The sequence below is a fragment of the Thermobia domestica genome, chromosome 15 (assembly GCF_964235325.1).
Source record: "Thermobia domestica chromosome 15, izTheDome1.hap1.1, whole genome shotgun sequence".
NCBI lineage: Eukaryota > Metazoa > Arthropoda > Insecta > Zygentoma > Lepismatidae > Thermobia > Thermobia domestica.
The window spans coordinates 106,497,984-106,642,162 of record NC_137468.1 but is presented as its reverse complement, the minus strand read 5'-3'; the positions used below and the strand labels follow the sequence as shown (position 1 = coordinate 106,642,162).

Sequence of the window (144,179 nt, the reverse complement as noted above, 5' to 3'; positions counted from 1 at the left end):
GAGTTTAAGTAGTATATAGATAAGAAGTAAATAAATTTTTTTTATCAAAGGCTTTCTCAAGATCAAAGAGAACCAGACATGACGGTTAAAAGGAGTTATAATGATTGGTAACAAGTGCTGAAACGCGGAGTAATTGGTCATTTATTGAATACGAAGGTCGAAATCCAGCCTGATGAGAGGGAATAATGCTTCGATTCGTTAAGTATGGGTGTAAGCTTCTGACGAGAATGCGCCCTAAAAGCTTGCTGTATGTGGAGATTAACTGAATCGGTCTGTATGATGAAATTTCAGAGAGTGGTTTATTCGGCTTTGGAAACATAAGGGTTTTTGATACATTCAAATCTATTGGATAAATGTCAATGCGAAGTATGAAGGTGTATATCAGGGAGAGAAGCGTGAGTAGTGTGATATTGCTTTCTTTAATATGGCGATAAGTGATAAGATCGAATCCTGGAGCTGTATTGCGTTTTTGCTGGACAACAGAAGTTATTTCTTTGACTGTAATCAGAGCAGTGAGAGCATGTTCAGGAAGTCTATGAGTAACAGCAGGTTGAAAGTATTTAGATTGAGTATTTACTGCATCAGCAGGATGAGGGTTAAATTAAGATCAGAAGGAAGTGGTGTAAAGATAGCATGAAGATGATTGGCGAATGCGTTCGCTTTATCCTGGTCAGAATGAATAGCTATATTATTTTGTAGAGGGGGTAAGGAGTCTTAGTGATTTTTCCACAGAGTGCATTAAAGTGTTTCCAGTATAGTATTGGATGCGATTTCTCAGCAAGATGATTACAAGTTTTGATCCATTATCGTTGCTTATAAGCGGTAATGTAGTTGCGAACGGTTCACTGTAGTTGATTATGAAGACGTAAGGTATTAGAGTTTCGAGTGTGCAGGCATTCACGAAAACATTAACGAGAACGACGTATCATAGCAACGTATTGAATTAGCAGTTTGGGCTGATAAGCTTTTGATTCCTTTTGTGGAATATATAGAACAGAAACTTGGTGAATAGCATTAGTTATAGTGGTACTTGTGTCGAACGTTCGTCAGAAGTGGTAGGTGAACGATAATGGTCGTTGCTAGAAGATAGATAAGTGCGATAATTGGCCCAATCTGCTTTATCACAGAGTGGTGTGAGGTGATACTGTTTGTGAAAGGACGAAACCAGTATGATAAGTAATTTTAGTGGGAGTGTGATCACTACTTAATAAATCTTACACTGCCGCAGTACAACGTGTAACTATTGTATTGGAGGTAATTGCAATATCGGGTGTGGTTTTGGAAACTGGATGAGTGGGTGAAGGAAGGCCAAGAAGAATATCTGAAGTGTAAGATGCTATATGATCTAGAAATTTGGGGCGTTCATGAGCAGAGCGAATATGAAAATTTATGTCGGGGAGGATGATAAAATGTTTAAACCTATTGAAGATATGCGAGAAAAATCTAATGGGATAGGAGTGCAGGGTTTGACGTAGACGGTAGCAAAAGCAATAGCAATGGATTTAAAATACAAAGTAGCTATGATGTATTCTGGTAAGGCTGGTGCAATGCAAGTATGTTGTCTGAATGGTAGATAACGGCGAAATCCTATAGCAACTCCGCCGTTCGCTCGTAACGTTGGTGAAAGGTGATCATGGCGAAGCAGCGTGTAGTTGGGAAATCTGCATTATATGGACTGTCAGAAAAGTTTCGTTCAAAAGAGAACTAGTGATGTGTTATTCTTGTAGCAGTGCTTGGATAAGAGTTTTATTCTTAATGATTGAGCGAATGTTTAGGAACAGGAAACTTAAGTCCATGATGACCAAGAGATTACACAGGTGTTTCGAGTGGTGTCGTATGGAAATGAACGTAACTGTTTGAGTAAATGGCATAGAGAGCTAAATTAAAAGTCACTTTAGCGGCGAGAGTGAATTGCTGAAGCATGTGTGGACGATAAACTGGATGCATATTCTGCAGTGCTAATATGAGAAATTCTAACAGTTTACCAAAGGTGACTTATCATTAACGGAAATTTCTCTGCTTTTGGAAGTAGACTGAGTATGGAGAGGAATTACTAATTATGGATGAGTTTGGTCAGGTGATGGTTTGCGTTTACATTTCTAACTAAGAATAGAGTGGCGGTCTGCATATGTCGAACATTAAGGTGTAAATTTCATATTGAGAAAAATACGAGTAAAATTTGGGCCGGAGCAACACTCACAAACAGTGTGGTTAATGCAATCCTCTGTTGCATGACTTTTGTATGTTTGACATTTTTCGCAACGCAATGGCATTGGTGCGAACGATCAGCAAGGATTAACATGATGTTTGCGCTTGTAGATGAAGGCACCATGAGTAAGCAGATGGTCGATCGTCCCTAGCGACGTCGTTAGGACTCGCACCACATAAGAAGGCGAATTATTATTACGGATACGAATAACTTTTTCAATGGTGTGTATCTCGTTTTGTAATTCTTCGTATATTTCATCATCAGAATATGATGGATCGACTCTCCTGATGACTACAGATAACAGCGGGGAACGTTTGGGAGGAGGCGGTATCTTACGGCGAGTAGCGTTCAAAGAAACAAGTGTACATATTTTCTCTAAGATCTCGAACGAGACCTTATTACGGACTATAGATAAGAAGTTGGCATAAGGTGTTTTGAAGAGAAATCCATTGCGGGTTTTTACAACTTCAGTGAGTGGAATGCTTGGCAGGTATTTTCGAGTTGAAAAATGATGAATTTCTCATTGGTGAATTTAGCGTCAAACTTTTGAAGCAAAAAACAGTGAGGTGAAGAAAATACAGGATGAACAGATGTCGATGATCGGCGTACTGTCGGCGAAAAATCGAATTTCATGTCGGATGGTTCCGAAACATTACCAATGTGTTGTTTCTTAGCAGGAGGCGAGTTTTTGACCCTATCAAAGTAACTTGGTTGGCTCCTTGGAGATCTGGATCGAGACCTAGAAGCAGCTGACCTAGTGGAGGCAGTCGAGCGTTCCGAAGCTTGTCTCTGTCTTTCAGCATACTCCTTCCACTTCTCCAACTTCGTGGAGGGAGCAGATGGACTAGCAAAAACTGGTGGTAATCCTTCATGTCGACATTCCAGAGATGGTCCACTGATCCTGGGTCTGTCATAGTAAAGAACGATCTATTGTCAGAAGGCCTGAACTACACTCGAGAAGATGGATGATGATATTTTGAAGTATAGGTGGAACAACCCGTTCGGATAATTGTCCAGGGGAAGCAGGTCCCTTGCCTCTGTCTGTAGAACCGGCAACCTTGGCTAGATCAGTCTGACAGACGGTACGTGCGATAAAGACAGAGAAAAACTCAGGATCAGGAAAAGGAAGGATTTTGCGAAACTCATCACTGTTCACTCAGTGCCGCTTCAGCCCAAAGCTCTGGGAAAGTATGTTATGCCTCAATAATGTTTTTTTTTAGCGTAAGCTAGCCTCACCCAAGGGTTATGCCCTCAACTTGGGAAGAGATATTATAGAGAATTTGGGAAGATTTATTACTACGGTTGAGATATCATCATTATCATAGGTTTTCTGCCTTTATTGGCAGGTCACTTGCCGCAGCTAAGAAGCTTCCATGCTCCACGGTCCTCCGCTAACGTTTTCGTCTTCGCGTATGATCTTTCTGTTTTAATATCATCCATTAATTGTAGTCTCCTTCGCCCACTCCCTCTCTTTCCCGCCACCACACCCTCTAGGACGTCCCTCATGATACAATCTCTTCTTAGGCAATGTCCCAACCAGTTTCTCTTCCTCTTCCTAATAATATCTAAAAGTGTTCTTTTCTCACCCACCATTTCTAACACTCTCTCATTCGTTTTCCGCTCGACCCAACTAATTCTTTCCATTCTTCTCCACACCCACATTTCGAAGGCTTCCAGTCAATTTTCGTCATCTTTACGTAATGTCCACGTTTCCGCCCCATACAGTACAACACTCCACACGAAGCATTTTATGAGTCTTTTTCTCAACTCTTTGTTCAAGGTCCCACATAACAGACTTTTCTTTCTTTTAAAGGCTTCTTTCGTCATTCCTGTCCTTGCTTTTATTTCACGTTCGCATTTCATGTCATTACTAAGAACACTACCCAGGTATCGAAAACTATTCACTTGTTCTATTTTCTCCCCTCCTACTTTTATATTTGACACAGACCCCTTCGTTCCAATCACCATGGCTTTTGTCTTTCGAACATTTATTTTTATCCCATATTCTCCCATTCCAACCCTATCTTCGTTAGAACTCCCAACAACAATTCCCAATTCACGCGGTCAAAAGCCTTTTCTAGATCAATAAATACAACATACACCTCTTTCCCTTTTTCTATAAATCTTTCACCGAACACCCTTAATAATCCAATAGCATCTCTTGTGCCCTTGCCTCTTCTGAACCCGAACTGCTCTTCCTCAACATCTTTATTTGTTCTTCCATATAACCTTCTGTTCACTATTCGGAGCAGAATTTTAGCTGCATGAGATATGAGACTAATAGTTCTATAATCCTCACATCTCTTTGGGTTCGATTTCTTAGCCATCGGTATCATGATCGTTTTCAGAAAGTCTCTTGGCCATTCTCCTGTTTCATATATTTCATTGCATAGTCGCCACAATTCTTTCTTTCCCTTGTCTCTTATATTTTTATTGAATTCAATTGGTATGTTATCTATTCCTGTTGCCTTTCCATTCCTAATCTCGGATATAGCCTTTTCAAACTCATCCCGAAGAATACTAAATCCTTTATCATCCTCGCCTACCTCATTTTCCACTTCAACATTTAGGCTACACTGTCTATCCCTACTCTCATATAAGTCTTCAACGTATTCTTTCCACCTTCCTATGACTCATTTCTCTCGCTGACTAACTTCCCATTCTTATTTTCTCCTGCCATCATAATACTCCCTTGTTTCCTCCGAAATTCCATAGATTTCACTTCCTTGTACATTTCCTCATATTTCCCAACACTATCTAATTCTTCTATGTCCTCGCATTTTCTTTTGTAGAACTCTTCCCTCGCTTTGTCTGTTTCTCTTCGTAATTCATTATTTAACTTTCTGTACATCTTTCTGCCCTCTTCTGTATCAACCTGTTTCCACATCTTTCTCTCCCTCATTTTCTGCAACATCTGCTCTGTAACCCATGGTTTCTTAGCAGTTTTGTGTTCGCGGTTACCTACTGCTTCTTCTGCAGCCTGCTGTAAGCAACGTTTAATATGTTTCCACCGGTTGAGATAAGCGTTCTTTATTTATTTATTAAGTTCTCACTCGCTTAACATATTTTAAGATTTTATTATCTTTTAGATCATAAACATACGGTTGGGTAGCGATGAATATGAGGTATGAAAGTATGAAGAAGTGCTTGCACATCACAACACATAGGTTAAAGATATGAGTGAGGTTATCTTTTCACCCCGGGGCAACGCGGGGCATTGATGTGAGACAGAGGGAACCCTGTTAGTACAGTAGGATTACTGTGCTTGATATGATGGAAAGATGAAAGGTGAATGAAAATGAAAGGCATCTAGAAGAGGAATATCGGGATGATCAGGAGGAAATGTGAACGGATACAGAGTAAAAAGCAAAGAGAGAAAGATGGTGCGTCAATGTGGGAAAGTAATAAACTTAGCTGCAGTGTGAACAGTGTCCATGAGTAGTGGATGATTTGTAGTCAGGCGTTGAGTGATATATTTCAAGCGGAGCGATTCTATGTGTGCAAGAAGAGTAGGAAACGTAATACGGTTATAGAGGTCGGCAGTGGGACTGGGCAAAGATATACGATAGGCGATTCGGAAGGCATGACGTTCAATAATTTCGAGCTTTTCATAGAAGAAAGGGCGGCATTTATCCAGGCTGTGTAACCATATGTTAGTACGGGTCGTAGAAATATTTTATAGGGTGTAAGAACTGTGTGGGATTTGAAGCCCTAGGTTGTGCAGTCAAGCGACGGAGTAAATTAAGCCTAATATATGCTTTAGTGAGAATAGATTGTAAGTGAGGTCTCCACGTGAGGTGTTTATCCAATAGAAGCCCAAGATATTTTGCTGTGTTAGAAGGATGAATCCATGTGTCTAGAACGTGTATATTCAGCAGTGATGGGTTGCAATGAACTGAAGTACGTTTGCCAGGAAGAAGAAAAACAATTCTTCGGTTTTACCAGCGTTAATCTTAAGCCACCATTTGAGATACCAGCATGAGAACAGATCTATACCTTCCTGAAGATTTTTTTTTGTTGAATAGTTTTACCAAGTGCCAGAAAAGCAGTGTCATCCGCATATTGAAAAATACCGATGCTACATGGAAAAGGTAGGGGATCTGCCACATAAAGAAGATAAAGTAGCGGAGGCAATGCAGATCCTTCGGGACGCCGGAATGTAGGAAAATTGAATGGGATAATGCATTATTAATAGAGATATAAGCTATGTGTGCGGTGATAAAGTTGAATGTAGGTAAGAGGTAGACGATACTCATTTAGTTTGTAAACCAAGCTGCCATGCCAGACAGTGAAAAAGGTTTTCAAGGTCAAAGAGTACAAGACAAGAATGCTTTGTTAGGAGAAATTAATTGGAGATATGATTGACGAGTCGAAGTAGCTGGTCATTTATGCTGAACTAAGAGCGAAAACCAGCTTGATAAAGCGGTAAGAGGCGGTGATTGATATAGTAAATGTGAAAACGGTTTACTAGAATTCGTTCTAATATTTTACTGAGCGTGCTGGTTAATTGAATAAGACAACATGACGAAACAAGGCTTGCGGGTTTTTGCGGTTTTAGAAACATTAGAGTTTTTCACATTTTCCATGTAATAGGGAAGAAACCTGTGCGTAGAATAAATGTGAAAAGCATGGCCAGCAAATGGACAAGACAATAGAAAGCCTCTCTGATATGTTTGTAAGATATATTATCCATGCCAGGTGCACTATTTCGTTTTCGCTTTGTAACAGATAAGTTGTTATCGATGGTTATGGTTGCTGTAAGTTCGTACTTGTCGGGAAGCATAGGGTTTCAGTGGGATATATATATATATATATATATATCCCACTGATATATATATATATATATATATATATATATATATATATATATATATATATATATATATATATATATCAACTAGGTAGGCACTAGTGGTCTAGAATATCAGTAATTTTAATAAAATAAAATTTAATGAAACATCATATGAATTTGATATTGTAATATTAAGAATAATGAATAGAATGTGCATTTGACTACTGAAGAAAAAGATTATAAAAGTAAGATATTACGTAAAGTATTATTATAGTGTGAGTATATTGTTGGCACTCGTATGTTAGGGATATATTTAAAACTAGGATTTGTCTAGCTGGGGCTTCGCCCCCAGGCCTCCGTGTTTGCCCGGCCTACGGCCTCGCGTGTCTTACGTATCAATCTTTGCATTAACAGTGAATTTCATGCATTTTCTCTTTATATGTCCTGAATTTGCCCAGCTGGGGGCTTCGCCCCCACACCCCTACCTTTGCTGGCCTACGACCTCGCACCTCTTAAACTCACAAATCTACCGAATTTAAAGCTTCTTTTCCTATTTCGACTATCTAAAAGATAATATTTTCTATCCCAAGAAGACGCCTGTTTGAATAACGGGCATTTCTTCATCTCTAAAAAGTAAAAATATTCAATTTTGGCAATTTTTCTGTCGGTTAGTTTCGGAAGGCTACAATCATGCCAAATTTCATCTTTCTAATCTTGCCGGAAGTGCCAAACATTTTAGGTACTAGAATATATCCCATATAAATAACATGGGGAAGATTTTTCAGTTCTCCATAAAACACTCCAAAGTTGGAAATTGATATTTTTACTGATTTACTTAGGTGACGCTAACAAAACGTATAAGCGTACCGAATTTCAAGTTTGTATTCCAATTTCAAGTACCTAAAATATGAGATTATAGGTCCAAAGAAAGGTCCACTTAATAGCATGGAGATCTTTTCATCTCCCCTTTAGGTCCCCTAAAAATTAAAAATATTCACTTTTGGCAATTTTTCTGTCGATTAGTCCGGAAAAGCTACAATCATGTCAAATTTAATTATTGTAGCCCTACAGGAAGTGCCCAATAATTTTGGGATGCAAAAGGTGTCCCATATAAATAACATAGGAAAGATTTTTAGTTCCCCATAAAACCATTCTAAAGTTGGAAATTTTTATATTTACTGATTACTAAGGTAATGCCAACGAAAACGTACAAGCATACCGAATTATAAGTTTTCATTTTAATTCGAAGTACCTAAAACGTGAGACAATAGGTCCAAAAAAGGCCCATTTATTTAAAGAAATTCTTCATCCCCCCTAAAATTAAAAAAATCATTTTTGGTCATTTTACTGTAATGTATATTAGTTCCGGAAAGCTACAGTTATGTCAACAAGCATACCGAATTATAAGTTTTTATTTTAATTTCAAGTACCTAAAACCTAAGATAATAGGTCCAAAAAAAGGCCCATTTAAATAACATGGAGAAATTCTTAACCCCCCACCTTTAGATCTCCTAAAATAAAATAAAATCATTTTTGGCAATTTTACTGTAATGTAGGTTAGTTCCGGAAAGCTACAGTCATGTCAAATTTCAACTTTCCACGACAACCGGGAGTACCCCTTTAGTTTATATTAGTTCATATAGTTTTACAAATAGTTGATTGCATTCACCGGCGCTGAATCCATATTGGAAACTCATTACTGGCTATTCCTTACTGTTTTTGTTCTATGGAAATAAAGATTGAAACTGGATATCGTTAATTTGAATCGCTTGCAGTTTGAGTAGATGATTAAAGGAGAAAATAGTATTTACTGATGGGAAGCTCAATCTATTAGAAAAAACTGCATCTCGATATCTTTTACCGTTTTTGTTCTACGGAAATATATATTGAATCCAAAAGCAGTCGTAAATTACAACCACTTCAGGTTTTGGTAGAGTATTGCAGGTTGTGATTGTATGTTTCCTTGAAATCCTGAATCGATTGTAGAAGACCGCTTGTCGTTATATATATTACTATTTTTGTTCTATGGCGATAAATGTTGAAACCAGACATTGTTAATTTGATCCACTTCCAGCTTGAATAGATGGTTAATGTAAAAGGTTAAACCTATTCTTGAAAAGCTAAATCAATTGCAAAAAACAGATCTTGATTCGCTTACCGTTTATGTTCTACGGAAATCAGTATTGAAACTGGAAGTAGTAGTAAATTTAAACTATTCTCGGTTTTAGTAGAATGTTCGGTATTGTCATGATACGTTGGTTTGAGAGGCTGAATCGTTTGTAGAAGACCGCTTGTCACTATCTAATTAGCATTTGTTGTTTGGCCATAAAAGTTGAAATCGGAAATGATTAATTTGAACGATTTGCGATTTGAATAGACAGATAGCAGAGGAAACGAAACCTATCCTTGGAACGCTGAAACAATTGTAGAAAACCGTACCTCGATATCTTTTACCATTTTTGCTCTGTTTCCTGTCAGAATACGAAGAAACAGACGGACTTTCGATACTTATGCATAGCAGTTTGAAAATCTAATACCAAAAGTGAACTTGATTCCCTTGTTCATTAAGTGTCAATTTTCGGTATAAATCACTAGCTTTTGCCACCAATTTAAACTTGATAACAGAAGTTCGTCTGTAGTGCATGACATACGGAAATTCTTCTTTTCTAAAGACGTTCACCTATACTTGATTAGTATGATGGACTTCATATAGAAAAGAAAATTTGTTTTGTTGAGATTGCAGAGTTAAGCAAATTGCAGAGCACATAGGCACAGGCTAGAATTTAGTGGTTAGATGGTGTAACGAACAGCTTGAAGTAGTAGTAGTAGACCAAGGATTAACATAAACAAGCGTTCACTGTTTTAACAAGCAGAAAAATACCACATTCAAATTCGCACCAACTGCTCAAGCCATTTGTATACATAATGGTAATATGTAGCAAAATCGCAACAACTGACGATTGAGACGATGAAATCACTGGAAAGTATGGAAATGGAATTATTTAGTTTAACGTTCTACGTTTATGCTCTTAAGGCTAATAATTAATGAGAGTAAACGAAACGGAAATTATTTTTCTTCTTTTCCTACGGGAATAGAACCCGGAACCGCAAGCAGTAAAGTCGCTCGTACTACTCGCCAGACCAACATGAAGAGCTTGAAAGCCAATATTTGTCTGAGGGTAGAATATTCTTTCCACATTTATTGGCAGTAGTTTATTTACAGAAAATAACAGCTTCCTTCTTCATTTACTTTTGTAACAGTTTGTAATAGTATTTATTAACTTCAGTATAGCACACAGTCCGCTATCAAGTCACAGTGATTGAATTATAGATAATGTGTGTTTTATTTATATATTTACTAGAAAGATTTCCAATAGAGAAAATATACCATTACTTTTTTTGTAAAATATTTATTATTTTAATGAAGCAAAAATTAAATATTCTACTTGGGTTGAGAACTATCTTTAGTATATTTTTAATTGACAACTACTAATTCATGTTTTTATTATTTCTGTCAATTTTCTACATATTGCTTGCAGAGACTTTTCGCACTAAATGTTTTATTTTAGTATTATTTCATTTAAGTTTAGTCATATATTAATTAACTTTTCAAATATATATGTTTCCCATTTAGATCATGATAATGGTTAGAAATGAAGTTTTCTCTTTTTACAAAATTGTTTTCAATTTTAACATTTTTAAAAGACATCATTCCGAATTATATTGAAATATTCAAATAAGTAAGAATGAAGAATGTTCTTTAACGAATTGACAGAATCTAACTTTTATTTTAAAAAGGTTAAGTAGTATATGGGATTTGAACTAGTGATCGCGGAAAAAGTAAAATAGCAAGGGAGGACGTGCAAACCAACTACTGTATGCAATTAAGTTAAAATCGTTTACTTCGTAGATGTATATTCGGAAATCACTAACACAAAATGCCTGATCGCCTCATATTTTGTGGCTTATTTCTATTTAGTAGTTTGTTTACCTGTAAAATGTGTAATACCTATGATTATTAGAGCTATGCCATATAACTAAAATTATGAGAGATTTACGCAGCACTTCTAATAAAACTTAAAATTCCTCCTCTCTTTGTAAATTACACTACGTGTTTGGCACGGTTACGAAAATGGAAATTAAAATTTGCCGATGAAAGTTCGTAGATTTCTGTTTTAGTTATAACTTGTTTATTTCTTAATTTTATATTGAAATACCTTTTGTAATTTTTTTTATTTTTCCGTATATTTCGAAGAAGTCATGTGACATTTTCTATTATAAGAAAGAGAGTTATTTCTATTTATGTCAGGCATGTGCAAGTTGGAACATATGGTGGGCCAACCACAGTGGACTTTTATTGGCGTAAAGGGGCGCACGAGACAATGTATAAACTTTTCACAAAAATTGCATAGTTATATTCAATGGAGAATCTCATTCTTGTACACTAACATCACAGGAACATTATCGGTTACCAAAAATATTCACTTACTAAAGAAAAATATAAAAATCTTAGTTTTGAAGCACAAAGTTGAGTGGGAAGTGGTGGTGCTGAAGAGAAACACTAGCATCTGGATTGTTTTCTCATGTTATAAGTCTCACTGCGTGTTCAAGGGTTGCAGTTTAAATTTTAAATATTAGGTAAGACATGCGGTTTAAATAATGGGTTAGACTGGCCGTATGATCAATGGGCCGGAGCCGGCTGTTGCACGTGGCTGATTTCTGTAATTTCTAAAGACATGGGACAAATTTTGCACAGAAGTATATAAAACAACAAATTGAGAAACTGTATATCGATCTTTTGTCCCCTCCTTGAAAAAACTCTTTCCGGCGTTACTGGTCGTCATTATGTTGTTTACTTACTGAATTATATTGTATTTTACACAGAATAAATACATATTGTGTATTTTATGTAATACTTAGAATCTTTATTGCATTTATTATGGCTCTTGCTTTACGACGGCAAAGTATATTCATGTTCAGCATAATTGGTTCCCATTGTCAAATAAAGACAGTGAGGCTAATGTAATAATTCACCCGTACTTTCTACCTCAAACTGACCAAACGTGACACTTATTTATGATTGAAATATCTAGAAAATGGTACTGTCGATTTAACATATTGTTGTTAGTTTAATTGTTGGAGGCCACCATTGTTAAATAAACAATCAACTTTATCTGCTATACTTTATTCCAGAAACTGGCCAAACTTGGAACACCCATCGGATTACCACTGAGAAATCTAGGGAAGGGTACCTGTCGATTTCACATTTTCGTTGTTAGAGTGCACCATTTTAAATGAAAAATCAACTTTACCTTCGATACTTGGTACCAGAAACTGACCAAGCGTGGCACAACTATTTACGTTCGAAATATCTAGGGAATGGTACATATTGATTTAACATATTCACCTATTATTATTAGTTTCATTGTTGAGACCACCATTATTAAATAAACAATTAACTTTATCTGTCATACTTGCTACCAGAAACTGAGCAAACGTGACACTTATTTACGATTGAAATATCTAGAGAATGGTACATTTCGATTTAACATATTATTGTTAGTTTCATTGTTGGATGCCACCATTGTTTAATAAACAATCAACTTTATGTTCAATACTTGCTATCAGAAACTGACCAAACGTGGCACACCTATTTGGAATTGAAATATCTAGGGAATGGTACATGTCGATTTCACATGTTGTTGTTAGTTTCGTTGTTAGAGGCCACCATTTTAAATAAAAAATCAACTTCATCTTCCATACTTGTTACTAGAAACTGACCAAGTTTGGCACAACTATTTACGTCTGAAATTTCTAGGGAATGGTACATATCGATTTCACATATTATTGTTGGTTTCCAAGGATGTTATAAATAGAGGATCTGTGCATATGTATCTTCATCCTATTAAATCGATGAAGCCAAAAAACAACCGAGCACCGACACGTCTGATTGGCTACTCTCGTTTCTGCCATCGTCAGATAGGCTACTTTCGTTTCCACCATGATTGTTGGCTCAAAACATTGCAATCCTATTCGGCGGAGTGAGCAGAGTAGGGGTGGCGAAACTGTGACGTATGGCTTCAAGATTTTGTTGTAAGGGCAGATCCTCTATTTTATAAAACCCTTGTTAGTTTCATTGATGGAGGCTACCAAGTTTAAATAAACAGTAAACTTTATTTTCAATACTTGCTACCAGAAACTAACCAAATTTTGCTTACCTATTTACGATTGAAATATGTATGGAATGGTACATGTCGATTATCAAGAGAACAATCCCCTAGCCAAATCATGTTAATACGTCAGTATGCGTTGGATCAAACGATATTTTTTCGTGATCAAACAATCTGGCCAAATTCCGATTGAATTTGTTTTCATGTTGGCGGTGGTGGCAGAGCTAACAAGTCATCGGTAAATGGTATTGTTCAGAAAATGGAATAGTGAAAAAAACCTCTCATTCAGAACTTTGTTGCACCTGCTTGGTAACCACTGTGAATTAGTTGCGTGCAGCCAGCTTTTCTTTTGTCTCAGTCGGGGAGGGATGATCTACAGCGTTCCTAGAATTACACTCTAAATGTGTCATATATCTAACCTGTGCTTCATAGCAGACACAGCGCATTTGAACTCTGTTGAGATTTTGTGTAAGTTTGACGGCTGTTAGGCAAGTTGCGCACATACAAACTCAGAGTAAACATTTATTAGGGAATGAGAAGTTCTCGAAATAAATTTGCAAGCGAGGGTGATACAGTGTGCGTCGCCCAAGGTTTAATTTCCGGTGTGGCACCCAAACATTGCGGTGTTGACCAAACATTGAGAGAAAAGTTGGGAAACTAAAAGATAGCGGACTCCAATCTAGACAGCCGGTGACGTTGGGTATAGTTGTGCTGACCACTCACATAAGCCCGCTGCAGACTTAATCACAAGCAACTGTTGCGCCAGGAGTTTATATATATATATATATATATATATATATATATATATATATATATATATATATATATATATATAAGGTAAAATAATAACACCAATATAGTATATTGGTGTTATTATTTTACCTTACATTTTCTCAGTAGGCTTTCCCGCAAGAATGTTAAACGGACCCACTTTTTACACGTTCATGAGGCACGTAAAATTTACAGAGAACAGATTTTCGACTTTCTTTGACTATCTAGTGAGTCACTACTCGCTCATATGCAAAAATGCGCATTATTATTATTATTATTATTATTATTATTATTATTATTATTATTATTATTATTATTATTATTATTATTATTATTACTATTGTATTGCGCTATAGCTTTCGAATATTCTGCTGTACCAACCTCGAGAGTGTACGACATCCTACATTTTTAATGAGGTGTGGTCGCCCCACTTTTTGTTGTTTGGTTCGATGCTGGTTTCACTGTCCTTTTCTCACCTTTGAAATACACTACGCACGACAGATCGCGAAAACTTGACAAGTCGCACTGTTTCCGAAATGAAGCTCCCAGCCATTTAGTCACCCTGATATCGTCGTCCTTCTCCATTCAAGGCACAAGCACCGCACTGACTTATCGAGTGAGATTCCTGTCACCATCAGACGTGCGGTTGTGTTATGCCTCGTAGCTCTTATCTCAGCCCAATGATTTCGTTCATAAAATTGGGGGTTGTCATAATGTTTTCGCTGGTCAGTATAAGTTTTGTTGCTTTTAATTTGCTAAATAATCGCTCAGGTGTTATCGTCTGAGATATAGTTGTAAAAATGAGATATAGTTGTAAAACCACATAATTTTTAACATCCTAATACTATAAAGTTTAACTTCGAAACTGAAATGGTCCTCTTTTTGTTCTGGTCGTTCCAGTGTTGCGGGCCCTGCAGGCCCTTTAGTTGCGCCAAAGCATTCTCTCTACTTAGAAGGATAGCGACAAGTATAAAAGTTAAAATTAATTCTGACCATTTTTGATGCATCATACTCTTCAGGAAAAAATCATATAGTACTGATAGTTGTAAGAAAATATTAGTATTGTTTGTTTATTTTCTGTATACAAAGAACCATTTAGGTTATTTATCTCATATTCTGGTAATAATCGAAAAGAAAAGAAAAGAGAGCTTTATGTGATAAACGGACGAAAGAAAATTTGTCAACGCGATGCGAATGACCGTTCTCTGCAACCTATTTTCCGCATTTCTTACAAAAACTCTATTCCTGGCTTCAGAAAGAAAAAATTATGTTACCCGTCAATGGTTGAGGTTTTGCGCTACAGCTGGACACGGGTTGCAAAAATAGACTCTGACTGAGTGCAGGTGCACGAAAAAAATCTGTTGGATTCCTCTCCCCGCTCACTTCAAGTGTAAATATCCTGGACACATTCAAACCCAGCGCTACGATCTTTCTACTCTTCCAGTATAGGCGCTAGCAGTGATTGCTAAATGAAAAAGTGAGCGTCTGGTGGCGGAAAGGCGAAATACTCGGAGAAGGGAACAGTAACTTTCACAATTTATTTCATTCTCTTATTTGCAGCCCACAATGATATATTTGTAACAAAATATAAGTTTGATCCAACGCCTTTCTAATTCTCAACAATCCCAACGACCCTGTTTTGGGTTGTCTACTATTGAAGGAAAGGGAGAATCTCAGGTAGTAATGCACTTTTGGAGTCGTCCATACAATGCCATTTAATCATAAATAAAACAATATGACACACATGAGCATTGGATGGTCCTCATAGACAAAAGAAAAACTGAAAATTTAAACAGGAATTGGGAATATTATGATGAAAAATACTAATCGAAGTGAGTGGAAAAGCAATCTTACATTCAAGTATTGATTTCCTTCTTATGAAGCATTCTATATTACCTGTAATGTGGAGATTTTCACCGAAAATTCAACATAATTCCTTATTGTTGAGTCAGTAAATTAAGTTTATTAAATGAATTTCACTCATTATTATCAGTGCCGGATCTATAAACCACAAGACCCCGAGATTCTGGAGGGCCTGGGCCCCAAAGGTGCCCAAGGGCTTTTAAAGGTCCCCCTGCACCTTGTCTGCAAACACTAATTTTTAAAACGCTTGAAAAAGAGTAATATTTTCACAATATTTTAATTACTTGAACCAATGAGAAATAATTATAAGAATAAAGGATTTTCCTTTGCGTTACAAAAGTGGAGAAGTCATTCGTGTAAAATGACTAAATCATTCAAAGAAACTGGATTATTCATATTGCTTGTCATGTTGGTTATTCTCTGGCGATGAAAGTGAAAATGGATGGGCGATAGGGATCAAATACTGGAAAGGATTTAATAATAATAATAATAATAATAATAATAATAATAATAATAATAATAATAATAATAATAATAAACCACAGTAGTAGGAGAATTCACTTGGTCAAAATGTGACCTTTGACCCTTAGGCTCGGCCTAAACCGGCCGAAACTTATATGTTGCTATGCTGTAATAACGTATTATGCCTATGTGCATGCTCTTCGACGGGTACCAGCTGTAGAAACAAGATGAAACATGATTTGTTCTCTTCTTCTCGTCGTGTATTGGGCAGTTAGTTTGGACCCCCGCCCCTCCGGCGTAGAGCGTGAGTGTCCATGAAAATAAAATTTGTGAGTAGATTGTATGAAATTTGTCCTTTACCGAATTGGTCTTAGTTGCTAAGTGGAATATCATATTTCATGATTTTTTGAAAACATAATGGAAGAACTGCACCAGCCTTGGTCCTATTCCCCTGAGACGCCTGTATAAGAAAGACGAAACATGACTTTCCCAGGTCTTGAGTGAATAGTTCGTTATTTTGGATTCCATGCATCGTAGGCTATAAACTGAAACTGAGATATTGAATAATGGAAGCTTCCCATAGCATTTCATAGGATGAGAATTCGTATATTCAAGCCCCCAGTGGCCTTGTGTTCCACGTGAAAATTGTTAATGGAAGACATCATCGAAACTATAATATATGATGATGAAGCCTGTATTGACGCCGTGATGAGATTTTTTTTTTCGAAACACGTCCCCATAGAAAACGTTGATGTTGCTATGAGTAATATTCAAAGTCACTTTTGCAGGTAGCCCAAGGATCAAATTATGTCAACGAATAGTTTGAATACGTAATTGGAAGTTAGTTTGGCCTTGAGATCATACAAGAAATTGGTTTTGGTTAATGTGGCCCTGAATATTTGAAGATGTGTTTGAAAATTGAAGAATGCTTTTTCTTATGTTTCATAGCCATCTTTTTCAAGTCTGAATGACATGGGAGAATTACTCTGTGCATAGATTCCATAGAATAAAGCCCCCGATTCATGTTATGACAAGTTTTTGTCGAAGGCATTCACGTGTGTGTGTGATGAAAGCTTGTTGGAAAAGATTAATTGTGAGTGATAGTGGTTACAGTGTGAATGTGTTCAGTGCATCGTCTTCCGGTGAATTCAGTATCTGCGTTCAGTTCCTGTTTTTATTAAAATAGATAAGTAAAAAAGAACTTTGAAATATTAATAGTAAATAAATAATAATACTATTTAAGTTGTACGTCCGATGAATATGCTCCGAAACATTAAAACTGTATATCTTCGTTTATTTACACAGGAGCTTAAAGAATAAAGGAATAAAGTTTATTACTCATAGTTTCTTTTCATACTTGGTAATGACAATGAATTCCAAAGAAAAAAGACTCACACATACATATAAGCGAATCTGAATGAGCTGTGAATGTTTGTTTCGTGCTCTTTCTTTTCGTTGCACATTGAATTCAGCGTTAAAAAGACATGCATAGGGTGTTTAGTTTCAAGAACACAAGATAAGATGACAGACTATGTAATTATGTGTGTGTGTTGATTATTCGTATTTCAATTCCGTTCAGAGCTGTTATGGGAAAATGTCTGGAGACTTGTACAGTGCAGATGCTGAACGTTGAACTAAAAAGATGCATCACTTGTAGTTGTATGTTAAAATAATATTACGAATGAAGATGTGTGTTATGTGTTTTAGTTTCGATAATATGAAATGATAGCTTTAAGTGAAATCACAGCACACATGCAGTGATTGCTTCTGGCACCCTGCGTACGAAATATGAATGTTTTAACATTTAACAATGGTCCGTATACTTATGTAATATAAATAAAATAAATGTTTATCTGTCTGTCTGTAAGGAAAAGAAGAACTACACATCATTCCATCTTTAACCCTTCATCATTTCACTTCATCAAGAGGAAGAAGAAATGCAAGAGTAAAAAGAGGAAACGTACACAGAAAGCAAAGAAAAATCAGTCTTATAAGAGGAAATTATCAGACGATATCTTTGATTAGACCCTCTTCATCATCATCATGGCTTTCTTACATCACGAATCCTGCGAGCGTGTAAAAAGTGGACTACATATTTTTCTACAAAATCAACGCAAACCAGTATATTAGATAATCATGTTGTTACATATAAACCGATCAGTTCACTAACTGATAATGCACCTATAAAATTTGTCATCCCAGGAACAAGTGGTGAATACATATATCTACCACATACTCCCCTTTATATTCAAACTCAAATCGTTAAGCCTGATGGATCAGTATTTGGCGAAAGTGATAAAGGTTTGACTCCTATTAATGATTTTTAAATTCTATGTTCAGTGAAGTGCAAGTGTATTTAAATAACAAACTCATTTCATTTCCATGTCATAATCATCCAAATCGATTATACATTGAAAAACTGTTAAATTAAGATGATTCTGCTAAAAATACTCATCATCAATGTGCATTCCGGTTTCAAGATATTTCTGAACAAATGGAATCAACATTTAGTGGTAATAGAGGATTTCAACAACGTTATGATTTAACGAAAAACAGTGCAAAATTAGACACGCTTGAACATCTTCATTGTGATATTTTTAATCAGGGTATTTTTTTAATCTAAGGAGTAGAATTACGCATCAAGTTAATTCCTGCAAAGCCAATCTTTTGTCTCATCGCTACTGATTCGTCTGTTGAGGCTAAAGTGAATATTTTAGATGTTGCTTTACATATTAAAAAGATTGTTGTTAGTCCTACAATAAAACAAGCTCATAACAAGCTTCTACAATCAACAACCGCCAAATATCGTCTCAGAAGAGTGCAAAAGAAGTCGTTCGTTATTCCAAAGAATCTTCAATCAAAAAAATCGATAATTTATTTATGGGAGTACTAGCAGCGTTCACCCCGCTTCGCTGCGGTCACCCCGGAACGCAATAAACGTTGTTACTTAGATAATTTTTACTTTTTCGCTTTCAAGTGATATGATAAAAACCATAGAAGATTGCAGTAAATGTTAACATTATATCGCCTGTCATTTATGTTAACCCGCCCCGCTTCGCTGCGGTCACCCCGGAACGCAATAAACTTTGTTACTTAGATAATTTTTACTTTTTCGCTTTCAAATTGCAGTAAATGTTAACATTATAGCGCCTGTCATTTATGTTAACCCGCCGAGTCACATGGTCATGCGGGTTGCATATAAATACGTTTATTTTTACCTATGATGAACTAATAACAAAGGATTTGTACGTATGGACACTTGAATGGTCAATTATCTCAAGACACTGGTAATTAAAAATTAAAGTGATATGATAAAAACCATCTAGGGTCCAAATCCTAACAACCCCCCAAAAATGAAAGAAATTGGTTCAGCCGTATTAGCGTGATGAGTTCACAAAGGATTTGTGCGTTCTCTTTTATATATATAGATTACCAACTCGAGTGATTGTGGCGTTTACTCAAAATGATGCCTACACAGGAACGTTAACTTCAAAATCAATTTCACTTCAAACATTTTGACATCAATTTCTTTTCATTATGCATTGATGAAAACCTGTACCTTCGAAACTTTTACAACCAAATTTTGATAACTTCTTATATGTTTCTTCATATCACACCTTATTCTTTGGATCTCGTATTCACTTTTCCAATCATGGCAACAACATTCCTCGCTTTGACTTTCCTCAAGGATACACTATCTTTGTATTCGACATTACGCAAGATGGAGAAGCCAATGCTGTGTAGCATTGGAATCTCATACAACATGGCTGTGTTGGTCTGGACGTTCATTTTAAGAACCCTCTACAAACACCTGTCTCATGCATCACATGGAGAGCTCCAGTCATTCTTAGAAATGGATCACCAAAGGAACATCATCATGGATTTTTAAAGATAAGTTATTCTTATTTAAATACCGCAACATATATGTACATATCTGCATTTTTATACATGATGCCCTCTACACTAGAATTAATACATGCATTTCAAACATATTCTTTATTTCAAAATCATTACGTTGGCGTATTTGCCTGCAATCAATTACCATAAATCTAACATAAATAAAGATCCATCCACTGAAATCGGTACTCATTGGGTATCCGTATGTATTAATACTGATGAACGTGCCGACTACTTCGATACATTTGGATTTCCTCCATATGTAATGCATCATCATCATCATCATCATAGGTATTCTGCCTTTATTAGCAGGTCACTTGCCGCAGCTGAGAAGCTTCCATGCTCCACGGTTCTCCGCTAACCTTTTCGTCTTCGCGTATGATCTTTCTGTTTTAATATCATCCATTAATTGTAGTCTCCTTCGCTTTCACCCTCTCCCTCTCTCCCTCTCTCCCTCTCCCCCACCATACCCTCTAGGATGTCCCTCATGATACAATCTCTTCTTAGGCAATGTCCCAACCAGTTTCTCTCCCTCTTCCTAATAATATGTAAGGCAACACATTCAATTTCTACGTAGAAATTCTCTTTCTTATTAATTCAATAATGAACAAATTCAAAGTATGAAATCGTCCCTATGTGGTCATTATTCATACCTATTCCTATGCTTTAACCCTTTCCGACACCTGCTTTTTTGGGCTATTTTTTAGACTTCCAGTCAAGCAGCTACTGTATCGTCACTATTTATCCTAGGATCATGGTTCATACCTCATTCTCTTCAGAATGGAGCTGGCTTTCAAATGATACCACTTGCATGCTCATACTGTATACCAGAAGCGGGAAAAATAATGTCAAAGGGAAAATTTCGGAGGGAAATTTTTTTCTCGCACTTTGGGCCCCTCTGGAGCGGCCCTGTGTGAACGTAGCCATATAAAAATCTGATAAATAGTACTTGGTATACTGAATGTGTGTGCCAAATTTCAAGTTTCTATCTTGAATACCAAGGGCGGGAGATATTTTATCAGGAATTCCCACCATGCCCCAAATTACCGTAAAACACCATGATATCAGGTAAAAAATTTCCTGAGACATCCCTAATTACCCTAGGGTCATGTTTCGCCCATCGTTCTCTTCAGCTTAGAGCTGCCTTTCAGGCGGTATGACTCACGTGTCTCCATCATGTATCTAAGGCGGGAAAATGAGGAAAAATGGAATTTTTTGGGTCTAACTATTCTTTTTTCAACTTTTAGCCCACCCTGGACCCCCCTGTTTTAACGCAGAGGTCTGAAAAAAGTCTGGTAAATACTACTCGGTGGGCTGAATGTTTATGCACAATTCCAATTTTCCAGGAGCAAAAGTAAGCCCGCCAAAAAAAATATACCGACAATGTCCCATATTCCCGTATACAGAGGGAAATTTTTAAACATTCCCTGAGACATCCTTAATTGCCCTAGGGTTATGTTTCGCCCATCATTCTCTTCAGAATAGAACTGCCTTTCAGGCAGTACCATTCACTTGTCCCCATCATGTATATAAGGCGGGAAAATCTCGTGAAAGGGTTTTTGGTAAAAATTTCCCTTTTTCAGCGTTTAGCCTCTGTGTACCCCCTGTTTTAACGCAGAAATCTTAAAAAAATCTGGTAGATACTACTCGGTAGACTGAATGTTTGTGCACAATTTCAATCTTCTACATGCAAAAATAAGCCCGCAAAAAATAATACCGAAAATGTCCAAAATTCCCCTATACAGAAGTACATTTTGGTAAAAATTCCCTGACACTTCCCTAATTACCCTAGGGCCATGTGTCGCACATCATTCTCTTCAGAATAGAACTACCTTTCAGGCGGTACTATTCACTTGTCTCCATCATGTACCTAAGGCGGGAAAATGAGGAAAAACGGAATTTTTGGGTAAAAATATCCCTTTTTTCAACTTTTTGACCCTCTAGATCCCCCCTGTTTTAACGCAGGAATCTGAAAAAAATCTGGTAAATACTACTCCGTGGACTGCATGTTTGTGCAAAATTTCAATCTTCTACATGCAAAAATAAGCCCGCCAAAAATACTTTACATAACCCCCCCCAAAAAAGTATTACACGAAAATATAAATTTTAGACTTATGACGTCATCACCTCCTATGTCTTGACGCAGGAAGGTGTGAAACCATTCATAATGTCTTCTACAATGCCTCTGGACTTGAAAAACAAAAAACAAAAAAACGGACGAAAAAGCTCAAATAGGAGAGTTATAACGCAATGTACCATGAAACACCCCGTATGGTACAAATTGTACCATGGGATCCCCAAAGGGTTAAAGCTAAAGGAAAATCCTTAAACGATTTTCATCATACTTTATCATCCACACCCGAAAAATTATCTTCGATTATTCTATCTATTACTACAGGTAATCATTCCTCTTTCTTCTTTGTTTTGTATACATATAATTTCTTCATTATGTCTGTTATTTCTTCTTCTTCGTTTGTTTTGATAAGCATGTTTTATTTATTGTTTTCTTCTGTTTTCTAATAAATATTTTTATGATTAATTATATATATATATATATATATATATATATATATATATATATATATATATATATTGTATTTTTTAAAACTCATTGAATTAAAGAATTTCATACTCTAAAAAAAGAATCCAGAACTTTTTTAAAATTCAATAATGTAATCATATAACTAAAACGATAATAATGGATTCAAATACTTACTAAGTTTTTCTTTTTTAAATTAAAACAAATATGTGAATTCAATATTATTATTATTATTATTATTATTATTATTATTATTATTATTATTATTATTATTATTATTATTGGATTTTGTTTTAAAATGTTATATTAATTATTTTAGTTTTTTTCAAAAATAAAATGGTCTATCATACTTAAGACAGAGTTCTTTAATAATGGATTCAAATACAATTTTTCTTTTTTATTTAAAAAAACATTTCAAGTGTGTGAATTCATTATTCTCAATAATGCTTATAGAAATATGATAGGATTTTGTTTTCATAAAAAACATTAGTACACTAATAAAAAAGTCCTATCATATTTAAGTGTATTAAACGAACACAAAAACACAAATTTATTTGTAAATAAAACATTTTAATTTCACTATATTTTATTACTAAATTTATTACTACACTGCTCAGTATAAATGGAAAAGAAAAAACAAATCAATTTTCTTCTTTATGAACAGAAATCGACTTCGTCAATACCCTCAAAAGGTTGAGTACCAGTTTCCCCCACCATGGCTTTGTACTTTGTCAAATAATTCAGCCATAATTGAATCTATGAGTTTTTGTTTGCAAAATACTTTCATTTCCAATTTTAATCTTTCACCATCAATGCTCACATCACTGTTCTTATCAATTAATATACTTGGAAAACTGATGTTTATTCCATTAATAATGCTCTGTTGAGATAATGCCGGATGTATGAATTCCGGCAAGTCCTGTACATGTAAGACATTGCGATTGTACATGATTGCGAACAGTATCTTTACACAAGTCAAAATATTCACGTAGCATAACACTGTAAGCTTTACTGTTTTTCACAGCATGTTCAATACACGGTAATATTTCCAAGGAATAAAGCCAATCACTTGAATTTAGGTACACAGTGGTTCGAGAAGCATAGAGTGTTTCTTTCTTCTCTAACATCACTAATTTTTCACCCATTAGTTTTCGCACCACCAGTTCGTTTTTCCGTTCAAAAGATTTTATAAATGTAATTACCATTTGAAAATTCAAGTAGTCTGAAACAAACGAGATGAAATGTACAAGTTCCTTCCACTCTGCCAAATTTAACTTCACTCCAAGCACAAATCCTTTACCAACACGTATCACTGGCTCCAATGTAGTCTATCACTATCCAGTCCAATGCTTATTAATTTTGTTTTCATTGAATTAAGACCATATTCAGTATTTAACAAGTACTCTTTCTTGGTATCCTCCCCCAAGTAAAAATTTCTGGCGCACTTATTGTTCTCTATTGTGTAGCCAAAATAAGGGGAGGGATCAATTTGACCATCATTGCTATCTTTCGTAGGGTGAATTCTAGTAGTGGGGTTCAGAATACTGCTGCTTAGAGAAGGAATCAAACTTCATAAAATTGCAAAATGACACATAGAATATATCAAAAAATGCCTGAATTCAGAAAATGGCTAAAAGGAAAAGGCATGGCTTTTCTAGAAAATTTGTGGCTAGCCAGATTGCAAAAATGGCCAGTTCTAGTCACACAGTGGCTAAACTGGCAATCCTAGCCATAACTAGCATAATGAGAGTAGAGGTTGGCAATTCTGCATGTTTGTGTTGGTAGAGTGTGTGCGAATGAAGTGCGAAAAAAAATGTGTGGTGTTTTCCGTGTTTTATATTTACAATGTAGACAAAATATGTTTTTTATGGTAGGCTTGTGTATTGGGATATCACTGAGCTTAATTTTAACTCCATTTTTGGAAGATGAGTGCTATTTCACGAGTTTCAATGTGAGAGAGATTTCTGGTGACCGTGCCTCGAGAGGAAGATCGCTAAGTAGTAAACAAGAAAATGATGAATATGAACCACGAATAAATCTAGCAGGAAAACCAAAGAAGGCACAAAAAACTCCACAAACTTTAATACGGCCTCGATATTATTCTACAGAACTAGGAATAAGAGAAAAGCTTTTAATTGCAGTTCTAACATCACAGCAGACGATATCTTCTCATGGCGTAGCAATTAATAAAACAGTTTCACATCTCGTGGATAAAATAATGTTTTTTGTTGATGCTGCAGGGCCACAAAAAATAAATATCAGCATGCCAGGGATAGTTGGATTTACAGATACACGAAAAATCCTAAAACCTTTCCATGTTTTGAAATACATTGCAGACAACTACTTGGATGATTTTGATTATTTTTTTATTGTGAAAGACACAACATATATTAAAGCACGTAAATTATATGAATTAGTAACGTTGATTAGTGTCAGCGAGGATGTTCACATTGGAAGTGGTAAAGAAGATGAGCATACATCGTTCTGTTCATTAGGTATATAGATCAGTTTCTATTTTTAATACTTCCTCAATTAACACTTCGTAGGTTGCAGACATAGGATGTCAACTATTTAAACCCCAGGAATCTATAATCCTTCAAAATCCCTCTTTGTAAGGTCTCTTAACAAATTTTCAGGATAGAATTTGAAATTAAATAAGCTTACGTGAGGCAAGCCACGCGTTACAACTTTCTACTTTTACTAGATATACGTGGAGAAAGGGACTTGTTTCTCAGTTCACTGGGAATGACAAGCTCAAACAAGCGAAGGAAGGTGAGCAGCACTTCCTAGCGTGTAGATAGACAGTCCCATGAGCGTCCACAAATTCGTTCAGTACTTTTTTTTTTTTTCGTTGAGTCTTACTAGACGGAACCACAAATTGTAATCTGTACACAAAACTTTGGGCAAGCCTTTAATTTGCTCATTTTATGTCGAGAACAGTTCCCAACCACCCCTGCGGGGTTTCTAACCCGTTCCTACTACTACTGCTACTTATACTATGGATTCGTACAGTAAAACTGCACGCCTAATAACGTAATTTGATGGGACTTAATGTAATCCAACCAAATATAACCGAATGCAGTATATTTTGGTACTTTCTTTCGATTTTCAAATCGGTCCGGCGAAACAGCAGTAATGCCATTCTTGGAAGATTCCCTTGATATCAGTTTCTATCGCATTGATTATTGTTATGCTGTATACACTTCAACATGTTTTTAAAGGGATTAAGCTTCTAGTTTAAGATTAATGGTGAACTGACCTTAACTAATGGTGAATACACTTGCATATATTGATGTATCGTTCGTTTAGTACCGAGTTATTTCGGCAAATTTTTACTTTGAGCCAAACAGTGACTTCAACCGATTCATGTGATCCGATTCCGGGAGCAGTTTAGGAATCATTCCTAAACTGCTCCCGGAACCGGATCACATGAATCGATTACGATTACTAACACAGTGAAAGTAATGTACGATGTTAAGAATTATACTATAAGTACAAGGGCCACAATGTTACTATACAATGTTAAGAATTATACTATAAGTACAAGGGCCACAATGTTACTATACGATGTTAAGAATTATACTATAAGTACAAGGGCCACAATGTTACTAAACATCAATTCAGGTGAAGCGGTGGATATGAATTTTCAGATCAAAATGGGGGGGCCACCGGCCCCCAAACCCCCCGCTCAAGTACCATAAAAACATCCAAAATAATAATAAATAATCACACCACTACTATAAAGCTAAGATAAGAAGGGAAAAATTAAAAAAAAAAAAAAAAAACACTCGTCTCTAATCATAAATCAGTGCATGACAAAGAAAAAAAAATTACATCTCAACAAGACAATAGGACAAGCAGCAGCAAACCAAATACTTTGCCTAATACTTAAATGCAAAACAAATCAAGAATAAAAATAATATGAATTAAAAAAAGAGAAAACTCACCATTTCGCCATAGGAGAACACTCATGAATAATGAACTCATAACTGCTGATTCCACACACGAAAAAATAAGATACCAAGAACACATGCGCAATACTCAACATTACTCAAAAATGTTCCTTTCCGCACACACGTCGTTTTATTAAACCGAGCACACTTGCTATTATTACAAACAAGAAACCAATAAACGTCCACTTTTACAATAGGTCGAAAATATCTTCAGCTTTAGACCACAACTATGATAGGTTTTCTCTAACTCAATTCAACCAATTCAATTACGCGCTTCCCGCATGCAGCACACACATACATGCACACAGAACATGTGACCACAGATCACATAGCATGTGACATCACACTAACAAACTACCATATGACTACACAGACACCTAGTGGGAAAAATATTAACTAAGACGTCACACCAAAGGCACGAACAGATCCAACAAGTGACTCACGCACATACAGTTCTAGGAAGTAACTGAACCTATAAGAACCGATTAAAGTCACAGTTGGAGTCAAAGTAAAGACTTACCGTTATTTCATGTTATTTAACCTAATCGTTTTCAAAGAGAACACTAATAATGTCAAAATTACTTTTTTTGGGCTAATCTTCCGCAGATGGCGGCCCCGACACACACCAACCTGTTTCTAATGTTGTATAATTACTGTTTTTATTGTTGTTATTGTGGTATACCTTGCCTACAGTTCCTGCTGTTTCATTTTTGGCGTTTACTTTTCACTGTTAATCTCAAAACATTTCTTATTTTCATGCTTCTTTTGCTCTTTCCTTATACATCCGTATGGTACTTATTACCGCCCAAAATTAATACCCTCCACCTGTTAAGTGTTGTAAACTACTTACTGCTCAAAAATTACTAAAACAATGAATCCTTACAGTATTACGTAAATAAATACTTGGAAGAGATTTCGGGGTGGTGCTCCCCATGAAACGCATGTCCCTGGGATATTAAAAAATACTTCTTTCCTGCGTGCTATCCCATTCTATGTGGATACTTATATTAATGAAAAATACATTTCCTTTAGCATAACATGCACTAAATGAGGAGCTTCATTACTAGTTGCGGATTGACTTCAGGAGGGCTGAGTATAAATGCAGTTTGCACGTATGGCATAAAATTACAGTTCATAAAACACAAACTAACTTGTTGTAGGAGACCACTAAAGAAGCATGAATGCTAACCAAGTCAGTGCAAGAGTGCAGCAGGGGTGCCCGAGTGTTAGTGGCGAGTGCGTCGGTAATAGATATGAATTTACTCGTAACGTTAAATCTTTTCTCTGTCCACATACTGTTTTTCTTTCTTTTTCTTCACAACCTTTATTGTTCTTTCTTATTTAGTTACGGTAAAATGTTACTTTTATTGTCCCATGAAATGAAAATAAGATGATTTTTTTTTTTTTTTAAATTTAACATCTCAGCTAAAGGAGCAGAATTTGACCTATCTGGGTTTTTGAGCTTTCTATTAGTAAATTATTCGTACAACTAACGTAATGACATTGAAAGTGATTTTTACCAAAATTTGAACTTTCCTTGGACGAGTTAAGTTAAGGTATACAGCAACATTCAACACTCTTTTCTAAGACTTCTTAAAATTCTAAATGCACTGAATGAATAATAATAATAATAAAAACTTAGCTTGAGATAATTATAGAACAAATTAATATATGGATTAGGATTAGTCTTATAGCATATTTGAAGTAAAATATGCAATTTTATGTTACTGTAAAACAAAATGCAATAATAAAATTCGAGAACATTGTGACCTAGAATATAGAAATTAGTATGAAATATGGATTGTCTTCCTGTCCATACAGGTGTCATTGAAGATGAAAAATTACAAAACATTGGCAAAATAAAACATGAAAGATATTTTCTAATTTAGTTTGAAAAATTTTCTAGTCTGCAGTTACTAAGTTCAATGTTGCACAGTGTGAAATGATCACCACTCCATAGAATCTCCGTTAGTTTCTGATGAAAAAGATTTTCCACAGTTACTAAGTTCAGTGTTGCACGGTGTAAGAGAATCACCACTCCGTATCTGCCTTACTTCCTGATCTTAAATCTAATCTATATACCTTAACCAATTTCACAGCTTTTCCGACCCAATGCCTGTTTCTAATCTTATTTCATATCAATCCGAAAGTGCTCGGGAAATTCCCATATTTGAACGCAAAAAGTATCGGAAGTAAACATCAACAATAAAAGCATTGATTTTACTCCGGAAGATATTTATTTCATATAAGACATTTTTTGACACATGTATTTTATAAAACATGAATGATATACTTATTTTAAATTAATACATTTGGTATTCATATTCTACGAACGTCACTTAGGTGAGACTCCTGTGATGACTCACTCAACGTTTGTTTGTTTGTTTGCCTGCCACACACATTACAGGGTGCAATTTACGGTCTTTTAAGTTGAAATTTTCAGGGTACAAGCATGAGACACTCTAAATTTCCTGTATAAAATTTGGCGGTGATCCAACGTAAAATTTCAAAATAGCGCCCCCCCCCCCTTTTTTTTTTCAAAATAGCGGGTATCCATGCTACAAAGCAAAATTTTCGATGTTTTAAGGTGAAATTTTCAGAGTAGAAGCACGAGAGACTAAATTTGCTGCGTATATTTTGGCGCCGACCCAGCATAAAATTTCAAAATGGCGGCCATTTTTTAAAATAGCGGTTATTCACGCTATAGGGTGCAGTTTTCAGACTTTTAAGTTAAAATTTTGAGTGTAGAAGCACGAGACATTCTAAATTTGCTGTATAGATTTTCTTGGCGTTCCAATATAAAATTTCAGAATGACGGCCATTTTTTCAAAACAGCAGGGAATAGAAGATTGCTGCAAATCGTGACTATGACAATCTTGAAATACTGCACACATTTGCATCACATTTTGATACTTTTACTCCAAAGACATTGAAATATTTCACACATACACACACAAACCATATGAGTCCAGGTGGATTGGGTTTTTCAAAAAGTTTTTTTTTTTTTTTTTTTTAAACCCTGTAAAGGAAACAGATTAATGAAAATGAATGATTGTGAAATTATTATATTTTGTGCTTTCAGACCAGGTTTCGATCCCGGTACCACGTGCACCAGAGGCGGCGCGTTAGCCATTAGATCAGCATGAGGGATTTTAACGTCCCACCGTAATGCCCATTAAAGTAAATTAGACGGATGATTAAATCAAAATAAATGATTATGAAATAGTTTGTGAAATGAGAATGTGGGAGGAAACGGGAATGCCCAGAGAAAATCCACGGGCACAACGTTGTGCATTACAAATTCACATAGCTTGGGATCGAATAAAGGACCCTTAGCACCAGAGGTGGTCACTGTTCCACTGAAACACCGTTCCCACAATGTCATGATTCTGCTTGTCCGAGCTGAAGCCCCAATTTTTTCTTACTCCCCCGAAATTTTCGTCGATATCTTATTTGATATTATATATGCTAAAATGATTCTGCTCCTGTTTCCCATCAGTACGCTTTCCGTACATTTTCAAGCTTGCTGCCACACTGTCCGTATGACTGCAAACGTATTTTTATAAACAAAAGTTATGAACTGAATCTATAACAAATGAATATTATATGTTGGAAATTTAACGACCTTTCTGTTCCGAGGCTATATGAGACGTGAACTATAGCTTAACTTGGGATCCGAGTCTCATTATGGTAGGGTTTTCATATTGAACAGTGATAACTGTCTTTTTTCATATTCGTATGGTATACAGTGTCAAATAGTGTTTAGAGATCGAGTGCATCTTTAATGACGAAACTGCATTTAAAATGATGTGATTGTCTAGTGTGACAAGCGTTACAATCTTTATAAAACGTATATAAGAGGTGCATATTGTATGGTACATCGTCAGTCTACGTGGTTAGAGATTTCCTTTTGACATCACAAATCAGGGGATGTATTACGCTAGTCTCGAAGTATAAAAGTCTGATCAACTAATAACAGATATGTGTGTCTGCGGTTTATATGTAGGCCTATATTTGATGTAGTAGTAGGAAAATAGGTGGGAAAAAATGAGGAATGAGGATTATAATTATTGTAATAAGATATATATATATATATATATATATATATATATATATATATATATATCGGAATTTCTTAAAGTTAGGGACATTAAATGTAGTAATATTACTTCTCATTTAAAATAAAAAGTCACGAGTTTCAGTGTTTTCTTGTATTTCTAATATTTAGAAGGAAAATGGGATGGGCAGGGTAAAATGAGGTGAAATGACAATTATTATAAGATGATTATGTCTCCGAATCGTAGAGATATGAAGTTTGGTATTTGAACTTCTTATTTAAAATAATTAGGCATGTGTTTCAGCGTTTTTTGATATTTGTTCGAAGGGAATGCAAAAGGTGAAGAGAAAGAGGGTTGAAGGAGTATATATACACATCAGACTACAGAGAAGTAAGCTGACAGAAAAATTACTGGAGTTCGTGTTTATATAGCTTCAGTTAAATCCCATTTAGACGTGTAATATGTTTTAGATGTATAACAGTCTGAAGCAAACTTAACTGTCTTTCCATGAAAAAAAAAAAAAAAAAAAAAAAAACCTGGAATTTTTGTACCATTAAAAAGTGTGTCATTTATCTAATAATTTAGTTCTCTCACATACGTTTCTTACATTCTTTCTCCGTATCTTCTAATAGTTGGAACTATTTTCTGTCTACACATACGTTTGATGTCTTTTTCTAATTTATGTTTTATAGGCAGGTGAAGTCTACGGATATTTTTTAATAATACTTTAAGAAAGCATTCTCGGTAACATCGTCTTTTTCTGATATCGAGTAACAGTTTTCAAAGTAAAGGCATTATTGAAAATCATGTAGAGTATAATATTTTTTTCAATACCAAATTAAATATTTAGTTGAGTTCTATATGATGTGTGGTGGCTTTCATTTTGCATAAAAGTGTGTTAAATTTGCTAATTTTCCTTTTGGTTTGCAGATGCTGGTGTGTTAATCAGCAATTCAGTTCTACGTAAAATTTTATCTGGAATCGATTGGTGTGTTAAGAATGCGTTTTCTGATATAGATGATGATAACGTCGGACGATGCATTCTTCATGCAACTGATTTGCCTTGTCATGACACAGTACAAGTGAGTACCACTTTCTAATATTTAGATGCAAAATCTGGTTGGAATTTTATTACGGATTAACTCTTATCAGCATACATAATAACAGATACAAAAGCTGAACACCTTGTGAAACAATGTTAATTATTTGTGCCAAACTAGTCACATGATTATGAAAGAGATAATTGAAACACGTACTTCGTTGATTGCATCTGTACGAGTAGTTCAGTGGCCACATACAACATGCTAACGTGAAACGTCAAAGAATTCGATTTTTGGTTTTATAATATTTACCTACTTAATAATTTCTTATATCATTAATTATAATTTAATTTTTACACAGAAGCTGAAAGTTAAATGTATAAGACATATCAAGAAAAGAAAATACAGCGCCTAAGAGATTCTTACATTGTTAGTGCTTACAGATCCCTCACATTGTTAGTATATAGTGAAGAATTGTTAAATCTTCGCTTCTGTCATAAAGAAGTCGTCGAAGAATAAAATCTACAGACTACCAGTTTATCAAGAGGTCTTAACGTAAATTTTAGAAGCCTTCTACTAAAATTACGCAACGTAAAGATTGTTGGTTAGTAGGAGTTCAGCGTCTGTTTTGAGCGCCAAAACAATATAAAACGTGGACAAACAGTTACAGTGGAATCTGAACCACCGTAATGCGTTCAGATTTCAAGGCGGCTGCAGCAGGAATCGAACCCGAGATCCTGTGCATCAATGGCGCGCACGCCAGCCACTACATCAGCACGAGGGGCTGTGTTTATAAAATAATTTCGTCCTTATATGAATGATTAAACCTGCTGAAAAAGGTCACAGAGTAAGTGGTCGAAACAGTTTAGGAAAACTCTTACAAATGCAATCAACGAAATAAATGTTTTACTTATCTTTTTAATTATTTGTTTAAAAATGGGTTAATTTTAGTTTTTAAGTAAATAAAACCACGTGAAGCATTCTTCAGCCATCCTTAAGTCTGATCATTTATTTTAACTTTTGCAGAGGATACAAATACAGGTTCTTCCAGATAAGTGTGAAATATGTTGTCGATATTTCTTTCAGCGTCGTCTTGCAACTTTTTTTGAATTGCAAGTTTCAAATGAAAACAAATTTGCAAGTATTCTTCTTATGCATTTTCAGTCAATAGATGTTATGATCGAAATGAAATGCGTACTAGTTGTCAACATAGTAGGCTTTCCAGTGCTCTCATATTTCCTATTTTTCCTATATATTTGCGTCTCTTCCTATAAACTCCTATATTTCCCATATTTTAACGAAACCTCCTATATTTTTATGGCATTGCTACTTCCACTTGTGTAAATAACATAAGGAAATAAGATGTGGGTGGTTGGAGGGTCTTTTGTCTCCACAGTAGGGTGGTTGAATGGAGACTTTTCTGTGTTTCGTCTTTCCTGCTTATTGTCTAAAGATAATTACACCAAACAATATATAGTTAGCGCAAAAAGTATTCATACACCTACAAAATGGAACAAAAATAAACTAATTTCTTCATATTCATTAAGATATATATATAGTGCAGCTCCAAAGAGATCGCAGTGGCAAAGATTTCAAGAGAAGAAAGTGCGTTAAGAAATGCGAAGCAAGAAACAATCAAAGGTAGTTTCAGAGAGTGAATCGTCGCTGAAGAAATTAACCATGTCGGTCCCACCGACCCCCACAGGGGACATAAAATATGACGAATTTTTATTTCTTTACAAGTTTAAAATCAGACTGGCAACATTAAAAACTGTTTACGGGGGATGATCAATCTATGATCATCCCCTGTAAACAGTTTTTAATGTGGCTAGTCTGATTTTAAACTTGTAAAGAAATAAAAATTTTGTTATATTTTATGTCCCCTGTGGGGGATGCCGGGACCAACGTGGTTAAATGAAACGCATGAAACAGTACAGAAGGAAATGGAAGTAGCTACTAGACTGATGAAAGATGCTCAGACAAGATTATCTTCTGCGCTATCAAAAAGGGACATGGCCGACGTCAGTGTTGCCCAAGGCAATGATCCAGAACGCGTCCTTGAAAATGAGTGAACTATAGAAAATTCCAGACGAACAGAACAAAGAAAAACGGAAGATGGCAAATAAGCATATTCAGGCACTGAAGAAAATGAAAGTGTAACCGATACTTTTACTGTTGTATATATTTCCGCAGATGCACTAACAAGGTATATTCGCGAAGTGTCCCCTGTGGATTCGTATAAAATTGATTCAAATGCAAAGCTCTCCGAGACCCAATGTGTATTGTACTAATTTAAGCGACCCATACTGGTAATTTGAATATTTATAGGTCTTCATATATCCGAAATTCAATCATACACTACTATACGCTCGGACACAACATTAATTTTAGTTTCTTTAGATGTAACTGGACATGAATGTGGGCATAAGTAAAACAAATTAGATGAAGTACTGTTTCTCTGGCACATGTTACGTACTCCGACCGCCATATTGGATTCAACTTTCGGATTTTCAAGTGGAAATAGGTGGAAGTGATGCATCAAATTCATGGTATAGTGAATTTTACTGTAGCTTGTACCGTTTGGAAGGTATTGCATGTTGAATTCCTCCAGGCACTTCGCGAATAGATATTGTAGAGTAATATGAGTTACGCTTACGTTTTTGATGATAAATCAAAACAGTTTTTAACTAGAAAAATGCTGTAGGTATAAACAGACTCTTTACAACGTTGGTGCCATAATTTTATTACATCTCTGTGAGTGATTGTTATTACATCCATGCTATACTATAGCAAGAAAGTATTGTATTACGGTCAAAATGCCTAATGGAAATCCAGATACGATCAGATTTGGATGAAGACTTACCATTTCCGTATTGACGTCTGTCTCTCTTCATATGTGTACTCTTTGTGTCATGTGTTCTGTGATTTTTTTAAAATGAATTTTGCATTGATTTTCAGAACTTATGTAAATGATTTGAAAAAAATAATAATAGAAATTAACATAGAAATGATAGGATCTTACTAGTGATGAAATTATTCATATCTTTGAGACGTATACTTATAAATACTGATTTTCTGCAGTGCAGATCATTTTTACACTTTCCTTATGGTCGTTGCTTAGCACTGGTGAGCTATGTACGAAAACACTAAGAAACTCGTATAAAATTTTGCAACAAGATAATTACCCATTTAGTTATATTTAGAGTAGAATGTATGTTCGTATAAAAATTGGTGTAATTTCCATGTGATTTTTTTTAAATTTCTACTTTGTTACTTTTTCGCAGCTTCACGAAATCTCCTATATTTTTTCGTTGTGATTTCCTGTTTTTATTTCTTTTTCTTTCTTTTTTTTTCATTAGCATTGGAAAACCTAACATAGATAAGTGCCACCATCGGAAAACTGAAAGATAATGTTTAGTTATAATTAATGATTAAATGTATTGAAACACAAGTATATTGTCTGATGTCTTAAAAGCCTCTTCTTTGTAATGGTAGCAATTATTTTCAATCATTTCATTATATTTTAATACGTTTATTTACGCTAGTAATATTAAAGTTAGTTTTCAGTTAATCTTTGATCATTAAAAGAATGATTTTAAAATAATATTGCAGTAATTCATGCTTCTTTTTTTTACTATCGCTAATAAATATTTACATACAAAAAAATGCACTAGTGTTTTTCTATGACTGTAAACAATGAAGATGCACTTTTTTTATCTCAACAGATATGTTGAGAAATAATAGTCTGATGATTATGTGGTTGTTTTGGAGTTTAGCGTTTCTCTTTAGCTTTGAGGCTCTGTGAAACGTGGCCCTATTACTTAACGTGGCATCTGAATTACATGAGCTCCCACCAAGAAAAATGCTAGTCGAAGACCATGGAATTGTCCAATTTATTATACAAAACACAATTATGAAATATTACAGAAGAATATACTTACAAGCTTGATGGGTTTTATAAATAATGAAATTAGAAAGTTTAAATTTTTTGAAGTTTAAAAGTACGAAACGTATTCCATTATGTAGGGAGAACAGCTTTCTGTTTTTGCATTGGATTAACTCCATCTACTATGAACTTAATTATGTGGTATTATACGAGGAAACTCATGGAAACATACGTATAGTTTCATTAAGTATAGCTTTTCGCTCTACAGTTCTACTGAGAGAAACTTTCAGATTGAAGGTTGATTGGACGTGGGTTAACAACATATCAAAAGATTATGGAAAACTGATTTTATTGGCTAATTATTTTGGTGAGACATTCTTTATGCATAAACAAAGGCATCATTGTATTCTTATATATATATATATATATATTTTTTTTTTTTTTTTTTTTCAAGCGTTGTAACACACTTTTATCTCAAGTGTATACTATACAGTTTTAATTGCATTGTAGCTCACAATTTTAAGGACTCATGCAAACTAAAAATGTGATGATGATTTACATAACTTATTCTGGTTCAAAATATCATTTACATGAAAACTTTGAAGTTTAAGAGCTCATGTAAACCGTAAAATTGTATGTTATTTTGATACCGTATTCTGCAGAATGGATGGATGGAAATGAATGAAAATATAATATATGGCTGTTTGGGAAATAATTGTGTGATTTAGTGATTTGCGCATAGGTATTGTGAGCTAGCGATCCAGGTTCAATCACAGTTTTTCATTGATCTTCATTCTATTTTCACTATAATAAAATTTGATGTAAAAATTGCATATTGATTTCTTGTATTTTTCAGCATACATTCTGTTCTGCTTAATTGAAAGTGCGTTGTGTCTGTGTCAGTAATTGGACAAGATATATTTGATACTTATTTTAATTTGGAGTTTTGTTGAAGTGCGTATAGTGTGACGGTAAATATGTTGAATTTTAAATCTCGTAATTATGTTATTTCCTTTTTTACTTTTTAAAGGGTCAGAGATTTACAAGTTTTACTCTTCAAGAAACGTTTGAAATTGAAGACGATATGAGGATATTGGTAAAAAATGAGAGGTTCAAAGATGCACTCACAATTTATCCTGTACAGGATCCAACTACAGTTTACAAGTTACATAGTTATTTTTGTAAGGTAAAACTTCCATTTCTACTTTTGAGATATATTTTATATTGATCTTTTGGTGGTAAACATTTATTCCTTATTGTTGGGTGCATTATTTTTATAAATATGCAGAGAAATTGAGCTGATAGAGTAGTTAAATCAATAATGTTAGATTTGCTAACTTAGCAAGCCATAGTCGGTCGGAGTTTTGTTAATGTATTTAGTTATGTAAACAAGGCAAAATGTGAGTTCAAGAAGTTGTTTTCTTAGTTGTTTACTATGTAGAATTAACGTATATCATGGGGGCATTCGTCGTTACTCAGTCTGGAGCTTGAGGTTTCAGGTAAGTATAGAGTGTAGTTCAGTGTGCAGTGTTTTCTTGTGAACACTCCAAACCAAATTCGAAATGACTTCCGACTAATATTTCAGTATACGAAATTTGTATTTTTGCATGGTGACAAGGAAGGGATATACAAGGCAAGATCTACTACTTCGCCCCTCCTCTCCTAGACCGTAAATGACTTCTCGTTATGTGTTCTACTTGTTGGTTGGTTATGAAAGGGGAAAGAATACCCTACCTGATTTCCAAATTTCAATGACGTGAAACTCGTAGTCGTCCTCTTTTATAGATTGCAACGAAGTTTCATTTTCTTTTTTTCTTTCTTTCTAAGTGGAAGATCGATCCATGAGCTAAAGAATAATGTATCGTTTATTACCCCATAGTGATCAATACGGGATTTAAAAGAGTATACTGCAGTTTAAGACAAATTACGACCGCTGTACATTACTGTACTGAAGTTGAACACACACATGTAAAGATCTATTCTTTGAAAATGAAGAAGAGGATAACAGAAAAAAAAAGTGTCTTGTATGTCTTGTGTGTCTTGCTGGAAATCCGGGAAATCCGTCGTTACTCGTAGTGATTTAGTGAAAACGCTCGTAATTCATTATAACTATTAAAATTGTTACATGTATAATATGCATCATACCTCTTTTGGGCTAACAGTTTGGAAAATACGAGATGATGTATAATCATTATCAAGGTTAACGTATAGTCTTTCTGTGTGTGTTATGAAATAAAAATTACAGATTAATTCTTGGACTTCTATTACATTCAAACAAACAAACGAAAATCAAACGATATCGCTTAGTGATTGTGTAATTATATCTAACTAAGCGTTATTCGGTGCATTTATCCTCTAAATGAAGTAATATGGAACAATAACACATCCACCGAGTAAATTCAAGGGACATATCTCAAGTATAGGTTGACCATTCTTCACTATTTTATTCCTATGTATGATTCATGTGAAATGTGTGAACAGTATATTGTAATGTTATCAACATTAGAATCAGCAAAGTGAAAATTATTCCAATTCTTTGTATAAAAGCGAATGAATATTGCTTAATGGACAGATTTTTAGTTTGATGAATTATGCTTAGCTCATCATGTTTCGTCATTATTTTTTAATTTTAGTGGGAATTGGTGATGGTGAGTGCTTAATTCAAATGATTACCGTCGGCAACGAAAATTCTTTTATATTTTCGTGTGTAGTGAAACCTGGCACCTTTCGGACACAATACGTAATAATCAAAAAATAAAAACAATATTTATAAACGAAAAGAAAGAAAGAAAGAGAGAGAAAGTTTTAAGAATATATAGGCTATTATTTTCTTAAGTGTTAATGAGCTATTAAACTCCCGTGTCCTTCTAAAAACTAAACAGCGCAACGTTACCACCAGTAGTTGTCACATTGGTAGAAATAGTACATTTCAAGAAAGGAAACCAAACGGAAAAGGTACTACCAAACAGCAGTAAATGACCTAATAATAATAATAATAATAATAATAATAATAATAATAATAATAATAATAATAATAATAATAATAATAATAATAATATCAATGCAACTGAACCGTTGGGCCGCGGTAGCTCAGTGGTTCACCTCTGGTGCTTGGGGTCTCGGGTTCGATCCAAGCCCCCGCCAAGTGAATTTTGTGGTGGACAAACACCGTGTGCGTGGATTTCCTCTGGGTTCTCCCTTTTTCTCCCACTTTCTTCATTCCACTATTTCGTTCATTACTCATCATCACCGTCTCCTTTAGCCTAACCGGCATAAGCGTGGGACGTAACACTCAAAGCAACTGATCCGTTTTTTGGATTGTATTACATTATTTTAAGAATTTTCTGTTTATTCATCTTACTGTTTATTAACAAAATCTCGCTACAAAATTTACTGAATGCTTTTACAGTTCAATGAGTCACAACTGTAATCCTACCAAGCAGCTGAGTTAAATTAATGTTGCCAAATGTGCACGTCGCAAGAAATTGCACCGAGAAAGAATACATTTGTCATTTTCTTTTTCTTTTTTTATTTTATTTTATTTATTTTATTTATTTATTTGCCTACTGCAGAAATAACTACATTATTTAAAGTTCTTTGTTACACTTTAACATGAGTGCGAGTAAATTTGACAATCTTACTTTTGTCATGCTTCTTGTGTTATTGGCTGCAGGTAGGATTGCAACGATTCATGTTAACATATTGAACTACATAAACCATAAAAATTTATATACGTAAAAATACTTTTATAAATAACTACACAAAATGAACGTTTTGATAATCTTTTATTTAAGTACTTGTATACTAATGTAAAATAATAATAATAATAATAATAATAATAATAATAATAATAATAATAATAATAATAAAGTAAAGTATAAATTTATCTTAATACGTCGTCTTTAATTTTTTTTCTTTCTTTTTTCTTAACCCTTTTCGGGTAACTGTTAACTGTTATCTTTGACGAGGGACAGTTTCTTCCTCAAATTTTGGTCCCTCGTCAAAGGTTCCGTAATATTGGGTAAAAAATTTAAGAAGACGTACTAAGGTAAATCTATTTTATTGTATGATATACAAAGTGTAGAAACGTGGATAACTGGACCCGTAGTGATTCGTTAACCAGTACGCTATCTAGTCCGCTTCCAGAATAGGTGTACATTCTCTCACTCTTGAAGTCGGTGCTCATTACTTAGATCACATGCTCTTTACTTAGATGCGCTTACTTAGGTAGCGCAGTGGTTAATGCATCGGCACAGCACGGCACACCGAAGATCTTTGTATATCATTGAGTTTGCACCTACGGAGGATTTAGTGTGAAAAAAATTATTGTTTCCTCTTTTCATTAATATATAATATTTTATTTTATTTTATTTTATTATTATACATAAAGTGCCATTTATGTCATTCATGTTCCACTTTTTCTGCAAATAGAAGCAATAGTCACTTTTTAAAGAAAAATGCTGTATTATATGCATTTCCATTACTGTGGTAAAAAAAACTCTTTATCGTTTCTAATGGAATGGCGTATTATTTGCTGCAAGCTATATTGATATGACTTACTTTACGTACTTGCGTTTTAGTATCTTATAAATCTGACAGAGGTTAGATGTAAGAGTGAGAGTCACATTTAAATCAATTTTTTTTTTTCATTCATTCATTAATTCATTTCCATCTTTAAAGAGGAAAATTGCTATTAGTAGAATTTAAGCTATATGTTACATTTGTACATGAAATAAATGACATCAAAGAAAATATTGCTATAAATCTTCTTTAATGAGTTTACTCTTAAATTTAGGATTCAATTCTTTATAGGGATTAAGTCTATTTGAGATTGACACGGCGTTGCGAGGAAAAGTAAGCACATTGTAGTCAAGGAAACCAGAAATAATGGCGTTGAAAGTTCGTGCGCTGACCTTGTATACCAAGTTGAATATGTGCCTAGCTGGCCATAATTCTTCAATGCTGCGCACTAAAGTTTATTTATTACTGAATTATACATGGACATATGGTGTTAGAAATTAATAATAGTTGTTAGATTATATTAACTAATGAGAGTTTGATGCATAGTGAAACGGATGTTTCAGACAAATACGAACAGTAAAGAACATCTTCACGACGAATTTCAAGCATAAAGTAGTATGTAACTATTCCACTTTCACTTCTTCTAAAAGAGTGAAAAGATTTGTTTCTAGTGCGAACAGAATTATCCCATTATCTAGTTGTATTTTTAAAAATTTTTTCGTAATATCTTTTGGGTTTATTTTATTTTTTTTCAGACTTTTTGAACTTTTTTAAAACATTTTATTGTTTTGCTGAAGATATAGATTTATTTGTTGATTAGTTTTGTCATTATTGAGTGCTAATTTAGTCGTCAGCGAACATGGTCCCTGACTTTCAGTTTCATACAATGTTGATAACAGTATATCTCTATATTTGTATTTTAATTTACACTGAAATACAATATGAGTTACTGTTCCCTCCGCCTCCGCACACAAACACATCGTGTTGTCTCTACGTTTTATTTTGTACAAGGTATCATGAGATAATGCAGTGTATTGTAATCTCAGTATGAATAACTATTATACCTGTATATCGGCTTTTTGTTTGTCCAAGGCTTTAGATTTGCTATTCCTGATGTGTCTAAGTAGTACTTTCCTGAGCCCGGGCTATTGTGTTTCTTCGCTTTTTTTTTTTTTTTAATTATAATTTTATAGGCAAATAGAAGTTACGTGTGTGATAGTTTAGTGTTAGGTGGAGTCTGGCTGATGGCTACCTGACGAGATTCTAGGTCGACTAATTCATTATATTTTATATTACTGTGAGCCTCTAGATACAAACATTTTATCGTATAATTTGTTTCTTTTTAGTTGAAGAAATAGACTTTTTGTATGAAATATATTCCAAGTTTTTTCCGTCCCAGTTGAGTGTATTTGTTTCATGTAGGTAGTGCAGTAACTTCTTATAACAATGCGTGTCACATAACACTAGGCTATCCATAAATTATCTGTTCTGATAGTTTATATACAAATCCATTGTATAAAATAAATTTACCCTATCATTGATGTGCATTACACTAGGCAATAAAGCCTACAAGACATAATTGTGGAACGTTAAATAAAATTTTATTTAATTTTACTAACCAACAAACTTTTTTTTTTTTAATGAATAATTAAATTTGAAGAACGCATTAGATTCGCAAATATGCGATAATTTAATAAAGCATATACATCTCAAACTCCCAAGTAAGTAGTTTTATTTTTAAAGATCCATTTGAATCGGCCTTATTGAGAGGTCTGTATGAAATAAAATAATATGTGTCACGAAGCACAATATAATAATTTTTTCCAATTTTTTCTGTAGGTAGAATTAGAAAACACAAAACAAGCAATAATGGAGCAACGTGAATCTATTATAAATATGTCATTCTTGGCTCCTGGTGGACGAGAGGCCATCACGTGGCCTGTAGGAAATCAGCCTGGGAATAAACCAAGTTCTAGATTCGATATCATTCGATGGGACTATTTTACGGAAACCCACCTGTATCTGGATACAGATTTTAGTAACATCAAACGTCTGGTTGGAGCTGACAAAAAGGACATTGAGGTAAATGTTTCTAGTCAGTTTAGCACTAATGAAGATGTTCGAAAATGTCTTACTAATGAAAGTGTTACGTTGCGTAGTGATGTTCTTTTAGAGTGAGGTGCATCTGTTTTTTTTAGTCTTTACAGTTAGAGCCCATTATTTTGTAGTTTTTCTTTAAATTTAATAAAAATAGACTTACATAACGTCATTAAATTGCATGTTTACGCAGCTTCTTTATAAATAAATACATATTTTTTATCTTGAATTGCGTAGTTCTTTTTCATTTTTAATGTATCGCTCATTTTTGCTTCGTGTTTCTACATATTAGGTATTTGTATTCTTGTGCATGAAAGTAAGAACAAATGCTTCTTTCTAATCCTGAAATTGTATTGAATAAGATTGAATTTGCAACACCAATATGAATGAAGATAATTATACATTACTACGAACTGTCTTGGAGCATGTGCTTGTATTTTGATTTTTGTTATTTCAATGTTGCTAACTACCAAAATTTCTTGATAGGTATAGTTTGTTAGACACGAACATGAATTTAAATATTCCAAGACACAGTTTAGGTAGTCGTGAAAAAACAGTTGAATTATATTAATTTACGGCCAAAGTACTAAATATAACAAACTGTATGTTGTGCTTTTATATTCATTCCCATGATAATAAGTATTTTTGTATAACTAAATAAATAAGCAAAACGTAGCAAAAGCATATTAGGAATACAGAAGCAGAACATTGTGTTTCAGGTTTTTCAAAATATGTGAAAGAAACAATATATCACAGATTCAAAAATGTTATTTGGTGCCAGAAACGAATTGACCTTTGTATGAAAATTTGTTTATACTTTTTAAGCAGCTAAGATTGAATTAGACAAAGATTGTTTAATAATAAATGAGAGACAGTGAATAAGGAATGTATTCAATACTAGTACAGCAAAAGCGCTAATATGAATTGGCAGCTTGCACTTGTCGAACAGAAGAGCACACTGCCTGACTTTTCCTAATTCAGCAATACACGCGTTACTTAATGCGGAACGTCAGCAAACGAATATTATAAGATGTTATTTGCATTACTCTTCCTTATCCGTATCTTTCTTTTTATCTCATGCTTTCGTTCATATTTTAAACCTTCATAACACCAAAGGAAGAGCGAATAGCTATAAAGTACAAGTATGATGTAGAAACTAAAAGTTATTGAAATGATTGGTAAAATTCCTGAGCATGTCTATATTACTATTGAGTTTGTCTGTTTTACTTGAAGCAATATACGGGTCCTCAGTGGTAAATCATTCACCTGTGGTGTATGGGATCCCTGGTTCGATCCCAGCTTCGTCAAGGGACTTCGTGGTGGACAAGCCCCGTGTGCGAGGGTTTTCTTGGGTTTCTCCCGTTTCCTCCCACTTTCTTCATTCCATCATTTCATTCATTCTCACCATTTAATTCATCCTAGCCTACAGGCATAATCGCGGGACGTAAAACTGAAAGATTTGATAAAACAATATGATGCATATTAGTAACCATAAAAATTCAATACTAATTGAAGCATCCGAGTGAAAACTAGTTCTGAAATACTTTCAGCGATAAATTCACACCGTCATCAGTGCACTTTTTTCAAAATTACGGTACTACTTGAAGAACTAAATTTTCTTCCCAAGTAGAAAGAATGGTTGTTAGTTGATAAAGTTAGATGTTTGTTGTATAACAAGAATAGTCTTCCTAATATCATATACAAAGCGCGCTGATTATGATGAGAATTTATCGCTGAAACTGTCTGCGAACTGGATTTCACTTTTATGTCTCAGATGAGCGTTGGACATTTATTGTTGTTTATTTTCGTGAAATTATATATATGATGCCTAATCTACAAGGTAGATATTTATTTATTTAGTCTGCGCCTTGAAATTGTCTTTTGCATGTACATAGTTCTCAATGGATTACTAAGATTTAGTCGTTAATATCTCGAGACAAAGTCAGCTTTAGCAAAGACAGCTGTGGCACTAAATCATACCTATATCGTATTAAATTTTCGAATGTTTGTCACATTTATATATTTAAAAAAAAAAAAAGTTTCGAAGACAGGTTGAATATTAAAGAAAATAAGTGTCATACAAAACAATGTAAAAATAAGTGGCATGGTGGCCTAATATTAGAGCGCTTATCTCTGATGCAGCGGACCTCTGGGTCGATTCCAGGACACTGAGTGTGGTGAACAGCATGTCATTTATTATTATTATTATTATTATTATTTTATTATTTTCTACTTACTACTTTCTTCATTCCCATATTTTTTTTCGTAATCATTTAGTTGGAATTATCATTCATATCCGTTTATTCTATAAAGCATAACCATGGGATATAAAACTAAACATTCTTAGCATAATAGTAATAATAAAATTAAATGGAAAGAACCCTTAGTATAACGTTCCGTAGTTATTGCTGGGACCAACTAAAAAAAAAAAAAAAAAAAAAAAAAAAAAAAAAAAACTTTTATACCATAGGTGAGCGCTGACCCATGGTCCACCTTTAAGATATTAAATAATTATAATAATTTCTATTTCACAGAATTCCAGGGTGTATGAAACATTGTTAGAAGGCAAGCCACTTTAAATTGTTAATGTGCAAAGATCTAGAATATGGGGTAAACATTTCATGCAAAATAAAAGATAATTCGGAATTCAGATAGTGTATTTTCTGTTCGTGAACTAGATTTTGAGATCCGTGGATCCAGGGAAATAATTGCAGGTTTAAAGAAGCTCTATTTGTAATATTTTTCTAATAATTGTCGTGTGTTATACGGAAAAAAAATTTTTTTCTTCTTTCTTGAAGAACTTCTCAGACACTGTTCTTCATTATAAATCCATTCACTTTTCACGTAGAAACATTGCGTTTACATCTTCAGGTTACATTAACTATTATAGTATCCATTAATTCTGGAAATTTGTCATTAACCTACGTCTTTTATTACAAAATAGGTACTTACTGAAAACACAAGACTTCTTTTACGACATATCCATAATCTGTCAATGTAATTGTATATTGTGTTTTTGCTTTCATAGTAGAAAGTAAGAGTTAGTACGTTTACATTAGACGCACATGCTTCTAGTTCAATCTTCATCATGTTATCTGCAGTCTACAAAGCATCATTGTGATTGCTAAGGCAATAATAAGAGACTTTCTAAGTACGTTGTAGCTTGCTTTCTACAGTATACAGAAAATCTTCCATTTTTTCCTTTTATTTAGCCTGACGCGGAAGTTCGAACAAAAAGTAGAATCAAAATAATGACCTAACGAACATGAATTAATATGTATAAAGTTCTAGATTATTTATAATGTATAATATTACTAGCAGCGTTCACCCCGCTTCGCTGCGGTCACCCCGGAACGCAATAAACTTTGTTACTTAGATAATTTTTACTTTTTCGCTTTCAAGTGATTTATAGCGCCTGTCAGTTATGTTAACCCGCCGAGTCACAGGGTCATGCGGGTTGCATATAAATACGTTTATTTTTATACCTATGATGAACTAATAACAAAGGATTTGTACGTATGGACACCTGAATGGTCAATTATCTCAAGACACTGGTAATTGAAAATTAAAGTGATATGATAAAAACCATCTAGGGTCCACATCCTAACAACCCCCCAAAAATGAAAGAAATCGGTTCACCCGTATTAGCGTGATGAGCGGACAAAGGATTTTTTTTACGTATTCACACCTGATTGGTCAATTATCTCAAGACACTGGTAATTGAAAATTAAAGTGATATGATAAAAACCATCTAGGGTCCAAATCCTAACAACCCCCCAAAAATGAAAGAAATCGGTTCAGCCGTATTAGCGTGATGAGCGGACAAAGGATTTTGTGCGTTCTCTTTTATATATATAGATGATATTTAGAAATTGTACGTGTGTTCATAGATTTATATGGTTATTATCAGTATTGTTTCATAAGTTTAAGATTATGTCTTACAGGCTAAAGAAATTGGCGCCTACTATGAATTGAATTCTGAGATCACGTACTTCAAGCACTAACCGTAGGAAATCATCGTTTTTTTTTTTTTTTTTTTTTTTTTTTTTTTAATGTACTTAAGCATAAGATTTAGAATAGAAGTTGCTCTCATCCTGGCTGTTGTTAAAGAATGAAATTGCGATCATATATTTAAGTATGTGTATTCAAAGCTAAACTTTTCTTTCATTACTTTTCAGTACGTTCTGAATGTCACAGTGACAACCATGTTATCAAAATACGATGGAAAACTGCAGTACAAGAGGCTTCTAAATGGTTATAGACGCTTCGACCCATCCAGAGGAATGGATTACATTCTTGATCTAGCATTCCGTGACAAGTCAACTGGCTTGGAAGTACACAAAAGGTATTAATAACACAGTGAAACTTGTTTCTGTTGGATATTGTGTCTCTCATTGAAGAGTGATTAAGGTAGACAGGTGACTACATGTATAAAGTAAAGTATTTTGAAACAAAAATTATATAGATACATATACATAGGTACATATACATATAGGTACATATTTATATGTGCACATAAAAGAGCAAATATAGTTACCTATGTGCATCGTGGAGGTATTGTGCTGCGATATTTCCCAAACTTCGCTTTTTATATATACATTCAGCTGGGCTTTTATCTAGATTAGTATTTAAACTGCTACATATTCACGTTATTGTTGAACAGAATAGTATCAGTGTATCCTCTTTTGACATAAACTGTACATAGAACATTTTTATATGAACATGCGGTAGCTGCCATATTCGTTTTTTCAAGTAATAGTGTTTCCATATGCTCATTGACGCTGTACTAGATAGATGTTTTGTACCGTTTACTAACTTGAATGCTGTGGAAATTTTGATGCAGTAACAGTAGGTATAAGATTTTCTTATTAAGTGTAATTTATGATATAGTCCCATTGCTTATCAAGGCTACCTTCGTCCAAGTTTAATTTAGGGCCAGTGGACCTAATAAAAGATTTGGTAATCCAGAGAAAAGGCAATCAATGAGAGATTTGTAAAATGTCGCAGCAAATTATAACTCTACTACGCACCACAAATAACAGTATTTGGTCTTTTACTTAAATGGCTGCGTTAAAAATGCATACGTTAAAGTATCAATCTATATGTATTTATTATTGGCATGTTACAAATAATATACATGAGAACAACCCTTATTTAAATGAAAACATATTTCATGTTTTATAGGTGGCTCCGTCGTCTAGTTGTTACAGCGTTGGACTCATGTTCGCGTGATCCCGGCTTCGATTCTTGGCTGGTGAACCCCAATTTTCGACTTCCACCCGGCGTCGTGAGGTAAACTGGGAAGTCACGTGAATAAAAGACGTAACGGCCACTAGGTCCAGAAAGTTCTTGATACGGCTGTTAGAGACAGGCGACGCAACACATTGACCACTCTTTTGTTGCTAGGTTGGACGTAGTTCCATCGGTCGCTAACAGATGGCGTTGGAGCAGCCTCAGGTCCGCGAAGGACTGCCACACCGGTGGTTATTTCATTTTATTTAATAATTATATCTTTACAATTAACTTACTTTACGCAAATTAAAAAAAAAAAAAAAAAAAAAAAGTGTGTACTCTGCTCCGCGGCTCATTTTGACGCAAGAATTGTGCCTTTTTATATCGTCCATAAATTGTAGTGTGTTATTTTCGTCCGTTTTTTTCTTGTATCACACCCTTGGTCAAATTAGTGGAAAAGACGTGAATATCCATGTAATAGTTTTTAAAATCATCATCATCATCATCTTTTTTTTTAATACGTCATGTTAACAAAATTCTACACAAACATTTCAATTCTTTTATCCCGTTATGATACGTGCAAACATACTCTTTACAGCATGAATCCATTCTTCATTTGTTGGTAATCTGCTACAAGTATTCCCCAGAAGGAAAACACTTCAAATACTTGAAGTTAAAGCGCTTATTGCCGACCCGACAATTGACATAAAAGCCAAACAATAGCACCACACTTTTACGAGTCATTGTCAGTGGACAGGTCTTTCCCCATTGCTATCTGCCATTTCGGTATATTGACCTGAAGCATAAGGGTATAGAATATTCTGTGAGGGTTTCTGAAAATGATTACACAGATGTGAAAAGGTAGGCTCAAAACTTAGTTTTTAGTTTTTGAAAAATGCCCTTGATAGATGACTGTTTTTCCTTGGCAAAGTCTCATTTTTACGAAGTGCTACAACTGAGTAAATCGTTCAAAATATTATAACTCGTTTTATTACGGAGTTTTTCCTTCTTTTTTTTTCTTTTTTAATAATTTGGCCAGATAGTCGAAAGTATATTGTACTTTAACCATGACATTCCCTTAATCTCAAAATTTTATTCCATTTTTCTTCTTTAAAAATATAATTTTTATTCTTTCTTTTTATTTTCATAACCTCAGTTAAGGATTTTATATATTCAGGTGAGGACGTAGGTTTATGTTACGTATATCATTAGGTAATGTTATTAATAATTATTTTTATCTTTGCATATGCAATGTAAAAATTGATGAAAATGGTGGGTGATGAATGCTAGAGCAATGAATCATTTCTTTCTTTTTTATTCTTATTTTCAAGAAATTTTGACCAAACTTGATACGGTGGTGGAACTCGACAAGCTTAGTACTGAATCAAATACAGATTCTTACCAGTTTAATGGAAACATCTGAGAAGATGCAGGTTACTAAATTAATACAGCATTGGATCACCTTTTAGCCTTAGAAAAGTTCTGGTGTGACGTTAGAATGGGATCATAGAGGACGTGAATGGTAACAAGTGAAATATTACACCATTCCGCGTACAATACATGACTCAGTTCCGTGAAACAGGATGGAGGCAGAAATCCACGCCGGATCCCTGTCTCCAAAATGGACCATATATTTGCAATTATATTCAAACTCGGAGATAGGGAGACCAGGTGGAGCGAGTGTTTAGCTTCATCCTAATGTTCCTCAAACCAAGTCGCCGTAGCTCCAGCTGTGTGAATGAGCGCATTCTCATCCTGGTATGACGTCATCGTCCGGAAACATCTGGACCATAGGATTAATTTGGCTACCTAAAATGGCGACATAATTGCGAAGAGTGACATGACTAGTAAGCGTCAGCAATGAACCCACTGAAAACCAGGATATTGTGACACATAGCATCAGAGAACCGCTACCATGTTTGACGATTGGCAGAGGCACTGCAGATCATACGCTTCTTTGGGTATCTGCCACATATAAACACGATTCATGGTTTGAAATAAGATGGTTGATGGCTCATCCGATCATATCATAAGTCTCCAGCCTTCATCTGTCCATGATGCATCCTCACGGCATCATTGCTGTAGTGCTAAGGGGTTGTGGTTCCTTATCAGCGGTTTCACCCGTGCTATCAAATCCTGTATTTCCATGTCATGTAACTCGCGGCAGATTCGGATTGTACAGGATGTGGGGGGGGGGGGGGGGTCTGCTTGAATTCCTCCATCACTTGCAGCACAGTCGCACGACGAATGTCAATTCGCTTTAATGCTTGGCGGGACTGGGATTGTCATCACTGAGAGTTTTCTTCCGACCACCACGAGTTTATAGGCCATCATCACCTTGGAAACTGTCCTCCGCCACACACCCAACACACTTGCCACTTTCGTCATGCTCGCATCACATAACCGAGTATCAACAATTTGTCCACTTTAAAATAAGAGAAGTCTTCATTTTACATATCACCATCTGCTCAGTTCACTGCACACTGCCGCTGTACTGCTCCTCATGTAGTACGGAGTTTATCCATAACACACTGCCACCAACAATAAGGCTACAGGCACTTCTCACCGTGTCAATTAAACATCTGATATCATTGAATTGGTGCGTAAGTGTAAAATGGGCTTTAATCCTACTTTATTTACACTGGGTAAAGTGGCAAACTATGGTTTAGCCCCTCCCTTGATCATATCCTGGATCCGCGGATGGATATATATATATATATATATATATATATATATATATATATATATGTGTGTGTGTGTGTGTGTGTGTGTGTGTGTGTTTTAAGGTGTTGTGTGTCTACCCAATTTTTCACGGCATACTTCGCCACTTGGGCGCATTATAGTGAGTGTCGTTAATACACAAATGGTTCATCATTGATATAGTGTGGCGGTTTGTGTGCTTTTGCATAGAACAAACTTTCTCTTCTTTCTGCATGTATGATGTACGTATGGGCGATGCATGATATTCACGTGATTACTGATGCAATAAGTTTTTATTATAGCAATTAAATGAACGAAAACACACGAACAAAGTAATCGAATGAGTAAAAGAAAGTTTTTTTTTTATTTATTTTTTGAAAAAAAAAATTGAAATTGAAGTTGTTCACAACACACAAAACATTTAAATAAGTTAAGACAAATATTGAATCGGATTTAGAAATCGTCATAGACATGAATATGGTTCGACCGGTTCGAGTCCCAGTCCAGTCGGTCACATTTTACTCTTTGCCTTAGTTTATTTGAATTAATTTTCTCTAAAAAATTGAGTTTAACATATTTCCATGTAGGTGAGACTAGAAGCTACTCATCGTTAATTGTAATTTAGGTTAGAAAGTGAGTCCTCTTAGGTTTCAAACATCACAAGATATACAGACAATGCTCCACACAGAAAATTCTTATAGATGTCTTGGGGCTAAGAAAGATAATTATTGTTAAAGTGTCACAGAATAATGAATGATTGTACATGTGTTGTGGTTGGAATGTAATACTTAAACTTAATAGATTCATGTACTTTAAATGTGTGTTTATCTGTAGTAATTTCAATTTTAATATGAACAATAGAAATGGTGTAGATTCTGACAACTGTGCTTTGTCTCTTCACAGAGTGGAAGTTGCGAAGCCTTTGGGTAAAGTGGAAGTTGTTCCAATTCCATATGTCACAGAAAATACCCGTATCAATTTGGTTCTTCCAATTGAAGCTTCCCAAAAGACTGAAGCGAAAAAGTTTATTAGCCAGTACGCCAGTGTTTGTATGGAAAAGAAGGATAAAACGTTTCTAATGCTCGTTCTGTTGTATGATCCTCTGTTACCAGGAAAAGGAAACAAAGACGATGTGTTCCGAGAATTGAAAGACATTGCCTTAACATTAAGTGACCGGTACAAAAGAGACGGAATGAAGATTGCGTGGGTATCGATCAAAACCAAAGGAACACGACCATCGGATTTTGCTATTTTAGATTTGGTTTTGAAGAAGTTTGTTCCAGAATCTCTAATACTTATGTGCCATCCTAATATGGAAATTCGACAAGAATATTTAAATAGGGTAAGGTAATCATTTAAACATTCTCGTTTCGTGGCAGATAGAGTTTATATATATATTTGAAAATTTCGTTTGATGTTTGACTTGAGCGGTGCCTACAGTGACATTGCCAGCGCTGTGATGCGAAAATTCCTTTCGGCGGAAAATAAACACAACCACGACTTTAATTTTGTTCGTATTTTACAGCCGTTTTATTTTGCCATGGGTTTCGTATTGTGGCTGTTGTATCATTATGAAAGTTGATTAATATCAAAATAATATGTAAAAATTTTCATTTTCGGGTGTTGAAATATTCATACGATTTGATCTGTCTGAAACTAGATGATAAAATTCTTTTTTAATTTTTAAACTGCTGTTGTGAGATTCAAAATCCATGATCCTGCACTCCAGACGTACGAATTTCAGATATGATCATATGATATAACGATAATATATCTTCAATGTTTTTAATTTTGTATTTTCTCCAACTGTAATTACATTACCCAATTGTACATTTTTAAGGGATTTCAGAAAATATGCAATATTTCTATACAGTGAAACCTCCCTTAACGGACACCTCTATAATACGGACAGATTTTTTGTCCCGGCAAAAATATGTTCTCTTATGGAACAAAACCCTCCCTTTTACGGACGCGGACAGTCCTTTTTTCCCCCAAACGTTTCAATAACCTCTTCATAACGGACAGGAATTTTTCTCGATTCTGCTATATATTACAGGAAACAAAAGTATTTTCCCCACAAGTGTATCTATCATGAGTCTAGACCGGTGAACCATCAAACAGAACACCTTCAAGCTGAACTTCAAATTCTTTTATTCTGCCCTCAATAAATTGCTTTCTGGAGGAAATTCTAGAAAACCTTCAATAAGCTATAACACTCATGCAGGGTCAGTCGTATGGCCAAGAATTCTATACGAAAGATCTTCCCTTCCCTAACAAATTTAGTCCTTTTTCCTCTGGACCTTGCATCTTTCCGACAATTTCATAGATAACAAAACAAACCTTGTTTGTTTTACAATAACATTTTCAACGAACAATGTTTCCTCTCTTACATTCTTAGTAAAGCAACTTTCTCTAAGATGATATTCTTTGCGATTGGGGCTGAGTCAACAAACATATGCACTCCCAATAACTTGCCTTTTTATCCATTCCGCCAGTACACAAACAAACACACACACACACACAGATATTTTTTCCGCCACCGTACTGAGGATTCTCAGAGGACACTAGCTAATGAGTTTAGCCGGTTAGTTGGTTCCTAACGCATCTTTTGGGAAGGTCCTGAAAATTTGAAATAAATGAAAAACTCTTTCCCTCCCGCTTTCCCCTCCCATGTAGGAAGAAAATGATCATACATGCATTATCTTTTGCAATATACGAATATATTAACACATCCCCCAGCAATAATACTATTTAACATAAATTAATTTCTCCTTCATCCCTTCCAGTAATTCAAATACGTACTAAATAGAGTATTTTCGTATTGAATTTTACGTATTTACGCTCATACATAATATATCTACTGTATATTACTCCATACAATTACCGTTGTGAGAAATTAAATTACTGTAACCTCTCTGTAACGGACACCTCTTAGTAACGGACAAAAATTCATGTCCCATTGGTGTCCGTTATTGAGAGGTTTCACTGTATAAATATTTCCTTTGTTTTATGATAGTACAGTAAAACTTTCCTTAGCAGAGACCTCCATGACTCAGACTTTTATTTTATTTTTTTTTTCCCTGACAAGAATACATGTATTATCACGGGACAGGACCCTCTCTTTTAAATTGCGAGCTGAATTTGAAATTCTTCTTTTCTCTGTTCATAATAAATTTGATTTTGGTAGAAGTCCTCGAAAATCTTGAAAAGCTACTTTTATTACAGCCAGTATGCAAAGTAAGGGATTTTTACAGGGGGATGACATGTACTTGATAAGAAAATTATCACACATGCAGTGTATTTTGTAGTCCACGTACATATGAACACATTCCTCAGAGATACTTTTGTTCCTTTCCCTCATCATCATTGTAACTTGAACACTGAATACAGTATTTCGATATTAGCCTATATTTAAATTACTCTAGCTCTTGCGGTAATTGTATGTAGTGTATAGTAAACAAATTAATTACATTTACATTTATAACTAATGTATTTACTGCATACTGCATTCAATTACCGCAACAGCTAGAGTAATTTAAAATTATGCAACTTTTCTATAACAGAAACTTCTCATTTACGAACAAATAATAATGTCCCATTGATGTCCGTTATTCAGAGGTTTCACTGTATAAGAAGGCAGAGTGATTTTATATCGAAGTATTATAATCATCTACAAGATAATTTTTATATAATGAAGTCATATTTAACTTTGTATACATTGTAATTCTTATATCTGTCTCCTTACTTAAATTTAAATTTCAAGTGCCCTTTAGAACTTTAAAGTGAAAGAACCTACTCACTCAATTTCTGCTCTCCTTGCTTAATGCCACCATCTAATTTCGTTAGGGTAAGTGGGCTAGAACTTTCCTCTTGGAAGAACATTCAGACAAGACAAGACTACTAACTGTGTAGCAGCGAAATATATAGCAGAACGAAATCTTAACTTCATTTCGGCTAACATTCTTTACTTTTCTAAGAAGCAAAATTAGTATTGTGTTGTAGATATTTTGCTCATTAGATGGGTTATACAAGAGTCATTTAACTCGAAGTGGCAACATAGTTGTGAAATGGAATGTAGTGAATCACTCACCTCAAGAAACTTATAGTTCTTCGATGTAGCCTCCGCCAGCCTAACCCTTCGCCAGATGTCTGGTAACCGTTGAATACCTGTCAAAGCTCCACTTTGTGAGAGGGTGTTGACAATGCGCCCTAAAGCACGAACAGTGCTGGGAATGTCTCTGAAACGTTTGCCCCTGAGAGGCTCTTTCATTTTTTTGGCAAAAAAAGATCAAAATCGCAGGGGCTCATATCCGGGGAGTATGGCGGGTGCTCCAGTACTTCCCAACCCCATCGTCGTAACAGAGTCTGTACTGGATTGGCTGTATGGCATCTGGCATTGTCGTGTAGGAAAATTGGTCCAGACTCTAGGAGGTGTGGACGTTTGCGCCGCAATGCTGGTCGCAAATGGTGACTGAGGTATGAAGCATTGACGGTAACGTCCGGTGGAACTTGACAGGATAATGCCTTCGTGGTCGTATGACATCATCATCACCTTCACGTTTACTGGCTCGTGCCTAAGCTTTTTCGATCGTGGAGATTCTAGGTGGCGCCATTCACTCGACTGACGTTTCAGTTCAGGCTCGTAGAATCTTCCCCATGTTTCGTCACTTGCAATAATGCAGTGCAAGAAGTCATCACCTTCCTCATTGTAACGTTGAAGGTGTAGGCGAACACATTCCCACCTATGCCACTTTTGAACTTCGGTCAGAGCATGGGGTACCCACCCATCTGCCTGCAATTTTCCGTATGCCAAGATCTTGTGTTAGCATGCGAAACACTGATCCGGAAGAAATGTTCAGCTCGTGCGCCAATTCACTGCAAGTCCAGCGCCGATCGCCGTTAAGCAGTGTCCGTAGTCTTCCAAGATTAATTTCGTCCGTAGCCGTTCGCATATGCCCTCCACCGTGCATTTTGTCTATTGACTGTCATCCCGTCTGAAATGCTGCAACCCATCTCGCCACTGTCCGATACGGTAAAGCAGCTTCACCGCAGGCCGCTACTAATCCTCTATGAATCGTCCTAGCATTTCGCCCACGTGTCACCTGGAATTTCATAAACACACGCTGTTCTGCACGCGTGAACATTGCGTTAGGGCGGTATCTCACACAACAGTCACTTTAACAATGTCTACTCGCCACACACACCGTAATATGGGACCGCAGCAGCGTTGATCTGACTCGTACACATCCACGGAACACACTACGTTCGTCATTTGTCTCCTGTCCATACACACCACAATCGTAGTAGTGTTGCCAGTTCGAGTTAAATGACCCTACTATATGGAGGAGAAAATCGAATATTAGTATGTCTCAAGTATATTTCTAAGTATTTGTCAAAACTGACACTAAGTTCGTTGGGAAAGTTAACTAAAAGAAATATAGCAATTAACGTATAATTTAAAATTTTGTAACATTTTACACATCTTTATGTAAAATTGCAATATTTAGAGGTGCTATTTATTGCTTTCTGAAACAAATATTATGAAACTTTCGGAAAGCTATGTTCTTATTATTACATTCCCGTGTCTACATGCTGGGCTAAAATTGTTAAAAATTGAGCGAGGATTGCTTAAAAAAATATTCAATTCTGCATCGAAAATCCATGCGAAGGCTATTGACAATACATGTAGGACATGTTTGAATGCAGTGCAGAAAATAAAAATTAGCATCATGTCATTATGGTGGAAAATTTAATTATACCGTGTATATCAAAAGTCCAATGCAATACGCCAAAAATGAATATACAGAAAAAATGAAAAAAGGAAAGTTATTGAAAATGGGTAGTTTTTCATCTAAAATGATAGAATTTTCCCAGTCGTACTAGCCATTTGGAGTCCTCTTTGATAAGACACCGTACTCTAAATGAAAAATCATTGTTTCCTGTTCAGCAAGCTGTTCGAATGGAACGTAAACGCGCGTGAAAATGACATGGAAGACGCATATTATACGAGGGAACCTGAAACACATCGAATCCGTTTCCAAACAGTGCTGTGTTATTTGTATGGTAAGTGCCGAAGGGCAAATTGATTTTTCATTGAACACAGGGCGCCCTACCAGCGTGGAGCCCAAACGGCTGGTGTGATTGGAAAAATCCAACAGTTTAGATTGAAAATTATTTCCAACAGCTTTTTTTCTTTCCATTTTTTCGCATCGTTATTCGTAACAAAAATGGCCTATGGCCCCAGACTTTTGATACACCCGATATATATACTAAAAACTTTAATTAATACATTTTTTATCGACAAATGTAAATAATTTTGATTTTTTTTTTAATAAATAGGTTCGAATGAATACAATTCTCCACTGGCAAGTTTATAGTCCCGTTCCTTTTACTGAGTATCATCCAGATGTTGTATATGTGGGTATTCAAAGACCTAAAGAGTTGGATATTAATAAAAATTATGGACACTTCGATATATATAGTTATCAGCATATTTCGTTTTATGCCAAAGATTACAGTGGAGGTAAGTGTAAAATATTCGTTTTGACTTTATATTCTTGACATTAGTTCTTTAGGTATTATAAAATACTTTTTGTTCCTTATATATGTACTGTCTGTCCACATGTCCGTTTCAAATCTCAGAAAGTACTCGATGGATCACCATCAATTTCCGCCAGGATGTAGAGGTCAAAAGCTGATTGAGGTGATTCCATCCACCGTAAGTGGTAGAAATCAACCGTTCCCGGTTTTAACGTTGATCACTGTACCTATAGAGCAAAATCGGTAATAGGTAGGAAGAGGCGGTTTCTGCAGTCGTATAAACGTCCCAAGAATACGTTCATCTCCATTCTTAACTCGCTTCTAAAACCAGGAATGATAGTAATCCAGTACAATTTCCGGTTGAAATATTGATCTACACAGATCAAAAACATTAAGAGATGGTGGAAAGCGTTTTTTAATTGATTTACCGTTATGAAAATACAGAGGATGTACAAAAGTATGAAAATACCTGGTATAAAAAAGGCAGCCATTTCAAACACGATTAGCGTCTGAATGGTAGGTATCGGTGTGATCACCGGCACATCCTGTGAGGTATACAACTTGACCAATCGAACAGACAGTTACAGTTCAGTGACCGGTTATCGTGAATCATGTCTAAGTTGACGGTTTCAAAGAGGGTAAATTGTGGGTGCACATATGGTGGGAACTTCCGTGACGAAAGTAGCGAAAATGTTTAGCGTATCAAGAGGCACAGTCTCAAAGATAATGACTGCTTACGAATGTTATGGAAAAGTCGCATCCAGCACCAGCGTGGATGCAACTGTGTTGCGTGACAGAGACAGACGCACATTGGGTGGGATTATGACCAAGCAGATCACCACGGCGCCAAAAGTCACAGCTGAGCTGAATACAGTGCTTACAAACCTTGTTAGCGTCAAAACAGTCAGAAGAGAACTCCACAAGGAGGATATTTATGGCAAATCTACAATGCCCAAATCACTCACGATGTTGATCATGCTGATATATGGAGACAATGGTGCAACGCCCATAAAACTGGACAAGGGAGCAGTGGAAAACTGTCAACTGGTTTGATGAGTCTTCCTTTACATTGTTTCTAATTGCTGGCCGAATTTACATGTGGAGAACGCCAGCACAAGCGTACGATACAGACTGTCTTTTACCAAGAGTGAAGCATGGCAGTGGTTCAGTGACAATTTGGGCAGCCATATCCTGGTATTCTGTCGGACCCATCATCACCCGTCACTGCCAAGCACTACGTAATTATTTTGAGTGACCAAACTCTGTTCAAACCGAAATTTTCAGAAATCAACCAGTTCCGGTTTTAACGTTGATTGCTATAGAGTAAAAACGGTAATAGATAGCAAGAAGTTGTTTTCCGTAATCAACTAAACGGTCGAAGAATATATTCCATCTCCACTTTAATCTTTCTACTCACATCGGAAGTGATGGAAATCTGTTGCCACCTCCGGTTTCAATATTAATGGGATAAATATCACACGATTAATAACATTTTAAATATAATCAAAATCGATTGTCATGGCAACATGGGGAATGGAGGGTGAAGGGAAGTGCATTATTGAGGCGTTAAAAAATTCAAACATTAATTTTCACCTTGTGAGCACAATAACATGTGGTGTTGTAACGCTGCTACTTGTTTCTGCGATTGAGTATCCCATACACTTTTTTATTTATGAATGTATTGCATAATCAAAGATTAGTATTACAATTTATCTATGTAACGGTAACAAAATACAATGCTATTTAAAACTATTGTGAAATAATGAAGAGTAAGAAATGCTTCCAGAAGAACTGAGAGAGATTAATGTTAGCATCCAAAGTCGCACCGAAAATTCGAATGGACGGTTCCTTTGAGAATGAACGAAAACTTTGGGCAGGTAGTTGAAAGTGTCTTCCATATTGAAATATATATATTAAAAAAAAAAAAAAAAAGACTGAGACTGATTTTTTTTAACATGTGTTTATTACTCATACTCTATGTTCACATGATCTTTTTCAAAGTAGCCCCTCCTGAGTGAATGCACTTTTTATAACGTTCCTTCCATTCCTGGAACAAGTGATGCATGCCATTTTTTGATATGCCCTTCAGAATCGCCTTGCACCTCTTCACCACTGCTTCAGAGTTATCAAAGTTAGTACCGCGGAGCTTTGCCTTAAGAGATGGAAACAAAAAAATCGCACGGAGCGAGATCGGGACTGTAAGGTGGATGTGGTACACAAATGATGTTGATTCTAGCTAAATATTCCATGACTGGGGTCGTGCGTTGTTATGATGAAGTCTTCAACTATTTTAATGAAGTTCAGGTCGCTTCTTCGCAATGTGCTTCCTCAGTCTGGCCAAAATGAAAGTGTAGTATGCACCTGTAACAATAGTGTGAGGGGGAACTATATGCTGGTAAATCATTTCTCTACAATCAAAAAAACGTGATTACCATAACCTTTCCTGCAGATGGAACAACTTTCGCCTTTTTTGGTGTGAGAGAACCTGGTGATTTCCACACACTGCTGGCTTGCTTTCCCTCTGGATCGTAGTGATGTAATCAAGTTTCATCTCCAGTGATAATTGACTGAAGAAACTCATCTCCTCCCTCAGCGAAGGAATGCAGCACCTCACGGGAAGTCTCAACTCGCACAGCCTTTTGTTCCGGAGTCAACAGTTGTGGTACCCAAGGGGCACAAACACGGGACATATGGAGGTAATCGTGCGTTATTGAAGAAACACTACCATATGAAATTCCCAACACTTCACTTAGTTTACGTAATGTTATCCTTCGATCCTCACGGACAATCACAACAGCAGTATTGATGTTTCTTTCTGTCACAGCAGAGGCCGAAACACCAGGTCCACCTTGCTTAACGCATGAAACTCGTCCTTCTTTGAGTTCTTTGAACTACCGAAACACTGTTGCTCGAGGTAATGCACTTTCATCGTAAGCTTGCTTGAGCTTTTCGTATGTTTCAAAAGCTGTATGATTCAAGTGGAAATAAAACTATTGCTCCATACTGTTCTTCTCGTGTAACCTCCATTGTATGCATATACACAGCACGTTGTGAGGCGAAACGGAAGCAGTATCTAAAACACAGCGGATTACTCCCAACCTACGGATACGACAATGCTGCCACCTAGTGAGAATATACATGAAAAATAACTTTCAACTATCAAACGTGCCTGCATTCGGCAACAAAGGAAACTGCGGTACAATAATCAATCTGAGTCTTTGTTGATCAGCCCTCGTATAACGAACACATAGCACCAAGTTTCATCATCTGTGAATCAACTTTATCAATGAAGTTGCTCGATACTTTCATCCGTTTCAGCTTTTGTTCTGAAGAAGGACAGTGTACTCGCACACATCGCATAGGTAAAGGTCCTCAGTTAAAATGCTTTAGCAGCAAGGCACCAATCAGTGAGTAGTGTTAGCGACACCTTTTATGAACACACTGTACTACACGATTAACACCTCTCTCCGTCATTGCAGTTATTGACTAGAGCGTTCTTAATTGGCGATTGATTCTTAGTCCTCGTTAAAACGACAATGTCGTTCGAAAGCTTTTGATCTTTCAATTGTAGAGATACCGTACACTGTCCTTAGCATTGTGAAAGTCTCTGAAGGTGGTTTCTTCAAGCATTAACAAAATTTGTTTGCACGCTGCTCTTGAAAATCTATTTCTTAATTCGCAGCGGCACCATGGCTAATAGTAGAAAACATGAAGCAATAGAAAAACATTTACTTCGTTGATCAGTAGGAAACCTTTGTGATTGTAAAGGGAAGGGATGAGGAATGCATTTCTGTCACTGTTGCTTTAACTACATGCTGGTGCTTCACCGGGTGTACACAGTATCCGAACGTATAGAGTTTTAGTATGTACTAAATGCCACATTTCGATCACGTATCTACAACAATATGAAGCCGTAATATTTCTGTTACATTTTACTTAATTAGATATTTATGCGGGCGACACAGTAATGTTTTATTTATTTATTTATTTAAGAAAGAATAAAAGGTCGTTTTCATTGATAAACTCTCGTAGTTTTTTTAGATTTATCGAAGCATTCGATATTTCAAACGTTTACAAAATGAACATCATTTCCAACAAATATTGTAATAATCTTGACTCCAGTGGTACATTAACTTGGATCATTTGAAAACATACAATGTTTAGATTGTTTACATTGCTCATTTTGGTTTTTACTTTGTAATTATCATTAAAAAAATAGCAGTTAAATTTGAAGACTCAACTTTCTCAATATTTCAGCGCGTAAAGTTGTGGAGCCAATGATTCCTGTTGTGAAGGCTGACAAAGATATCACCATGGAGCATTATTCAAGCAATTGTACAAGTTTATACTCCATGTTCGTTCGCTTCAGCAACTTACATATACTGCGAGCTGTAGAACCAGGTCTCCGCTTGTGGTATGAAAACAAAAATTGTTCTTCCACATTAAAATTCCATAAATACGAAGAATGTTTTTCATCATTAGCCAACGGCTTAGCCTCCAAAGCTCAGCTTGCTCGCCTTTTACTACAGTATGGTTCACAAGTCTGATGTATATTCACTTAATTTTGTAGTAAAGACATTGATGTATTTAATTCATAAATTCGCTAGAATTCCAAAGTTCTGTTAAACATTTAACAAAGATAAAGTATATTTTTGATAGATATGATAATAGATCGTGCCATATATAAGATTTCGTTCGTATTATAAAAAGAAACGCATCTTCTAGTATTTGAGGTGGCTTAAGCTCTTATAGAAAACATGGTATCCCACCTGGTATACTATCCAATCTTCAGTTGTAACGCATTTCATTCCAAAGAACAAAACTGTTGAAACTAAAAAATAAAAAGAAAGAAGTAGGTACACGAGGACATAACGGATAAACCAAAGAAGTAAAAAGGAAATAGATATATAAGGATGTAGTGGATTTGTTGCTAAAAATGAAACTATTAATGATTAATACCAAAAAATAAAAACAGGGTAAATGAGAATGTAACGAATTTATTGATAAAAACGAAATTATTAAAGATTAAAACCAATAATAATAATAATAATGACAAAGGAAGGAGGTATAACGGATGTAACGGATTTGGTGATAAAAACGAAACTTATGATTAATAATAAAATACTTAAAGATACTTCACAGATTCTTCTTGCTGTCTACAAAACAGCAATTATGTAAGTGAAAAGCAAAATGACTTGTATATGTTAATTTATTCCTTCTCCTTTTTCTCTTTCAAGATTTAGGAGTTGTTGAAAAATGGTAGACATGTTTTGTCCAATACGCCACATCTTAAATTTAACTTTGTATTCTTATAAATTTACTTATTAAAAAAAAAAAAAAAAAGTTTTGATTTCATATACAGTATTATGTTCAGAATCGTTCATGAGTTCAGAATTCTAAACGTATTATTGTAATGGTAAAGGTTACTAAGAAATAGAATTTAGAAATTGAAACGTTTTTTGGGTATTTTTTTTACGAAGTATAAAACAGAAATTTAGATGCAGATAGATACATGTCATCAGTTGCAAAATCTTGAAAGAAATTTAAAAAATGAAGAAATAAGTTAGCTACATGCACAAAGTAACGTTTCTTTCTATTTCCATCACTATAGTTTTATAGCCAGCAGGATAGTTAGGAAAGTTTTAAGACGCAGTTATTTTACATACGTAGTTTCATGATTTACCAACCAATTGCATACATTTCCATATACCTGTTACCTTTTATTAGTAGTAATACATCGAAACCTCCCTTAACGGACATCCCTCAATAGCGGACACCTCCACAGTACGGATAAACATTTTTGTCCCGACAAGAATATAGGTATTATTATGGGAAAGAACCCTCCCTGTTACGGACACGGACAGTCTTCTTTTACTTCCAACGTTTTAATAACCTCTTGTTAACGGAAAAGAATTATTCGAAGCATATACTTATTTAGCACAGAACATGCTTTCTGCAATCTGAAAATAAACTTAAATTGATCCTTTCAACTGCTCCGGCAGTTTCAAGCAAATTGCGATCAGAAACTAGCGTATGCAGGATTATACGGCAGATAATTGCAGGTTTCTTCCCAAGAAATTCATAAACTGTCATAATTTGTTAGTTCTATCTATTTTCAGTATTGAATAATAATGTTCTATGTTTTTTGGATTACTTTTACTTTTATTACAGTCAGTAAGCAATTTAAGAGTCTTTTATAGAGTTATGACTTGTACTTAACTATCACAAGAATTTGCAGTTCTTGCCTATATAGCTCCCAACCCCCGGGAAATTTTGGTTACATTACAGAGGGAGATTTCCTCTCATGCGCTGAGTAAAAATTCGAACACAGTATTCTGATATTGGGATATATTTATTTATAACTAATGTTTTACTTTATACTACATAAAATTACCACGTAAGCTGTGAGTAATCTTAATTTGTATAAACTCTCTCATAACCCTAACAGACATCTCTCATTTATTAACTAATAATCATGTCCCATCGGTGTCCGTTGTTGAAAGGTTTTACTATAGTAGTAATAATATTTTAGTTCTAACCGTTTCGTCCACAAGAATGAAATGCATTACTTTCGTAAAGATGAGAATATGAACTTGATGAAGACGAGAAACTATACAATGCTGATTATCATATTCCGTGTGATCGGGAACTTCAGTACGGTTTCAGTTTAGTTAAGTCCCTGGTTTTTCCCATCAGTTCTGTGTAAACCATGATTTTGCATCGTAATATTATCCCATAAATTAAATTTTATTTTAGCCTGATTTTTAAAGAAAAATGTATGAGTTGGTTCTCTTAGTTTTTCTTGATTATAGTATTATTTGTAATTTCAAAACAAAGATCAGTATTGCTTACATCAAAAAATAAAGAATCATTTTATATGAACCTGGTATATATAAAATAAATGAATTTATGTTAAAGACCTCAACTCATAATTATATGCAAGAGATGAGCCACCCTAAATGCAAAAGACAAACAAGACTGTTTTTATTCTATTTAAAAAAATATTATAAAAATTTAAGAAAATGCAATAGTTTGTGAAAACTACATCTTGTTGGTATTAAGTGAAGTTGCGTAGTACTAGAAACTGTTGCGGTCATGTAAATTTTTGTGTGTACATTACATTATTTCACATTCATTATTGTGTAATATACAATTATTGTAAAATACAGTGATATTATATAATTTTTCATAAATGAGAATATGAATATGAGAAACTTGAATAACGCTTGTTACTCAAGCATGATACATTGATAAGTGAAGAGTTTACCAATAGGAACGTCAGAAATTTAAATTGACAGAAAAAAAAACTACAAGTGATAATGATTTTTTATGTATTTATTAGAAGAAGTGCCCATTCTTCGCACAGACTAAACAATCTACAACTTGCAACACAGTAGAGTACGTTGAGTTGTGAGATACTTTATACTTTTTGAACCTTTAGAACGTGTCAGTCCTTCCCGCAGTCCTCTCTTGAGTTCAAAATATTTGAATTGAAAAGAACTGCTTCGTACGCGATTAGATCTGGTGAAGATCTGTGTACAAAATTTGGTGGCTCGAGGTGACTCCTTTTTATTCGAAAATCTAATTACAAACGCACACACACATCAAATGTTCTTTTATATATTAGTAAAGATTGTAAAAAACAAATAATGGCATTGTTTTAAAGATAATGTTCTCTGCTTCGGTGCATGGAATGGATCCTTAAGGTACAGTTTTATTTTTTTTTCATACAATTTTTGCACAAATATTGCGCAGTAAGTTCACAATGGTGCCTTCAATGTTCCTTTGAGTTCATGAATCGTTCGTGGCTTATTCTTATAGACTGAAACTTGAGATAACCACATAGAAAATAATCCGGGAGGAAGAGATCACAAAACATGGGCAGCCAGTTCACGTCACCATTTCTCGACGTAATGCGTTTGGGGGGGGGGGGGCACGACAGTGGCTCAGTGGTAGAGCGCTTACCTCTGGTGCATGGGGTCCGTGGTTCGATCCCCGTCCAGTAAGTTTGTAATGGACAACATCGTGTCCGCAGGTTTTGTAGGGGTACTCCCATTTCATTCCACCAATTGTTCCATAATCATTCACTTGCCTTAATCATCCGTCTCCCTTAGCCTAAAGGACATAATTAAACGTTAAACTGAAGGACTTCGTAATACGTTCGGAGAACTTTTCGTGCAATAAGTTCAGTGTCTGGCGAGCTGTGTGGCAAGTTGCACCATCATGTTCGGAAAAGCACATTGTGTATGCTAATCTACCAGAGACTGCTGCACACAGTTAACACAGTTTAATTTCACCAATTCGCTGCCAGTATTGCCAGGACACGATTTCAAAGTTCTGACGTTCTTATTGGTACACTTAATATTTAACATGCCTTGGAAATGTGCCTAAATATATAAGGCTTCTGTGAATTTGTAATATGTTTCAAGTTACATCGCCGTCTTTAGAAAATTTTAAACATGTGAATTCGTGTTAAAAATTAGTTAGATTCTATTTGTTATTAAATCTGTATCGATTGAACGTAAGCTTTCAAGCAAAGTTTGAAAGAAAGATATTTTTTATCAAGCAGCCCGAACTATGAGCGAAAATACATGCCTTTCATAACAGAGATAATAAATCGTTTAAAAAAAAGTGATGTATACGGATATCCGTAGAAATAACAAATTAAGATCTGAAGATTATTTTTTAAAGATTAGGATTGTTGTTTATTCTTATGGGATACTGTTCTATTTACAGTATTCAATAAATAGAAAGTTTAAGTGTACAAATCGAAATAAAATTCCAGAACATAAGAATGTGCGGAAAAAGTGTTTTGAACTGAGAATGTAAACTATTACGTACTTTGGTGAATATATTTTTGTTTTTAGGTTCAGTGGTTTTCGCTCATCGTAAACATTTGAATAATTGAAACAAGGTCTTGCAATATGGAGAATATGCCCATAACTATCTTTCCCGAGTATCCCAGTTGAAAAAAAAAAAAAAAAAAAAAAAAAAAAACTAGCATCGCTAGACTGAATGGCTCCTCTCTTTTCTGCTATTAATATTCGCTCAAAACATTAGGTTTTCCATATGTAAACATATGTTTCTTGCGTTTATTTGTACTAGTTGTTTCCCATAACCCTTCGGCTCGCTGTACACTATAGGATAAAAGCGTGCTTCATTGTTTGCGTTTAACAAATGTATACATTTAATTTAATTGTTATAGTTTACCCAGTAACCACCATATTCATGCAGTTATTCAAAGACTTTGTTATATACAACATTTATTGATTTAAATCATTATTTACCAGGTAATAGCACATTTAACGATATTTATTAGCATCAAGCAGGCAAATGATAGAGCAGGTAGCGACACCTATAGTGTGACACACAGACTAAGACATTCTCCTTTTAGGATTTAAATTTTTATTAATTTTATCGACCGTTTCTTTCTCTTTTATGGGCAGATTGATATTCAAAAATATTCAGATTTTCTGTTTTCGGATTGTTCGAATTCGTTTAATTATGATATAAAACATTGATAGCTAAGAAATATAGTGTATCTATAAGTTTGCCAAAATTTATAGTAGATTAAGTTATTATACTAGTTGAACCGTAAAAATGTGTATAGAATTCTAATTCAGTAAGGAATCCAAAGTCCACTAGAATCTAGCTTCTAGTCTTGCATCATATAGCTGGCGTCTGGGAACATAATACTATTCTATTTATATATTTATATTACACTGTAGGCATGCTTTAATATATAATTTAACAAATGGCGCCGAGTTTCTTTTCCTGTGAAACCTATTTTAAGCTTTCTTATCTTGAGCGCTTCCTCTGGATATCTCCAAATATAGCAATTGTGATCAGTCCTGATTCTATTGTATTAAATAAATAAATGCAAAATGTTTGTAATGTACGACGAAATACTGTATGTAGTTATATTCAGTATTTAATAATGATGAATATTGATAATATTCTGCGAAGAAAGATATATTACTTAAATGAATATGCTTATGTTCGAGAATGTATATGCTTAATGTAACCGGATGATCATTCATGTTATTAAACTCGCAGTTATATTTGATAATCGTTTGGATAAGCGTTTCTCTAAAGCTATCTCGACTGTTCCTGTTGTTTCGAGCATTGTTTGAATCATATCGTTAATCATTTCTGGTGCTCCACTATGTGGTAAATATAACACATTTCCCGTAGCCTTAAATTTTTCATATCAACCATTGATACTTATCTCTGCTAGGGATGGTTTCCCATACACTGTTTGAAAATTTCTTCGTACCAAAACTGAGGATTTTCATTCCGCAGACTACAGCACACACTGTTCCTTTTCCTTGGGTCATGTAATTGTCAGCTGAAGCAACATTGAGTGGTGTGGCTATAACCAAATTTTACACTTTCGTTCTCGTCACGCCTCCCCCCCCCCCCAAAAAAAAAAGTTAATGTAACAGCTACAATGTTATTGAGTATTATTGAGCCCTGTTTTCTTGCAGGACTTCATGTAGACCTGCTGCGAACTGTATTATTGAAGTATTTCGTGCTGTATAGTATACCCTTCATTCAGAAGGAGAAACACATGAAAGAGAAGCGTGTTTGGGTGCAATGTTTTGCAAAAATAATGCAGTCTTCAGCAGTTGTGATAGCATTGCCTTTCACCAATTATTTTCCTGTGGTGCATGCAAAAGCTGATGTCGAATAAAATTAAGAACGTAAAGTACTAAGGAAAACAAAGCACAATTATTTCAGTTCGAAATATTCACGAAGTGTTCCTTTTATATATATACACACGCGGTGTCCACAAAGTCTGGGTGCATGGGAAAAAGCACATTTTAGTCAATTTAATACTAATGAAAAATATTTTTAACATGATTTCCGTGTTGTTCAATGCATAATTTGATGCTCTTTGCAAGATTAAGGTGAACTCGATGGAATAGGTCTGAATTGCCGTCGATTTCAGCACACTGACTGGTAATGCGTTCAGTCGGGTGGTTTAAATTTCTAATCTTCATCGAGTAAACTTTCTCTTTCAGCATACCCCAGAAAAATAAATCAAGGGGAGAAAGGTCTGGCGAACGAGGGAACCACTCCACATGGCGACCTCTTCTCCCAATCCAGTGAGGAAAATTGTCATTCAACCAATCTCTAACAGCTGCAGCAAAATGGGCAGGGGCCCATCCTGCTGAAACCAGTCTGGAAATCCCTCACCCAAACATTCAATTTGAGGCATCAATTTGTCTCTCAGCATGTTCAGATAAGTCTCACCCGTTACATGTTCATCAAAGAAGAAAGCTTCTAGCATATGAGCTTTCCACAAACCACACCACACCATCACTTTTTGGCAGCCCTGCTATTTGGATGAACTCATCCAATGTGGTTTGCCTTGAGAGCAATATCGAAGATTTTGTCTGTTCACTTCACATAATTTTGTGATACGACCATCCTTCTCGTCCATTTAAGAGTACCAACTCAACTCGTTCTTCTTTAGACAGAGCCATCATTCAACCTGGAAAACCAAAACAAATTACTAGAATTCCCTATATACCCAGACTTTATGGACACACTATATATATATATATAATTTGCTTCGATCGTTGTATTTTGTGTAAGCAGAAATATCTTTTTGTCTAATACTTCTTGTTTAATTTTCAAGAAAAGCAGAAGGCTTTTTAGCTTTAATTATGGCGCCAGCAAACAAACACAAGGAAGTGGAGGCGAAACTGTGACGTAAGACTACATGATTTTGTTGTATGGGCATATCCTCTATGTTATAACATCCTTGAACTAGAATATCTATTGGCACTTCTAAAGCTCATATCTCCATTGGATCTAAAAGAGTAATTTATACAAAGGTAACGGAGCATAATTATTGAAGGGTAGTAAATGAATAAAGCTTTAATCATAAACCGAATGAGCTACATTTTTATTATTACTATTTGTGCGTATGTGGCTGTGCATGCAGAATATAATTGGATTATATATACATATATGTGTATGTATAAGAGATTATTAATATCGTCGCTGCACCTTGAAGAACCGCTATGTGTTAAAATCACAACTTTTCAGGAGAAGCAAAAAACATTACGAACTCTTAAAATTTTGCTTCGTATATTAGGCACTGGATATTGTTGTAGCTTGCTTCAGCAATATTATATTACTGTTGTTGTGTTTACGTAACATCTTTTGCGTCTTTATTAGTACATGAGGATTTGTATACATTAATCAATGCGTACGTGATGAAAACTTGAAGCCTTTAATTTCATCTATGATTTTTTCATTGTTATGGCGAAACAATTGAATACTAACTTATCACATTATAAGGGACACTACCTGACAGCTTTCAGGTTTTATTTGCATGACATAACTCATTTTCGACAAAATTGTCACATAGCGCTTCTTCCAGGCGCAGCGACGATATGTTACTGGTTCAACAACGGAAGTTCAGATTGAAAGGTCTTCCATTTTAATATAAATATATAAAAATTTTAAACCTTAGATAAAAAGGAAATGCATAACTGAAGTCTGTATTGTAAGAAAAAAAATAACAAAAAGTCTACGAGTTTTTGTTACAAGGAGTCGGTAGTCTGTTACATAAATCTGCTAGTGTGCACTTCTCTAACAGAGTATACGAAGCTTAATGACCGTTCATGGCTTAATCATGCATTGTTTTTCTAACAAGTATGTTCCTAGTGTCTAGGCACTGTCTATTTTTATTTTGTATCTTACAAACTCTTTATAAAACCTTTATGTAATGTATCTAAATGTAAACTATCACTTTTGTGCATTCACTGTTGATATCCATTGTTGTTCAAAATGAAGATCATGAATGAAGACTGAGTGACGAATACCTCTTTGTTACATGATAAATTTGCGTTGATGTGTTCCAAACGATTCTACTACGAACTGAAAGAGACGTATTCTGTCCACTTAGTATTGGACGATTAACAATGAAAGTTCTATTCCAAAGCGTTTTCTAGAATTGGTTATAGACGAATGGATAGAGTGAAACATTATTTATAATTTGATAGAGAAATTCCTTCTATGAAAGAGAGAAAAGAAAAATGCTGAAAATATTTGGTAGAAAAAAAATTCCGATAAAATTTCCAATAACTCAAATGGATGGATAAATTTAGAAATACTAATTCAATTTTATTCCTAAGATAATTTAAAGAACCAATCGGTCATTTTTGAAAAGAGACGTGTTTCACAATACTTAAATGGCACGTATTCCGTTTTAACAATCAATGATACAATTTCCTCACAAATTCTTTGCGTATAAAGTTAGTAGCAAGTTTTCCATTGGTGCGTATCGACCAGGTTTAATCCTCTGTGGGAGCACAGAATTTTCGAAAACCAGTTCGAGATGGAGCTGATATAGTCTCTCATAATTTCTCACCACACGTAATCGAACTAAAACACCCTGTTGAGTCAGGGACCTTCCTGTATTATAATGTGATGAGATTGTATGCATCTTCGGCGCGGGAGACCTGGGTTCATTTCCCAGCAAGCTTATGTGGTTCGGGTCCCATACTAAACTGAAAGTCGACTTCTCATATGGCCTTGCTGCTGAGCAGGACGCAAAATCGCAACTCAACCAATCGATCAAGCATGATCAAGTTGTTTACAAAAGAGATGTTAGAAATGAAATACTAAGCATAGGACATATCATTATTAAAATATACCAATATTCTTTCACTGCGGTATGGGATGTTATTTATTTATAGCGATATTTCATACAATTTTTGACGTGTGAACTCTTTTGAGCCGAAGATGTTAGGAGAGGATGTAAAGTTAATAGATAATTTATTGAAATTAATATCAGTTGCAGTACTTCCATCGTACAATCTCTTCTTGCTTCTGGGTTTGTTATGGAATTGTGTGTGTTGACTGTTCTTGATTTTCCGGTTCCGTTTTGGGTGTGTGTGAATTACCAGTTTGAAAATCAACTAATTTTCTAAAAATAGAAGACTTGAGTTAATTTTATAATATATTGGAATGATTTATGAAAAAAAAAAATACATTTGTACAGTGAGATTTGTACTACAGTCCCGTTTATCCAAATTTCCGGGTTAACGGAATTGCTAAAAAGAATGCTTGTGTGCGACTTTTATTTAAAAAGATCAACAATAAGTATAGTGTTTGTTTTGGTATAACAGTATCAAAGAGTAAGTTCATTGTTACGATGCGTTGGATCTAGTAACTGAGTTCCCCTTCCCTGCCTATTTTTAGCAGCACACGTACTGTATCAGAGTTGCCACTAATTTTCTAAATTCATTTTCCCTGATATTTCCAGGCAAGATCTAACATTTTCCAGATACACACATTTCCTCTACATAGAATGAAAGGAAACATCCACCCACTGCCTTCCTTTCATTCAGTTTATTTTTCGAAAAATATATAAAGTGCAAGATACAATATACAAAATTTAAAATTAGGTACATTTTCCGTTCTTTATTTCTTAAACAAATATAAGCAAATGAACATATAGTAACATTTTTACCCCTGTATACATCTGTAAAAGGTTATATTGCTTTAAATTACAATAAAATACCTGTACTATTTTCCATAATCGTCGTGTACTCGGCTATAACTTGTTTCCAACTTTATCAAATCAAATTATAATACAATTAAATAAAAATATAGATAACTGAACATATACTTTTACATGTTAACGTATATATACATCGAGACAGCCTTAAAGGACTCTTTCCCCAACCACTGCTTCTTTTCACCCCCACATTCCTCGGTTAGTCCTCGCGAGCATGTAAGCTGTCACTGCTCTCAGTATTGCCGTACCTCTGATCCACTTGTGTAATTAAAGTCCGGCAAAATGAGAAAGCTTTCCTTGCTATTTTCAGTTAAAAAAAAAAAAAAAAAAAAAAAAATCAACTAGGAAAAAAGGAAAAGAATTGAGGCAACATTGCTTTTTAGCCAGAAGGGATCATAAATCTCTACCACGTGTAGCAAAGACTAGTAAGAGAAGGTTTAGAGAGGTGAACAAGGTTTTCAGAATTCTTGGAAAAAGTATAAATTGCAGTACTGTTTAATGAGATTATAATACTTATGACTACCTAGTCGTATCAGAAATACTGACGTAACATTGAAAGTGTGAAAGATACCTTAATGTCATTATATAAGTTACAAGTCTAGCGAACACATAACACCAATTACTTTTCAAAATGGCTGCCTTTGGCCTTAAAGCAGGCTTAAGTCTCAGCTTCCACTCAATGTTGTGTCAGTATTTATGATACACTAGGTAGTATTTCATTTTGATTCAAAATTCTCTACTTCAAAGATGTTTTTAAAATCTCGATCTTATGTTCTAAATTGTTACATTCAATGGATGTCTCCAATGAAAGTTTTGCTTTCTCTTTCCAAAAGCTTAATCTGATCAGCTATGCGCTTATTTTCTTTCTTCTTCAAAAGATCCGCTTTATTTTGTAACCTTTTCCTTTCCATGGCTTCCTCGTAACGTCTATGTGATCCACGTACATACTGAAGCATTTTTGAGTTTATATCGATCCCAAGTGGTCCTCCAGCACATTGTATGTCGTCATAAAGTATCCGCAAATCCACCAAGGACTCTTCATGCAAATTTTCTGCCAGCATGTCGTTATTAACAGAAAAACCTATCTCGACGGAAGCATTTCCATGAGGAAGAATAAGTAACATTTTAATTATGTCCCACAAATCACCAAATTCACTATTATTATGAAGGCATCTAACCTATCTGTACATACATTAAATGACTCAAACTCCTTCTTTCATTCTTTTCTTGCTGAGATACACAACTTTGAAAATGTATTGTTAACTTTTTCGGCTTTAGCCGTTTCCACTAGATTCTTGTTATGCAGTTCCTCAAGAACATGGTACATCATAGCTCCACTGACAATCTGATTAGTACAAATTTGCTTTGGAATATCACATACCAGGTTTCTCACAATTTTGTATTTCAATGGACATTTTTCAATAAGCTTTGAAGTTGTGCCTGATAGAAATTTACTGCAGTCCAACAAAACTTCAATTTACAGCGTTCACTAACTTTACTTTGATCCAAAAATTTCTTTGAAGCAAAACCAATATTAGTCTTGCAACAACTAACCAACTGATCCACATCATTCACGTTCACTTTAAGCAACTTCAATGCAGAGTCTGCTTTCTGCAAAATATCCTTGTTAACAAATCTGTTCATGATTTTTCAAAGTAATTCTTCCAACTCGGTTCCTAAATGGGTCTACATCTTCTGCAAGAGAAACAAAAAATGCTAGTTTTGTTAGAGTTAAGGGATCGTCGATTGCTTCTTGAACAGTTCCAGTTTCAAGGTATTTAGGAAGATATTTCTTGTACTCCTGCATGTATTTCTGAACATCAGGAAATATGTCTATTGCTTGTTTTGCACCTGTAGAATTTTCAACCCATCTATTCTGACAGAATTTCTCAGGAAACCTTTGGTTACCAGTACATCACACAAAATCTGCTCGACGTGCAGGACTGTCTTTAAACAATTTGTACAAACCCTTCAAAAGTCCATTTAAATTCCACTGAACCTGTTGGTGACCAGTCAGAAATGCTCCATGAACAAAGATCCTAAGTTCAATGGTTCAGGGCACAGTTCATCTGCTTTTATTTCGTGAATCAGATCCTGTAAAAATTTTCAATTCACATTTGGATCGTCCATTGAAATGAATGATTTTTGATAAGGGCAATCCACACAAACCCTCCTTAAACTTCATTAGTAAATCCTCCGCTGTGGAATGACCAAGAAATACAGAAGTAAGGTATCTGGTTGATACCTGATTCGCATTTTCGTCCCAAAACCTGACTGTTAAATCCATTTGCTTCTGTTGCGTAATGTTATTTAAAGCTTCATCAAAACAAACAAGCCTTTTATGACACATTAAGAAATATTTTCCTTAAAGATACCTCACATTTGTTTAGATTGACACATTCCATGCTTTTATGTGTTTTCACCAGCGAATGTGTGTATCTTTACTGAAAGTCTACGAAGACCAATGTTCAAGAAGTAAACAAGTTTCATCATGTATTTTCCGAAAGGGCAACTAAGCTACTAGTATTTATAATCATGAATTAATAGACCATTTCGAAACTTCTGTCTTTAATATTGAATCAAATATGGCAAATTATAAGGCAATATGATAAGCAAATTTCCTCAGCTTATACTTATTGTGAGACCTAAAGACGGTATTTAAATCAATCATCACTGGAAATTTGCTTGCAATTCAACTATTATTGCAAAAGTATTAAAATTTAATGTAATTTCCACTTTTTTGTGCCAGCTATTTCAAGATTTTTCTGATTTTTCCTGACATTTCAAGCTTGCTTTTTTCTGATTTTCACTGACATTTCCAGGTTTTCCGTGACAAAAGTTAAATTCCCTGACATTTCCAGGTTGTCCAGGTCAGTGGCAACCCTGTGTATTGTAAAGGTCGAGACATCTGCCAGTTGAGATATGTATCTAATTCGATCCAGTTTGAATATCTTACTGAGTACTGTATGTCACACACACACAAAAAGCTTAACCGAATTTTCGTTCAACCGGAGCACTATCGGTCTCATCGAATTCTTTTCAACTGGACTCGAGTGCATTTTAAACCTTCTTATAATTTCATCAATTTATGTATTATAAAATTTGCTATTGTGTAATACCTTTCCAAGAATAAAGTAGATCTGATTTTCACAAAATTGGTGGCATCTGTTCTTTGAATACATTTTACAAAGAGTCAATTCTGGAAATTACCAAATATGTGGAAACTAGTAAGTGCGAAGGAGAGAGATACAAAGATTTTTTTAAGGGTTACATAATTATGAACATTAGTAGCCGACTGTAATGTAGAATCTCCTATCAATTATATTATGGTATATAAAGCTACTAATTCCAGTTAATAAATTATTGTTGATTACCTCATCCAATATCTATGGATGGACGTTTGTAACAAAAATATTTATAGACAAAGTAATGCTTAGCTTCCATTTAAGGTTTTTCTACTTTCATGTATGTAAGAATGACATTTCAGTGTAATACTGAGTTACAAAACTTCATATATCGTTAAAATAATTTCATTAAGAGGAATTAATAGTCACAAGAAATGTATTTTATGTATGTATTACGTATACTTGTATAACGCTGTGATTTGTTTAATGCCAACACAGTTTTGTTATAAAATATATATTTTATACTGTATATTGTATTTTTCGAAAAAAAAAAAAATCCTCTTTCTAAAATCCTGAATGATGCAGACTAAATTAAGTGCAGAAGTCCTGTCTGCTTTTTATAGGTTCCATTGAGTGGAGTACCGCCCTTATGGACTGAGCTGACAATGCATGATTACATAATCGTAGAGCAGCAAGGGCAGTAAATGTATACGAGGAACTCTTAAGGAACAGTAGTGTGTGGGTCAAATGGAAACTGATAAGGAATATATCAGACAGAGTTTACTTCTTAAGCTCGATAAAGAAAGAATTGCGCGCGCAGTCTACCGCAGGCAGATACAACATGTTGTCGCAGATTTCGTAAGAAACAGCCGGAAGCACACCGTAGAAGACACCTTCCAGATACACAGGACAACGGTCAAAAGACTGCTTATAGCGCTAGATTTCACCATAAATTCGATTGAGTTGTACGTCAGCTAAACGCGACGACACTCTACGCAAGTATATGTAGCTATTAATACAACATCCGTTCGGGGCATTCTTCGTGACAATAGGATTTATCAATACCACTTATATTTAACGTAAGAGCTCTATAAAACTGATTTTCAACGACGAATTTAGTTAAGATTTATATATATATATATATATATATAGTTGAAAGATTACAGTACGTGGTACAGTCCGCTGCAAAAAACCTGCAACATGAGCATATAAGTTTATTGTGAAACGACGAAGCCTTTTGTTCCAAAATACGTGTGCAGAGCAGGACGCCGAGGTTTCTCCTGGCGTGATTCGTGCCACTTAGACGTTATGTTGATTCCCTGTGCTGTTTCACTATAAACTTACATGCTTATGTTGCAGGTTTTTTGCTGCGGACTGTACCAGTAGAGTCCCATTTAACACCACGGAAACAGTGAACTAACACAATGTACACTCATGTCCAAAATGATTGTCGCATATCCATAACTGCCTTCTTGAAGGAATATAATTTGATAATGGTTTTGCAGGGTACTTTTAATATTGATACTACGTGTATAATCGGGAAATGTATATTTGTGGTAAATTTCATAGGAAAAGAATTATAAATACGAAAATTGAACGAGTAAAACAAAATGTTGCTAAATTGACAAGAAAGTTTTATTTTCGTTTTATTGTTCTTATTTACTGCTCTTTTGACATGAAATTTGCCACATACATGTCTTTGCCGATTATACACATACTAACATTGTAAAAAAAATACTGGGCGAATTAGTTATCAAATTATATTCCTACAACAACATATTTATAGACGCGACAATAATTTTGGACATGAGTGTACATTTATTTGTTATATTAATTAAAATCTCAAAAATAGTTCCTACTGTAAGAATTGTAAATATCTTTATAGTTTTATGAATTCCATGATATAATATCAACAAAATTCAAGTTAAACATTCAATACTACATCTTTGTAAGTCAACTACATTAAATAAATTAGATTTATACGCAGAAATACGAAATTAATGGAAAACATACCTACGTACTTAAGGTCCTCTCAAACGCAGATTTCTGACTAAGGAAATTATCAAACTGGTAATCTCATGTAATAATTTTTAAGCAAAGCTTTTATTATTATTATTATTATTTGTTTTTCCTAACTAATAATACTTTGCTCAGAACGCAAAAGTAAAATGGAAATAAAAATCCCTCCAGAAGAACAAGTGACGTCACACAAATTGCTATAAAATCACTTTAGGACTTCATATTTATTATAGTGCTTCAAAGCAAAGAAGAGAAAATAATGAAAGAAACTCAATCTTGTTTTGGTGGTTATTCGTCCCAAAAGGGACTTTATTACAAGACGTAAATACTTAATTATTAGAACGACGAACATCCGCATTTTTATCTGCCAACCAAACAGGAACTAAAATTATATCCGCAGAAAGCTATAATGATGGGAATACCTGCATCCTCGCAGACTTCTAGTAATGGACATTCCTTTTTATCCAACTTTGATCCGACATTTTGTTGTCGAGCTATGACTGCTTTTGCATTCTTCCGACACATTTCGGCTGGTCGTAGCATCGAAATGAAGAATTTATACCAAGGTTGGTCTACACTTTTTACCTTATTTTGGTGTTAATCATCTGACCAACATTATTGGTGTTGGTTAGAAATATCCTGTATATAATGTGTCACAGGACAAAGGAAAGGAAAAGAAAAATGTACGAGATCTCATACGTCCATAATTTACATTCTTCTATTTTCTTTTCTTGACAACACATTGAACAGTGCTGTAATGAGAGCAAGGCAATTAATAACATTATAAAATATACCTATCACCTATTCATCTGCAATGAGAAAAATAGCCCCCAACAAATTTGTACACAAAAAATATTCAAACCACCAAATACTCTAGCTGGACCTGATATTCCCCTGCACAATATACCTATTTGTACACTGTACAAGCATTTTGTATATTAATATATTCATATATATACGGTATGATACAGTAGTAAATTTCATGTTATCTATGTGTGGAACGTAAGTCGTTAGATTTAACTGGATTTTTTACATTTTCGTCTTGGTGAACACTCCACTGCAAACAGAAACCATTATCTATACGCGAATACTGCTATCACTGAGGAAATATACATACACATTAAAGAAATAATAAACACGAGAAGATAGTTTGTCTCCGGAGGTACACAACCTTATTAACTGGGTGTCTGATTCAAGTAAATACACATACATTCCTAATCATCCTTTACAGCTGGCTTCCTTTGAATGCAAATATCACAGTTGATAATAAACACTGACGGGTTACACCGGGACATCTTTGTTCTGAAGAAGTAGTAGTACACATTACATCTTTATCAAATCCTGCAGTTGAATCTCATAATCTACGAAGTTTATGTATGCAATATTCTCTGTATTAAAAATAAATACATTTTTAAAAATTGTTGCATTACTTCAAAGGACCATTACTGGCAAATATAGCAAATTATCTAAAAATTTTACACTAAACAAGTTTACGTCTACATTAGTTTCATTGAATTTCATCTGGTTTATTATCACGATTCAAATTTGCCAATGCAGAAATATACAGTACATGATTGTAAGAGGCATTATAGACCAATGCTATTTAAATACAATAATTGAAAACCTGGATCAAACTTCGACAACCAATTTGTACAATATAGCATAATTTTCAGTCTGTTTCCATATCTTAACGAATTACTATTGTAGAAAAGCATGAAAATATATTAATTTTTGGTTGTGATATTTAGGACGAAGAATTACAGATGTTTATTAAACATAATATTCATGGTAATGCTTTACGAAGTAATGTGTAACTCTTCTAGGTTTTCTATGGATAGTGCAAACTCAGTTTATCAAGTTCCATTGTATTAGATTCGTGTTACAGAACATTTTTGTAATTATACCATAAAATATTCTCTGAATTATGTACGCAGCACGGCTTCAATAAACATATACGCATATTCAAAACAAGGCTATGATTCATATTATGGAAGACAGAGGTTCAGAATATACTTACTCCTCTTCTTTTGTTAACAGCACATTCAAAGGCAGACAATTGCTATATGCTTCTTGTAGGCTACCGCGAGAACAAGAAGCATCATTTTATTTCTACTCTAGACAAACCCACAAGTACAGATAAATCAAGATTTTCAGTAACTTACATGCAAAGAGTGCATTAACTTTGTGATTTTTTCTTCCAAATTGATATCTTCAGACGTAATGAAGTGAATTTGTGATTTAAGAAAGATAATTATATCAGCTCATAATATTCAAAATTTAAGCAATATGTAAGCATTTCCTGAAACTCATATTATGTTCTCAGAAAGAAAAGTTGCAATTGCACACCATCATATTAAATTAAAATAATAAAAACTGCATATCAAATGAAACAAAGTTTGAAGATACTCCTCTCCATAATAACCTATTTTGAAAACTACTTGAAATTAGGTTTAGATACTGAACTGAAAGAAATCATAATTGTCATTTTACGATAGTTACCTTGCAACATGAACCGTACTGATTATCGATGACAATAGAAGGCAAACTGACATTCAGGAAATGAAGTAAGTAAACGACTTACTACACAAAATATTCGCTTCTCCCGGCTTTACATTATCAATTAATTCTTTTTTTAAAAAAGCAACATGTAAAGGAACTATTTGTCTATGCATATACATTTGGCATTCTTGAAAATCTAAAATTTTATCACTTCAGACACCCTGAATTATATACTTAAATACCAGTGTAACTTTTTTTTTTTTTTTTTAGTTTAATATACACTGGTTTCCTTCCTGATAAACTTCTGGCACAGATTTCAATGTCATTTCTACCTCAAATAGCACTATTTAAAAAATCAAAATATTGGTTATTTACATGTATGAACATACAAAACATTACAGTCGTTTCTTAAAAAAAAAATCAATTATGAAATCAAGTTTTACACAAAAGGAAAAGTATTAATTAAACCTTCAACACCATCTGAGATTTACTAGATCAGTCTTTATCAAGGTAATAATAATAATAATAATTGAGAGACGTTATTACATCATTTCTTCTAATGATTGACAAGCAGAAAGACATTCTCGTCACTTTTCTCTCTTAACAAAACAAAAAAAAAAAAAAAAAACTTATCACAAAGACTTTACGGTTCTTTCCATCTAAAACCAATGTTTTTCTGTGAAGTTCCGACGTAAGCCATTACAAGTCTTCTTAAGAGTTACTTTTCACCTAATTTATTACTTTTCCTAACATCACAGATGCACTAAAAATTACTTCAGCCACCTTCTCACAACTCGTCCATGATTATATAGCGGATAGTATACAGTTATATTGAATAGAACAGCAAGTTCTAGGACACATCTGGGAATCAACATACATCGCTTTTTTACTTCTACACTTACGCTGACTGCTTACATTTATGTGATAGAAGCTTGAGTATTTCAGTGTAAAGTGATCATTTTTTGGCTCGTTTTATTCGGCATTTTCTATTTATAGACAAGAAAAATCACAATTAGTCCATTAAAAAAAAAAAAAAAACATTTACTTTCCTTAGTTTATTTATTTATTTTTATAAAGTTATCTCATGCAGCAATGAAAAGCTTCCTGTACAGACCTCATGGTGAGAATGAAGTTAATTTTAAATAAAATTTTGATGGAGAATTGGATTTTTTTTTTTAAATTTTAATATTCAACCTGTAGTAGGTATTTAGTTCAGACGTAAAAGCTTAAGCAAAGAATAACTGCTACTTATTGATTTCCAGAAGTGTCCTAAAACTTTTGCACATTTCTATATAATTAGGTATTAATTAGAACTTAAATATTGACTGAAGCCAACATTCTAAAGCACGAAAATAGATTGAAATATGGCACAAATAACCACAAGTACTTATGGAACCTAGAGATGTATAACAAAGCACTTTAATGCAAGAAGGAAGCTGACATAGGAAGCAGAAGAAAGTTATACGAATTATTTAAACAATTCATACAAATAAGATGAATTATAAAAAACAGAAAAATCCTCTTATTCGCTCTGGCTTTGGCTAAAAATTAATTCTTTGCCGGTGAGTGAGAAATGAAATTCAGCAATATATAAAAACAGTTGTTTACAGCACTCAATATACTTAAAACTGTTTAGTCCAGACGAATATTTAGTGCTCGTGTTGTATTATTACTTAAAGCAGACAGATTATCATTACATAGGTTTCTTTTCCCTTATTTTAGATAGACTATTTAACTCAAAGTACGTAACGCAACACTGTTTTCTATTAAATATAATACATTACTACAGTTGTAGATATGAGGAATTATTTAAAGACTTCTGAACGGTCATGTTTGTACAAACGTAATACGAAACAGCGAGATGTAAAGGTTTGCGATGGTACGTAACATACATGAATTTCATTCGAATTATGATACTGTGAGCAACATAACCTATTATTCAACGCAAAATTTAGAAATTATGAATTGGCTTCCTTGCGTATAATACTACTAAAAACCGTTCATATTTGAAACTTGACGAAAAATCATCTTCTCTACATACAAAATATTAATATTTTAAACACAGTATCGAAGTAAATTGTTCTTTCTTTATAATCCATTAGAATTGCAAAAGAAGTTCCAAACAGAAATATAAAACTTACGTTGGGTACATCAGTCTACAGCCTAATTTAAATTACCGTATGTTTCTGATGCTTCAGCGGAAGGCAAGAGTTGGAAACAAGCATGCCAAGAATATCAGTCTTAAATACCAATAGGGACACTGTCTATGTAACAACGTCCCTATTGGTATTGTAAAAATTATGTATTTAACGTCTATGTAAGGCGTTAAATCTTTCGCCGCCCCCCCCCCCCCCCCCAAAGTCTTTCCCGCTGGATTTTAGAAGTATCAAAAACCCACATAACTTTGAACCAAAACATACAATTATTTCTTCAAAAAGTAAAGGAACCCAAATAATACATATTTTATATGAAAATTTAAGTTCAACAATTCTGAGGTTCTGGATGTCATTCTGCGCCCTAAAGTTATACGATTAAAAGTATGTCTACAGAGCTACTGAATATATATATAAGCAAATTAGAATTAGTTTTTATCACCTAAAACTTCTAGATGATCCTAAATAACGTACTGTACTGTTTTCCCATGTATCAAATATCCGAAACAGTTGTATTGCAAACAATCAAAATATTATCATTTATTATGAAACTTGTTACCAATCTTCTGCGGAACAATAGAAAACTTTTTTTTAACTGTATAATAATTGCAACATTAATGCCGACTTTGTATACAACAATTCTTCCCAAAATTTTAGGGACAAAATGTAAGGTTTGTATTAAGCAAGGAATAATTCTGAAGCTACATGTACCTTCACTCAGTTACTGCCTAACGGCATTTGAATACCGATACAACAAAAGCAAATGGAAATCAATCAATACAAATTACACTCGCAGAGTTGGCGTGGAATAATCTTGCACTTCTTTTTTATCATTCCCAGGCAAATACTGTATATTGGATAATTTAAATGGCGTAGCTGATCTTACAATATTATTTAGTTAATATATATATATATATATATATACGAAATGGTTTCTATATTTCATTCGATAATTTCCTTCAAATTTTTTCGTCTTTTTTAACAAAGCAACGATAAGGCTTTCGTATATTTGCTGCAAAGTATTTCATTTAGAGTACCTAAACTGTAATGTGCGATATATGTGAAATTTTTGCACGTGTAGACCAGGATACGTGCAACCACATTTACATTTAACCTTATCCAAGGAGTTGATTTGTTGGCATAGTTAAATAAAACTAATAGTGAATTTGCTAAGGTCTGTATTCTAATACTTTCCTCTCTATATAAGTAATTCTTCTTCATCCAACTATGAAATTACGTTAAGTATTACACAAAAGTAACTTACTTTTTATTAATCGAGACCTGACTAGCAAGGTAATCACAGAAACCAGTCTTCATAATAATTGGTTTCGTTCTAGGCGCTATCTTACGATAACGTGTACCGTATTAATTGCTTATTTCTTCTTGAGAAAAAAAAGAGTTCGTATTGCTGAATGACTGATGATTTTTAGCTTCAAGGTGTAATTTCCACAAATTCGGAATGCAAAATCTAAATAAGGATAATAATACATTTATAGTTGTAATGTATGCCTAATTTTGGGGAAATCTCATTTTTAGACATGATATTTACACCTTGATTTCATCTTGTTTTAATTTTATTAGAACAGGAACTGATATTTAATTGACACACCAATATTGGAATATTCAAATACAGATATCTCTATAGATTTAAATTAAATATTAATGCAACACACTAGAAATTTGGAAACTGGAGGTGATGGGACTTGTTTTAACAAATAGTTTTACTGCTTTATTTATCTACTTATTTCTAATGACTTGAAGTCCCGAATGGAGAAATATCTGGAACAATCAGAAGGACATCTCTCGTAAAAGGACTTCTTTATGTAGACCCATAATTCCATTATTTAGATTACATATTTTTTTCTTTTCTCTCTTCGTTCACATAACGGGCAATCATCACCAAATGGGTCATTATTAACAAGTTATCTTCATAATTCATCTCATATAAGACATACATATACCAGATAAAATAAAAGGAACTTGCCCTTACATATGACACACACAGACAGGTTATTAATGTTTAAAGATCAAACTGCTAATATACCAGCAAGTCTTCCAGTTGGACTTATCCTCACACATTCTGATACACAATGCTAAATGTTGTAATTAACAATTTCACTTTTTATACATAGTTTTTAAGATCTATTTTACATGTCCCTAGTTTAAAATTAGTACTGCGAGTACTGCGTACCTATTTATTTTTAAAATCAATATCGTGTTGTGTGTGTGTGCAAAATGAATAGGTTATCATATTGGAAAATCAGCATTAACTTTAGAGCACAGAAAAGCACGAAATTTGCTCTCGAAATAAAAGTACTGAAGTATTTTAAAACATTTTTGTGTTAATTCAACTTGGAAGTCCTTTCTTTTTACATTCTTTTCCAATTAAACGCACATCTTCAGAAATAAATCTAATCCAAGAAACAGATTATTATTTAAACCCACATAAATAGCTTCGGTGACAACAACATTCAAGTTCGGGACATATACCTGAAGATTAACCCCGCCATACTCTAATTACACCTTGTATATGGAGCCAAGAAAGGAAATACAAAATTTATTTATATTATTTCAAATGTCTGTTATATGTTAATGTAAGTATACAAATCGACTTGTAAATCTATCGAAAGCAATAACATGATTTCTTATTTATTATGATCATCTTCACAGAAAAATTACAATCACCATTTATTTTTTTCTTCATTACTTTTACTTTTCTTTCCCAATTTTCAGTATAACGTATTGAAGTAAATACTAAAATGTGGAAGTAAAACTCTACGGAAAAAAAAAAAAAAAAAAAAATACAATGACAGAAGGTAACATATGCCTTGAAAATATATAAACAAGACGAAGATTTGCAAAACTCGAATCTAGCTTTTATGGAATATTACTCATCAGTCTAAATCAGCTGAGATATAAAAAGAAGAGAAATCAACATTAATAGTTACAGAACAAAAAGGTTATCATTAACAAACGCCCTTTTATAAAAATGCACAGTGGACTCATTTAAGTATGCTAATCATTACGATCTTCACTGAATATTTAATAAAAATATAAGTCGGAAACAATGAAATAGCAAAAATAATTCCTTGTTAACTGATTACTAGAAATGAAAGTTTTTCTATGAGAAAAATAGTTACATTTTCTTAAAACAACATGCTTGATTAGTATGCTAATGTAACTTTTTTTTTAACCACTTGCAACTATAGTACTTAAACAGAACTTTTTGTTTCTTAAGAACACAAATCGCAATTATAAATAGATAAAAGCACTTTCAACTACTTTTCTTAATCCACAACTAGCACGAAACGAGGCAATACATATTTAAGACAATAATGCCACCTGTTTCAAATATAGAAAACTGATACATAATTTGCCTTCAATATTAAATTCATACGAAACTAAAATTGGCAGCATGAAAGATCCACGTTATTGACTTCATTTTGGAAGTTCTTCGGAAGCGAATATATTAGATATATATTTAAATAAGAAGATAGATGAAAATGTACAATTTTTTCAATATGAACTATTCTAATCTGATAGAGCGCTGAGAATGTAATATAAATGTTTTTTTGTAGACTAGAATAAATTTAACACATGGGTGAGCATACTTGCAAATACCATATATAACTGTTTAAGGGATAAGACCAGTTTTCTTCAATTTTTAATAGTATTAAAAAAATTCTACAGATGTTACGAATCCAGGCATGTATCGTAGTGTTCTTTCGTTTTCTGGTTCTAAAAATCTGATGTAGGCCGAATGCACATTTGTTTGTAAGATATTTCTATTCAGTAAAACTATGTTAGATTATTCCTTAGTTTGCAACTAAATTTCAAGAGTAATTACTACAAAAAAGTAATAGGCATTTGCATATAATTATCTATTGTATATATTATCAGTTACATCCATTATTAAGTATTTGACGCAGTACTGAACACATTATTATGTTTTGTTTATCTGCATCGAGTTGTTATCTTGAAAAGACAATATTTAATTAATGGAAGATACTGAATATACAACTTTAGAATGAAAAAATCTTACTGCGAGTACATCCAAACAAAATATATAAGATAGTTACATGATTGTTTTTAGTTTAACATGTACCAAGTGTATCAAGAAGTCAGTTCCGTCATTTAAATTAACTGCCTGAATGAAAAAAAAAAAAAAAATGCTTTCTCCTTTAAATATTATCTCGGATCATGTATAAGGTGTAACTGCAGTGTTCTCCTTGAACAGAATGAAGCAGTCCTAAAACTGTACAAGAACTATTGAGACCCATATTTTAGTTGATTGATTGTCGCGAGTCAATACAAAATGTTTTTTGTCATTAGACAATAAATAGCCTTTCCAAGATATAATACGTCGCTCTTCCCATTTTTTAAAATTTTAATTGAATTTTTTTTAAGTTACGCACTTTCACGTCCCGAAGGAAAAGCCTAGTACTAATGTTAGAAGGTATTAAAGAGAGAGAGAGAGAGTGGTATTTCGACCATCAATAGATCGTTCTCAGAGCACAGAAAGAAGCTCAAAATCACTCCCATAAGAAAATCTTATTGCTGACTATTCTGCACCACTACAATATAATCAACTCTCTCATCACAAAACTTTCTAAGATTTCTTTTGCATAGGCTTTCCAATTAAAAGTATGAACAACGCAATATTTTCCACGTAAGGATACAGAGGAAGACAAAGAAAATGCGACAAAGTTACATAATCTGTTTTACTGAAACAATGCAGACTGTCATACAATTTCAACTTTTTTTTTTCCACAGTTTACCTTTCTTTTACGCTTTTATATTGTGAAAATTATCAATTAATTGTCGAAAGCCCTGGTACATTTTGCTAATGCTTTTCATGTGTCTAACATTCACTATAACTGTGTAAGTACCTTACATTTATAAAATTTTGTAAGAGAAAGTGACATTGAAATGTTAGCGCTGCTTTCCTAATTTTACTTTCCAATTTGTGGAAAAAGGATAAAACTAGTTAGTAGATAACGCAATCACATGTGTCAGAAAGATCATACGAATATATATATATATATATATATATATATATATATATATATATATATGAAGCGGCATTTACTTCACAAGAGGAACAACTTCTGTGGCAAATGTTGCAGTCACCTTTATGTTGAGTTTCAATATTATTAGTATTAGAAGAAAATCAAGTAGTACAAGTAAATCCTTACAATAAATACAATATTTACATTAAAAGAATTGTTACATAGGTACATACATACACATACAAACACAGGAAAAATTTTGTCGTCAGATTTCTTTTCAGTCTAGCATCTGTTTTAGACAATATATTAAAAATGGCACAACTGATCCTGTAAACTAACATCTAACACTTGCGTAGAATCCAAGAAAATTACAGTACAGGAACAAATTTCATATACTTAAATAAGATACAGAAAAAAAAAAACACTAACCAGCTTCATTCAAGCAAATTATTTCTTAGGCAAAAGGAGAGAAGAATAAAATGAAAAATGAAAAAAAAGAAAAAAAAAAAAAACTAAATGAGACCAGTTCTGTTGCATTCTACCTAACAAGCCCATAAATTGATCTTCATAGTGCAATCATTTCAAAACTGATTTATGATACAGAATAAAGAAATAATTAAGACTTATGCGAAATTTGGTTTACAAAGTTCAAAATATTCGCTACTGACAATAAAGAATAGCTACGCTAGATTTAACACACACTGTAACAAATAGTTTTCTGCTTGTCAAATCAATTCTTGATTTAAATAATAATTAAAACAAAATGATGGAATTGTACCTACACCTCTCAAGGAATGCCGTATGTTCTTTTACCTATGATTATTGGCAGTTTTCTCAACACATTTCACAAATATACAATTTTCGTAACAATCATTATAAACACATCTTACATTTTTTGACGGAAGATAAAAAGAAAGCAAATACACACATTGTAAACTGTTCTGTCCAATCACACGCCTATACAGAAAAAAACACAGAAGATCTGCAGTAGATGTACCATAAAAAACCCATCTAATTAATCAATCACTGTCAGTGCCTGACTCCGATAATTGTAAATCATCATCGAGGATATGGGTCGGCAAAGGCAAAGAGGAAGGTTTTGGTGATAGAACTCCATTGATACGCCCTGCAAAATATACAATCATTAACACCTGGATTTCACATAATTATATCAGAATCTTTATCAATTTTATAGCCTAGTAAGATTAAACATAAAAGTAAAACCCAAAGTCATTTAGTGCCTTACAAACTAAATCAACAATGTGATCCTTTGGATATCTAATAAGACCCTGTCTCAATTTGGAAATCTTGCTAAAAAATGATTAACATTTTTGGAATCGGCCTACATACAATTTCTTAAAACATTACGTCATGAATCGACACTTCAAAATATACATATATAATTATCCTACATGTGTGTCCTGTAGATGAAAGCAGACTGGGTTTCCAACAATGAAATCGAATTAAATATTTCTTTTTATCAATCCGCGGTTGCCTATACGCTAAAGAAGACATACGATAATTGTAAGTAATTGTGAAAGAAGAGAACTGATGTAATGAAGATAAAAGAGGAAATGTTAGAAGCCAAAGAAAACCTACGGACACGATGGTTGCCCATGTGATTACGACTTCGGATTGCCTCTCACCAAAGGTGAGTGCTCCACCAATGAGCCACAATAACTTCACACTCACAATCGAACCAGAGACACCTATTATAAAAATATTATGTAGAAGGTAACCAAAGAAGTTCTTGCCATTTTCGACGTCCCATTTGATAAAAAGAGCTCACAGGGAGAAAATGAAGTGATTTAGGCCTTAAAAAGCGACTGAAGATTAATTTGACTATTGACCTATGCCAATACAATCAGGTTCCACAAGTGTCCAGCGACAAAGAAAAATGGAGAATCGAAACTGGTCGTTCTCAATTGTCTGCTGTATAATTTTAAGGTGCGTATGTCAGCAGTTGCATCAAGTCATCGAATACGTCAGGCATTTGAGGAGGATGGATGAACGAATGGAATGCCAGGAACTGGTTTCAGAAGTCCTCTGAGCAAGGGCGCCCATCAGCGGGGGGCAAGGTGGGGCGCTCGCCTCTCCTAAGATTAAATTGTACTTGGGAATATTGAAAACCCAATAGAATTTTTACATTAGTTACAGCAAAATTTAAAACTATATTTGAAACGTCGCTTATACTTGCCCTCCTCCCCCTTGGAAACCACAACATGGGCGCCCTTGCGTCTGGGTCTTTGTGATGGATTGCGCAGAGGCTATGAAGGCAGCCATAGAGCAGGACCGCCATCAAACGTGCGGTGAACGTGTGGAACGTTTCCAGGTTTCCGACAAAACAGTCAGACTTCACGTGAGCATTTGGTGAACTACGATCGGTCACCCATCTTTCCTCGGCCCACACTCGGCACTCCTTAACTTCACTGATCTCACGAGAAGCGGTATTCCAGTGCGACTAAAGCCTTGGTAATTGGTTATAAATGCAATACCTTATTTTCTATTATTATTTATACTCAAGGTTTATAAACAGAAATTAAATTACATACATAAAATGTTTTAACTAGATTCTGCATTGATTCGCGCTTATCACACACAAGGAACATGGATACAGCATATTAACACCTGCCGCGATTTTTTTAAACTTCTGTCTCATTTTTCAGCAGTAGGTGTGCATGCTTTCAAATTTATAATATGATAATGTCACTACCACATAAACCTAGATGCAAAAACGAACTAAAAAAATGTACAAAGGAAAAATAAGGATAAGAAAGGTAGGAAACACACATATTATGTAGTGGCCATCGGCATGATTATGACTCACTCACTCACACACACACACACACACAAACATGGTGTGTTAAAAAAAGTAATGATACTGGCGACACTGTGCACGAACCTACAACGCTACTGCCTCCGCCTTCACGTAGCAGTTAAGTGAACCCTTGCCGTTGACTCAGTACAAGCTTGAACTTGTTCCAGTTGTTACACGATTGTTGAGAGCGTCTGAGTGTAGCAGTGTTTGTGAGATGCGTTAAGAAAATGGACCAGTAAAAGTTTGAGCAGGTTGTGCCATCAAATTTTGCGTAAATCTTGGAGAATCCACTCCCGTGATTAATGAAAAGTTACAAAGAGCCTATGAAGGGCACAAGTTCTGTTCAGAAGACGGAGAATAGGTGACAACGAATTGCACTCGTCTTCTGACAGTCGAGAGATGGTCTACAAGAAATTTGTGCCACAGAACGAACTGTCAAACTTTTTATCGGGAAGTCCTTGAAAGATACAGGAAAATGTGCAACGCACTTGGATGCTGCACCACATCACACGCAAGTCTGCATCAATGAATTGTTAGCAGAGAAAAAACATTCATGTGGTTTCTCAATCCTATTCGCCGGATATCAGTCCCTGTAACTTCTTTATTTTCCTCTAGCTCATAAATCATTTGAAAGGGCGTGATTCTGTACTTAGGTTAATATCCAGAAGAATGAACCGATAAGCTGAAAGGTATTCCAGCAGAAGCCGTACAGCACTGCTACGAACACTGGACACAACACCTTCATCGCTGTTCATTTTCAAGGGGATAACCGTGATTTGTAAAAATAGTAAAACTCATCATTAAAATAAAATCTCATTACTTTTCTAACATACCTCGTACGTTTTGTGAATAACAAAAAACTGTCTTTTTTTCACCATTACGGAATGTTACCAAGTGATTAAGCTTGTTTAGATCAACAAGTGAAATCAGTTAGTTATTTTATAAATGATACTAACTTGAATTATGTTACAACACTAAACAGTAGCACTGTTATACTGGAATTTAACAAGCTTGAGTTGAAAAGAAAACGCATAGTAGATGTAGGCAGAAAGTGAGTTTGAGAAGTTCACATGCCGATCTTGTCTATAGTATATGTCCAGCTCGGGACGTACCTGCATTCGTAACAGAATCTCCCCACTCTCGTCGCGGTGAAGAAGCGGATTAAGTTCACTACTGGCTAGTAACCCAACTTCCTTTAGACATCACCAGGAAGATAAAATAGAAACATATCAAAATTATGAGATGAGCAATAGCAATGATGTGCAAGAGAGTACTTGGGATAATCTGAAGTGTTGGGTCACCTGGGTTAAAAGACTTTGGGGAACGGAGCAGGTGGTTGAGAAGTTTAAAAGAGATAAACGACTTTTGTATGAGTAGCTGTAGTTTGAAGAATGTAAAGGGGGAAAGTATTACGGCAGAATGTGTTACGAGTATAGGCACAAGCTGAGGTGGACATAGGTTATTAAGAGATAGTCTGTGGGACACTGCGACAGGCAAGATCGGTAAGTGCCCTTTTAAAATCCATTTTCTGCCCAACCAGGATGGTGACAAAAATTACAAAAAGGAATTCCCCGACCTTTTCCGGTTTTCCAGAATATTTCCTGAAATTTTTGATATGTCATTAGCCATACACACTTTTCCATGTTAACGCAAAATCAAGACCAAAGAAACATGATGATGATACGCAAGTAACATTTTTTCCTAATCAACTAGAAAAATGAATAATGTAAGAACAAATACAACGTACTTTATTATGAAATTACAAAACACACTTCTAATGCGATCTCCTGCACAAAGCAAGAAATTAAAAACTTTCCTTGAAACTTTAGTCTGTAACATTACTCACATGATGAAAGTTTCATCACATATGAAAGAAAAAAGTCACAGTGAGACATTTACCGAAAAAAGGTGGACGTATGTACAATATTACTGGCTGCGGTGTATTAACAACGTATCTTTAGAAAAAAAATTAATAGCTTTATGTAATTCATTTCAATCCTAATGCTTCATTTCCCCATCAATATTGCGCGTATATTCCATTATTTTAGTCTTTTAGTTTCAAGTTCATTCAGAATGATCTTTATTTTCCTGCTTTCAGCTTCCTTTTGTTTCTTTCCTCTTCCCCTCGTCGTTTATTTGTTGCTTCTGTAAAGCGAGTACGAGCATTTCATGGATAACAAATCACGATTTCCTCCTGGATAATTTCTCAAGGTCACCCGAAGAAGCTACTGAATCGTAGACAAGTCTGAGTGCTACTAAAGTTTATGCTTTTATATTATCTGCTACCCATTATGCACTGATTGAAAATCATCTTTCTAGATTTGAATTTTCATGAGATAAATTAAAATCTTTTTAACGTCTCTTTAATCCTTGCAGTCCAAATTATTTATCCAAATGTCATAGAAACGCTGAACAGTTATACGAATAGAATACTGGCTTGCTTTTTTTTTTTTTTTTTTTTTTTTTTTTTTTTTTTTTTTTAACACAATTTGATTAGAACAAAACTCTGAAATGCCTCACTATTTCATCTGGCCTATTGCCATCTAACCAATTATTTTAACTAGTTCAGCTAAAAGAAGACTTCATGTGATTCATGCCTGAAGAAGCAACAGATCTTACAGAAACATGAAAAACTCTACTCAATTCATAGCTTAAAGATGACTTCTCCAGAAGCTTAAAAACCAATTTCTCTAGACAGTTTCTGGAATTCTAAAGAAAATCCAAAATGTTCATAGTTATTGCTTTTCATTTCTTAAACGCAATATGTGTAGCAATATCAATGTTATTTCACAGGATTAGAATTAGGGATTAGAGTTCTGGTCTCTGGGTATCTATGGGCATGTTAATCAGCCACGTATGAGGGATGACGTCTCTTGACAACCACACTACTCGGGGAATCGGGGAGAAAGACAGAAAGTGGCCTGGGACCATTATAGCAGGTACCATAGTGGCATTTGCCTGGTGTGAATGAAAAAAAGCCTCACTCAAGATGGCTGGCCTGCAAAAAGCTTCTACACTTTTTCGACCGAGTGTCCACACTAGGAATGGAACACAGGACCGCTCGGACTAAAGGCAATAGCGTTAGTAACTACTCTACACGGGGTCACTACGTTTTTCACTGGAAGAAAATTTTCTTCATGTTCCATATTAATTCGTATACATGAACTCAAAGAACTAAAACTTCTGGTTTTACAAAATTATTTTTCATTTTTTTTTTTTTTTTTTTTTTTTTTTTTTAAATCATGTTCGACAAAGTATTGTAAAGAAATGGAGTGAAAGGAAAGTCAATCTGAAATTCAGAAAGGAATAGTTCTACTTCTCAAACAAGTCCTTTAAAAAATCTAAGCTTAGGAATAAGCGTTACAAGTTCTACCGAAACATCTGACAATCTGATAGCTCTAAGAGCTCGGAACTTTCTTATCCTTCCTGACACGTTGAATGTTCAACAGAATATTTGGATACATTTCACTGGTTCGCTGAACACTACTATTTTCAAGCCAACACAAGAAAAGAAGTTCACACGAAATTTTTCTGAGACTATAGAAGTGTTCGGCACGGCGTGCTGGATCATCATTAGACAGCTTTTGGAAATTCAGACTCTACAGCTCGATACTTCAACTACAGCCTTAAATACTCCACGCAAAATGAGTAACCCACAGCTTCCTATATCAAGTATTATAGGATCATTTGGTGACTCTTGTTATCTGACTTCAAGACATGCAGAAATGTAAAGTTTAGATTAGGGTCATCAACTGAAATTTAAAAAAAAGCGTTTCTTTGTAAGCGATTAGAAGGCCGAAAGCTGTAGAATTCCTTAAAAGCGCCGATGTCAAATTAAACATGCTCACTTGTTCTTTTACGGCACTCCAGAATCGCGCATTTATATCTCCAACAACTGCATTAGCTCACTTCTAAAATATGGTGACAATACATGAACTGAAGTGTATGCTATTTTTATCTTTCAGTTTAAGTTGGAAGTCCCACTAAGGCTAAGGGAGATGATGACGATAAACGAAATCGTAGAATGAAGAAAGCGAGAGGAAACGGAAGAATCCCAGAATACTAAAACTGTGTTTATGCGTGAATAAAGATTACTTAGGAAGAGTTAAGATTGAACTGGGGAATCCAAGCACCAGATATGAGCGTTTTACCACTGAGCCACGCTGCCCCCACAGTTCACAATTTTCGGAAAATTCACACCTAAATGTAGTACACATTTAAATTCATACACACGGTTTTGGAATTCACTCCTTCACCCATTCACTCGACACAAAACCGGTTTTTGTCCAAAATAGAGCACTGTTCCGAATGTAGAGCAAAGCATAATTTACAAGAATGCGGCACATTTTTTCATTGCTATTTTCTACACAACCTAAATCGTAAATATAGAAAGTTTACTGAAAAGTTTTGAACATTCGAACTCCTGACATATTATTTCCGTTTATATTACTAAATGAGAAGATCAAGCGTAATCTATATTGTCAGAATTGCAAATCAGAGTCTATCAGATTGACACGCTTTTTTTCACTGATTACTCACTTCCAGGCTGTCAAATGGTAAAACTGTTAGATTTGTGGAAATTCGTTGCTACAAGATCAAGAATTTTGATTCTAAGAGAACTTATAGATCGACACTGATACAAAATGTACATTTTAATATATTTTAATCTTCCCTTAAGTTACATTCTGTAAAATGGCATGCTCTTGCTGTTGTATCTGAAATTCTTCAAGTAGAAAAATTACACAGAAATACGCACCAATCTTACCATTTACGTTTCTTCTGCTATCTTGGTCAGCCTCGCTCTCACTATCACTTGAACTGCTTTCACTATTCGAGTTACTATCACTAGAAGATTCTGACAGAACACCCAATGTTGACTCCTGGAAAAACGAAACATACTAATTGTAACAGGCAACATAACACAAATACTGGACACTAAATCACCAACAGAAAAGAGTATTCTCATGAAAAAAAAAAAAAAAAAAAATCTTTCAACCTTTCATTATAGCGTATCACGATCATGCCCCTTAAGCTAAGAAAAAGGATTGTTAAGGCAAGTGAGTGATGATTGAAAAACTGGTGGAATGAGATTCAAGGAGCAGATGGGAGCACCTCCGAAAAAACCCACGGACTCGGTGTTTGTCCAACACAAGTCCCACTTGACGCGAGCTACGATCGAACCAGAGATCCTACACACCAGAAGAACGTCTTACCACTGAATCACAGCGGCCCCACAGAGGAATACTCTCGTATTCATGTATGAAATTACTCCTGTAAAACACTTAGCTTCTATTTACTATAGGAAGTCAGCGTGCTTTATATCAGAGAACTATTAACTACCATGTGCAAGTTGTCATAAACTATAAACAACAAATTCCATGTTCACTACTTTTTTCTTTTTTCTTTTTAACAATCACTCAGAATTACTCCCATACCATTGCGAGCATCTTTCTCATTATCTGAATAAAATACCCAGTGTTCTTCGATTTGCAATTCCACATTATCTTCCTACTTCACAAATTAATACCGAAACTAGAAAATAATTTTTTCCTCTTCTTTAAGATATCCTAAATTTCTTTCTTGAAACATGGTACTATATTTTGATTCTAATTCTTTTGACTTATTTTTGCTTACTATATTCCCACTGAGCTATCTTTCTGACATTGTACAGTATTTACCATCTCGTTCAGTAGTCTTTCCTAAAATACACTCATTCCCTGATTCCCAAACGGAAGGAACAGAAAAGAATATATTACCACTGGAATCTTTTGCCCTACGTAAGACTCGTCGAAAACATCCTTTCGTCAGACTGAGGAAAAATAGTGTCGTAATTTCACGTCCCACTTCAACTTCTTAATATCCAGTTTTTCATATACCATTTGAATTACAGGAAAGAGAAATTACCCTATTTCTGCTTCACTTGCTTAGTGATTCCTCCTAGTTATGTGATCGATTACAGTTTATGGAACGTCTGCAGTGAGGCTACGCCCCCGTCACGATTATGTCAATGGCCGGTATATGTACATTAAAAAATTCAAAACAGAACTTCTAAACAAGTGCAATTCAAATATAAATTAGACAAAATAAGAGATTTAATACTATAAAATTGAGAGAAACGTGAAAAGGTGAAAGGAATAAATAACAAAATATATCACACACAAATAACTCAAAAAAAGAGCAATATTTGTTACACACACCAGAAAAAAAATGAAAAAGCAAAACATCAGACAATGTTAACAATTCCAACACACGAATAAAAGTGAGAGTACGATACCAAAGACCGCATTATCCCCCAAAACTTTCTAAACGTTCTGAGTATTCTGGACATTTTACAAGAAGTGCCGAATACTTAGTGTATAGGAATGTGCGAGATGAATGTTTGATACGCAAACGTGTCAGAATAAGTTAATCTCGGTTATTATAGGGGAGCCACCAAGAGAAGGTCTCTGACAGCTCGCATCGGTGTTGCCACTACTCCACGTGTCAAGGCTTTTTTCGGTGCATCTGTAATGGACATTTAATTAATGGTGTAAGACAGAGTAACCGTGGTCAGTAACACTAACAGCAAAGTAGGGGCTACGTTTTCCCTCCGCATATGGTGAGAAACTTCAAGGATCATCTCTTGCTGGCCCTGCTATAGTACGCAACATTTACCAATTACACAAAATAGATTTTACTAAGTGGAGCTTATTTTCGTTGACCTGATTCCAGTCCACTTGTCAGTGGGAGTGCATCCGTTGGACAAAATAGCTATGGAGATCCAAGCAAAAGAGAAAGAAAGAAAGAAAGGAAAGAGAGAGAGAGAGAGAGAGAGAGAGAAGGAGGGAGGGAGCGAGCGCTTCAGTGCAACCAGTGCCAAGGCAGCATTCTTGGCTGCTATGTCGACACGCTTATTTCAGCGAATACTGACATGTTCCGGTGCCAAGCAGACAACGATGACACAGATTTGTTGCTGTTAACTCACTGCATTTCACAAGAATGTTATGTACAAGAGTGTTTCTGCAGACTGATACCAACACTTTGTTTATTAGAGCACAATAGCACATGACGCACAGTGGGCTGAAATCCCAAAGCTGGTCAAAATATGAAAACGTTGTTCAATTTGCATATTCGAGCTCGCTAATAACGATTATGAGGTCAACTAAAAAATTCAACATAGGGGATCCAATACGGTAGGCAAAATGTTTTTAAAACTTCTCCAAATAGACTGAAAACTAGTTTTATATGTTTGAGGTCGTTGTTAACGATTATAAAGTCAGAATGTCAACATTCAAAATAGTTATGAAGTAAACTGCAATTTAACAAAATATAACACACACACATATTATATATATATATATATATATATATATATATATTATTATTATTATTATTATTATTATTATTATTATTATAGTTTTAAATTACTAATAATTGTTAACAATTTGTATTCTGAACATCTATTGGGAAACATGTGCATAAATTTTGCAAGTGCACAGCTGTTTTTTGTGAATTCCGTTAACTTATAGTATTGCATATGTCGTAAAATCAATATGTCGATAGAATTATGCAAAATTCAAAACTGTTTTCTACATTAATCTATTTATTTTCTTACTTCTTCTTTATTTTTCGTTAACTTTAATGATAATTTATGATAACTTTGTTTTCTCAGCTTAAATGATCTAAATGTCAATTCAACATATCTTTATCTATTTTATCCATTTTGAAAATCCAAAAGCTTTTGAAAATTAACGAAGTTATGATACTTTAAATCATCACTTTTTTTTTAAAACATTAACGTTTACTAAATCTAAACCGGTCAAACGGCACTTTTCAAATGACTACCTGCTCTGCAGGATAACAAAAGGACGGATGTTTTAATGAAATTTACTACTTCAAACATTCTATTATATGATCCAAGACCTAAAAAGTCGCAAATCGAAACTTTGTTTTTTGACTTTTGACCAGCTCTTTGGGATTTCAGCTCATAGTGCGACGCAAGGGAAGCTGAAGCGCATAAAGACGTATGAGAATAATGACGTAAATATCTACTGCCAGAGGCTATACAGCACGAGGTGCCTTCCATTTCAATTCAGGCAGAGCATGTACCATCACCATCTCAGATATTGTTGAAACTTTTTTTTATAGCAACTAGACATGTTTTTAAGAGACCCATATTTTTTGTTTTGTCGAAAAAAATTTCCCGCCAAGTAATGGGACATCAAAGACAGGGAGTACAATTTATGAATTGTAGAAGACATGGAAAATGGTCAACTTCGGAGCCTCACCATTCGGCTATGGAGACAGGTAGACTAATAATTCTTGTTGTGGTATGTACATAGGGATATAAATAAACTATATTTTATTATAGTTTGGTTTGCGCATGCGTATCTTTTTGTACATAAATTAACAAATGAACGTCAATTTATCTGAAAAGTCGAAGTTTCCGAACTTTTTTCGAGCACTTCCGGTTCGAATTTTACAATTCTGTTTTCGCGGTTGGTAAGACCTGGTTATTCGCTTTCCGAAAAAAATTTGTATCGCTTCTGTGTGCAACCGTTTTGTCGCAAAAAATTCGAGAAATTGTAAAATTTTGAAAAATCGCCATTTTTGGGCGCCATTTTCTCCAAAACACCATCTTTTAAAATTCTGAAATTTTGACAGATGGTTCAACTCTACATGAATAATAAACACACCAAATACCATTCTCGACCAATGCTTCATGAATTAACTGCAGCCTTTTAAAGTTAGCGAAGTTTCGTTAACTTTGATGTCACAGTTAGTAACACTGGGAACAATAAAAGTGCAATGATATGATGATGTTTATGGTTCACATTCATTAAATGAAGAATAAAAGGTTTTCTTGACTGTTTTTTCATTATTTTGATCAAGAAGGTTCTCTGAAATAGTAAAATGAGCCTCCCCCTACTCCTCCGTTTTCTTAAACCGAAATAATCTGAGGTGGAAATTACGATTACGAAACACACAAATTTTAAGTTTACTTCAAATGGCCATCCAATAAATTCTGATGATCTACAAAAAGCCTGAACTATTACCTCAGTGATGATTTGGAATGCTCCAGACAAAGTCTCAATTAAGTGCGATCTCATTACAGTGACCGAAAAAGGACAAAAAGTTTAAAAAATCGAAATGTTTTCTTACGCGTTTCAAAGAAATTTACTGACTTTTTAAACAGAACAATCCCAACATAAGAATGGGTCACTCGGAATTTTATAGTATTCGACTAAAGTGGGTTAGTCCGCAACCTGCGAGGGAAGTGTGTATGTGTGAGTATGTGTATTGTGCAAATTTTAAGTTAGCTGCTACTGCGTTGCTACAAATCAAAGGTGCAGCCTGTACTGAAGCTGTCATGAATGACCTATTTTCTTTAGTAGTATGATCCGTAGAAAATGACAACTGTCTTCTTCAAGAATGTGGTGAATGTCCTGGAATGGAAGGAATAAGTGTGGAGTCTTTAATTATTGATCCTGATGAAAATGAAAGTGTTACGTATGCCATATGGGAAAACAATCTTGTTAAAAAGCTGTGCCACTTTCTGTTTTCGTATCGTGCAATGCTTGTTTAACTGTAAGAATTGTAATTCATGACTGCATCAAGAAAATCCAAAGAGAATTAATTGCTACCAAAAAGCACCATATAAAATTTTAAAATACAAATTCTATTTTCCTTCATGTGGACTTCGCTGAAAACTGGACTGTTATTCTGCAAAGTGAAATTCAGAGTTATCACCGGAATATGAAACAACTGACAGTTTTGTTGTAATAAACGACGATAAAACACACGATTCGGCTCATATACTCATAGCCATAGACAAGATTCTAAAAATACTCGAAGAAAAGCGAAAATATATTTAATAGAAAAAGGTTTGAATACGAGAAAATAAGTGTCTACAATTTCCCAAACCGTGTCAGTGATTTCTGATGGTGCTGCATCCCACTTTAAAAATCGCTTTCAGATGTTCGAGATGCAGACAGGTCCGATAAAGCAGTGGTTTGGCAGTGAAATCGGCCATGCAAGGCTCTCTGCGACGGTACTGAGGTGGAGGGGAGGTGTAAAGAATGTGGCAACGCGGGATAACCTTAGGTAAATACAGATACACAGTATTAAAACCGCGGAAGAAAAAAAATGAAATGAAATCTTTAAGTTTTACGTCCCACGTTTATGCCGGTTAGGCTAAAGGAGACGGTGATTATGAGAAATGAAAAATGGTGGAATGCAGAAAGTGGGAGGAAACGGATAACCCCGAGAAAACAAACGAGCACGGTGTTTATCCACCACAAAGCCCACACGGCGCAATCTGGAATCGAACCAGGGACCCCAAGCACCGGAGGTGAACGCTCTACCACTGAGCCACCGTGCCCCCACTAAAACCACAGAAGAATTCGTGAGTATAGGTAAGTACAAACTCCGGGTATTACTCTCGTTTTGTTGCCTGGAATTAAATTCGACGACTTCCGGAAGAAAAAAAGGGAAAGTATGCGACCGGTAACTGGTATTCAACGAAGTCATCTTTGGTTTTCGGAAAATGGCGAAGTTTTTATGGCAGTAACGGGTCACCATGAACTAACTTTATGCTTTCCCCAAAATCGCACTTCTGCAATTCAAAGTGTAGATTTAAGAAATCTGCAAAAAGGAACTTTTGTTACATACATATATGTATGATAACCAGTGGTGCGCAGCAGAAATATTATGAATAAATCATGAGTTACGTGAAGTTGAAGTGCTGTTTATGCTTCCACATGGACCTTCAGCATTTGTGACTATCGACAATGTGCTACACAGGGGCGGATCCAGGACGGACTTCTGGAAGGGGGGGGAGGGTGATACTACTACTTAGAGCAACGAGCTCCAAACTCTGAGATCGGTTTCATTTATATATAAAATAAAAAAGTTTCTTCCCCCTAGATCCACTCCTGGACGAGTTGTGAGTGAGCCAACACCTATTGGAGCACCTGCACGGTTACATGCTATTAGCGAAGAAAACACCAATCAAGTAAATGACTGGTCCATGTAAAAAATTAAAAAATAAAAAAAAATCAGTGAAATTTTGTTTCCGAAGACCATTTTAAGTAAGTGAACTTGAAATTTGTGCGTTTCGTAATCGTAATTTCCACCTCAGTTTATTTCGGTTTAAGAAAACGGAGGAGTAGGGGGAGGCTCATTTTACTATCTCAGAGAACCTTCTTGATCAAAATAATGAAAAAACAGTCAAGAAAACCTTTTATTCTTCATTTAATGAATGTGAACCATAAACATCAGCAAATCATTGCACTTTTACTGTTCCCAGTGTTGCTAACTGTAACATCAAAGTTAACGAAACTTCGCTAACTTAAAAAGGCTGCAGTTAATTCATGAAGCATTGGTCGAGAATGGCATTTGGTGTGTTTATTATTCATGTAAAGTTGAACCATCTGACAAAATTTCAGAATTTTAAAAGATCGTGTTTTCGAGAAAATGGCGCCCAAAAATGGCGATTTTTCAAAATTTTACAATTTCTCGAATTTTTTGCGACGAAACGGTTGCACACAAAAGCGATACAATTTTTTTTTTTTTTTTCGAAAAGCGGGTAGCTAGGTCTTACCAACTGCGAAAACAGAATTTTAAAATTCGAACCGGAAGTGCTCGAAAAAAATTCGCAAACTTCGACTTTTCAGATAAATTGACGTTCATTTGTTAATTTATGCACAAAAAGATACGCATGCGCAAACCAAACTATAATAAAATATAGTTTATTTATATCCCTATGTACATACCACAACAAGAATTATTAGTCTACCTGTCTCCATAGCCGAATGGCGAGGCTCCAAAGTTGACCATTTTCCATGTCTTCTACAATTCATAAATTGTACTCCGTCTTTCATGGCCTATTACTTGGCGGGAAATTTTTTTTTTGACAAAACAAAAAATATGGATCTCTTAAAAACATGTCTAGTTGCTATAAAAAAAAGTTTCAACAATATCTGAGATGGTGATGGTACAATTTTTTATTTTTTTGCCTGAATTGAAATGGAAGGAACCAAGAAAGTGCTCTATATTTGTTCCTTTAATTGCATATTTTCCTCCTCGCTGGGAATATCGTCAGGAATGATTTTCTACTGCGTCACTGGATCCTAAGCTTTACATTTCCTACTGTACTTTAAATTCCTTATAGAAAACAACTTACAAAGAGTATTTCGTAAACTTTATTTCGATTTTTAATTACCCCTAATGATTGTAACTGTATTTAACAGCCCACTTGCTATTTATATGAAAAGACTATTGTCCAAATTAACAATGTGGAATCCCACCATGTCTTCTAATTTTGTTGTTCTAATGTGATTGCACTAAATTCACTTTTTGTGGTTGTTCTGAACACAACTGTCCAATAGCAGATTTAACACTGAAAATGTATTCTTGGTACGGTTAACCGACTGTAGGAAACTACTTCTCGCTATCTATTAGCGTTTTTGCTCTATAGTAATTAACGTAGAAACCGGAAATGGTTGATTTCTATCATTTTGGGTTAGAATAGCACATCTATCAACGAACTCTGTTCCTAACTTCTGACCCATCTACATCCTAACCAAATTTGGTGGTGATCCATCAAGTGGTTCTTAAGATTTATTTTATCCCGGACACATGGCAAATATACAGAGTGACACAGAATAACGGGAATTTTTGAAATGCATGAGCAGGTGGCAGCACTGCGGGACAGTGAGCTTGAGCAAGTAAATACTTAGTCATTTTAGTAACAATGGCTCCTTAATGTTGTACGCAAGTCTGTTTCACGGTGCCCACGGCGTTCAATTCGTAAGTACGCAGCTGCGGTTGAAATGTCCCGGGAGAATATTCGCAGAATTCTTCATTTAGATTTGAAATTTCATCCATACAAGCTGCAAATTGTGCAACAACTGAAGGAAAACGATTACCTGTTGCGATTAAAATCCTGTCAACAAATGACAACAAACATAAACAATGATGAAGTTCTAAGCAAGTTGAGGACGGCATCTAAAGGGCGTTATTCTTAAGAAGTGATAAATTCCATGGATGGCAAATTTTAAGGTTTCTACTACGATGAATTAAATGTTTTTGTACCATCACTCTTCATTTTATTGGATTGTTAAAAAATTCCTTTTTTTGTCACCCTGTATAAAGGAGTTTTAGTAAACCAAACTCCTTAAAAAGAAATAAATTCTTCTTTAGTATATTTAACCAACAAACGAATGATAACTATAAGTGAACGATTCGAAATAATTGGCAGAATGACGAAACTGGGAGATAATAGAACTCCAACAAAACTTAACGATACGTCTACAAGATGATATATGATCGACTCAGGATCCTCAGAGTGAGGGTTTAAAAGGATTATACATATAATGGTATTTTTATCTTCAGGAAACACAAATAATGTGTGATTGTTTGATTTAACGTCCTTTCTCAGTATCAGGACAGTGAGATGGGACCTCCTGTTTTAAGAAGGCCCTGAACCATTACTCGGATTTATATCAGAGTCAAATACCCCACAACTGCAATTGACCCCGGGACCACTCATACATAAGGTACATATGTTAGCTGTTCGGTCACGAACAGGTACATATATTGCGAAGAATAAGTAAGCAAAATGGCAAGCCAATTGTTCTACAGGTATAGAAATCATGGATTTTCACTGAATGAAACAAACTTTGTCGCCCGAAGCATATCAGTTTAAAAAGCGCTCACACCTTTCTGTTTCGCTATAATGTATTTTTATTTTCCACTTGATGACACACAGCTAAACATACTTAATTTGATTGCGTGTATATATGAGCTATTACACCATAACATGGGCAATTCACCACGAACCTTACTATTTTCTGGAAATGAAGCGTGACCAACTTCGCTGTTTCACTATACACGAGAACTGGGATATGAACTTCCAGCTATATACTTGATAGTACTAAACTAATTTTAGGAAAAAAAAAAAAAAAAACGAATTATGAGTATACATACCTGAAGTCCAAAGTCTATCTCCCTAGAATCTTGGACCACTGGTTCAGGATCATCCAAACTAATAATGGGTAAACTTCCTGGCGGCAGGGAAGACACGGAAGGTGACTTTTGACTGTTCGGACTCTTGGTTGGATGGTGGCTTGGGGAAGGCTTTTGACTTGATGGACTTCGACTGGGATACGTCGGAGATCTATGAACAGGAGATGCATGCAAAGGTGAATGTCTTGGAACCATTGGGGAATACGATGGCCTTGAAGGTGGATGCGATGGTGATGATTTCTGGTGTGGAGAAGGTTTCTTCGAGGGGCCATCAACTGGAGTCACCGGCCGAGGGGGGCCCAGTTTGTTTTCAGTTCTGAAACAAAGATTACAAAATAATTCTCAGGACAGAGTGTAAATTACAAAACGTACAAAATATTTAATATTATTCAAAAGTAACGCAAAGTATTTGTAGTGTTATTTTCCCGTGACAAATTCTTTTGTATGTATTTTTTTTTTTTTTTAAATTTTATTTCTGAAAACCACTTTTATAAAAGGTTTAAGAAGAAACAAAAAAGGAAAAGAAAGACAAGAACTTAAGACATTCTACTTAGAACACTAACCACATTTTATGCAGCACTAACTATACCCAATAATATTACTAGGAACAACAATCACACATATCTGACACAACCCTTAAAATACTTTCAATTTTGTTGAAACTAAGTACATGAAATCTTTATATGTAGAAAAATGTAGTCAACACAGCAACGTTTTCACATTTTTACAATACTGTAAAAATATGACTCTAAATAATCGTAAAATTAACTGATTACTATCAACACAATATTGATTGTGTTGGTGACAGACTGCTAAGTAATGTATCAATTATACCAAAATTTCTCCACGATAATGACGTCTCGAAATATTCCAACAAGTGAAATACACACAGTCGTAAAATATCGTCCTTCATTTATTTTTATTTTATTTTTTATTTATTTATTTTTTAAAATATTTTATCTCTAAAAGATAGATCTTTAATTGTTATTTAAACGGGAGTCATTATCTTCCCATTATGTCCAATGAATTGATTTAGATTCGACTGTACACATATTTCAAATGCTTATATGTAGGTCAGGTTATGGGTTTTTGCTTTCGAAAATATGACGCAAAATTTAACCGCACGTAACTATAGAAACCGTACTGTATATTTTTCTCATTTATATAGGTCAAAGTCTTGGTTTACATATATACGGGTTTTTATTTTCAAAAATATGACGCAAAATTTAACCCCACATAACTTGGGAACCCAAAGGCTGCACAATACAGTATTTCACATGCTTGTATCGCAGATCAAAGTCTACCAATATGGCAAGTATAATCCCGATCGGATGAGTTCGACTGAACTCGGACGATATATAGTGTCCTGGACGGAAATATATAATGATTATCAAAATAACAGAATCACCTATACATTGCAACACGGTAGCTCACTGGTAGAGCGCTCATCTCTGACACAGGATCTTTATCATTATCTATTTTAACCTAAAGAGCATAACCGTAGGATGTTAAATTAAAACCTAACACAACTTTAGTCGCTGGATCTAACCACTTACTTAAAAAATTTTACCATTAGCGAAAAAGTTGGTGGTTTATGGAGAAAACCGTAGTTTTGATGAAGAAACAGAACGACTTCCCACCTACCAAGTTTAATTAGCTTTATCATATTTAAAAAATACAAAACTTGTAGTTGGACAGCTCAAGAGAGCAACATACATTGAATAATAAGAGTAATTTTTTAAATGGAATTAAATAGAAATTTTCCTTTGGGTTAATACATTTTTATAGTTTATGACGTACCATCTTTTATTTTGACGGGGATGAAAATAATAAAATATTGAGTGATTCGTTGGGGTTTTTACCTTCATTTCTTTCAACATCACGGCTATATAAAATATGGATCTACAGCTTAGGGTGGAATCTGAACCACAATAACGCATTCAAATTTCAAAACTTTCCCACCAGAAAAAGAACCCGGGACCCGTACACGAAAGGTGCTCGCGATAGTAACAAAACCAGCTGGGAGGTCAACAACATATTGAAAAACAAATGTAATTATGTTCAGTTCAATGAAAACTTTAAAATTTAAATCGAAAGTAAACTTCGTGTACACACTCTGATGTTATTTTGGTTATTCGTTATTCCATGGATGTTTCGGAAAATTGTCATACATATGGATACAAACGCATTCACAAGCGATTGTTAAAATTGTTACCACGCATAACCTAATGTGCTAATGGGAGTAAATTCAGAATATCATTAAGACCTGTAACTTTCTTGTACTCTGAATAGACAGGCCTTATTATCTGTAGCGGACCCTAGACATACTGTGTTTTCTTCTTACTCAGCGACAACTCTTCATTTGACGAGAATCTAATGATAGTCTCATATCTACGTTGCGACTTTGCGAGACGAATGTTCACAACATTGTTCGTGGAACAGCAGAGATTATTACAACTTTACGGACACATCCGGAAACAACATCGAGTTGATGGAAGCTACTCTTAATAAATGCCACCCATCGAGCACCTCCATTAAACTCACAACTATCTTCTTCGGTGACCGCATACTTTCAATGAACTTATGGCCTCCCAGAACACCTGATCTAACAACATTGGCGGCAATTAAGGGGAGGGGGCAAGAGGGGGTAGTTGCCCCCCACTTTTCTAAAGTGACCCCTGAATGTATATAGTTTAATTTGAAAATGTAAAGATTTGTAAGTATTAGTGGTTCATAGAAAAAAATATGCCATATAATATTTGCCGTTGCTTGAGTACGTATTGGTTATTCGTGGAGTTAGGAAAGCTACAGGAATTGCGTTTAAATTGCAATTCAAAGCAATTAATATTGCAATTGCGTATTTCTTTAAATGTCGTAGCATATGCTTGTAGTATTTACTGTCATTTATTTTCTAAGAGTAATAACATACATTTAATGGTATGTGTGGAATTAAAATTATGAGTTATTCATTACTATGATTAATATTATCTTTTCTATTTATTTGTTTTGCAAATTTGTTATTAAATAATCTGATCACACAAATTTCCAGACAGAATTTTAAGACGTTTACGAGCAAGAAATCAAATCTCTTACACTTTCGTTGTTTAAGAGTACAAAGGGCTAGTACCTACTTGCGTTCTCTTGTCAATTTACTTAATAAAATATGAAATACGATGTACGGTATTTTAACTGAAAAATAGTATCGTTTTAGTTATACAATTTTTCGTCAAACAAAGTGTTAGAAACAACCAGAAAAACTACCATTGATATACAAATATTCAGATCGTCTTGCTTCTCCATTTTTAACGTCCAATCGCCGCCACTGCCTATCATCATCTAAATTCTTATGAGTCTACTTGAAAAAATAGTATGTATAGGAATCGTCCATCAATATTGGTTGAACTGCGTGAAAACATCAGGAATGAAATCAACAAAATTCCTGTTCATACATATTAAGAAACGCACAGAAGATGGTGTGATGGGTTCAGTTTACGGAAGGACGTTCCAACATCTGCTGAGACAAAATGAGTCTAATATATTTACTGTAGAACTTTTTGAACACATTTGCAGAAAAATTACAAGTTAAATAATGACAATTTTCAGAATTTTATTTGAAAGTCAAAATCTGGTACATCAGATTTGCTGCAAAGTAATATATCCGATGTACATTCTTATTTATAAAAAGGCTCTTTTTAACAGAAATTTTGTCAGACCTATAAATAAAAATATGACAAACAAATCGGAATTCTCTCTCGCTGCGTAAGATACGTATTTCAAGTCAAATTGTTTTTGTGGAAAAACCCGCGAAAACATTTTCTAAATGAAATTTAAATTGTATAGTTTCTCTTTTCTTTAATCTTTCAAAAATCAAATGTCAGGTGCGTAATTTTCGATATATTATGAATGTGAGGTAGTTTGATAAATCACATGGAAAGAAAGAAAAGAAAAGAAATAATGGTAAAGAAATTTTTAATGTACGGCAGTCAAATATAGCGACACAGAAGACTATCCTGGGACGAAGAGTACTTTGACAACTCCAAAGAAGAAGGAAAAAGTAGATTAATTAATTGGTTAGAGTACGTAGTATAACAAGATATGCTGAGTGAACAAAAAATAAAATAAAGAATAAGAATGGTGAAGCATTTGGAAAGAAAGAAAAAAAAAAAACATTTTGCACGTCTAAGAACAAAGTTCTAAAAAGGAATTAAGAAATAGTGTGAAGTTAGTGACGTGAATACAGCGATTAAAAGCTACTGCAGCCTTCGAAAAGTAGGTTCGAAAAATAATAGAGAAAGCTAAGTGGAAGGAAATATCAATAAGAAAATATCAGTTTGTCTAAAAAATACTGAACCTTTGGAGGTTAAAATTGAGAATACATTTACTGTTATTGCAAAATGACATTATGAAACTACATATACTTTTGTTCGATGACATTCTGCAATTTTTCCGGCAACACCATAATCCCGTCGCTATAAAAATTCCGCGGTTTCTGATAAAAGAAATTGTGACACATGGATTTTATAGGTCTCTTTTGGAACGAACTTACCATTATTCAAAAAGTTCTGCAAAGACCAAAATAAATGGTACTCTAACGGTGCCTGATCCGGGCTATACGTGGATCCCTTAAAACCTTCCAGTCTAATTCTCTGACGTGTCGTGTCCAGTCTCTCAATTTCTGACGTGTCGTTAAAAATGTATGCAGCCTGACGTCAGCGTGGTATAAGACACAATTTCTCTTAACCAGTTCCGGCCGTTTCTTTTGAATTACTAAGTGCACGAGCGCTACTTGTCACCATTACAGATCCGAATCAATTGTTTTGCTCGGCGGCAAAACTCGTGACGCACAATGCACTTTTATTTCCACCAAACGCAGAGGACAACCTTTCTGGTCGTCAGTGTGATCAAACTATAAAGCTTCTTCTTACTTCGACCCCGATCTTTCTTGCACATTGTTATTGTAGATTATCCACTTTTCATCACGCGTGATCAATGGTTTCAGAAATGGCTCGAGTTTATTACGTTTCAGTAGAGATTTGCAGACAGAAATTCGATCGAGTAAATATTTTTGAGTCGGATCATGTGGCACTTAAACGTCGAGCTTCTTTGTGCAATTATTTTTCTACAAATGGTTTAAGATGATGTTTAGTCATTGTTGATGTTACTGCTTACACGCCGGTCTTGCTCATTTTTATCAAAGTATATCCATTTAGCCGTAACTGGCTGCCTATTACAACAATCATCTTGGGCATTGAAATTTTCAGAACGAAAGGGACATCATCTTTTAGCTGTTGGTTTTGATAACGTATATTGCCTATAAATAGCACAAATTTCTTCACGGGACCACGCAGTATTTTTCCCTTTATCGAAATAAAATTGTAAAATGTAGCACAGTTTTGCGTAAAGTTCACTCACCTTGCTTATTTTCTATCTAATTACAAGAATTCCAACACTTTTTGCACATCTACTAGCTTCAACTGTCAAATGATGTTATGTTTAATCCGTTGCGACTCAGATTTCCTGAGACTTAGGACACTAATGTCCCCTCGTGAGCAAAGACTGAATATTTTTAGACAATCTGATATCAGACTGAAATATTTAACTAAAAAGCCCCACAGTTATCCGTTTTAGCAACAAAAAGAGACGCATGATCAATGAAAGTATGATTATTAAAAAAATAGTGGCCTGAGACTGTAGGAAGAAACGGAAGAACTCCAAGAACACAAAAGTATCCCTCGCACTAGAAGTCGCAGTTCCAACACTGAGCCACCATGCGCCCACGGACATATTAGAAAAAGCACCATGGCACTAAAGAAGTTTAAAATAAATTTAAAAAAAAAAAAAAAAGTCATGGAATTGGTAAGCTCACAAAAGATTAATTATATTGTTATACAAAAGGTGTGTTGTTAGAGAAGCCAATTCGGACGTGCTAGTGACCTGTCAACTATACCAGAATATTTAACATGACGTATTATTTAATCACATTTATCCGAGAAACAAAATGATTTACATTTGTACACAGAGACTAAACATACGGAGAGAGTGAACATGAAAGTAGTCTTCTACTTCAACCAATTGCCTTACCTGGTCTTTTTCACCTGAATGTTGCTGGTTAGCTTCTCTAATGTCACTTCTCCAGTGGTATGGTCGATGATTAGAACACATTCTTTCGGGTGGGGTTTATGATTTCCTTTAAAGATGGTGCGAGTTGTTCCTGCACCATCCAAATGAGTTACCGTCACCTGTTGATTCTGCCCAACTTCCAAGGTCGCCATCTTACTGACATCCACACTCGCTGGCTTAAAATCATCTGGAAGTAAAAACATATTTTAATATCTCTGTATATAAAAGAGAAGTTTTGAGTGACTAACTAATTTATCAACGCCCGTCAAACAGCTTAAGCTAGAAACTTCAAATTTGGATAGTACATAAGATGTGTGAAAATACACTAACGAAGGATATTTGCAAACGGCGTGTAGGAAGGGGGGGGGGATAGGGTTAACAATTAATGTATTAGAATGTCCATATCTCGTAATCCATCAATGGTGAGATGTGAAATTTGGTATTTAGACTTCTCATTTAAAATAAATAAAGAAGTGTTTCAGCGTTTTTTTTTTTTTTTGTTTTGTTTTTTTTTTCATATTTCCCATAGAAAGGAAGAAAACAGGAGTGGGGTTGCAATGGTTATAACAAGATAGCCATATCTTGAAGTCCCTTGCAAAGCTGACGGAGGTAACCTTGCATTTAAATGAAGAATTTGTAGGGAATAATTATGTGAAGGGGTTTATAATAATTAAGAACCCGGATTTCTATGTAATAACATTTTTTTTTTCCTTTATGTGCACATACGTGAAATTAAAAAAAAAAAATTAACGAATTACGTCAGTAGGGATATTATAGTCAAGTTTTATATTACCTATTTTACTCAATTTTACATATTCTTAAAGATATAAAATATTCTTTACATTAAACAGTTCTTAAGAGGAAATTCCATAGCATTTTTGGGTTACATGTTAGTGCGATAGATAAAAAGTAAGATTTAAATAGTTTCCACTCGCTTCTCTCTTTCTCTCTCCATTTTCAACTTCCGACAATACACTAACTTAAAAATGGAATTTGCCTTCATTGTACGTACATAGCAATTCTACGATTCGCAGCACCATAACAATTACATCAGGAGTCGACGATGCTTTAGTTTCCAGCTCGCAACAGGGAGTGGCAATCAACACACAGCGAACGAAAAGAACCAACAACAGAAAGCGGCAAGTACTAAGCTGAGTGGTAGTTACCTTTCATTCCTACTTTGTTGTTGTGAGCGTTTTTATTTTTGCAGCCGGCACCAACAAACCCCGACTGAAGCATTGTTAAATCAACCGTAGGATTGGGTATGTATGATTTGTCGGCTTTTAATTTTAAAAGTTGGAGGTTTAAGAGAAGCTTGTCTCAGTATTTAATGCATGTTTCAGCAGAATAGCTACGCCTGCCTCCTCGTTATCTCAGAAGTTGTGGTCTTGGACAGCAGTCTTTTACTACCAACGACAAAGTTGTTTTTGTCGAGTGTGCGATAAAACAATAATAAATACATAAAGTTGGGTGCACCATAAAGTGTCAGAGCAGTATATTCGCACTTCACTTTGTGTAAAAACAAACACTTACGAAGGGAAAAGAAGCAAGTTATATTGACCCAGATGCAAGAGGATTCTTCATTCAGTGAGTTTTACAACGAAATGTGCGACAACGATTGCATCAAACATCCCTCGGAACAAAATTCAAGTACAGAAGTTCCGGAATTTTCTTGAAAAACATTATGTCTTCCAGTTTCCTATAAAGAAGCTGCAGAATAAGTTAGGATACAAGTAGTCAGTTCTTATGTATGAATTTCCGTCGACGAGACAACTGATGCTTTGGGACGGTGTGCAGCTAATTTCATAGTTGGAAAGCTAACTGTTGATTCTCCATTTACACATCTCATTGTATGCGAAGTTCTGGAGCGTACAAATAAAATTCCACCATAGCACGATTTGTGAATACTAGTCTTGAAGTGTTGTATCCGGATCGCGTACACGAGAGAGTTTTTCTTATGACAGTGCATCATAAATGTTAAAAGCTGCTACGGCACTTTAAGTGTTTTATGCCAGTTATTCTAACTTGATCCACTTCACTTGCACAGCACATGTTCTCAAACGCGTCGCTGAGGAGGTGTGAGCCAAGTTTCTGAAGGTCAATCACTTTATTTCTTCCACGAAAAAGGTGTTTATGAGACACGACAACGTGTGCAAGCTTACAAGGAAGAATTGTCAGACATACCACTTCCTCCGGAACCTATTATCATTAGATGGAGCACTTGGATACGGGCAAGTCAGTTATACAACAAACATTTTGAAGAAGTCAAATCTATGTTTGACTTATTTTCGGTGGACTCCACTGTATTGGTACGAACTGCTCAAAATCTCTTTAAAGACCCCAAACTTCCTTGCGATATGACACACACAAATAGCAATTTTGGTTGGATTGCTACAAGCATCAACAAAGTTGAAGCTATTGGGCTTCCTCTCCTGGAAGCCATGGATATATATATGAAAATGGAGAAAAGAAACTGACTGCTATCGTAGAAGATGTGGGTTAAAAAAAAAAATTACGCAGTGACTGAAAGGAACCCAGGTTACAACAGCTTACTGACAGTGAGCCGCATCCTTAATGATGAAACAGTTAACCCTCCTAATCATATTTCTTCCAACCACATTCACCTCCTGAAGTATACTTCGGTTGTGCCTTGCGACCTAGAGAGAACTTTCTCTGCGTACAAGAACACATTGTCTGATCGGCGACAAATATTTACTTCTGAACATTTGGAAATTGTATATAGTGACATAATTCAAGTTAAATAATTGAATAGAGCTTCCTTGCGACTAAGCGCACAGCGTGACACTTTGCCAATCTACGAGGACAAAATTATTATATCAAGAATATGTCACATTAAAGCGACGTAAGATACGTTTCTGCGGTACAGACAGTAGTAGAAACAACTGAACCCATGCTATTGAACCCTATATTAAAAAAAAAAAAAAAAAAAAAAGTAACAAATCCACGACAACAATAACAACTTACGTAGACACACGTTAAATAAAAAGGAAGAAAGGGAATAAAGAAGAACGACAACGAGAGGAAAGTTGGTTGTAAAAAAACAGTAATGACCATTAGTTACTGAAATAAAGCATGGAATCATTATTTTTTAGCCTCTACTTCCCCCTGTTTTGGCCAAGTTCTTTTGGTCTTATTCATGGCAGACGCAACTGCCTCTTACCAATTTGTTCTCTCTCTGCTACTTTTTCTTTTATTTCGTATTTCGTTTCTTTCTTTCTTCTTTTCTTGTTTTGAAACCTCAACAGGATGAGGCGAGGCTTTTTTTTTTTTTTTTTTTTTTGCATGATGCGTTATTAGTTTAAGCCATGCCATTTATTTTCTCACATTATTAATTTATAATTTATTATTTTTATTACAAAAGAAAAAGGAAAACACAAAGTTCGTCATGCAAAGTGGATTCGCACAATTGAGAATAAAAAAGAAACAGGCTGAGAATAGAACAAAGAAACAAATAAATAAACATACAAAAAGAAACAATTATTTAGTACTGACTACTTTTTGATTTCCTGTTTCTCACCATTTTTGTTCAATATTTATTAATTGTTTCTCCCCTGTGTTTTCATTTATCGCATATTCTACTTTATATAAATATAACATAATTTGGACTATAAAACTATTTGGACAGACAAACATTATGTTGACTTATTAATTCTTCACATATCACCCTCTGAACCGCTACTGCTGAGTTAGTTGGCCGATGAAGATCGATGTTCGTTGGAAGTGTGCAAAGAAGGCTCGTCCAATAAAACAAGTACCTCTCCGTCGATACGACTGTGCTTTGTTTTTGGAGGAAATCTGTAACTTCCAATGACTGGATCAGAGATAGGCCTAATGAGACGTCTGTGGAGCAGATCGTTATTTGTATTAGTACTTGATGTATTCGTCGTTAAGAATTCCCTGTGGTGCTTATTTCTGGTCTCTTGTTCTTCCTCCGAAAGCTCGCCAATAGGAAGAATACAAGATGAGACTTCTTCATCCTAGCTCCTCTCTGGGAAAGGCACTTGAAAGTTCACTCACAATTGAAGCATAATCCCTCTTTCCTCTTTGTCTAAGTTTCAGTTAAATGGCCAACGAAAGTTCCTCATGGCTCGTTTCTTCACTCTACGTTTCTTTGACTTTCGGCTGCAGTGACTGAAGAATTTGTGTGGCCTTCCAACATGACTTTGGGATGCACTAGGCTGCAATGTCATGAGGTCAGGGAATTGAAGACTTCCTTCAAGCCAGAAGGAATTATTTTGCAGAAAACGTTCGAGATGTCTTGATGCTGTCTTTCACTTCACTTCAAGTTTGTGACTAAAAGGCCTAAGTGGCGCCTTAATAGATGATAAATCATCATCAGATAATGGGGAGTAGCCAACTGATTGCTCAACATGTGTCAGTAAGGCATCAAATCTCGTCGAACTTGAATTCTGTACCCATATCTCAAATAAAGTGTGATAGGGAATTTGTAGCGCCATTGTAATTAAAAACCAAAATCCTTTAAGTGCGCAAATTTGCGCAACAACTCTTTTCACTTTTAAAAAGTCTGAATTCTCAGCAATAACTTACATACAATTTAACACTGGAATAATGCGGAATAATATACTAAAACTTCAGAACGAACAAAATGATTTGAAACGAAACACTATAATTCAGAACAGACGTAATATGACCACCAATACATGCACACTTTCATTTTGCTGATACACGACTCGTGTGATCCATACTGAACAAGCGAAGTCGCATCACAGATTTTCGAACGCGCACTGCGAAAGCACTGAGCAGATGTTCCGACAAGTTTAGGCTTATCTATGGGCTAAATTAAATAACAGAATTGGAAACAAATGTTTTGATAAACTGTGGTTATTCTATTATTGGAATAAATAGCAGTTATATGTATATTAATAACATGGAAAAATTGATTTTTTCCTCCTAGATCATCAAAATGTCACATTGTGAAGCGGTTAGCGTACGCGCCTTTGGCATGAAAGACCTGGGCTCGATTTCCAGCTGGAGCTCCTGTGGTTCGGATTCTAAAGTTAAGCTGTTAGTCCAGGTCTTATATAACCTCGCTAAAAATAAAATAAAATCAAATAATTGAATATTCAAACAATGCCTGCCAAAGGTAACCTGAATTTCTGTAAGTACTTTTTGAGGGAAAAATGTGGGGAAATGAACACACTTCTGAACATTTTGTTATATATACCTGGTGGTATATATATATATATATATATATATATATATATATATATATATATATATATATATATATATATCGTAACTTTCAAAATATGTCTCTTTACGGAAATCGAATTCAAAATTTTGAAATGAAAATGAAATTTTTGAGTTTTACATCCCACGATTATGCCGGATAAGCTAAAGGAGACGGTGATGATGAGTAATGAATGAAATGGCAGAATGAAGAAAGTGGGAGGAAACTCACGCACACGGTGTTTGTTCACCACAAAGTTCACTTGGCTGGAGCAGGTTCTACCACTGAGCCACCGCGGCCCCAAATTCAAAATTTTGACTTTTTCGAAAAAAATATTCCATAATGTTGTACGTTATCTGAAAGCTCTTTTCATATGCTTTAAAACGACACCTCAACCAGTGTTCTAGGTCTTTTAGGTAAGCTGCAAATACCACTCGAACAAATATCGCTCACGCTTCATATATATATATATATATATATATATATATATATATATATATATATATATTTTTTTTTTTTTTTTGAGAATCTGTAATATTAAAACTGGTTCACAAATTACCTTGAGCTCTCTACTTGTTTTATCCTGGTGATACCAGTAAGAATAAAATCTCCTTGAAGGGTCGTTCTGAAATCTATGGAAATCAACCAATGAAATGACAAATCTGACCTATCTATCTTAGATTTTTGTAAAAATGGGTGCACAGCTTTATTACATTAGGAGATGAAAGTCCCAAATATTACCTCTCTTCTCCTGAAAGTATCCCCATACAGTGTGTTCAAAAATTTCAAAAAAGGGCATTTTTCCGTTACAGTGATTATCAAAAATTGTCATGAAATCAGGGTTGGTAAAAACCAAATTTTTTATTGAAAAAAACGAAAACCCAGTTTTTTTTTTGTTTTTTTTTTTTTTTTTTTGTTTGTTTAAATAATTTGTTCTATGCATTTATATTACGTATGAACAGAAATAAGTTCGTTTCGCTTTGGTGTTACTATGCAGCAAGGGGTTTGTGCTGGAAGGGGTCACATAAGCGTAAAGCGGAATCCAAACTGCTTCTCGGCTTATGCTCGAGAAATATTACTCTCCATTTGGACTCAAAACCGGCACTATTGGCAACAAATGAGATGAGTCCGCCGACTCATTCACGAAGGACTACTGATAAAAATAAGTACTGATCTTGACATACTCGTTAATATAATTATATTAATATAATTCAGAAGGAGAAAAAGATAAAGAGTTGCACAAATGAAACCATTATACAGAATTATATATAAATCTGGAAACTCCCGCCTTAGCCATTGGGAAAATCCTGCTATTACTTTAAATGCAAAGCAATAACGGAAAAATCTCGTTATTGCTTGGCATGTGAAATTTTATGGTCAATATCATAATCAGTACGCTAAAACTGAGGTATTAAATTACAAATTTAGTATGTAGATATCATTCAATTAAATTAAAGCTTAAAGTCCAATCCAAGCTAATGTTGGAAGCTACATAGGCAGTCGATAAATTTTGCCGATTTCTATCAATATATTTAAGCAGCCGTGTTTATATATATATATATATATATATATATATATATATATAAACAATAGGCCCATTCAGGCATACAATTTGGTTTCGTCTCGTATGTTTAGGCTTAACATCCTTATGTAATGCCGAGGTAAGAAGAGGACTTTCGCTTAAAGTGATATACTAACCGCTACTTGGTTTACACTTGAAAGAAGGGTTGTGGTTCGACCGAGAATTAAACATGGGACGCCTTGATTAAAAGGTAAAAGGGAGAGGAAACTCATGCAGATGGTATGATATGTGCTGGATATATTAACGTCACCATGAAGTTCACACGATTTAAAGCATTTTTCGGTTTTTTTTTTTTTTTCTGGTTTAAACTACCTTGCTAAACCAGCAAACCCTGCATGAAATGGTTAATATATGCACTAGACATGGAACAAACACCATTCAAAAGCTTAAAGATTGCTGGTAAGTCTCCCAACTGTGACTTTAATCGGTTCTTATAGGTTCAGTTACTTCCTGGAACTGTTTGTGCGTGAGTCACTTGTTAGAACTGTTCGTGCCTTTGGTGTGACGGCTTAGTTCATATTTTTTCCACTAGATGTCTGTGTAGTCATATGGTAGTTGGTTAGTAGTCACATGTTCTGTGTGCATGTATGTGTGTGCTGCTGTTTGTGGCATGCGGGAGCGCGTAATTGAATTGGTTGAATTGAGTTAGAGAAAACCTATCATAGTTGTGGTCTAAACTGAAGATATTTTCGACGTATTCTAAAAGTGGACGTTTATTGGTTTCTTGTTTGTAATAATAGCAAGTGTGCTCGGTTTAATAAAACGACGTGTGTGCGGAAAGGAACATTTTTCAGTAATGTTGAGTATTGTGCATGTGTTCTTGGTATCTTATTTTTTCGTGTGTGGAATCAGCAGTTATGAGTTCATTATTCATGAGATTTCTCCTATGGCGAAATGGTGAGTGTTTTCTTTTTTTAATTCATATTATTTTTATTCTTGATTTGTTTTGCATTTGAGTATTAGGCAAAGTATTTGGTTTGCTGCTGCTTGTCCTATTGTCTTGTTGAGATGTAATTTTTTTTTTCTTTGTCATGCACTGATTTATGATTAGAGACGAGTGTTTTTTTTTTTTTAATTTTTCCCTTCTTATCTTAGCTTTATAGTAGTGGTGTGATTATTTATTATTATTTTGGATGTTTTTATGGTACTTGAGCGGGGGGGTTGGGGGGCGGTAGCCCCCCATTTAGATCTCAAAATTCATAGTCACCGCTTCACCTGAATTGATGTTTAGTAACATTGTGGCCCTTGTACTTATAGTATAATTCTTAACTTCGTATAGTAACATTGTGGCCCTTGTACTTATAGTATAATTCTTAACATCGTATAGTAACATTGTGGCCCTTGTACTTATAGTATAATTCTTAACATCGTACATTACTTTCACTGTGTTAGTAATTGTAATCGATTCATGTGATCCGGTTCCGGGAGCAGTTCAGGAATGATTCCTAAACTGCTCCGGGAACCGGATCACATGAATCGGTTGAAGTCACAGTTGGAGTCAAAGTAAAAATTTGCCAGATTGCTTTAAAAGTTGTACTATATTGACCAAAAAAAAAACTGTACAATAAAAAAATAATACGACAAAAATTCAAAGAAAAATTTGGATTTTGAATTTCACACAGAAATGTCCCTATCAATTCAGTGCCCAAAATGCTACTTTGTGGTGTTTTAATACACATATGAGTACAATCTGGACAATTTTGAACAAATTCACAGGAACATTTGTATATGAAATTCAAAATACAAATATTTCTTTGAACTTCATTTGAAGTATTTATTTTTTAATATTTCTTTGAAGTATTAATTTTTATGGTACAGGTTTTCTCAAACTTTTAGAGCAATCTTTAAGCTTTTCAATGGTGTTTGTTCCATGTCCCTAGTGCATATATTAACCATTTTATGTCAATTTTTGATAATCACTGTAACGGAAAAAATGTCCTTTTTTTTTGAACGAAATTTTTAGGGCACACTTTCAGGAGGAGAGCGATAATATTTGGGACTTTTTCATCTCCCACTGTAATAAAGCTGAGCACAAATTTTTACAAAAATCTGAGATGATCAAGTCTGATGACTTGTTGATTTGTCATGGAATGTTCCCTATTGATTTGACACAAAATGGCAAAGGGTGAATGACACATTAAAATGAGTATATAATTAAAACTGCAGTTAAAATCGTTAAAAATTGCAGTTAATGCTTAATGACTTGGATAGCAACAGATAACTCTTGGCTACAAATTAGTTCATTTATTTATTTATTATTATTATTATTTTGTAGTCATCTTCTGCGGAACAAACTCACCTAAAAATAATTAGATGCTTTTAATTTGATATTTTTTATGTTTTCAAAATCACCCCTTCAGCCAAGTCTAAAAATGGTAAATGAGCCGCTGAGTCGTTCAAATGAGTCTTATCTTTTCAGTGAGTGAACCGTTCAGTGGTGCTCAGAGATGTTAAATCATTTTACCCATCACTTAATACAGTAATAAAATTTCCTCTTTTCACAGTATAACAATTAAAAATATTTGTTGATTCTACGTCAATACTGGCCAATTGCGCACAGTAATACGAACTACAGACACTTCTCAAAAAATATGTTGATAACATTATTTATAAAACCAATTTAGTACATTATAAATTTCATTGCTCGTAAGTTTGTTACGTCTTCGAAAACTAATATTATTATTGACTAAGAATCATTGTGTTTTAAAATATTAGCCTCATTTCAAAATCGCGAAATATTTTTCGAGCTTTTAATATATTTATTCCGACTACTTTCAAACGGCATTCTGATCTACATTTCTAAAAAAAAATAAATAAAATAAAAAAATGAAAAAGTTTGCTACTTCTCAACATAATGAAACAATACTTTTACTCACATCGAATTGTATGAAAACCTTTCCCCTTGTTACTAAAGCTCGGTCCAAGCTTTAACTCTCGTACTTCTGGCCCTAAGCCCAACTTATCTGCCATACTTTCGCCATTCACTCCATTAAGTTGGCACTTCTGCATATATTCAGCTATCCTATCTCTGCTCACGTCTGTTATATTTATATAAATCCCCACCGTCTCCTTCTATTAAACTGTAACCATTTATGATATGTACGTAACATGAATAACAAACACTGTCATTGTACTTAGTTATACTAGGCAGGCAAAGGAAGAAATTAAATATTATCCCATAAAAGCAAATTAAACACACTTCATCTCCCTTGACCTAAATCAACTACAAAACAAAACACTGTTCAGCAATGTTGCTCATTCCTAAATGAAAATACATTCTTAATTGTTCAGGAAACATTTACAAACTGTTTATAAATCTACGGGCCCCATTCAGTAGGCCTAACTGTTTGGATCAAAACGACGCAAAATCTGAGATTTAGTTTGCGATAATAGGCATAGCAGTTATACTTTACTTTAAATTTCTTCCGTGCGTTACATTTCGCAAATTTTACGAAGGCTGGTACCGTACGAATGTCTCCCTATGTCACAAATATAGAAGATTGACCAAGAAAAGAAGAAGAAATGTAGTTCAAGAGGTTATTCAAGCGGGCGAGGTTCATCATATAGCTGCTCTACCACCTAAACCTTGTCAAAGAAATACATTCAGTTATACAAAAAGATACTATCAATAGAGTACAAAAGATACGGTGATATACAACAAAAATACATGAATACATTATGATAAAAAAAAACAGAAAAAAGTAGTACTATTAATTCCCCCCCACACACACACATAAACACAAATACTACAAGTGAAGAAAGAAAAAAGCAATAATGAAAAAATCATACAAACATGAAAACGAACACAAATAGATAAATAACAGACAAAAGAAGGTATGCTTCTCATTGACAATGGGGGAGGGGAGATGAAATATTTATTAATAATATCACAAACTGAATTGAAGTTTTTGCATAGTGTTAACTCAAAACGTAACTAATAAAATACTTTTAAATGGCTTGTGGATAAAATACATAACGGTTTATGTCAACGCAAAACAAAATTTACGATTTAGAAATAATCAGCTTACCAACTATAATAATTTTAGGCATTTTTGCGATGCGTTATTGTACTCAGAACTTTGGAAAATTTGGTACGGAATGAATCCTTTATTCGGTTTGCAATAAGTCAGATGCGGCTGGTCAGAGAAGTAACTACTGGTAAAACCTCAAGTTTTATCGCTTAAAACTAATAGTGCAGTCAAATTAGCAAAAACTAAGGAACAAATTAGTAACAAGCTGAAAATTGGTACAGATGTTAAGCAGGCCCGTATCCACGGGGGGAAAGGGGGACCCCCCTAAATTTTGGCTGCCCCCCATAAAATTTCACGGTAGGCTTGCAAATGAACTATAATATGGTGATGAAGTATAATATGATTGGGTCGCCCCCCCCCCCTAAATTTTTGGGCTGGCTACGGGCCTGATGTTAAGAATGATGTTCTATCCAACAAACGGGAGTGTTCATTGAACTATCGATTACATTACCACCATAATGCGGCGTTGCCCCATCTTGTTGCCAATATTGACGAAATCACCCTTCCTCTTCCAACAAAAATGGCATTACAGTGTTTTCAAGCATATCTCCATATTGTGCAGCATCTCAGGTTCCATCAATGAAAACAGGTCCAATAAATTTACGCCCCATACTCCACACCACGCCATTACCTTACCTGCATCTTGCATCTTTGATGCATTTATCTAATTAAAATTTGTATTAGACCTGTACCGAACATTTGCATAATACCGAGAAATCCTGTGGTAAAGCTTTTTTTTTAAAAAAAAAAAAACAATCTGCAACGGTTTTGAAGTAAATTGATTTAAGCTAGAATATGTTATCATTTAGACTTAAATTTTGCTATGTGTGGAACATTGTATAGACGGAAACCGACTGTCTCTTTTTCTTTTTTCTTGTAGGTAGGACAGGGTGCTAACTCGAGAGGAAAGAATCGAAATTTTCCTATTGGCTGGATGATGTAGCTCAGCAGTAATGTCCATCTTCAAAGAGCGACATCCTAATCGCGAGCCGGTGACAGACGGTGCTGTACGAAAGCTAATCCGCAAATTCATGGCAAAGGAAAATGTTGATGATTTATCTCGATCAAGACAACCACGAAATGCAACTGATCCAGAAACATCAGCAGCTGTGTTGGGGTGTACTGGCGAAAAGTCCTATGAAGAGTGTGCGACGACTATCAAGTGAATATAATGTTAGTGTCAAAAGTGTTCAAAGAATATTAAAAAGGAAAAAGTGGCACCCTTAAAAATTAAAGGTGAAACAAAAACTTCCAGAGGGTTCTTTAGATAGACCAATGGAGTTTTGTGAGTAGGCGTTGGCCCAGATAGCTCATGACCCAATGTTTCCTCATAACATTGTTTTTAGTAATGATGCTAATTTCTATGTAACAGGTGAGATTAACAACCAAAATGTCCGATACTGGGCTAATACAAACCTTAATTGGATAGATGCATCAAAGATGCAAGATGTAGGTAAGGTAATGGTATGGTGTGTAATATGGGGCGAAAACTTATTGGACCTGTTTTCATTGATGGGACCTGAGATGCTGCACAATATGGAAATATGCTTGAAAACACTGCTATGCCACTTTTGTTGGAAGAGGAAGGGTAATTTCGTCAATATTGGCAACAAGATGGGGCAACGCCGCATTATGGTGGTAATGTAATCGATAGTTCAATGAACACTCCCGTTTGTTGGATAGGTCTGCGTGGACGATTTGAGTGGCCAGCAAAGTCCCCCGACATACCTCCTTTGGATTTCTATCTTTAGGGACACTTTAAAGCTATTGTCTAAAAGTGTAAAATTATTGACATTGGCTACCTGAAAAGGAGAATCATTACGGCCTGTGAATAAATATCACCAACCATGAATTCGCAGAGTGCACAAGCACTGGGTCTCACGGTTAAGGATATGCATAGAAGAGAACCGTGGGCATGCCGAACATGTCATGTGATTGTAATTGTCTCATGTGTGTTAGCTCTCTCTTTTCCAGGTTATTAAAGAATACGTAATATGAGATGTTATAAAGTTTGTTTTTTTACTTTATCTTTCAATTCGAAACTTCGCACAGCACACTTCACAGCATTTCACATATAACATATCCTAAATCTATTCACAACTTCAAAACTGATGCAGATTTTGGAAAAATAATCTTACCATTGGGTTTCTCTTCGAACGAGGATGTTGTTTAATATGTCACATGAACATGTTGTCATTTAAAATGAACAAGTTAATTCCAAGATGGCGGAGGACAAGCTTAAACACGTCATAATGTTTCCACCTTCTACCACCATTGATCGCAATTGACTTCGGATCGACTGCATTTACAGTTTCTCAAATATTTAGCCGATTTTGTATTTCACTTAACAAAATATTATCTTTCAATTACTTCAGACATTTTGACATTTTCCAATATTGCTTACGATGTAGTTGCGGGATTTAAGTATTTCATTTAAATAATCTTTATCAACATCTATGTCAAATTTTAACTTGTTAATATTTACTTCCTAAGTTCAATAAAATTGTAAATCTGTTTGACGGTAGTTTACGGAATTTTAGAATTTAAAGTTAAATATTTCTAAAAGTATGGGTTTTATGAAAAAAGTTTCTGCATAAAAAATATTGTGTTATCTATGTTCTATAAAACGACGATAAGTTTATCTCTTTATGTTCAACCATAACGAAGATATTGCTACTTTTATCTGTGTATTGTTCATTTGACACTTGCAGCCGTCATTTTCCAATATAGCGGCGAAGGTCACCTGGGATTTCAGGGGACTTTTAATGTGTTGTTTAGAACATCATTCCCAACATTTGTACTAATTTTCAGCTGGTTACTAATTTGTTCGTTTCTTCATTAAAATTTGAGCTTCGTTTACTGCAGCATAAGAAAATAAGGGTTATTTAATGTATTGATTGGTTTATTCTACAATTAAGAAAATCACAATAAGAAAGTTTTTGTTTTAGTTTCAAACCAGTGTTGAATTCAGACATTTTCACCCGGGGGGATTTCAACTCCTCGGGGGAGTTGTTTTTCTGTATTTTTGCAAGAAAGCAGCATATTTAACAATTCCATTCACATCTTACCTAATATTGAGACCTTTTGCTGATAAATATTCAATGTGAGATTATAATTTTAAAAAATCAATCGTTTAATTTTATCTAAATCATTAAATAGCCAAAATCTAGAGGGGGTGGTCCTAAGTACCCCTAGGTCATTGACCCCGGACCAAAGTCATTGACCTTTGACCTATGACGTCACAAAGGTCGGGGTCAAAGTCCAAAACGCGATACGGTGTCGCCCTTACTACTAGCGCAGTGCCATAAAAGCTAACAGTAAATAGCTACAAAAAGCACTAACCAACTTCTGTTAGGTAGCTGTTAAAAGCGAGAATTTAGATTTCTGGGTTTTTGGCATCAAAGGGCATGTTAGCCCGTCACGTTTTTTAGGGATGACGTCCCTCGGCGAGCACACTGAAAGGATAGAAAGTAGGAATTGAGAAAGGAAGGAAGAGGCCTAGGATCTATGTTAGGTACCACCCCGGCGTTTGCCTAGTGTGAGTAAGGAAACCTCATTCAGGATGGTTCACATGAAAAAGCTTTTTACAGTTTTTCGATCGAGTGCCCCCACCGGGAATCGAGCCCGGGACTGTTCACACTGAAGGTAAAGCAAGAATGGTATTTAAAGCGCATAGACTAGGAGCAGCAAAACCTTTGCTTAGCGCAAAATAATAGATTATTTTTAACAGGTGAAATCGTAACACTTACCACGTTACTAACGGGTGCCGGTTTTGTTTTGGTGCATTCTATTTTGGAAGATTTACAGATAAGATTCAATACTTTGCATGAAAAAAACATGTTTATAAGGAGCAACTTTCTGCAGGCATCAGTTAAATACAAAGCAATACACCTATATTTTAAGTTTACAAGTGTAAGGTTACTAGTGTAAAATAATTACAAATGCTTTACGATGGATAAAATAAGTGAGTGCGTATGAAAGATGGCTCTATTAGATGCTATTTTCCATCTGTGGCATATTTCTGCACAGATTACAGGACCTCTATTTTACGTTTACAAGTGCAGCGTTACTAGTATAAAACCATAACAAGTGTTATTGAAACTCGTATCTTTGCCAAAATAAACTTTTTTCCATTACCTTCGATTGCGCGTACACCTACAATCGCTGGCGCTCCTGGTCTCTTTGGACTTCACCCTCCCGCGCTTCCACACGGACCCACCAGCTTTGTCCTGTCTGACTCCGTTAAATAGTATTTTTCTTTCAATGGCTACCTACCAAAAGTTGGTTTGCGTTTCTTAACTGTAGGTTTTATTCTACGCACCCGGAAGCCGTATTTATACGCAAATCGTAAAAGAATTGTAATTTTTCAGTAGTTACTTTTATTTCTGAATCATAAATCCTCCGTGTGATGTACACATTTGACCATTTTACATTCGTAGAACACAGGACTAGCGAGCTGGTGCACCTGCCTATTTGACCGGTCATGGTCTACGACAAGACAAGACATGAGCCGCCTTATGGGGCGTTTACACTTGGTCGATTTAGTCGCACGGCTAAATCGACTCACTGTATTTGCGACTAAATCGAAGCAACTAGGCCGAATTAGATCGATGGATGTGTTCAATTGTTTCAACCGAAATTGAATGCTGCTTGTCGACTCGTTCTCCTCTGGTCGATTCAAAATCGACTGGCAATTTTAAAGATGTCCTAGCAAAAAGTAATTGGTACAATTTGCGGTGTTGTAGCAGAAGAAAATAGAATCGACCACAGAAAATAGAACGTCTTTCAATTCAATTGCTAGTCGATTTGTCGCTTTCGATCAACAAGCGATTAAGTTGAAGTCCCGTTTACACGGTCGATTAAGTTGAAAGTAACGTCAATTCAATTAAATCGAACGCAAATCGACTAAGTGTAAACGCCCCATTATGCAGAGTCGTTTTGAAGTATGATTAGCGTCATACTAAGGACTTGTCTACTGCAGGAAATATGTCAGTCAAACTCTTTAGTATGGCACTAATCACGCATCAGAACGACTCTGCATACGGCCCGACAAGTTTCACTTATGGCCACTACCAACTCACCGTGTGTCGACCTATAGCACTATCTGTGTGTGTGTGTGTGTGGGAAGGGGGGCAGGGGTGTAGCCACGGGGGGCATCGGGGCCAGCCCCCCCAAATGAGTTCTTGGCCTCCCCAAATGGCCAGCTTATAAAACATCATCGTAAGATGACCTCGCTTCAGTCATTTAAAATAACAAAATTTACATATAATACAAAATTTACATAATTTACGGTAAAATAGTATGGAAAATATTATTTTACCATACCAATCGAAAAATAGTGTGGTATCCAGGGGCGTCGTTAAGGGGGTAAGGGTGAAGCTTCTCAATTTCTTAACAAGTTGGCAAATTAAAATACCTAGTTGGCAATTTGAAGAATGACGCTTTGTTCGTGCTGCAAATCATTATCAGTTCTTTTATAGACTTGGCATAAATTTTGTGTAGTTTTCTATCTTGAAATAAATCAATATATTCGTTGAAAGCTTCTTTACTTGTTGCAAGTGATCAGTACCTGATTTACGTATAAGCTAAACAAGCTATAGCTTAGGGCCCCACTGTCTTGGGGGCCCCGAAAACCTGAAGAAAACTGGATATCCATTTCCAGTGTATAAGAAAATCAATCAATAAAATAAAATTTACATTTACGTAGGACGTAGCAACAGTGCTTCCTGTTGTGTAGGCTACTATGATGTAAGTAATGGTGCCCCTTCTGCTAGCCTGCTTTCTAAAATGTCATTAGTTTATCCATTTCTGTATATAGGGTGCCTACGTTCACCTGGACACGTAAAGGGCCCTATTACCTTCAGCAGTTTAGGGCCTCACTAAACCTAAATTCGACTCTGCAAGTGATCACACTTCACTTTTGTTCATTTGATATTCCTAAACATTTTGAAGAATCTTTAATGAAAAATCGGGAAATTGTACCATTAATAAAATAAGAACAAGGCAGTGACTCTTTAATATAAACTTTTTACTATGTATAGTATGTAAATTTGATAAATTTAAGAGTTTTTTCCCAAAAGTAAAATATCAAAGGGAAGTAGATTTTGATACCAGAGTGAATATATTGTGTAACCGTATCTGCTTTGTGTGTGAATAGACCATTCCCTTTGAACAAAAAGTGATCATATTAATACGTTGAAAAACAATAGATTATTTCAGTTGTTTTGCAGTAAGACTCTATTTACAGGGCTTTTCGAGTAGAGAGAATTGAACAAAATGTGTTTTGGGAGTGGTCACAGTAGATTTCTGGGGGTGTTGTTCGGTGGGAAGAAAAACTACAATGGATGTCAAGCAGTGCCGTTCCTTGGGGTGGGGCGATTGCCCCGGGTGCAAATGTAAAGGGGCACAAACTTCGGGAGGAAAATGAATGTGCGTACACATGTATAAAATGCAAGGAAAAAATAATTTAAAGTGCTCAAAATCAAAAGAAAGCTGGGTTTAATTTTGAAAATTTTCTACCGCTTCGCGCCAAGCATGGTGGAGCTTCGCGGCTGGTCTGTCGATCTCACCCATATGTACGGGGTGCCGTCGTATACTCTTCCCCCGGGCGCCGAGTTACCACGGCACGGTACTGGAGTAAAGTAATTTCGTCGCTTCCGCTGTGAACCTAAGTGCAAGATTCCACAAGTCACATTTTGGGGTTCAAAACAATACGTCTGCTAGGTGAAAGCATACAACGGTGTGTGTTTCACTTCATTTTCATACAAATGTGTTGCCTTTCCTACCTTATTTTTAATTCCGTAATTGCTTCTTTCGAAAGGTAAACAAAAATTGCAGTTCTTTCTTCTTCCGCATTTGTAAGTCAAAGCATTACATACACCGCTGTATGTTACTTATGTAGCTCACAGGGCCGCAACTATGGTGGAGTAAGCAAGGCATGTACCCCGGGTGCGTGATTGGAGGGGCGCCTAAAAGGGAGGATATATATCAGTATTTTTCCTGCCGGTATTTAATATATTTCATCAGAGTGCGAAATCATAAAATCGAAGTGGGAGGAGACAAGGACTGAAGAGGTTTTTTCTTTTTCTTTTTTTTTTTTTTTTTTAAATCTGCGCACTTTTATGCTTCAAAGTTTCGATATAGAAAGTTCACATATTTGGGCATCCAGAAGTAGTAAACTATACAACGTTAGATATTACTAGATACCGCTTATCACTAGTTCATCTAATAATTAAATATGAAATACACGTTGATTACATATGAATTATGGTAATTACTTTGAAACTTCTGACATTATTTTAGTGTATTATCTCCCCCAGCATGGATTTAGTGAGGTAATTTTGTCCAAAAATATTCAGTGGGGGAAATTCCCCTGTTCCCCAAGGATTTCTCACCCTGTTTTTCACAATTTCATTATTTCAATTAGATAATAAATAATGAATTTATTGTAGAATCAAATCTCATATTATAATATGTATTATAGTGCTTTTTCCTCTTCTCTAACTACATACATTATTCATTTTGGTGGAAAATCATTCTACAAAGACATTCTCTCAGGCTTTCTCCCACTTTTCTGCCAGAGCCTTTTTCCACACGCTACTCAACAAGATCTGGCGTTTTACCAAACGTCCTTAAAATATGAAGTAGATGAGCTAAGGAGGTATTTGTGTGCATGTTAGCCTGGTCTCTCACTGAACCCCTCAATTGAATGTTTACGTAAATTATAAGTCTCTATATCACAAGCAGTAAATATAGCCTACCTTATTCTACGTTTTTTAATGCATTTCTACAACAGATTATAGCTTTAGAGGTTCTCGTGAGGATTGAGTGACTGAGATTATCTAAACTAGCCATAAGTTATCAAATTAGCAGTTGTGCATCGTGCATGGTGATAATGATCCTGAGTTGAGGTGTAAAATTGCACTCAAAAGTGAAACAAGGACTTTCCGTATTCGCATCTCAGACGAGGCATGGAATGGAACGAATATAAAAATAAAGTTGCTCTAATAGATTTCCACAGAGTTGGTAAAAGTGAGTCTAAGATTTTCGAAACACTTTTCATTTTTTTTTTAAATAAGACTTGGCAATTTTTTAAATCAAGACTTGGCAATGTCAAGTTTCACCCCCTCACCCCCCAATCTTGTAAAGCTCGCTACGCCGCTGATGGTATCTCTTCCTTATACCGATTGGGAAGTAGTATGATATACTTTTTTTTTTTGTGACAGCACATTACACAATTTACTGCGATTTATATTTGTCAGTTTGATGACAAACGTTTTAACAAGATACTATAAATACTACCATAAAACATTGACACTAAATTAATTTGTAAGTGCATTATATTTTTATATGCACTACCTCGTGTTTTATAAAACATTTTTTATCATATGGAAAATTTGGTGAAAAACAGTTTTTATTTAATTTTTCGGTTTGGATTTCATTCGCTTTTTTAAAATGCTACTTGGTGTAAAACAGGAAGTAAGTTATAGCTGTTAAGATAATTATGATTGTTTAGTCACGAATAATAAATCAATATTTTGTTAAGAAATCTTAAAGAAATTAAATGCAATTTCAAAGAAAATCAATCTTCTGTTCATAGGTTCTGTGTACAAAGGCTTAAACTGAAATAGTTACTAGGGATGCATTCGAGTCGAGTCGAGTCGAGATTTAAGCCTGTCTCGACTCGTCTCGAGAAAATGTTGTCTCGACTCGTGTCTCGACTCGAAAATATGTTTCTGTCTCGACTCGTGTCTCGACTCGACAGTCTCTGTCTCGACTCGACTCGAATTCGAGTCGAGACGTCTCGAAATTCGAGTCGAGACAAAATGTACGAGTTAAAATATACGCACACATCAGCCAGACCATCATGACTACCTACCTAATTGTCAGTATGTCGACTTTTGGCATGGATAAAAACGGCGACACGTCTTGGCATACACGCAATGATCCTTGATAGGTCGCTGGAGAGAGCTGGCACCACATGTGCTCACTCAGCTCACCTAGTTCCCGTAAATTCCGGGAAGGGGGGCGATGTGTTCTGACGTGACGTTCAATCACATCCCACAAGGGACATCACTCAAATGTCCGGCTCCAATTTCAATGAAACTTTTTTTGCTGATAGAAGGCATGTATGCATCATTACTTGTGATGACAAATTTTTGCCATGGTGCATGTTTTCTATTTTTTTTAATAACTTTTAAGAGTTGTGATGTGGTTATTAGAGATCACCACAGAAGTCCCTTACTACCCTTTGTAAACAGAGCGTTAATGAAGAAAAGTGAAGAAAAACCATGTGGATACATATAAGTCCTGGGGGGAAGTCGTATGGTAGATATGACCTTGATGGCAGCCATCTTGAAATCCGCCATTTTGAATTAAGGTCAAGTTTTCAAAATGGGAATAGGGTAATATGATACATAATTTCGGGCTAGAATTTAATTAGAAAAATAATGGTGAGGTTAGTTTTAAGATACACCCATTTGGGGGAAAGTTACAGGCATATTAATTGTTTTTACTTACTGTGTGCGTAAGTCCCTTCTTACTTTCGTCTCAAGACCTGTAAATCGATCGCAGCGGCAGAGCCCGGTTTCGCACTAGTGTTTAGAAATCTTTAAACTCACTTGATGCAATATTTGAGGATTATTGTATTGTATTTTGCCTTTAATTAAATTTGAACCCACTTCATGATCTTGTGTAAAGTATCACTAAAAGAGAACTTCTGTTTTTATGGAGAACGTAAGCATAGCAATTATAAAAGGTGTGTAAGGTGCGTATGTATTTATAAGAAAGTTTATTTTACGAGTCTTTTGTGGTTCCGCCAACCTATTCTTTAGTTGTTTTTTTTTTTTTTCAAAATACTCATATCTCATAAATAAAAGAGCTATTATAAAATCTCTTACCACTATTCTTTAATACGGTACTTATAGAATTTTATTTCTTGTAAAAGCACTGGCGAGATATTCCTTATCGCCCAATAAAATTATCGTGGAGCTCCTTCGTGGCTAACGGTTAGCATACTTGCCTTTGGCGTGGGAAACCTGGGCTTGATTCCCGGTGGGAGTTCATGTGGTTCAGATTCCACGTTAATCAGTAGGTCCACGTCTCACATAGCCTTGCTGCTGAACGGGACGTTAAACTCAGAATCAATTCAACTCAAAATTATGGTTTTGACTTTATTATGATGTCATTAGTTTAAACGCCCAACTGCCCAGTAATTATAAACATTGACTACGTTATAAAATTGTAATTTGTGACGACTAAAATATCAGAAATTAAAGATTATTCTTTGGGTTTTGGAACATTTTGAAAAACGTGAAAAACTGGTACTGCACCGATACAACACACCTTTTGGATTTGTCATTGTGTAAAGTGATACAAACTAAAGAGTTGAGTTGATTTTGATTTTAACGTCCCGTTCAGCATCGAGGCTATATGAGACGTGGACCTACTGATTAACGTGGAATCCGAACCACATGAGCTCCCGCCGGGAATCGAACCCGGGCCACCCACGCCACAGGCGCGTACGCTAACCGGTTAGCCACGGAGGAGCTCTACAAACTAAAGAAGAATTACAACTTTATGAAGTTGTATTAGGACTTATTATTTAGAAATAAACACCAAATAAGTGTAATAGTTCATATCCGTATCAAATACCAAGTTTATGATGAATCAACTACACAAAGTAGGATCCAAAAACGCTCATTGCAATTTGTTCCATCCTTCAGTCGAACCTTCAGTCATGAAACATAAAGAGTGACATTTTCTTTTTAAAGATACTTTGTCCAGCTAAGTATTGTGAAGGTTTATGTCAGTAGAAGGAATTGTATTCCATTATACAAGCGCAATTTCACAACTTTATGTACACATTACTAAATATCGAACACCCTTGTCCATATGATTAGTGTACGCGTCTTTGGTGCGGGAGACCTAGGTTCGATTTCCGATGGGAACTCCTGTGGTTCTGAACCCACCTTAATTTGTAAGTTCACGTCTCATATAGCCTTGATGCTGAAAGGAACACTAAACTCTAATCTAATACTAAATACAAATATTTAAAGAAAAATGATGACGCACCAAGATGACGTGAATTTGGCTATCAAATCCATTTTGTGTTTTCAGTTATTTTCTAGTAGTATTTTTTCTAGGCATCCTTTCAAAAGACAGTGATGCAAATTTCGTAACTGCGAATTTCTGTTAGAAGCCATGAAATTATCCGATTAGATGCAAAATTTTCCGTCCACTAAAATAGATACCGTAAATTTACAATATCTAACAATAAATAATTTTGAAACATATCGCTTTCGAGGGAAAAAATGAAGTGAAATCTTTGAGTTTTACGTCCCACGGTTATGCCGGTTAGGCTAAAGGAGAGGGCTGATGATGAGAAATTAGTGTAATCGTGGAATGAAGAAAGTGGGAGGAACGGAAGAACCCCGAAGAAACCCACGCACACGGTGTTTGTCCACCACAAAGTTCACTTGGTGCGAGCTGGGATCGAACCAGGGTCCCCAAGCACCAGAGGTGAACGATCAACCACTGAGCCACCGCGGCCCCGCTTTAGAGAGGCCATGACGTATAGTTGAACTCATTCTCGTAGTATGAAAGGCATTATTTATAATTATGCATGATAGGATCACAAACAAAATTTAAAAATATTATGTACACTTTCTTTTAACAAACATTATATTGTCTTTTATGGTGTGGAAGGGAATGCTATGTTCGAAAAAAAGTCCTTAACACGATTCTTGTTGCTACACACTGCATGTTCCTAGCCACAGAAAAGATGCAGCGATAGGTAGGCTATTTTTCAATTGCTTTACATTAGCTTGATGTTTCAAGTCTTTTGTGTGTTTCTGAAGTTCACTTTTACCACAAAAGAGCTCAATATTAACATGTCTTACATAGCTTTGGTTCGATTCTCAACACGGACTGCAACTACCCGTTAAATTGTGCATCCGAAATGCACTCTTTGTTAAACCTCGCTTATTACCGCTCATCTTAATAATATATATAACTTCACCGCGAAGCAAATGTTGCATTTCTCTCTTTCACCCTAACACAAAACAAAACTAACCACAGCTGTGACACGAAGGAGCTATTTCGAAAAGAAACAAGCTGTGCTTCATAGAGATGTGTACCAAATGATAGAAGTATAAAGTATTGTTTTCTTTCCTGTTTATTGATATCAGTTGGTGTTCTTAATGAGTTTACTCATTAGTTTAGAAAGAGTATATATGGAATTTGGACATATGTTGTACGTATTCTCCTGAGAAATTGATGAGACCAGAAAAATTATAAGGACAGATGGAATAGGTTTAAGCGCATCTACGTGACTTTATCAAATATTTATTCCCCATAATGGTACCACGCGTAAAACTTGGTATAGGCCTACTTTTATCTTTGCCTCCCTCTGTTAGCTGTTTTGTATCATATATATCGGATGGTTTTGATATTTCGTTTGATCATTAAAACAACAATGGTACCTGTGTGCGTGCAGAAATGCAAAAGCACAAGGTAACTTCCTATTTGTTTTGGAAACAACAAACCCATTTCACGTGTGCGAGAGAAATTGAGCACAGCGAGATCGGGTGTTTACTCACGGTCAGTTCGCAGGAGGAGTCCATGGTAAAAGATTTGACTATCTCGAAAACACTCGCAAAACCTTACAAATACAAAAGACTGCGCTTCAAAAAAAGTTTAGACACAGATGTTTCAATTTTCTTTTAGCATCTTTCTTCAGCAAAAGAGTCGGTTCATTGTATTCGAAAAAGGGAAGGGAGAAAGGGTGAATTTATATCTTATGTGGGGGGTAACGTTGTAAGTAGTATAAACAATACATACCGCTTCCGACTCTGTACTGAAGCACTTCCTTTAGCGGTATATCACTAGATCTATCCTGACCCTCATCCCACCTCAAGTTGTAAAGTAGAAAGGGACAGAAGTATTCAACATGACTGCGCACTTGAGTTTCAGTTCACAATACTAAAACCAGTGAGCAAGTAAACAGTCTTTTGTAGGATCGTGTTTTACTTCTTGAATTTATTTTTGAACATTTCTGTGAATTCAACAACAGAATGCAGTAGAAATACGGACTAGTTTTTACTCCAACCATTACTTTCGCTCCAATCCAGGGATGCCACATTTATGACTTCGTACTAGATTCAGTGATTTTACTATTGAACTAGTGATCTAGTACGTACTTTGGGTAAATAGGCACATTCTAGTGATTTTTTGCATTTTTTTCTGATGCAGACAAATGACAAGGAAATGGTTCTTAAAATAAAAGGAAGAAGTATATTGCAGTTCAAAACAAATGTACAAACTTTAAATTATATTTTCTTTTCTCTCTGGCTGAATGAAACCCCTGCTGTGTAACGACCTTAGGTAAACAACGGCTATCTTTGGACCGCTACCTCCTTTTGTTAGCCGACATGAGATGGGTTACTTTTTTTTTTTTTTTGAAGAAAGTGAAGGAATAATTATCCAGTACATTTACGTTTTGTCAGGCACACAGGCGCAGTCTGTACTTGTTTCCTAACGAATTTTAGCAACATAACATAAATGAAACATGTGTACCAGAAAATAGAGGCAGTACAAACGGACATTTTCATCTGTGACACATTTGATGAGAAATATAGTTAGATGTCATGTGCAAGCACTCTAAACATGTCCTATCCTTTAATTTTATTCGTATGTTTATGTAGATGAGACTGAGAAATCAAGAAACAATAATAACTGGATTTCTTCCAGGGCAAAAATCTAAATGTGTAGGGGTTACACTGGGACTTTAATTGCGTCCTTTGTACAAGATTAAAAGTTATCGCATTTTTACAAGATTAACAAGTAATCGCAATTTTTTAATTTATCTTAGTTCTTGGGGAGAGGATGATGGAAGCGAACCCTCGTAAGGATCTCTGCAAGAAAACATGAATACTATCCACTACTGTTTGTTACATTACACAAAATAGTTATATATATATATATAATGTATATATATATAATATTGAGTTTTAGTCAGGGTTTTCATTCTGCAGGAGAGGGGGGATAGTAATACCTGGCGAACATTTTCTATTCTCAGAGTGTTGCAAATGATAGCATTTCCTCCATTATAACTTGGCCAAGCTAGTTGCATTATATATAAGGATTAAGTTAGCCTAGAAAGCTTAAATTTTTATGGCAGTTTTACTCTGTAGCCATGTTTCTCAGTTTCGGTTTACGGGACTCTGTGTCCGGAAATTTTCGATGGCTTCCAAGTCGGAAAATAAGTGTATCAAAGGCATATATATTATATGTATGGTTATATGAGGCATGGATCTACAGTTTAAAGTGGGATACCGGTAACAACTTCATGAGCTTCCACCGTAAATCGAACCAGAGTCTCCCGCGATCAAAGTGTATGTGTTAACCATACAGCCACGAGGAAATTCACATAAGCACACACACATATATATTGTTGAGTTGATTTTGACTTTACCGTCTCTTTCAGCAGCGAGGATATATGAAATGTAGACCTACTGATTAACGTGAAATCCGAACTACATGAGCTCGCGCCGGGAATTGAACCCGAGTCTTCCACGGCAAAGACGCGTACACTAGCCGCGGAGTTCACACACACACACAGAATCAGAGTCCTCACACACCAAGGGTGAGAGCTGTGCCACTGAGTCACAGCGGCCACGGGGCTAGGTCGAGTCCACTTTACGTTCATAGTTTCTTAGTACATAAATGTTACGGTTATGAAATAGATTTTCCTTAATGAGCTGCATAAAAACAAAAGCTTTCGAAATGCATTAAACAATTAGCTCGATTTGAGTGTGAACTTAAAGTTATATCAGAGTGTAAATACGGATACGCACCAAAGCTCGAAAACTTAATACACTATTTCTCCTATATAGTCAGCATGTATCAAGCAATCGTTCAGCTTTCAGTTGAGAGGATGGAAATCGAAGGCCCCTGAACAACTATGTTACTAATGTGCGGAATGTATTTATGTTACAGTGAACTGCTTTGATGCCAAGTGGCCTAACTCCAAAATTGAAATTTTCCAGGAGTGAAAGTTGAAGTTCAATATCTCATGAACAATCCATATTTCTTTTATGTTGGGAACCAAAACCATAACTACTGTATGTAGTTCATTGTTTTATAACTTAGTGTTTGCAAAAATTCTTTTAAAAAATACCTATTCATAGAAGTGAATGGTACTTATCTGTACTAGTTCTTGGCATCCAAGCAGTCCATTTATTGTAATACTAGCTTAATATACCCATTCTTCGCATGGGGGCTGTATTTGGAAGTCAACGCCTGTGGAAGTATCACCATTCATTTCAGTGACCGCGAAAACTATGGATTTGACACTAGTATCAATCAATATGGGCTATTTATACATGTCTCGGTATTCCTCACCCGCTGACACCCGGCCCGCACACAGTAGTAGCTGAATTTGCAAGTCATCGCTGATGGAAGTGCCACCATTGATTTCAGGAAAAGTATGAATTTGACACTAATGTCGATCAATTTGGATTACTTTTACTACATGTCTCGCTAAACGCCACCCTGAGACCCCCTGGTTCCAATTTTGACAAAAACGCTTCGCCTTAGACTGGGACATGGACCAAGGTATCCGTGACCAAAATTTGGTAACTCTCGGTCAACTTGTCTGGTCCCCAGGTCGGTCCCAGTAAACGTCCCCCCCGAGACCCCCTGGTTCGAAATTAAAAAAAAAACGCTTCGTCTTGATCTGGGGCCTGGACTAAGGTACCCTTGACCAAATTTTGGGAACTCTCGGTCCACTCGTCTGGTCCCCAGGTCGCACACAGACAGACAGACAAACACACAAACAAACTCTTTATTTTATTTATATTAGATAAGATATACTATGTAAAATAGTCTCGTATCATAATATGTGATGTACAACAAATGTTACATTATATATTATCCGTAGCTCGTGATATGCTGCAACATATTAAAGCCTCAGAACAGTTGGGCAGGCGAATAATCCAGAAGTTACGTAACCCTATTGCGTTCATGGGAACGAAAACACAACAATTATAACTATGCTAAATTACTATAGACTACCAACTGCTCATTCAGAGAATTTATGAAGTTCACTTTATCGCAATAGTTTTATACAAACTAGATTTAGACTACGGATAATAGTTTTATACAAACTAGATAATCAATTATTATTATTATTATCATTATATTTGCAGTACAATCAAATACAACGACATTAACTATTAGTTCTAATTAACTGAATTGAGCTGAAAATTAAATCTTGATCTTTAAAGATTAACTATTAATTTTATGCGTTCTGTACCTTTCTGAAGGAATAAAAGCTGGAATTGGTTTCAAGGCTGTTTCTGAGTGAATACTTTCTTCAAAATAATATTAAAAATTATAGAAAGATTTTCGAGACATTCGAGTCGAGTAGAGATTTTTAAGAGCCGTCTCGACTCGACTCGTGTCTCGACTCGAAAATTCGAGTCGAGAAATACGTTTGTCTCGACTCGTCTCGAATTTTACAAAGTGTGTCTCGACTCGAATTCGAGTCGAGTCGAGTCGAGATTCGAGACATGTCTCGACTCGAGCGCATCCCTAATAGTTACGCACAAAGGTATAACATTTGGTCCGGGACAGTAGTTCTGGGTTAAATATAATAAAAACTATCTGGAATATAATTTATGGAGAAAAAGTGAAATAATAATAAGCTTAAAAACCAGTGGTTTTAGTGTTCCGGAAGGAAACCAAAATTTTCCGGTTTTTTTACAGGCCTCAAAAACACTAGCTGCAACACATTTCTTTCTTTTTTTTGGCTTGGCACCCCTTGAAAAACGACGGGCCTCTCCTACATTAACCTGCTAACTACACCTCTGGGGGGCACTAGGGGGCCAAGGATTCGAGCAAGGGGACCTGGCCCCTTGGCTCTCCATGGCTATACCACTGGTTTGGGGATTGAAGCTAACCCTCCTGGCACTACACTTAATGTCCTTCCAGGATATTCGAGGATGTCCTACACGATGACCACGTCGTCCATGACTAACCCGGTGATTACTCCTGCTGTTCAAAATAGTGCTTTGATTCCTTTAAGTTATTTTTCGTTCCACACGAGCATGAGTGCGAAAGTATCATCAAGAGACAGAAACGATTCCCACCTTTTGATGGGAACATTACTAATGGTTTAGCACTATTTTCTTACTTAGATTACACCAATGTCACAAGATGTAGACAACTTACCGATTATGAAAGGCTAAAAATTGTGGAAAAGTGCTTAATAGCATCATCCGGAGCGTGGTATGCTTTTAATAAGCACAGAATACAGACATAATTATTTTCTCGTTTTGTTCAAAGAATATTGCAACGAACATATTGAACGCCTCCAAAAACGAACTCTACAATCGATGCGTTACGATCGCTCCAGTTATAGATCGCTTTTAGACTACGCGTTGTAAGGTAAATATAGTGTCCGGTGATATATAGTGTCCGGTGAGGAAATGCAAAGGTTTTGGGAGGTGATAGGGGAGGTCATTGTAAGTCAAAATGCCTATATGAACATAAGGTCTAATCCCCTTCGTTTCGGAGATAGGGGTGAAAGTAAGTTTTTGCCGCTTGCACTTCTAAAGTTCTGTGTGAAAGCTTATAGAACACCCTGTGGTTGGTTTTACGACGTATTATACCTCGTTTTAAAGCTACTGAAACAGGCTTTCAGACGGTATACAGTTTGTCTACGTACTGCATACAAGAGGGAAATAATGGAGGGAACATTTTCAAATTGTGCTATAAAATTTACTTTTTCAAACAATTTTTCGCCATTCTTGGGTGGAAACACTGGCAATTGAGTAGCAGGATCTAATTGGGGGGAAACGATGCTGTATACCACAATCCCAGGTGAAATATCAATTTAGTGTCTTCATTAGAAAGCAAAGAAAAATGCTTACGAAAGAATTTAATCGTAAAAGAAAGATTTCTACTGGAACCAAACAATTGTGTTGATTGAACACTTATACAGTAATTATGTCCCTTATTGGAATGTTATTGGTATTACTGTATTATTCGAAGAATTGTGCGACCTTACAAGAGTCAATCTACCTTCACGTGGATTAATACTATTGTAATACTTATGAGTTTAATAATCGTCAAAAAGTACATTAATTAGAGCACAATAGGAATGTAGTTGAATACAATGGCAGGCACGAGGGTAGACCCAGACGTAACACTACTAGTGTTCATCTTCAACATTATTACAGTGAAACCTGTCAAGTTGGCCACCTGCTTATCTTGGCCTAGTTCGTCTTGAACCTGCATTTTCCCATAAGACATTCGTTACTTACTACTCTATAAGTTGGCCACCTGTCTATCTTGGAAGTTGGCTACACTGAAGCAATGTTTACCCTATGATAATAATCATAAATTTACCTGCGTATCTTGGCCACGAAAAATACAATTTTGTTATTTTTCTTAACTCTTTCGAATTCCCATTTGAGAGGCAGATGTTCTGTATTTGTGACTGGACACAAGCATAGATTCGCACGATTTGTTCTTGGAGGTCAATGGCCAGAACACTACCCTCATAAAAGGGTGGTGAAGGAAGATGTGAATAAGAAAAAGCACGTACAGGAATTCAGGAAATGGTTGTACGTATTTGTTTACACTGTCTGTTTTGGTAAAACCATTAGCTATATCAACTCCTCTCATCAGTGGGAAGCTTTAGTAATTCCGCAAAATTCTCAAGGTTAAAACTAACCATCTGAATTGTCAACTATTGGCACCTGTCGGATTCTCAAAGGATAGCGGAGTTTTTGAGATATGAATTCCCTGAAGATTTTCTCAAAACATCTATTGCTGCGAGGGAAATACTTCTAGCTCATTAACAAGAGGTAGTTAACTACAATATTAGAATGTGCATATCTGCCAAAAAGAATAAAACAAATGCGTCTAGAATTAACCATCATTCAGTAACAACTGAAAAGAAGCCATATAAACTACATATGAATTTCTCAATTTATAACTTAGCTTTTTTTGTTTTCAACTGAATAACTCAGTGTGTTATATCAATTTTAATAAACTGCGTACATACACTTCTATTTCATGATTATTTGTGTTATTGTGTTTTCAATCCGAATAATCCAATGTACCAGACTAGTTTTCAGGAAGAGAAAGGTATGCATATATATTAAACATACTATCAAGAGCGCCGATCTTGGGGGCCGAGGGGGCCCAGGACCCCAAAGCTCATGTGGCCCCTATTTTATTTATGAGTATACAATATTTGGTATAATTTGAGTGTAATTTGTCTTAAAATCTTCATATATATACCTTCTGCATCTGAATGCCCCCCCCCCAAATTAAAGAGAAATCGGCGCTCTTGCATACTATAGTAATATTTTCTAGTACTGTATATATTTATGATTACTCTATATACATTATTTATTTTGCAATCAAGTAATACTAGAAATCCTATTCTAAAAATACACAAATCACACATATTTTCTGTAAGTTGGCCACCTGTCTAAGTTAACCACTTTTCGATGGAACCGATGGTGGCCAACATAGACAGGTTTCACTGTATTTGGAACATGCAGCACATTTTCAAAGATATCACCTTAATCCTGAATGCACTTCGTAGTGCGCCTCAGGACATGTATTGTTGCCCGATGGATGTCTGCTCGTCGCTCTTTGACGGTATTGAATGCCTGTTGAATATTCTGGAGTAAGTCTTCTTGTGAGTTGGCCCTCCGTCTGTACACAATGTCCTTCAACCACCCCCACAAGCAAAAATTCAAAAGTGTAACATCCGGGGAGCGGGGTGACCAGTGAATCAGCGAGCTGCGTCCTCCGCGACCTATCCAACGATTAGGAAACTTGAAGTCAAGATAGTGACATACACGTCGTGTGGCATGGGAGGGAGCCCCGTCGTGCCGGAAGTACATAGACACCCGAGTTTCCAAATTCACATCTTCCAGCAGTACCGGCAATTCGTGGCGCTGGAAATGCAAATAATAGACACCAGTCAAACGCTGGGGCAGCACAAAGGGACCGATTATCTGATCACAAAGAATTCCCGCCCAAACGTTGACAGTAAATCGTTCCTGATATTGTCTAAGAGTGATTGCTCTCGGATTTTCGTAACTCCAAGGATGCCAATTGCGGGTGTTGCTTATCCCACTCCTTGCGAAAGTGGGGGGCGCGGTGGCTCAGTGGTAGAGCGTTCACCTCTGGTGCTTGGGGTCCCGGGTTCGATCCCAGCCCCCGCCAAGTGAACTTTGTGGTGGACAAACACCGTGCTCGTGGATTTTCTCGGGGTACTCCCGTTTCCTCCCACTTTCTTCATTCCACCATTTCACTCATCTCTCATTATCACCGTCTCCTTTAGCCTAACCGGCATAACCGTGGGACGTAAAACTTACAGATTTCATTTCATTTTTTCCTTGCGAAAGTGACCTCATCAGTGAACAAAATGAATGGCAAAACATTCGGATGCTCCTGTACCCATTAAGAAAAATCAACATGTAGTTCCCTGTCTCCTGGATGGAGATGTTGCACTCTTTGAATGTGGAACGGATACAGTAACTCTCCTCGAAGCACATCATGTACATACGTACGTGGAAGTTGATGTTGAGTAGCAAGTCTCCTAACGCTGGTTGTTGGACGTTGCGTTGCAGCCTCAATAATGTTGTCTTCTTGCTCAGGGGTGTATTTTGAAGGTCGTTCCGAAGTTAAGTTCACGCTGGGAAGCTCACCAGTTTCACGCAGTTTAGTATACACGTTTGTGAAGAAGCGTGCATTAGGGACTCTGCGGCCAGGAAATCTACGCTGGTATTCATCCACAGCACCTTTGGCATTATCATCACAAAACCCGTAGACATACATCATATCTGCATATTCCGCGTGTGTGTATTAGAACGGCATTCTAGTACTACACCGTCTTCACAGTCACCACACCAACTTCGTTCACAGTCTACAAACACGCACTGTACTACACTTACTAACGGTCTCGACACTCCAGCTATCACATGAATCCACGACACAAAATAGCAAAGGGAACTTTCAAGCTGGTCACGGTCACGGTCACGGTAATTTTGGAGTTTTGAGTAGAGTATCGGGCCGAAGCCTCTGACTCCATGAGTTAGATGGTATAAGAGATATATACAACAGGTGCAGGTGGTTGGGTGGGTAGTACTATTGTTTTGTTACGTGTGATAGGCTACATCGGCAACTGTCGCAGAGTAGCTGATGATGACATCAGTACGAACGCTAGGAAGATATTAAATGCTTGGCGTGCGATGGACATTTCGTAGAGCGAATTCGGTGCCGATGTTAGCTATTGCTGGATTAATGTGTCTGGGTAAAGTACGCCAGAACTTACTGTGGAGATGTCGTAGTTGTTCTCTAACAGTAGGGAGCTCTAAATCTTCCACAACCTGTCTGTTTGGTGTATATCTGTCGTGACCAGTGATTATGCGACCAGCGCTACTTTGCACACTTTCAAGTGTTTGAAGATGACTGTATGAAGCGTGTTGCCAGGCAGGGCATGCATATGAAAGAGAGGACTATCATCTTAAGTATGTGAACACGGACCTCATGAGAAAGTGAACTGCAGCCAAAGATGGGATATAACGCTGAGATTTTACGTAAAGCTCTTTGCTTTATGTCACTGATGTGTGTTGCGAACGTTAGCCCACTGTCTAAAGTCACTCCCAAGTATTTGGCGTGGGTGGCGTGATGAATGTGTGCGTTCTCATAGATAAGATGTCGAGGGGCACGGACGCGTCTTCTACTGTGGATGACAGCACAACTTTTGTCTGCATCCTCTAATCCTCCAACGTCTTGCCCATTCTTGAAAACTTGTTAGTTGACGTTGCATATATATGTAGCATTGTGCAAGGGAGCTACTGGTCGTGAAAAAGGCTGTATCATCGGCGTACGTTGGGAGAAAGCTATGTGGTAGTGTCGGAAGATCTGCTGTATACAGAGTATACAAAAGCGGTGAAAGTACAGCGTCCTGTGGAACACCTGCTTTGATAATCCTAGAGGAGAATTTGGCACCGTCAACAAACACATGAAATTTTCTGCCAATGAGGTAAGAACGAAGTAAATGCAGAAGACGATCCGGAAGACCTTGGGTGTATAGTTTATATAATAGCCCTGCTAACCAGACTTTATCAAATGCTTTTGAGACATCCAGATATATGCCAATGGTGTGTTGTTTTCTATTGAAAGCTACAGTTAAATGATCTACTACACGTACGAGTTACGTAGTAGTGCTATGTTGTGCACGAAACCCAAACTGATGGGGTGGTATAAGATCATTATTGATTGCATGTTGTCTCAGCCTCCAGAGTAACACACGTTCAAATAATTTACTTAAGTGTGACAGAAGACTGATCGGCCTATAGTTTTCCGGGAGCAACGGATTTTTTCCAGGCTTGGGGATGGTGATGATACGTGCTTCCTTCCAGGTCTTTGGGAAGTAGCATAATTGAAGGATGGCATTAAATAAGTAGGTTAAGAAGACCAGTAATTTCCTTGTGGGGTGTTTTAGTATCTCAGTTCTAATCCCATCAGGCCCAGATGCTGTCCGTGCCGGCACACGTTTGATATGTCTTTCTATTTCCCGAGGTGTTACTAAGGTGATATCATCTGTAGGGCTTTGTTTACTTATGGTATATAATGTGGTTCGGATGTGCTGTTGGAAATAAGGATCAAGAATTGCTCTATTGGGCTGGAACTGTTCTTCCAAAGAGTCGGCGAAAATATCCGCTTGCGACTGAGGGTCTTGAGTCAGTCCCTGAGATCCTTGAATGACTTTAGCTTTTGAAGCGTTTGTAGTACGTTGGAATGTCTTGGAGTACGTCCAGATTTTGCGATCATTTACTGTGACATTTCGAAAAGTGTCTTCCGAGTATTGTTGGTTTTGTCGCATAGTTAGCATCTTGAGATTTGCACGCAGTTTGTTCCATAGTGTCTTATATGCTGGATGTAATATGTGCTGCCATCGACGCCTAGCCAGGAGTTTTAGATGGATATACAGTTGTAGATGAAAACTATCGCATTGACCGGTTTGGGTTGGAGAGATTATGGTAGTGGAGCTCGCTGCCTCTGCAGTACGAAGTGCTAAAGTGACGTGAGAAACTACTTGTTCGATGTCCTCAATGGTGGCGGGTCTATCTCGTAGATCGATCATATTGTTTAGTTCCTGTTTAAATACATCCCAATCAGTTTCTGTTGTTTTGATGAGAGGGGTGGTATGTGCGAGATTGCGGTGTGAAACGTGGAAAATGACAGGATCATGATCAGAGTCTAAATCCGAGATGACATCGGGATGTACAGTAAAGGATACATCTTTGCAAATAGTGACGTCAAGAACATCGGGTTGACCACCGAATTTTGGATGGTGAGTTGGGTCCCGTGGAGCACTGATAATGAAATTAGATGTTAGGATATATTGGTGTAAGGCGTCCCCTGCGTTGTTAGGTTTAATTGAGTGCCATTCGCCATGCTTAGCATTAAGATCTCCAGCCAAGATGACTTTTGGTCCTAAGCTAGCTATGATGTCAAAGTCTGTGGGCTCTAGTTGTGTGGCTGGGGACCTGTACCCAGTGACCAATATTAATGGAACGCCTGGAGTTATTAGCTCAACAGCAAGGACCTCCAAAGTAAGTAGGGGTGGTATTGGAATCAACCTGACTGGGAATGCCTTTTTGATTATAGTAGCAATCCTCCTTTCTGTCTACCCACTCTATCCTGTCTGTACACAATGTAGTTGAATAATCGCCAAGTATTGATTCGAGCAGTAAAATGCGTTTGTTGAATAAACATAATATCAACTTTATGTTGGGTGAGAAATCTAATAAGCAGGTGCTTCTGCCCTTCGAGACCATCTGCATTCCACGTAGCAAGAATAAGGGAGTGATGGAGAACATTGGAGTTAGAAGCAGCCATCATCAACCATTTCCGCTATAGTTTCTATGACAACTACAGCCTTGGAAGCTGAATCGGCTTCTTGTCGAAAACGTGCAATCCCACGTTTGACATGCATTATTATTTTATGGAAAGGTGATTCCTTGAGGAAGGAAAGAACGTACTTTAAGTCCAGATCTTCTGTAGAGTTCCCTTGTTTGAGGGTTGAAGCTGACTGGATGTGGGAAAAAGTGGGAGTTTCAGAATCATTATCTGTAGTCACTAGTTGTTTATTAACAGAAGTGGGAATGGAGGTTTTCTCTGTAGTTTCTTGTAAATTTTTCTTGGGTGCTTCTGGATTTTTCTTCGGCTGCTGGGCTGGTAATTTTAGTGCTTCAGAGTAAGATTTAAATACCGGGCAACCACGGTAATTTGCCGGG

General features: G+C 35.4%; 2 protein-coding genes across 3 annotated transcripts; one reads left to right on the top strand and one right to left on the bottom strand.

The window, feature by feature from the left end:
* Positions 1-24,296: 24,296 nt before the first annotated feature.
* On the top strand, positions 24,297-74,923 carry Chpf (Chondroitin polymerizing factor). Its single transcript, XM_081740035.1, has 8 exons — positions 24,297-25,198; positions 31,645-31,796; positions 36,671-36,826; positions 42,001-42,243; positions 46,437-46,603; positions 51,094-51,532; positions 56,530-56,713; positions 60,988-74,923. Exons 1-8 carry the CDS (start codon positions 24,517-24,519, stop codon positions 61,275-61,277), a joined length of 2,313 nt encoding a protein of 770 aa, XP_081596161.1. The 5' UTR covers positions 24,297-24,516; the 3' UTR covers positions 61,278-74,923.
* A 2,183-nt stretch (positions 74,924-77,106) lies between these two features.
* Positions 77,107-119,062, bottom strand: Eaf (ELL-associated factor). Of its 2 annotated transcripts, none has more exons than XM_081740036.1 (5): positions 118,690-119,062; positions 108,981-109,206; positions 102,861-103,215; positions 93,649-93,772; positions 77,107-87,200 (listed from the first exon to the last, which is right to left on the bottom strand). In XM_081740036.1, exons 1-5 carry the CDS (start codon positions 118,820-118,822, stop codon positions 87,094-87,096), a joined length of 945 nt encoding a protein of 314 aa, XP_081596162.1. In that variant the 5' UTR covers positions 118,823-119,062; the 3' UTR covers positions 77,107-87,093. The 2 variants fall into 2 exon arrangements, with proteins under 2 accessions (XP_081596162.1, XP_081596163.1); XM_081740037.1 differs by having other exon boundaries at positions 93,658-93,772; positions 118,690-119,061.
* Positions 119,063-144,179: the final 25,117 nt, after the last annotated feature.

Bases quoted from the DNA above. Each gene is read 5' to 3' on its own strand.
- Eaf (XM_081740036.1), bottom strand. From the start codon at position 118,822: ATGCAGAAGTGCCAACTTAATGGAGTGAATGGCGAAAGTATGGCAGAT. The intron at 103,216-108,980 runs GTAAGGCAATTG...TCTTTGTTTCAG, and splicing joins ATTCAGGTGAAAAAGACCAG to AACTGAAAACAAACTGGGCC. The intron at 87,201-93,648 runs GTGCGTATTTCT...TATATTTTGCAG, and splicing joins AAACGTAAATGGTAAGATTG to GGCGTATCAATGGAGTTCTA.
- Chpf (XM_081740035.1), top strand. From the start codon at position 24,517: ATGTGTGGTGTTTTCCGTGTTTTATATTTACAATGTAGACAAAATATG. The intron at 42,244-46,436 runs GTAAATGTTTCT...ATTACTTTTCAG, and splicing joins CTGACAAAAAGGACATTGAG to TACGTTCTGAATGTCACAGT. The intron at 56,714-60,987 runs GTAAGTGTAAAA...TCAATATTTCAG, and splicing joins TGCCAAAGATTACAGTGGAG to CGCGTAAAGTTGTGGAGCCA.